Source organism: Mastigoproctus giganteus, chromosome 12 (genome assembly GCF_048544385.1).
Source record: "Mastigoproctus giganteus isolate SK-2022 chromosome 12, ASM4854438v1, whole genome shotgun sequence".
NCBI classification, from domain to species: domain Eukaryota; kingdom Metazoa; phylum Arthropoda; class Arachnida; order Uropygi; family Thelyphonidae; genus Mastigoproctus; species Mastigoproctus giganteus.
In genome coordinates, this window is record NC_143586.1 from 40,767,968 (window position 1) to 40,912,146 (window position 144,179).

At 37.1% G+C, this 144,179-nt stretch overlaps 1 protein-coding gene across 1 annotated transcript; it reads right to left on the minus strand.

Moving 5' to 3' along the window:
* Positions 1 to 5,516: 5,516 nt before the first annotated feature.
* TSG101 (tumor susceptibility gene 101) lies at positions 5,517 to 111,594 on the minus strand. Its single transcript, XM_090386854.1, has 12 exons — positions 111,536 to 111,594; positions 89,093 to 89,163; positions 70,106 to 70,190; positions 64,742 to 64,807; positions 61,925 to 62,088; positions 51,821 to 51,950; positions 42,123 to 42,248; positions 37,877 to 38,130; positions 28,059 to 28,151; positions 21,365 to 21,498; positions 18,135 to 18,237; positions 5,517 to 6,679 (listed from the first exon to the last, which is right to left on the minus strand). The coding sequence occupies exons 2-12, from the start codon at positions 89,138 to 89,140 to the stop codon at positions 6,596 to 6,598; spliced, it is 1,287 nt and encodes a 428-aa protein (XP_090242980.1). The 5' UTR covers positions 89,141 to 89,163; positions 111,536 to 111,594; the 3' UTR covers positions 5,517 to 6,595.
* Between the last annotated feature and the right edge of the window lie 32,585 nt (positions 111,595 to 144,179).

The following is a 144,179-nucleotide window of genomic DNA, read 5'->3' on the forward strand; positions in this document are numbered from 1 at the left end:
CAAACTCAAAAAAAAAAATATCTCTATTTAAGATTCTGGCCCACACATCATTATCTCCATTCCTGCGATAAAGATATATGGTCAAAAAGTCTCCTCAGCTTCAGGAAGGAAAGCCTTTTCAAAACTTACGTTAAGCTTGCTTTAATTTAAAAAAAAATTTTTTTGATTAATTTTATTACTGTAATCATTTTGCATTAATTTTATATTTGTTGTTATTGCTAGAGAGTGAAGCTTGCTTTAATTTTTTAAATTGTTTTAGATTAATTTTATTACTGGAGTGTCATTAGGAACTGTTCTATGTATCATAATTTCTCTTATTCTCCTAAAAATAACAATCGTATAGAAATCAAATCAAATAACCAATTCTGATGCAAAACTGAACCAAATCTTGGGTTAGCAGGGCTCTAAGATTGCAACTGCTGAATGTTATTTAATAAAATTTATTATTGATTATAGATATGAAAATGTAATGCAGGGAGGATATTAAACCTCCCTACACTACATTTTCATATCTACAAAATCAAAAATAAAAACTCCTTAAGCAGATAATAAATATCAGTAATACTTTAATTTCAAATTAATCTACATTTCTGCTTTCCATTTTCATATCTATAAAACATGAAATAAAAACTCCTTAAGCAAATAATAAAACAATGTCGCATAAGACTTTCTAGGACAATGATTTAATTTTTAAATTATACATAAAAATGTGGAATACTGCTTCTCCCTTCAATTTTACACAGAAGCTTTTAAAATGATGCAGTTCCAGATTAAATGAAAATAATATCATACACGTGGATTTTTATGACATTCTACATCTTATGAACAAATGAAAACACATGAAAAAAAAAAAAAAAAATTCTAACAACTTCAATCTTCTTACTACTTTATTCTGCAAAAAATTTACAGAACTAGGCATTCACTACATAGTACGAAAGGTGATTTGATTACTTACTAGGCACGGCACTACATATGGTAACTGATTTGATTACTTTCAATTTGCACTTTAATAACTGCCCCAACCAGATATCAGAATATATTTATTTGTGATATTTGGGTGGAGTAATCAAGGATTATGGCTGCTCCAATCATGCAAAGTATTATTCATGAAATAATTTACATGAATAATCGACTGCTCCAACACAAATATATTTTAGTCACATATAAATATATCAGAATATATTTATGTGTGACTAAAAATATATAAATAAAATCCAAACTTCAAATAAACATACAATATTACTTAAGATGTTTAAAATACACTGAATCAAAAAAATTCTAAAAGCACAGAAGCTTCCGGCATCCGTATGTTGCCTTTATCAACTGAAATGTTTGTAAGGAGGCAGTGAGTCCATGCACACACATACACACAACAGTGAAGAAGAGAGGAAGGAAATGAAAAAAGTAATTCCAGGCTGTCCCAAGGTTAACTAACCCGAAGTCACTCACAATAGGTGAGTACAATGGTCTCAGACAGTTTTTAAATTCTGTACAGTGGGATCAACTGGCAATGTTACCAACAGTAAATTCTAAGTGGGAAGCATTCAAGGAATTAATTGTGGATGATACTAAAAGTTTCATACCTATTAAGAAATATTGTTCAAGGTTTTGGCCTAAATGGTTATCAAATGAACTAATGAGACTCATGACAGAGAAGAAAAATGCATGGGATGCATATAAATTATCAAGCGTCTCAGAAGCCTATGGCAGATATAAGCTAGTCTGTAATCAGGTCACAAAGGAGGTTAGGCAGGCAAAGACAGATTACGAGAAATCTTTGGCAAAAGATGCTAAGAAAAACAGCAAGGATTTCTTTACTTATATAAACTCTAAAAGGAAGGGGATGAATCTGATTGGTCCACTTGATATTGATGGTTTGACTGTTGATGATCCTGCTCAGATAGCAAACAAATTGAATGAGTATTTTGCATCTACATTCACACATGAGGAGTTAAGGTTATCAAATTGTAGCAGGGTGCTTAATGATTTTGTAATAACTGAGAGCAAAGTGGAGGAGAAATTGTTGAAGTTAAACATAAGAAAGGCACCTGTGGTGGATGGGATCTATCCAGTTATATTAAAGGAGGCGGCAAAGCAACTAAGCAAACACTTAGCCATAATTATGACTGTGCATCCTTGGACTCAGGGGAGGTCCCCACGGACTGGAGATGTGCAAATGTATCCCCAACTCACAAAGGGGGAGATCGAAGAGTGACACGAGTAATTACAGACCAGTTAGTTTAACTTCTGTTCCGGGTAAAATAATGGAGTCACTGGTTAAAGATGCATTGCAGGATCATCTAGACAAGACTGCAGCAATAATTCAGACAGCATGGGTTTGTTAAGGGAAAGTCTTGTCTGACAAATTTGATAGGATATTATGATGTGGTTACAAAGGAACTGGATGCATAAAATAATTTTGATATCATATATTTGGATTTCAGGAAAGCTTTTGAGACTAGGCACCTGCGCGGTGATCTGATTGAGGTGTGCAAGGCCTTGAATGGGTTGAGCACGCTGAATTCTGATGGGATCCTTCCACTCGTTCAGATTACGAACCCAAGGGGGCATAAATTTAAATTAAGAAAAGACAGATGTAGAATAGATGTGCGGAAATTTGCCTTTAGCCAGCGGGTGGTTAATTGCTTCAACAAACTTCCATCTGTCATTGTGGAAATTAATAGGTTAAATAAATTTGAGAAGGAACTGGACAAACATTTAGAGGGAATTGTTTTGTAAATTTTTTTTTTTTTTTTTTGGCTAATGCTGCATAAGCTCATACACTTGCTTTCTTGCATCACATGCCACTACTACTACAAACTCAAAGGAAGAATGGGAAAAGGAAGACTGGAGGTGAAGTCGATCCAACTCCCACAGCACTACAAAGACAGGATGCATTTTTGTGATGTCATTTCTGTTAAAAGTTGTCTAGTACTGCATATGTGGGCAGATACTTTACCCAGAAAGCATCAAGAACTCTACTATTCATTGAATCTAATTTTGCAAATTGTTGGCTATATATACCCAGAGGAAACATCACTACTGCTATGCATTCATTAAGCTTAAAACACCTATGAATCAATCACTAAACGTTATCTGTTGCCAGAGTTTTTGGTTTTCAAAATCAAAATTTACAGATGGCCATTTTGATCATTCTCATGAATAGAAAATATAAGTTTACTTATATTTTCTATTCATGAAAAATTATGACAATGGTTCTGGCAAATTATGACAATGGTTCAAGGAGATACAAATGATAAAAAAGCTAGATTTTTTACTATAAAGGCAAGATTTGTTTAAGATTTCTTTACACATTACTTTCAGCTACTTGTCAAAATGTGTGACTTCTTGTTGCCAAGTGTGCTGTGGAAGTAGTATCTATCTTCTGTTACCAACAGATCTTTTTGGGTGCCTTTGTATCACATGTTCTACATCAGATAACCACTATATGCATACTTAATACACAACCAGCAGAATCACTGTTCCAGTCAATATATATATAGAATATATTACAATATTTTATACAAAAACATCTTGCAAACCAAAAACGGACACCCCTAACTTTATCATCTGCAGTTCAGACATCTTCAGGAACATTACCCATGCAAATTGCAAGGTCCTATGGGGGGTTGAAAAGTTTTTAGCCCAATATAGATCACAAAGATTTTCATGAAAGACAATAATGCCAATCTGTGCTATGACTTTTCTTGCAGATCACTCTTCTTACAGAGGGCACTGAAGTGTGGAAAGTGAGTGAAGATGTGACTGTTGAGAGAATCAAGCACCATGTAGTCAGCAAGTACCTTCACATAACACGTTCACTGCCCAAATGCAAAACTTGTGTCCAAACAAACGGCAATTTTTTTACCTCAGTGCAGATATCAGTCCATTCGATTGCAGTAAATAAATGAAAACTGTAAAAGGAAAGGCACATGAAATGAACTGAGTGATATCGGCACACTGATTGAACTATCGGCACACTTATTGCATCACAGCTGGGATTTTTTTTTAGCATAACTTGCACTGTCTAGAGTGCTATAAAAGATATATACTTGATTCACAGTTGCATATTTTCTTTGCTTATGTTGATGATGTTATTTTATCTAGTTTAGTATTTTCCACAAGAAAAGGGAAAATATTTTAAAGATTATGTTTGCTGAATTTTAATTCTTTAGTTTACAAAAAGCAAAAGATCATCCTTAGTGTGCATCTACTGATATGAAATTGGCCAAAGGAGTCATCTTGCAACAAGATAATGCACGGCACACACAACATTCGAGACTTAGGCAACATTATGTAACTGTGGGTTCGAGAAATTACTGCCTCCATCACTCACTGAATTTGGCTCCAATGGACAGTTTTCTCTTTCCAATTTCAAAAAGCTGGAAGATCAGAAATTCGACAGTGACAATGCTGCGAAGGAATGCAGTCAACAACTGGTTTGAGTAAAAATCTTCTGAATTTTACTTGAGTAGATTATGAAAGCTAGTGGATTGTGCCAGAAAGCGTGTTGACTTAAGGGGGGGGAAGGTGTTAATAAATGGGTCTTCACAACTTTCTGGCATTCTTTCTATGAGAGGCTAGAAACTTTTCAACCTCCTCTCATATGTAATAATTCCTTGGATTTCAGTTACACTCATGTTTCATGCAGTTAAAACATTCAAATTAACTACACACAAAACTGGTTAATGAACTAATAGAGCAAAAAGGCATTTAGAAATAGCAAGTTTGTAAAGTCACTTACTTTTCTGCCTAGCCATAAACTACATTTCTTCAGGGTAAGAACAATCTGATAGGAAACTTAAATGATGCATGCATTAATGGGAATGCATATAATTGACGTGTATCTGAATGTAGCAGCACCAGATATGTTTATCTGCTGCTTAACAGAATGATTTTCAATTTAAGCTTGGTGGTTGTTGGTGCAGATTGTTAATTTTTAGTTTCAACTTAAAGATTTTACTGCAGTCTGAAATGTGCAATTTCAGACTGCAGTAAAAATGAATTTTTGTAATTAAAAATATATATAAATAAAAATAAACAAAAACAAAAAATGCTTTTAAAACGATATTCTACAAATATATTTACTTTCATAGTACATATTTTGTTTTATTTATCATTATTTTAAATTTGCTATTTAATTAAAATAAAGTAGGAATTACTACTACTGTGTTAGCGAAGTGAAGCAGAACGTATGATAAATAATGGTTCTGTTAAAATAATTTGGTATGTTTTTGATATTTGTCAAAAATATTTTTCGATTTGACATAATTTCGTCCTTAGCAAACTTTCAAATAAACTTCTTCCAAGTACTGTTCTACTTGCATCCTTAATTTCTTATCCATTTCATTAATATACACATTACAACACTGAACCAGTCATTTGGTAAATGGCTCATTCTCCTCTAACTATTCAGCTTTAAATTTCATTAAATTATTTAATTTTCTTTAATCTTTAATAATTAATCTTTTCACTGAGCACATAAATATTAATATATGATACAGATGTTTGCCACTGAATTTTTAGATTCTTTTCTTTCCAGCTGACTCCACATTGTTTTTAATGCAGTTAGAATAACCATTGTTACATAAGGTGCAACAGTTATCTTTTATTTCTGATTTAACATTACATTGTAAGGCTGCAAGTAAAACTTGAGGCAGTCATCACTTATGGTATGAGCTCCTTTGTGTGTGTTGCATGCAATCATGGGATTAGCAAAGATCCTGAAATGTAAAGCCTAGGTCTGTAACTTTGCAGAATAAGGTGGTGGAATAAAGTTTGCAGAATAAGTTACTTGAATATTCTTAAGATGAACATTATCAAATGTCCAACAATCCTTTGCAATTTAATTTGAGATTTAACACCATCTTATACACAACATAATCCATTAAAGATGAATTTTAAAATTAACACATGTCTCAACAGTTGCAAAACTATAAATTCTGCTTCCCCCTACCATATTGAAAAACAGCCCACAGGCTCTTTAACAACCATACCAAACCAGCCCCTCCAACAATGGCAGTATGATAGTTTGCACTTTCGAAAACCATTAATACTGTCATATTTACCAAATTATTATTTTATTTTTTTGTATTTATTAAATTAGATAATAACCAGACTTTTCACTAAATTCCAACATAGAATATTGATAAAATTTAATGGGAGCTTTAAATTATATAATTTGTTTATTCTGTCTTCCATGCACCCAAAATCTGATCTCTGAAAATTTAATTTTCTATAGTGAAATTTAACTATGTATCTAATTTAAAAATAAAAATTATTTAGAAGCCTGCAACAATCTTGGGAGGCATTGTAGGGAAGGGGATTACAGAATGTAAGGGTTAAAAATGCTTTGCCAAAATTTTGGCAGTAGCATACACAGGAGTCCATGTCATACCTGATCTACTGTGTATTTGGCTTAATTTACAACAAAGGAGGCACCAGTATTTGGTGTCACAAGGTTCAGGAACAGGAAGAAAATACTTTGCTAGTCCATATTATTCATATATACAAAATGACAAACTTTCAGCCTTTTTTTTTGTTTTGTTTGTCATCTGAGGACATTCCCATTCATCACAAAAGAAATTTTTACAAATCAGTAAGAAAGCCCAGCCTTCTGTCTACACTTTTGCATGAGTGCCCTTAATAAGAACTGTTTCCTTGAAAGCTGTCGAACATGCTGAAATAAAGAAATATATAATTTAGTTATCAAATTTATTCAAGCATGCAACCAATAATATCAAAGAAATAACTTAAAAATAACCGATTGCAAAGACCTCTAAAATTTCTTGTACTAGGGTACCATTTGTATTCATAATTATTCATTAATTTTATTCTGTAATAAGGTGAAATTTACATACATACAGAAGTAGTATTGTAGTGGAGGACACACACACACACACACACACACACACACACACACACACACACACACACACACACACACCCCCCCCTCTGGAATTCAATTAATAAGCCCGATATGCACAGTATACTCTTTGCTTTTTGTAACATTCATAGAGTATACTTTCTGCTAATTTTACACCTACAGCACTGTGTCTAATGACTCTGATAAGTACAACGAACAAGTACAGAGTGGGAACAAAAAGAATGATAAGTACAGGGAAATAGAGTGGGCCGGCCAGTTGTTGTTATTTGATTTTTAGGAGCATTAGCAACTAAGGCCATATTGCTCCGGGATACGCGGTAGTCATTCCCTGACCTTTCCGCATCCTCCGTATTTGGTGGTGACGGGCTCGAACCCCGGTCTAATCAAGAAGCGTGTGCTACGCACTGCTGCTCCTTCCCACCTGGCTACGGAGGCGCCGTTAAGGGGCCGGCCAGTAAATCAGATTGTCTTATAATGGGGGGGGGGAAGGGATTTTAACTTCCCAGATACAGACTGGAACTTATGGGGTGGTCACTAACATGCTAGCAACACTTATGGATTTATTGGGTGATTGTTTTCTACAACAGTGATTCTTCATGCATTAAAAATCTGCAGATAAAGGAACCACTAGGTGGCAGTGATCACAATATACTGATGTGGGATTTACTTAAAGATGTAACTACTATCAGGGGTAAAGGGAAAGGTTTTTGCTTTGGTAAAGGTGACTGGAGTGGTCACAGGGATTTTTTAAATTCTATACAGTGGGACAACTGATGATGCTACCAACAGCAAATTTTAAACTGGAATCATTCAAGGAATTAATCTTTGAAGCTACTAAGCTTTTCATACCAATTAAGAAATACTATTCAAGGTTTAGGACTAAATGGATGTCAGATGACCTAATGAGACTATGCAGAGAAGGAAAAACGCACGGGATTCATATAAGTTATCAAGAGACACAGATGCTTATGGTAGATATAAGATAATCTGTAATCAAGTCACAAAGGACGTTAGGCAAGCAAAGGCAGATTATGAGAAATCTTTGGCAAATGATGCAAAGAAAAACAGTAAAGACTTCTTTATTTATGTAAACTCTAGAAGGAAGTGGTTAAATCAGATTGGTCCACTTGACATTGATGGTTCGATTGTTGATGCACCTGCTGAGGTAACTGACAAACTGAATGAGTATTTTGCATCTACATTCACACATGAGGAGTTATTCAGGGAGGTGAGTGCCAGAAGTTTATCAAACTCTACAAAGGAGCTAAATGATTTTGTAATAACTGAGAGCAAAGTGGAGGAGAAATTGAACATAAGAAAGGCTCCTGGGGTGGATGGGATCTATAAATTTATATTAAAGGAAGCAGCAAAGGAAGTCCCCTTGGACTGGAGATGCACATATGTGTCCCCAGTTCACAAAGGGGGATCAAAGGGTGACACGAGTAACTACAGAATCACCTAGACAAGACTGTACAATGAACAACTGCAGTAATAGTTCAGACACAGCATGGGCATGTTAATGGAAGTCTTGTCTCGCCAATTTGATTGGATACTATGATGTGGTTACAGGGGAACTGGATGCAAAAAATAGTTTTGATATCATATACTTGGATTTCAGGAAACCTTTTGTTACTGTGGCACATGGAAGACTACTGTACAAATTGGAGCAGTATGGCATTAAGGGCAAGTTGCTACAATGGATAAAAGGATAGTTTAGTGGAAGATGGAGTGGTAATCAATGGACATTGCTCTTCATAGACTAATGTTATTAGTGGAGTCCCCCAGGTTCGGTGTCGGGCTCGTTGTTTTCTGCACTTATCAATCAATGATACTGATGAAGGTATATCAGGGTATATCTAAGTTTGCAGATGATACAAAGATTGGCAGGGTTGTTAATGATAGTACGCTACTGCAACAGGATCCGGAAAAGTTGAGCAGATGGGCTGAGAGGTGACAACTGAGATTTAACGTTGACAAATATAAAGTACTGCAATTGGATAGCAGTAACCCCAGAGTAACATATCAACTGGGTGGTACTACACTACCACCCAGTTGATATGTGGGTAGTGGAGAATGAAAAGGACCTGGGGGTAACTGTGCAGTCAGATATGAAGTTTTCTGAGCAGTGCAGACTGGCTGGAAGAGTAGCTCATGGTGTCTTGTCAATGATATACAAGAATTTTTCTAGCAGGGATAAGGAGGTGATTGTCCCCTTATATGAGGCAATGGCCAGGCCACACCTTGAGTATTGTATACAGGTCTGGAGGCCTCATTTTAGGAAAGATGTAGAACTGCTGGAACAAATACAGAGGCAACAAGATTGGTGAGGGGAAAGAAGGGTTGCTCTTACCAAGAAAGGCTTAAGCTCTGCAAATTGCAGTTTCTGGAGACTAGGCACCTGCATGGTGATCCAATTTTTAGTTGTACAAGGCCTTGAATGGTTTGAGCAAGCTCAATGCTGATGGGATTCTTCCTCTTGCTCTGATTACTCACCCGAGAGAACATAAATTCAAATTGAGGAAAGATAATTGTAAAATAGATGTGCAGAAATCTGGCCTTAGCCAGCGGGTGGTTGATTGCTGGAACAAACTTCCATCTGCCATTGTAGAAGTTGACAGCTTAATTAAATTCAAGGCAGAACTAGACAAACATTTGGAGTGAATGGATGGGTGAAATGGGAAGTTTTCTCCCTTCTTTGGCTGATGATGTATAAGCTTGCTTTCTTGCATCACATGCCTTTACTAATGCTAATATATATATCAGATATACTTGCATAATAGGACAGCATTACTCATAGATAAGGAAGGATAAAGTTGCTTATATATTCCAGAAGAGTGATTTTCAACTACAGTTAATTCCTGACTTACGTAAGCCTGATTTAGGACTTATGTAGTTTTTTTGGTAAAATCGTAAAGATACTTTCTGTATAATTAAGAGTGAAGTCGAATGAAGGAACAATAAGTTTTTATTTTCGTTCCCATATAAACTATGTTGGATAATAACTTGCGGCATAGCTAGAATATAGGTAAATAACTAGAGTTAACATTTCATTTTCTGCTTTAAAAATTCTTCAGAGAATATTTGACAGGTTTTTGAGACAGGTGAACTACATCATAGCACTTCAGAGAAACCCCCACAACATTTAAGCCACGTAGACTGTGTCCCACCAGTTATTTCTTTGGAGAATTACGCTCTAGCCCTTTGTCTCTACATCTTTTCCTTCCTTCCTTTCTTTCTGGATTGTAGAGTCAGTTAAGTTTTGTTTGAGAGCGAAGTGGAAGCTTTTGTTTGCACTTTGTATATAATATTTGTTACACATCACGTTATTGTGGTGAAGTTGAAATTCACAGTCTTACCATTTTCAACGACTTCAGGTCAAACTATCATTGTGTGGTGCACGCTTCATTCACATAGTGTGTGTCATAAGGTGTAACAGCATCTCTTGTGAAGTTCTTTACAGAAAATTTCATTTTGACCATTATCATGGTGCTGCCTAAGGGAATAAGTGACAGTGGTACTACTTCATCACTGTCTCTAGATAAAGTTTTTAATTGTTATAGTATATAACTATTTTTCTTCATTCTTCTGAGGATGTGGCTTTTAAAATTTTGGCATATCAGGGATATAGTAGCAATATTTTATTAGTCATTTTTGAGTTACGTAAGAAGTCCTGGAATGTATTTCTTATATATGTCGGGGACAGACTGTATTGGTATATCAGTTTATAATGCTGATATATAGATGTAAACAATTTCATTAATAAAATTGTAAGTAATTATTAAACATATCAATAGCTGAACAGTTAAGTTGCAGACAACTACTTGATCTTTGGAAGTGTGCTAAATGCTTACTGAATTAATGGATGACCACACTTCTTACAGACACTTTTTTGACAAGTTAGCATATATGCATAAATGTCCCTACTGTCTTCACCATGCCTGTGTGTCTGTACATCTGTCTGCATGTAATAACTTGACTCCTGGTGGACAAATTTTCATTAAATTATTTGGCTGTTTTAGAACAATTTGTTAAGCCTATCAATATTTCATTCAAATTGGACCGACATAAATCTAGCAAATTTTATTTTATTATTTTTTTTTGTCATACACACAGGCTATCCACACACCATATATTGTAATTGAAGCAGTGGATAACATAAAGTATAGAAAAGAGGTAATTTCAAGCATAACATTGTAGGACAGAAGGAACACATTACTGTGATTAAACCCGAAGTCCAGCTGGAAAGTGTCATCACAGTTACCTTTTTTCTAAATTTCCTATAATTTTATCCTATTGTTTGTTTGTTTGTTATTTGGTTTTTAGGAGCATTAGCAACTATGGCCATATTGCTCCAGGATATGCGGTGGTCATTCCCTGACCTTTCCGCATCCTCCGTATTTGGTGGTGACGGGCTCGAACCCCGGTCTAATCAAGAAGCGTGTGCTAGGCACTGCTGCTCCTTCCCACCTGGCTACGGAGGCGCAATTTTATCCTAACTTTATTCTTTATAGTAATCTAATTCATCTCTGTGTGATTTATGTAATATTTTTGACAAATTACATCAGAAGCTTAGAGACTGGATCTCAATATGACCCTCTAGTCTTATTTCAGTTTTCGATGTAAAATCCCTGGCTATTGGCCATGAAGGGTTGTATTACTGCAATGCAATAAAGATTTTTAATATTATGTTTGTTGCTATGTGCTAAAGTGAAATGTTCTTGGTCTGAACAAAAAGTCACTGCTTTTTGCTTTTTTTTTTTTTTTTTGTTATTATTAGTTTATTAAATACATAAATCACAAATTACTGCTATTTTCTTTTGTATTAACTGCAGCAGAAACATTAAATGTTATAATTCAACGATTATTAAAATCTAGGAAGAAAATAAATGCATTACGGAAGTGTGACAGTACACTATGATTATAAAATTACAGAGCCTGAAATGTTACATTTCATTCTTGCAGCTTAAAGGCAGATGGGTCACTCTGACTGCACAGAAAGAGAAGAGAGAGAGAGAGAGAGAGAGAGAGAGAGAGAGAGAACATTGTCTTGCATGTTGTTCAGGATCATTGTTGACTCTGAGTCAGATGGATGTTATTGCTTATATCACTTCATTTGCGCACTTCTTTATATGTATATATGTGCATAAGTTAACATATTTTATATAATTATGGATTCTAAAGAATTGAAAAGTGGAATAAAAAGAAAGCACAATACTTTTAACTATCATTAATAAGTTCAAAGTGATAGAACCAACTTGAAAATGATGTTCCTGGAAAAAAAAAAAAAAATCTTAAAGGCATTTAAAATTCAAAATTTGACGTGGAGAGTGATAAAAGCAGTGTATCATATAGACAGACATTAAAACCCCAAAACAAGTGTTGCTGGAAGAAGCTGTATTTAAGTGGTATTCACAGTAACAATCAAGTGGCATATATGGTGTTGAGCTAACGGCAGCACAAAAAAAAGTTTGCAAAGCATCTGAAATTACACAATTGTACTTGCAATTCAGGACGGCTGTGGTGATTTAGACAAAGGCACAATATCACTAATAGAAAAATTTGTGGTGAAGCCCTAAGTGGCGATGTTGAAGGTGTTAAGCTATTTAGAAAAAAATTAAATGAAATAATAATAGAATCAAGTCTTTGTTATTCTCAAAGGGTAGATGGTCTACCATGCCAAAACAGTCCCGTTTTCTTTTGAGTGGCCAACACTAGGGCGGTAAAAGAGCAAGGAGAAGTTTTCAGCACTTCATTGTGCCAATGCAGATGGAACTCATCGACTAAAGTCTGTTGTTGTCGGCAATGCTAAGAATCCAAGGGCATTAAAAAACTATGTGCATATTGCCTGTTGGTTACTACAACTTGCAAAATGCTGGGTTCACACAAGAAATTACAAAGAATTTGTTCCATAACCACTTCGTACCTGAAGTCAAGAGGTACCAGAAAGAAGTGTTGAAATTTTCAGATTAAAGCACCTCTAATCCTTGGCAATGCCCCTCCACCCCATACATCCAGATATTGAAAATAGGATGGTAAAATGAAGTGCTTGGCTTTGCTGCCTTAATGCAGCCCATGGACCAATGCATCATTATGGCCTAAAGGCTCTACAACTGCAAGTTCCTTGATGAGGTGAAGGTAGTGCTGGAAGACAGAATGGATGAAGATAACACAAGAGGAAGAAGAATGCTGGAAAATATCAAATCATACAATATCAAGTCTGCTATTAAGTCAAATCTTCAACTGGGCCAGTGCATGGAGGTTGTTTGTTTGTTTGTTTGTTATTTGGTTTTTAGGAGCATTAGCAACTAAGGCCATATTGCTCCGGGATATGCGGTGGTCATTCCCTGACCTTTCCGCATCCTCCGTATTTGGTGGTGACGGGCTCGAACTCCGGTCTAATCAAGAAGCGTGTGCTACGCACTGCTGCTCCTTCCCACCTGACTACGGAGGCGCCAGTGCATGGAGGGACACTAAAAAGGCAATTTTAGAGCCAGAGAACTTTCAGACTGTGTTGAGGGCAGCTGGAGAGACTGAAATAATGCAAGAAAATATCCAAGATTGGTTTGAACTGGAAGGAGATCCTGGATTTCAGCTTCTGACAGAGGAAGAAATTGGTGCAGATATTATTCCAGATTAGCAAGGATTTACTGTATTTAATCATATTAGTTTTTAGTAAACTTTCAAGTTTTTATTAATTTTCATTGCTTTCTAAATTGAGAGAGGAAGCATTCGAGATGTGGGCGTGGAGAAGAGTGGAAAGGGTGAAATAGGTGGAGGGTGAGTAATGCGGAAGTGTTGAGGAAAGTAGGTGAAGAGAATGTTAGTAAAAGAACTAAGAAGACAAAAGAACTTTATAGGATATGTATTGAGAAGACAAAGCATGTTGAGGAAAGTGATTGAGGGAAAGACGTGTGGGAAGCGAGCTGTTGGGAGAAGGAGAATTGGAATGATAGATTGGATGGGAAGAGGAAATTATGCAGGACTTAAAAGCACAAGACAGAGAAGCATGGCATCAGTGGAGCCCTGAACCTGCCTGAGGCAGAAAACTAGAAGATCATCTGTGGGCCTTATGCGCATTGCATTAAAAATGAAAACCTATAGAATAAAGTTTGCTTTCTTAATGCCTAACTAAATTATTATGGCAAACTATTCTGAGGTGTTTATCATCAATGTATTGGTTGTATTCATTAACACAATGGTGGAAAAAATTCAGAAATTTTAACGGTTTTGCTATATTTTCAAGTTAAAAAAAAAAAGGATTAAATTGAGTCAAAAAGATGGATTTTCCATCCTAAATCTGGAGGCTAATCTACATACCAGGAAGTATTTCTCAAACGTCAGCTAGTGACAAGAACCAAACTCATGCAGATACTCTTCCCCCCTAGTGCAAGAGAGAGAGAGAGAGAGAGAGAGAACATTTGGATCACTTTACACATTACCATACTGATACAGTGTACTGTATTGGTGCACCTTCTCTTCGAAACAATTGCATACTTGCAAATTCACTGAAGGACTGTGCCAAACATCATACATATATTCCAACTCTTGAAAGCGATAGCACCCACTGTGAAAAACTTGAAAAATATTGTTGCCAATAATATCTGAAAGTATAGTATGGACACTATCTGTAACCTATGCCATTGTGCCAAGTGTGCGCAAAATGTGTGCACTTAAAATAAGAGAATACCAAAATTATGGTCTTTATCCACACTGGGATAAAGTACATTTGCTGTATAGTAATGTGCAACTCAACCCTTATATGTTGCTTCATCCACAAGAACTTCAACACAGGAATCAGACATTTTGCATGTAATGGTCCATCTAAAAGTAAATACTGGCCTTGAAACCAAGAATACTGAAAGAAACTTCTGCAACTAGATAAAGTATGCATCAAATATTTTCTATGATTTGCCGAGACTCAAGTAAAACTGAATATTACTGTGTTAAAAATGTTTACTACAATAAATAATAAAAATAATGTATATATTAAAAGCTAAATATTATTTACAATAACATATCACAGGTTTATAAGGACAGATGCCATCTTGTCAACTACATTTCTAACTTAGGCAGCCTCTATATAACAGAATACCCAAACCTGGCTAAATGCATGTTACTGTTATTAGTTTTACAGCACATCAGCATCTTAGGACATATTACACTAATGTATTATGTCCATATGGGTATGTGTTTACAGGTCAATTTGCACATTGAACATACTTAAAAAAAACCCAAAATAACTCAAGGGGAGGGGAAGTCCCAGTCCTTCTCCTGAAACTGGCCATGGCATAGTTAGTGTGATTTCACTACAGCGTGAAATCACGCTAACTACAGCTAAAGTGCAATTTTTTATCTAAAAATCAGAAAAATCTCAAATATGACATAGCAAGAAAGTGGAAATAAGGTAGAAAAATGGGTAAATAGTCCAGTGCAGCCAAAGACAGTAAATGCAAAACCTAAGCAGAGCATGGACAATAAAACAATAACAAAAAAGTTGGAGACAGAGAGAGAAGTTAACTAATAAAATGTGCACGATAAGAAATATATAATTACAGTCAGTTCTGCTATAATACGGATTTTTGCAACACAAATTTGCTCTGACACGACTGATATATCAGGGAACAATGCAAGTGAAACATGATTTTTGCGTTGCTCATGTGTGATTTCGTCTGCAAGTAGCACTAGGTAATGCAAAACCAGGTGCCAAGCTGAACGTAGTGACCTGCACAGCAATACATAAAAGTTTATGAAGCTTAAAAAATGTCAGACATGTGAGAGCTATATTTCCCATTTACTGTAGTTGTACTGGTCAGAGACACACTGTTGTCATTCACTGTATTCACAATATATTGTAGGCCGACTCATGTTTTCAGGAGCTCATATTTTTCTGTTTGAACAGAAATTTCATGAGGTGTGACAGCATGAGCAGAGGATCACATTTCTTGAGGTCCCTACCATAAAACAATTTGCAGTTATCAGTTTATTGGGCATTTCAGTTAGTGCAATCTAATTATAAATGGTTAGTAAACTTAATCTTACTGCATTTGCGATAATACCAATAGCTGGAATTATGTGGATTTTTACATTATTATGGTGAAATGTATTTCCCCTTCCATGAAATCTTCAATCATATAAAAAACATAAATAAAATTTAAGAATCTTCTCTTCATTCCTATTTTTTAAGCTTTGTAAACTTCTCACTTGTGCAATTTGTGCGTCCCGTGTTTGTTGTTATTGATTGCGTATCTTTTTTACTGTTTTAAATTTTACAATAAAAAAAAAAAAAGAAAAGAAAATGTCAGTGAACAGAAATATCAATTAAACAATCTTTATATCTTGTCAAGGCAAAATGCTACATTTACTGCAATATTTATTTATTTATTAGAAATTTAAGATATTTAAACCTGATATTTTATTGGGTTTATAACTTTTTTTTAGTGTTTTACTTACCAGACTGAACTTTTTTTTTTGAGTGCTCTGCACCTATCCCTATTTTTCCCATAAGCCCTGTTGTTTTTAGTGCACGAAATACCATAACGCAGAGATTTTTAGGAACACATGTACCACATTATAGCAGAACTGACTGTACAAAATTGATAAAATAAAGATGTTGCTACACAACTTATAAAAAACCAGCCTCTTGTCAAGTCAAGATAAATTGACACGTAGGCCATATTACACTAATGTATCAATGTATTTTGTCATGTATTTTACTTGCAAAATACAAGACATTTTGCTATTTTGTTTGTAATCCTGGCTGTTGGCACCTGACAAGAGGCCAGTTTTGTAAGTTGTGTGGCAACATTATTTTATCAATTTTGTAATTATATATTTCTTATTATGCATATTTTATTAGTTATCTTCTCTCTCTCTCACTTTCTTTAACTTTTTTTTTTTTTTTCTATTATCACTTTATACACAGACACAAAATAATCACAGATAACAGAAGATAATAGAAGGTAACAAATTAATCTAAATGCTCCACAAGGCAAAAAAGGAAAAAAAAAAAATTTCCACATCATGTCCAGGCTATTGAAATTTGCTTTCCATATTATTCAACTAAGTTAATATGGAAGGCAGTATTATTATCTTTATAAATTCTGTTAAGAATAATTATTAAATAACAAATACAACTCTGATAAGATCAATAAATACTCTTAAGATGTGTACGAGGATATAAGGACAAATCAGAAAAATTGAGGGTTATGGGAATCTGGATAAGGATGCCTGCTGCACTGTATGTGTAGATTTGGTGATCAGAAATTTTACTTTTGTGGGAACTTCGCTTACAATAATGCATTTATATCAAAAACAAGGAAAGGATAACATTTATATCCTAATTTGTTCTTTATAAAAGAGTGCTTAAAAATATTTTAAAAGTACAGTCATTTAGTGTTTACTTATTTAACATGTGAAAACCTTGTACTCCAGAGAAACTTTAAATAAGGAGGGAAGGTTCACTGTACTAGAATATATTTGTTAATACTGGAAATCCTAAATGATTTCTCATTTTGGATTTCCAATATTAACAAACTGAATGTGGCAAAGATTAGTGTTAGAAGAAACAACAAACTGAATAGCAGAGAGGTTAAATAAGGTTTAAATGTAATTCTTGAATGGCACACAACTGCAAAGCAAAGTCAAGTAAGGTCTCCTCATATTGCCTAAACATACATTTCATAACAAAATGCTCGTAAGGCATTTGCATCTAATATGTCTCATGGTCTTACATGTGATGAAAGGTCTGCTTGTCTACTCTGATTTATAAAGTTGTATTTCCAGTGGTGGTGGTGAGGGCTTACAAAGGTTCATGGACAATGAAAATTGGATTACTTACTCTTCATTTCTTAATTTTCATGAATGATCTCTCTCTGTCACAATGTCAAGATTTTGAGGCTGCTGCTATTCCATTTTATATTCAGGGACAGTTACAGAACCAAATGGTGTTTTGCAATGTATAATGTTACAATTAATTGCATCTGTGAGGCAAAATATACAAGAAATAATTTTGTTCTAGTAAGATACAGTATATTTGCACAATTAGTTAAGCAGATAGCCATTACTGTAATCCAAGCAACACTGAGAAGTGAAAAGGTAATAATGAAAAAAATAACTTAATAAAATTATTATTCAACAGCAAATCTCACCACTAAAAAAAAAAAATTTTATAAAACGTTATATAAAATTTTATAAAACTTCATATAAAAGTAGGAAAAATAAATAAATAAATAATACTCAGGGGCCTTACTTTAAGAAAGACATCTAAATCTATAATTCCTTTCCTGAGTGCTTCCCCTAAATAATAAATGGCATCTTCAGTGGCATTCTCTTCTGCAAATGCATTGAGTAACCTGAAAGTATGTTTTCATTATTTTCCAGTACTTTATATTGGGGAATATCTAGTCAAAGACATTTTTAAAAGTAATAATATAGTGCAATGTTAAAATAACAAAAGGTCTTGGAGGACAAGAACAACAAAAGTTGTATATGTATTATGCTATAAACAAGTTACGAGTGACCCACTTTATTAGATACACCTACCACTTTCGTGAAATGGAACACTCCTTCAGTAATGGTATCATCCTTCTACCACATGATAGGAAGCAGGTGGGCAATTACACAGAAATGCTGAATGTGCACAATTAAGTGTGAGAATGGGCAAAATGAAGGATTTCAGTGACTCTCAGAAATTGCAACTCTGCTGAGGGTTACATATATGACCATGTTGCAGGCATATCAAGATTGATCCAATAACGAAACATGAGACCAACAGCAGAGGCTGACAAAGTTTGTGAAAGGAGTAACAGAAAGGCAACAATCAGTCAAATAATAACTTAGTGCTACAGTGATAACTAAAGAGGCATTAGAAATGATTCCACTCCTGTCAGATCAGCAAAAAACAACAAGATATAGTTAGAGTGAACTGAGGAACACCAACATTGTAAAATGTTGCCTGAGCTGACAAATCATGGCTCCTGCTGTTTTATGCTGATGGGAGGAAATTCTGGAAATGTTCATGGGCACTTGCCAGAAATGGCAAGTGCCCATGAACCCATCCTGTCAGATGTCAGTGGTGCAGGCTGTTGGTGGCAGTGTAATGATGTGGGGAGTGTTTTCATGGTGCACACTAGGTTTCTTGATACCAGTGGAACAACATTTTGGTTGGCACAGTTTATCTGGAAATTGTTTCCAAACAGGCACATCCTTTCATGGCTGCAGTATATTTGTCTATGAATGGGTTCTTCCCACAGGATAATGCACCATACCACAAGGCCAGAATGGTACAGAACTGGTTCCAGAAACATAAGAGCTAATTAAGCTAATTGTGGTGGCTTCTCCAGTAATCCTCATAATCAAACTGAGCACCTATGGAATGAGGTGGAACAAGCTTTCTGAAGTAGAAATCTGCAACAACTGCGAGATGTAGATGAAGTAAGATGGACCAGTATCCCTGTGATATGTTTGACACCTCACTGAGTACATGCCGTGACAAATCCAGACTGAAAGGTGACCTACTTTCTATTAGGAATGTAATATTTAAAATTTATTTTTAATTATTTAAAATTTTTAAATCTTTATTTAAAATTTATAAAATTAATAAAATGGCCACTCAGTGTATTATGAAAGTAATAACTATTTACAGTCCAAAATTTAGAGCTCGTTTATGTTATTCAAGTGTGTGAGATCTCCTTATTTAATCTCACATACTTGTCTTTGGTGTCTGATTTACCACAAAAGTGCTTGTGGAAAAGCACACACAAAACACAAATTAAACACAATTTACTAAAAATACAAGAGGTTAACTGTGTTTTAATCTGTAGTAAATTGAATTAAAAGAGAAAATTCAGCATAATCATTTAGAGAAAATTGTTGAGAAAGGTAGATAGAAGAATACTCTTCCAAATTCAGAGGAAATACAGAAATGCTGGTATCGGTAGACCAGACACATCCAAGCCTTTTTTGGGCTAAGAACTAAAACAGATAATACAATGAAATTCAGGGGGCCACATGATTTGGTTTTTAAAAAAAAATGTTTAAACCAATTTACACCACACTAAAAAAGGAACTACACATCAAAAATGGCACATGCACAGCACTTTCATTTTCAATAGGGCATTAAAACAAAACATGAAGTTTTTTTCCCACTTTAGTCATCACTAAAGTTATTTTGCTACCAAATATATCATTTTTTGGAAAAATTTCCTGAAATCTCTAAGTTATGGACATTAACTGAGACAAATAAATCTTCACTATAATAGTGATATTTTTAAATAATAAAGCAAAAATAAAATAGAAGTTCTTAATGTAAAAGAACTTTACTTTGCTAGTTTACTGCAGAACAGCAATTAAACTGAAAAGTGTAAATAAACTGAATTATGGTAATATACTGTTCATGCAGGACTGGACTACAGCTTCATAGGATGATTCTAGATGAAAATAACTTGCAAAATTCCTATCACATTAATTAAAAATATTCCTTATTTTTAGTATTTTAATACCATAAATAAACCAATATTTAGGCATCCTTTCATGAATTACATTCTATTCATAGGATCAGGGAAAGCAGGGCTCTGTAAGGTTTGGTGGTGGTGATAACCACAGTTGCCAGGCCAATGTACATATTTTTAAGTAGTACAAATAGTGTTACCATAAATCTTTATGAAGCTCTTTTGAAGATCTATTGCCTCCTCAGCTAAAGATAAAACAGACTTTTTTAATAGCATCCTACTTTTCCTCTACCTCTTGTATTGATGATCTTGGTAAACTACCCCCACCCATTCTCAGTACACTCCACTCAATAGCCCCTGTGGTCATCCATTAAAAGGATGTTAAACGAATTTTGAGCAAATCTTGATGCAAAGAAAGCTCCAGATCCTGATGGTATTTCTCTACTTGTGCTAAAAACCTATGCTCCTGAACTTACTCCTGTTCTGTGTCATCTTTTTTACACTACCTTATTCCAGTGGAATAATGTAGTGTAAAAATCCCTTCTGCTTGGAAATTTGCTTATATCTGGAAAGTTCCTAAAAAAAGGGTGACAAATTCTTCCCACCAATTATCATCCCATTACACGTACCTTTTTTTTCCCCAAACTAATAGAGATATCCATCAACTGCCAACTTAAAAGCTGTCTCAAAACCTTCCATCTGATCAATAACTGCAAATGGATTCATTAACTGTAGATCCATTGGTGATAATACTGGCTTTTGTTACCCATCTATAGACAAATTCAATGGAAAAGTTTGGTGACACTCAACAGTCAGTTGCTCTTAATGATTCTAAGGCTTTTGATCATGTTTGCCATAAAGTTCATCTAAACAAGCTTCCATCTTAATATAATGATTTTCAGCATATCAAGTGTGGATTCACATCCCTACAGTCAGAGCACAATCATAACTTATTTAATAAATGTTTTTTAGAGAACTTATTTAATGGGGTACAGTTTATAGGTAGACTTCATTATGTAGATATACTTACTGTTTATATATAGGTGCTGTTGTAATTACAGCATCATCAATAATTAGGTCTTCCTGGTTTTCCATTTTTGTAAGTAAATTTTTCATTTCTTCATTTTTGTCTTGTAAAATATGAACATTTTTCTCCAGTTCCATCTGCAAAGAATCAAATAAACATGTCATGTAACAGATACATTCATTCTTTGAGAATTTTAACTTTATTTAATAGTTGCATATTTTAAGAAACTTTTGGAACAGCTGTTAAGTTATAATAAAACAAGTTTCATAAAACAAATATTCTTAAACTGCTGGAAAGTTCAATTTAAAATGCTCTGAATTAAGAAGAATTTAACTCTTAAATATAGTAGTTTGAAATATTTAAGTATTTGTTTCTCCAGTAAACTGATTAAATTTAAAATTTAATCATTGTCAGCAAGATATTGCAATTTAGTTTATATGACATTTTTTATTTATCGTGGACTGTGCAGATGAGATGAAGTAAAAATAAATGCATAGTAGATTTTAATTGGATCTAATTTTATTATTAAAAAGTTGCATTCGAAAAATTGTGTGCTATACATTCTATGAAACTGCATTTTGCATATTTAACCCTCAAGTGAGCTCTTAAATCTATCACCAGCTCAGTTGTAGCCTCTTATAAATTGAAACATTATTATTCTTGAATAATGTAAATAATATTTTAAAACTGGAAATGCCATCCTTTCTCTTAATGCTAAAATGCAGTGTTTTCCAAAAGTGGGTGTTGCAGCACACTTGGATATTGTGTTGTATCTCAAAGGGTGTTGCCCCATATCAGCACTGTTTTCACTGATTTCCTTTCACTGCATATAATGGTGTAATTGCTTGATTAAAATACAATTATTAAGTGTAATACATTAAAATTTACATTTATTTCTTTGTGCTACATACCCTGCAGTTGGTCCACTCTGGATACATATTTTATCTTTGAAAGCCATTAAATGATTGCCAGTATGGATTCCGTCAGTGTCGATGCACTGGTGATATTCTGGCTTATGTTACCCATTTATGAACAAATTCAATGGAAAAGTTTGGTGAAACACAAGCAGTTGCTCTTGATATCTCAAAGGCTTTCGATCGTGTTTGGCATAAAGGCCTTCTAAACAAGTTTCCATCTTATGGTTTGCCAATTGTTTTTTGTAATTGGTTATCCAGTTTTCTCTCTGATCGCTCACTGAGGGTGATGGTAGATGGCTCTCTGTCTTCTAACTTCTCCACTAATGCTGGTGTCCCCCAAGATTCAGTTCTTTCCCTCACTCTTTTCCTCTTGTATATTAATGACCTTCTTCCATTGACTGGAAATCCTATCCATAGTTTTGCCGATGATAGCACATTGCATTCCACTTTCCATTTTGAGAAACCTTGCCTTGCTCAATCAGCTTCAACTTCTCAAATATCTGCTACCAATTCCTTAAATGTCGATCTCCAGATAATTCTCCAGTGGGGCAAAGACAACTTAGTTGATTTCAATCCTTCTAAAACTCAGTCTTGTCTTATATCTCGCAAAAAGGATTCTTCTGCTCCTATGCTTATCTTTAGTGACACTCCGATTTCTAGGCAAAATGATATCTCTTTTGGGGATTACCCTGATTTCTAATCTCTCTTGGCACAAGCACATTACAAATATTGTTTTCTCTGCATCTAAAAAAACCTTTTCTCTTTCACTCTCGGCGGCATTACTTTTCTTCCAAACAGTTGTTCACGCTGTACAAATCGCAAATCCGCCCTACCATGGAATACTGTTCCCACATCTGGGGCAGTGCCCCCAAAACCTCTCTCAGGCTTCAAGATTCCATTCAGAAGAGGGAAGTTAGGTTAATTAACGACTCTTCTCTAACAGTCTCTCCACACGCTGTCTCATAGACATAGTTTCTGCTGCATGCCTCTTCTACAGATACTTCCATGGGCACTGTTCTTCTGAATTGGCTTCTATAATTCTCGCTCTCTTCCAAAACAGTCCGAACACATGCTGCCACCAGCCAACATCCATTTACTGTCCAACTTCAAACTCACAGAACCAACTTTTCATCTTCCTCATTTATTCAATCAACTGCCATTTTCTGGAACAACCTTCCTTCATATGTATTTCCTGAAAATTACAGTCTACAGAAGTTCAAGTCTAATGTCAACAATGTTCAAGTCTAATGTACCTCTGTTGTTTGGGGTTTTCATAAAAAAAAAAAAAAAATATGATAGTTGATTTCAGATGGTCTTGGTTAAGTTTGTAGTTAGTACTACACATTGCATTTAGTACTTCCCCCATTGACGGCCTCCGTAGCCGAGTGGGCAGGAGCGGGAGTGCAGTAGCACACGCTCTTTGAGTAGACCAGGGTTCAAGCCCCTGACTTCTGAATACGGTCGATCTGCCAACCCGCACTGGACCAGCGTGGCAGATCATGGTCCATTTCCTTCAGCATGAATTGTTGAGGAGGCTTCCATCCTGCAGTGGGTTGATAATGGCTGCACTTTACTTTTTTTTTTACTTCCCCCATCCTCCACCATCTCATTTACTCATAAGCAAGTGCCTGAATGGGATATGACATGTATAAACACACCGTGCCATTAATGTATTGCATTTATAATTGATGGTATATTTGTTATATATAAAAATTTTAAATAATTTTCTCCTTTAGTGTCTGTAGCTGATTTAACTCGAAGTATATATATCTAGCTGTTCAATTTTTAGTAGTTCTTTTTCTTCCAGTGCCATCTCTGAGTTCAGAGGTTGGCAATCACTTTTTTGAATTCTTTTCTATCTTCAGCCAGCCTGACAAGTTCTTTGAATCCCAGTTCTGCCCATCTCTTGATGTTATCCATCCATGAGGTTTTCCATCGGCCAACTCCCCCTCTTCCCCTCCAGGATCACCCGCAACAACTCTTATTTCCTTCCTCTCATGATGTGTCCCAAGCACCTTCCTTCTTTTCATGATGTTCATTATTTACTGATTATGTCCTATAATTTGTAACACTTGTTCATTAGTCATCCACTTCATCCAAGGGATCCTCAGCATTCTTCTATACATCCACATCTCTAAGGACTCCACTCTCTTCACCACTGAAGCCCTGAGTGTCCAAGTTTCAACTCCATATAGAAGTAGTGGCCACACATAGCACCTTACAAACTTCATGCATATTGCCAGTGCAAAGTTTTTTCTGAAACCAGCGATTTATATTTCATGAATCCGGATCCCGCGATCTGAATTCTGATATTAATCTGATCATCGGGGTCTAAGTTTTCATTCAGCCAGCAGCCGAGGTATTTTCAGTTAATAATTTATTCCTACCTTCCAGCTTAAATAAATAAATGTGTCATTTTTTAAAATTGCAAACCTATCCGAAATAAAATTTAAAAGTTCAATGTTTTATTGAAAACTTATAGCAAAATAAAAAAAATAATAATAAATATATATAACTGTAATATTATGTTACAATAAAAAGAAATGGAAGTATGCCAGTAGCGTGGCAAACCAGTAGAGCGAAGAATTTAACATGCAAAAATAAGGTTAGTGTAATGTTGGGGAAACATTATTTAGAAAATAGAGTCCTAATTAAATAAAAATTTAGCGGGACTCCCCCCCCCTTATTGATAGGCACCAGTTTCCGAAACACGTGAAATATCACATAACTAATTTAGAAAATAGAGTACAAATTAAATGCAAATTTAACGGTGCCTCCTTATGACAGGCACCAGTTTCTGAAACATGTGAAATATCACACGTGTAAATGTAACCTGCCAAAATTTACATATGTGATATTTCACGTGTTTCGGAAACTGGTGCCTATCAACAAGGGGGGGGGGGGGGGCACTAAATTTTCATTTAATTAGGACTATTTTCTAAATAATACTTCCCCAACATTACTCTAACCTTACTTTTGCATGTTAAATTCTTCGCTCTACTGGTTTGCCACGCTACTGGCATACTTCCATTTCTTTTTATTGTAACATAATATTACAGTTATATACAAGCAACATGTTGTGGTTTTTGCATTTTTGCTACCACTGCTGTCTGCTATACTGTCCTTTTTTTATTTTCACTTATTTTTACTCTTATTTCTGCGGCCTAATTTTAGATGCATTTGGATTTAATTAGAATTATATATATATATTATTTTTTTTTGATATTATACTACATGAAATATTAATTTTATCTTTTTTGTAATACTTTTTCTAAGATGGGTAACTAAATATAAAACATTGTAAACTTATGGGAAAAAGTTTACTGTAATTCTTAGGAAAAAAATAATAACTGCAGAAAAAATTATAAAAATTAATCTTTTATAGCCCTGGTATAGTACAGTTTATTAGCTATAGCACTATTTTTTGATACCCTTTGCAATGCCTCAAAAGTTATTTTTCATGCCCATGAGTAATTTACATGTTAATGAGGAGGTTCAAAGAGATTTATATTAATCCAGAAGTAATTGTAATAGAAGGTTGAAACAAACATCACATATTACACCTTTTCAACATCGTCACTAAACAAAATAAAACATTTTTGCCACCTCTCAATACACTGATGTAGGCCAGTTTTGTAGAAGTCCTCTGACTGTCCTTGAAACGACGAATCAGCAGAAATCATCTCATCGTCAGCAGCAAAGTATTTTTCCATGAAGAAAGAACTTCAGGGTAGGAAGGAGGAAGAAATCTGAGGGTGTAAGGTAATGGGAATAAGAAAGATGCAGCAATATTTCAAGCCCACATTTACAGATACAGCTCACTGCAGCATAGGAGGAATGTGCCAGGGCATTATTGTGGTGCAGGCACAAACCTTTTAATAGCTTTCCCCCATCTTTTTTCTTTTATAGCAACACACAGCTTTATGAGGAGGTTGGAATAATACTTTGACAACACAGTACAGCCGTTTTGAAAGTAATCTGTTAGTATCACACCATGCTGATCACAGAAAATTGATAGCATTACCTTGCTAGCATTTGGTTGCATCTTTGCCTTTTTTGGGGAATGGTGATGCATGCTTCCATTTGTTTAGTTGTGGGTTCATAGTGATGGATCGTCCATTGTGACTAGCCATGGAAAAACTCCTCTTGCTTTTCCTGGCACATCAACAGCATTTCATGTGCACACTGTGCCCTTTCTTTCTTCAGGTAAGGGGTCAGAAGTCTGAGAATCCATCTAGGAGACACTTTATTCATTTGCAACTGTTAATGGATGATGTTCTCCACAGATCCTACACTAATTTGGAGCTTTGCAGCTAGTTCTCTGATGCTAATTTGGCAATCTTCCAGGATTAATGTTTCAATTTTTGCAGTACTCTTCTGTTACAGTAGTTGCTGGGCATTCCTGGGATTTCTTCATCACACAGTGAGGTTCTCCTATGTTTGAATTGTTCATACCAATGTACTGTAACCTGGACAGTCTTCTCCATAAACAGCAACCATTTCTTCATGGATTCATGTTTTGGGTGGGTTTCCTTGTAGAAAAGGAACTGAATCACTCATCTGTATTCCACCTTATCCATTGACACATTTACTGATTTATACTTCATTCAGTGCTGCAAAGAAAAAAAAATTAATTTTCAGATCGAAACCAAAATTTGTATGGTGGCTATAGATATTTCAAGGTATCAGGCAAAAAAATTTCGTTCTATCACAATTACTTCTGATTGACATCTGTTGCAGTTTCATTAACTGTCCTTTTTTTTTTAAATCAAAAACTATTTCCACAAAAATGTTGCTGAGTTGTGTAGGGTGATTTTTATTCATCTGAAGAATAAAAAATATTACTTAGAAACAGAAATTAACATTTGAACTATATTTAGCAGTGTTAGGAAATCCATGCCACATATTCAATGTGCCCTCCACGCTTATCAATAATGTGTTACCATCAAGCTTCAAAGAACATGCTCCAACGTTTCCTCCAATATAGAAAAAAAATGTCATCTTCAATCACAGTCTTCAGCCCAGGAATGGCTTGTGGATTCTTCAGAAAGTCTTTATGATAATCCCAGAGATAAAAATCACATGGGTTAAATCAGGTGACACTGGAGGTCATGTCAGTCCTTTATCATACACCTAAGAGTAGCAGTTAGAAACCACCCTGTTGTCAAAAATTTCACCCAGGAACTCCAGGGTCATTCCTGCAGTATTCAATATTGCTAACGAAATCTCCAAACTCTATAGAATGCTTCACCGACAACTGATATGTTATGTTTAAGCTTTTTAATTCTATTAATTGCCATCTTAGTAATTTTGAAATTTAGTTGAATTTCCAGTTATCTAGATACAGGAAAATTCTGAAACAAAGTTTGTAAATATAATTTTCTTGTGCAATAATCATAACAATGAATTGAATATCTTTCTGCAGTCATCTAAACAAATCCCAATTTTTTTTTGCCCCACAGTATGATAATTTCGTATTATATCAAAGAGCATCCAATTTCTCATGGGAAATATGAGATGACTTCACATACAATAACAAAATTTTCACAGAACATAAATCAGTAAAAGGGAAACATGTCCGTAGATATTTTGTATTTCTGCCACCTGCTTATTTGGTAATTATCAGTTTTCAAATTTCTGGTTGTAACTCAGTGGGCAAAATGGTTGAAAGCATGAAAAAGTTATGCCCTGAAATCTATTACACTTCTGCCTACAAATTAATAATGGTGTCATAAGTCAGAATCAAAACCTTTAAAATTTCAAAGAATATTTAAAAATACCTGTTCATTCTGCAGCTTGGCAATTATCTGCTGTAATTTTACTTTTCCTTTGTTTAAATCATCTTGTGTTTTCTTCAGTACATCCATTTCTGCCTAAAATAGTTTTTTCATATAGTTATCAATCAAAAAACAGACAAATTTTAACAAACAATAAATTATCATTAATACTGTCAATTGCTCAGGCTATGCACAAAGGAACAAATTCAAACTGAGGAAAGATGGTTGCAGAATAGATGTTGGCTGAAGGCAAAAACTTCCACATGGGTGGTTGATTCCTCTAACAAGCTTCCATCATTGTTGTGGAAGTGGATAGTTTGTATATTCAAGGAAGAAATTGACAAACTATTGGAGGGGGATGGATAAGTGAAATGGGAAATTTCGTTTTCTTTATTATTTATATACATGTATATATTTTTTGACTGATGCTGATAAGCTTGCTTTCTTGCTATTATTAATACAAATTAATGTTAATTCCTAATATTAATAAGCACTGCTATGACTAATAAAACTTAATTTGCACAAAGCTCTTTAAGAAAAGATTTTCATGGAAGAATTAGTTGAACATACAAACTGAAATTTGGTAAATTATAATTTTTTCATTCTGTGACTATTCATTTTACATAATGACACTAGGAAAGCTAACAAATTTATATATAATTCTTTAATGTCTGTCAATCCATCTATCTCACTTTTATCACCTACTATCATGCACTGTGTAGCATGCACATTGTCTCATTTTCCATTGTTTATGAGATGAGTATTTGAATCCTCTATCTATTGTTTTTTTCTAATTATGGCATGTTTACTTATGCAAAAGATATGACAAAAAGTTTACAGGCTGGATGTAGTAGTAGTGGCATGTGATACAAGAAAGCAAGTGTATGAGCTTATGCAGCATCAGCCAAAAAAAACAAAAAAAAACACACCATTCCCTCCAAATGCCTGTCCAGTTCCTCCTTAAATTTATTCAACCTATCAACTTGCACAACAACAGATGGAAATTTGTTCCAGCCACTGGAACAATTAAACACCCGCTGGCTAAAGGCAAATTTCTGCACATCTATTCTACATGTGTCTTTTCTTAATTTGAATTTATAACCCCCTTAGGTTCGTAATCTGAACAGGGGGAAGGATCTCATCAGAATTCAGCGTGCTCAACCCATTCAAGGCCTTATACACTTCAATCAGATCACCGCGCAGGTGCCTAGTCTGCAGCCACTGCAATTTGCAGAACTTAAGCCTCTCTTGGTAAGAGGATCCCTTCATTCCCCTCACCAATCTTGTTGCCCTTCTCTGTACACGCTCAAGCAAATCTACATCCTTCCTAAAATGAGGCCTCCAGACCTGTACGCAGTACTCTAGGCATGGCCTGACCATTGCCTTGTACAGAGTGACGATCACCTCCTTTTCCCTGCTAGCAAAATTCCTATATATCATTGACAAAACCCCATGACCTGCCCTGGCAGCCTGTCTGTATTGCTCAGAAAACTTTATATCTGACTGCACAATTACTCCCAGGTCTTTTTCATTTTCTATCACCTAAGGTGTAATACCACACAGTTCGTACATTTCTCTGGGGTTACTTCTACCCATATGCAGTACTTTGCATTTTCAAGATTAAACTTTAGTTGCCACTTCTTAGCCCATCTGCCCAAATTATCTAGATCCTGTTGCAGTAGCACACTGCCATTGCTGTCATTAACAACCCTGCCAACCTTTGTATCATCTGCAAACTTCAACATTAATGCTGATATACCTTCATCAATATCATTGATAAATATACAAAACAACAGTGGACCCAACACCGAACCGTGTGGAACTCCACTAATAACATTAGTCCACGAAGAGCAGCACCCATTGATTACCACCCTCTGACTTCTCCCACTTAACCATCCTTTTATCCATTGTAGCAACTTACCCTTAATACCATTCTGCTCCAATTTGTACAATAGTCTTCCATGTACAACAGTGTCAAAAGCTTTCCTGAAATCCAAATATATGATATCAAAATTATTTTTTGCATCCAGTTCCTTTGTAACCACATCATAATATCCTATCAAATTTGCCAGACAAGACTTTCCCTTAACAAACCCATGCTGTGTCTGAATTATTGCTGCAGTCTTGTCTAGATGATCTTGCAATGCATCTTTAACCAGTGACTCCATTATTTTACCCAGAATAGAAGTTAAACTAACTGGTCTGTAATTACTTGTGTCACCCTTCGATCCCTCTTTGTGAATCGGGGATACATTTGCACATCTCCAGTCCATGGGAACCTCCCCTGAGTCCCCAAGGATGCTCTCATAATTATGGCTAAGGGTTTGCTTAGTTGTTTTGCCGCCTCCTTTAATATAACTGGATAGATCCCATCCACCCCAGGTGCTTTTCTTATGTTTAACTTCAACAATTTCTCCTCCACTTTTATCTCAGTTATTACAAAATCATTAAGCACCCTGCTACAATTTGATAACCTTAATAACTCCTCATGTGTGAATGTAGATGCAAAATACTCATTCAGTTTGTTTGCTAGCTGAGCATGATCATCAACAGTTGAACCATCGATGTCAAGTGGACCAATCAGATTCATCCCCTTCCTTTTAGAGTTTATATAAGTAAAGAAATCCTTGCTGTTTTTCTTAGTATCTTTTGCCAAGGATTTCTCGTAATCTGCCTTTGCCTGCCTAACCTCTTTTGTGACCTGATTACAGACTAGCTTATATCTGCCATAGGCTTCTGAGTCGCTTGATAATTTATATGCATCCCATGCATTTTTCTTCTGTGTTATGAGTCTCATTAGTTCATTTGATAACCATTTAGGCCTAAACCTTGAACAATATTTCTTAATAGGTATAAAACTTTTAGTAGCATCCACGATTAATTCCTTGAATGCTTCCCACTTAGAAATTACTGTTGGTAACATTGTCAGTTGATCCCACTGTACAGAATTTAAAAACTTTCTGAGACCACTGTACTCACCTTTACGGAAGCAAAAACCCTTTCCTTTACCCCTGATGGTAATTAAAAAAAAAAAAAAAAGGTAATTAAATCTTTAAGTAAATCTCGCATCAGTACACTGTGATCACTGCCGCCTAGTGGTTCCTTTATCTGCAAATTCTTAATACACGAATGATCACTGCTGATAACCAGATCAAGAGTATTACTTTCTCTGATTGCCTCTCGAACATGCTGCTGCAGAAAACAATCATCCAATAAATCCACAAAAGTCTGACTAGTGTGAGTGACCAACCCACAAGTTCCAGTCAATATCTGGGAAGTTAAAATCCTCCATTATAAGACATTTCGATTTAGTAGCCCACTATTTCTCTGTACAATTGTTCATTGTACTCATTCGAGTCATTAGGCCTATAACACACTCCTACTCTTATTTTTGCTTTCGCAGTGCTTATGTCACACCAAACTGACTCAACAGTACACTGTTCATATATATCAACTGGATGCACTTCTTTTGATTTTATGTTTTTCTTAATGAACAGCATAACACCTCATCCCTTTCTATCCTGTCTATCCTTTCTGTACACATTGTACTCCCCATTCCTTATATCTGTGTGACACCACGTCTCTGCTATCCCAACAATATCCGCCTTTGATGTCTTGACCAACACTTCAAATTCATCAAATTTATTTCTTATACTTCTAGCATTGGTATACATGCAAGCATACATGCTCCTACTCCTATTCTTAGTTACCCTAAGAACTCCCATATACCCACCTATTTCAGGATGACTGCCATCCATCCCTGAAACCCCCAACGCCCCACGCTGCAGGTCGCTACTTATTCTAATAGAAGTTGTGCAAGAATCACCTTCACCTCTGCCTATGGCTACTGTTAAACTATTAGTCTTTGTATCCCCCCAAGCTAGCAGTTTTCCGACCCACCTAACACTGCCTCGATGGCATCAGCAAATATTCTTGCACCCTTTCTATTTAAGTGTATCCCATCCCTTTAGAAGCAGTCTCTCCTGTTAACAAGTAAAATGCAGTCGGAGCAAAATTCATTTAACAGGTGACGAAATGCAATCAATGAATTATTTCAAAATGCTGGATGTATTACTCGAATAACACAATGCTAAATAAAGTTCTAAACAAGATATGAACAACATGTTAAAGTTTGCTTTAGCATAAGAAAAACAATGAGCAGAATTCATATGTTTATAAGTAGTTGATCCCATTCCAAAAGAAAGGTTTTCAAAGTTCAAAAGTTGGGTAACATCTGTTAATGAAGATGAACATTTGGGATGTTCATCCCTCAAGCAAAATGCATGAGAATGTGAAATAATTAAAAAGCTTGTTCAAGAAAACACATCATGCTAGCCATGATTTGGTTAATAAAGTAGGAATATCACTCTGGTTACTGAGGGGTCAGAGGCTATGCAACCAGGAGGAGTTCCCTATGCCTAAGTCAAGCTTGTGAGGATGTTTGTTTGTTATTTCGTTTTTAGGAGCATTAGCAACTAAGACCATATTGCTCCATGAATATGCGGTGTTCATTCCTGACCTTTCCGCATCCTCCGTATTTGGTGGTGATGGGCTGGAACCCCGATCCGATCAAGAAGCGTGTGCTATGCATTGCTGCTCCTTCCCACCTGGCTACGGAGGCGCCATTGTGAGGAATTAACTTAGTTTCAGATCCAAATGTCTACTTACTTTTTGGTAGGAAGTCTACTTGTATTTGGCTACTGAATGAATGAGGGTGGGTTGCCAGTATGGGACTTAGATGACCAAACTGAATAAATTGTGTGCTAAAATCTTATTACTATGGCAGGAAAAGCAACAGATACTCATACAAGATAGACCCCAACAGGGATCAAGAAGGTCCCCTGATGGGGATACATGCTGCTAAATATTATACTGGAACAGCCAACAATGTTAGTAGCTTAAATGACAAAGAAATGGAACTAGCAGAACTAGCCTAATATGACATTAGTACAGTAGGTATCACAGAAGACAAGGAGATGAATACAGGAGCTGCAGCTAAACAGTAGTTATAAATTCGGTCAAATCCGGTTAACCCTTCCCTATCTCTTCCATCATGCAGTATGATTGATGACTTTTGAGGTTATGATGAACGTCGTGGCGAGATCCAATATTCCTTACATTTCAAGGGTACATCTCTAAAACGGTGTTCGCAGGCCGGCCGCTAGTTAGTACACCAGACCGAACCTATTGGTAACTCTTTAGGAGGCTTCCGGATCAGCTAGTGTATAATCTTGCTACCTCTACTCTGCCAAATAGTGACTGGAGGGAGTCCGAGTAGTGTGTATGCGGGGAGCATTGTCGAGGCCACGTTATGTCAAGAATCTGGGTATATTCTTACCATGTGCACGCCATATCCAAAAATTTCATTACTTCATATAGCATTTCCCACCCACTTTTTCTTACTATTGAATACACCATGAATTGTCAAACTAATAGAGCAAGCTTATCTGCAAAGAGATCTAAACCTCCCAAGCACTTCCTCATTCATTTCACAAATATACGTGGTCTCAATTCTAATCTCAACGATGTCCATTTCCACTTGCAGTCTGCCAAACCCCATGTACTTTTTCTGACAGAATCTCAGTTATCGGTTGATTCATCTACTGCTCATCACAGATGCCCAAATTATTCGCTGTATGATTCCTTTCGCCTCAAAGGTGGTACTTGTGCATATGTCCGTTTTGATATTCCCTGTCAGAGACTTGGCAATTTGGAATCTTCTCTTTGATCTTCTCTGGCTTAAAATCTCTCCACCTCATTGTGTCAAATTCATCTGTTGTATCTACCGTTCTCCCAACTCCACTAATCACTTGGAGCTCTTTGACTTCCTCTCTTTGCAACTTGACTTTCTCCAGTCCAAATTTCCTAATAGTGAGGTAATTTTCCTGTGTGATTTTAATGTTCACAACTCCAGCTGGCTTCCGTTTTCTAGTCACACCGACTCAGCTGGTCAAGATGCTGAGGCTTTTGCAATTACTAATGACCTTGCACAGACTGTTCATTTACCTACAAGAATACCAGACAATCCTAATCATACAGCCAACACGCTTGATCTTTTTCTCACAAACAACCCTTCTAAGTACACGGTCAAAGTGTACTTAGAAGGGTTTTAGGCACTTACTTCAGATCACAATTACCAGGTTGTGATCTGAAGTCTTTTAGGCACTTCAGATCACAACCTGGTAATTGTCTTTTCTACAATGGAGCCTTTATCTCATGGCTATTCACAACCTCGTGTTGTTTGGCATTACAAGAATGCAAAATGGGATGACCTGCGAGATTTCTTTTCTTCTTTTTCTTGGTCAGATTACTGTTTCAAAACTTCTGATGTTAACGTTTGCTCAGATGGTGTCAGTGAAATTATTCTTGCAGGAATGGAATCCTTTATCCCAAACTCCACTTTAAAATCTCGTCCTTTATCTAAACCTTGGTTTTCCAATAAATGTGCTAAGGCTGTTCAAGAGAAGAATGTTGCATATTGTAATTGGCTTGTTTCTAATTCTTCAGTTTCATTTTCTGCCTACACCAAAGCTCGCAACAATTGTAAAGGAATTATTAATCAGTCCAAACTAGAGTTTGAACAGGCTAAGAGTAGAAAACTTGCTTCTTGCCTTAATGGTAGCCGAGCATTCTGGTCTCTTGCCAAAGCTATTGGCCGCAACTTTTGCCCATCTCTGCTCCCACCTCTGTCCAAACCAGATGGTTCTGTTTTCACTTCAACCAAAGAAAGCTGACCTGCTAGCATCCCATTTTTTTTCCAACTCATGTATTAATGATCTTGGTAAAACACCTCCCACCATTCCCAACACGCTCCATTCAAAGCCTCCTGTGGTCTTCCGTCAAAAGGATGTCAGAAAGATTTTGAAGAATCTTGATGCTAAGAAAGCTCCAGGTCCCGATGGTATTTCTCCACTTGTTCTCAAAACTTGTGCTCTTGAACTTACTCCTATTCTTTGCCACTTTTTTCACTTTCTTATTCCAAAGGTGTTTTTCCTTCTGCTTGGAAATTTGCTCATATTCAGCAAGTTCCTAAAAAGGGTGACAAATCCCTCCCATCCAATTATCGTCCCATTGCAATTACTTCTACTCTTTCAAAAGTAATAGAGAAATCAATTAACTGGCAACTCTTAAACTACCTAGAAACCTTCCATCTGGTCAACGATTGGCAGTATGGATTCCGTCAGTGTCGATCCACTGGTGATATTCTGGCTTTCGTTAACCATTTATGGACTAATTCAATGGAAAAGTTCGGTGAAACACAAGTAGTTGCTCTTGACATCTCAAAGGCTTTCGATCGTGTTTGGCATAAGTCTTCTAAACAAGCTTCCATCTTATAGTTTGCCGGCTGTTTTTAGTAATTGGTTATCTAGTTTTCTCTCTGATCACTCCTGAGGGTGATGGTAGTAGATGGCTTTCTGTCTTCTAACTTCTCCACTAATGCCAGTGTCTCCCAAGGTTCAGTTTTTCCCCCACTCTTTTCCTCTTGTATATTAATGACCTTCTTCCATTGACTGGAAATCCTATCCATAGTTTTGCCGATGATAGCACATTGAATTCCACGTTCCATTTTGAGAAACCTTGCCCTACTCAATCAGCTTCAACTTCTCGAAAATCTGCTACCAATTCTTTAAATGCCGATCTTAAGGTAATTCTCCAGTGGGGCAAAGACAACTTATTTGATTTCAACCCTTCTAAAACTCAGTCTTGTCTTATATCTCGCAAAAAGGATTCTTCTACTCCTATGCTTATCTTTAGTGAGACTCCGATTTCTAGGCAAAATGATATATCTCTTTTGGGGATTACCCTGACTTCTAATCTCTCTTGGCACAAGCACATTACAAATATTGCTTCCTCTGCATCTAAAAAACTTGGTTTTCTCTTTTGCTCTCGGCATTACTTTTCTTCCAACCAGCTGCTCACTCTGTATAAATCGCAAATCTGCCCTGCCATGGAATATTGTTCCCACATCTGGGGTGGTGCCCCTAAAACCTCTCTCAGGCTTCTTGATTCCATTCAGAAGAGGGCAGTTAGGTTAATTAATGATTCATCTCTAACAGAGTCTCTCCACTCGCTGTCTCATAGACGGTACTGTTTCTGCTGCATGCCTCTTCTACAGATACTTCCATGGGCACTGTTCTTCTGAATTGGCTTCTATAATTTTCGTTCTCTCTTTCAAAACTGTCCGAACACATGCCGCCACCAGCCAACATCCATTTACTGTCCAACTTCAAACCCACAGAACCAACTTTTCATGTTCCTCGTTTATTCATTCAACTGCCGTTTTCTGGAACAACCTTCCTTCATACGTATTTCCTGAAAATTACAGTCTACAGAAGTTCAAGTCCAATGTCAACAAATATCTTCTTTCGTCTTCTCAACTTCCAACCCAAGCATGGTACTAAGTACTATAGGTTCTAATACCTCTTGTGTTTGGGGTTTACATAAAAAAAAAAAAAAAAAAAAAATTTATTTATTCTGGGAGTAACGTAACAGTGCAAGGAAGGGGCAGTAATAGCATTTATAACTGCTTTGGGGGAAAGTTTAATTTGTTAATACTTCAGTAGCCTGACATTTCCAAAATTTAAAATGGAAATTGGGATAATGGAATTTGCCTATGCGTAAGGTCCAGCTGAAACCTAAAAAAAAAATCCCTTAAATTAATATCTTATAAAAAGCAGCAGAAGCTAACGGTCAAGAAAGAATAATACTGGCTGGAGATTTAAGTAGTACAGGAAATCAAAATTGCACAACAGAGATATTTTAGAAAAATTTGGAGAGAAGAGTAAACTTAACAATAATGGTAAAATGTGAATAGAATTTTATGCAAACCATGCCTTCTTAATCAAAAACAGAGTAATTTAGCAAAAAGATAACCAAAAGTTCATGTGAAGGAAGAGAAAAAAGAGAAGCATAACCAACTATACCATTATAGAAAAAGATCCTAAACAATTAGCTGAAGATACAAAGGCACACAGAGGATCTGAGATTGGAAGTGACCATTGTCTTTCATCAAACAAGAATGGTAATCAGCAACAAAAGATGAAAATGTATATATCTTCCAACAATCATTAAAAGTAGAACTCCCTCCTGCTCAACATTTAATGACATTCCTGATAATCATTAAATTTTTAAAGAGAAGGAACAAGGAGACCCATGTTCTTTCTCTTTTCTCATTTTAAAAAGTCCAATTTATTATTTTTTTATTCATAAAACATAGCAGAAAGTAATAGTCTTGCTTTTATAATGTGGAAAGCTGCTGCAAGGGAAGTGTAGTTTCATCTTTAAATATGAAGATACACATTTAAGAAGAAAAATTTTTCATTCAATTCAAAAATAATTGTTAAAATGAAATAATTTACATAAATTCTGCTGTTAATGAACAGTAAACAATGCACCCAGACCCCATGAAAAAAACATGGAATTTGGAAGCACATTCCTCTACAAAAATCTGCACATAGCTCAGTAGTTTAGATTACTGCACATGCTTAAGTTTTTAATCAATCTATTGGGCAATTCATCATGACTGAAGTGGTGCAAATAATTTCTATAGTGGACCAAGAATGTGGAAAGTAATAATATGGAATATTATTTTCAACTTTGTGTTTGTATACAGATTTGGCAGAAACAAAGAAATGATCAAAGTCTGCTTGATGTTAACAGCTAAAAGATCTGGTACACTTGTTAGCCAGGGCTGCTGTTTATAATCAAGAGAACCCTTAAGGTGTGCTAATTTCAAGAATCTTTAAACCCATTGTGCAGAATTGAACTATTCAGTAATTCACATTTTTTCAGACATTTGTTTAATATCAAATGGACAATACCTGAGACTGTGAAACCACTTCACGAAATCTTTTCTTTAATTTGTCTTCTACTGCTGACAGCAGTGAAGCTCGGATATGTTCTTCTGTGATTGTGCCCATATTATTCAATCCACTTGGCTGTGTTACAACACTTGTTGTAGTTGTTGGAGGATTTGGTGGATAGCCAGCACTAGGGGTTGGAGTATAACTACTAGTTGTAGGCGGATAACTAGATGGAAAGCCACTATATGGATAACTACTAGCTGAAGGATAACCTGTAATGAATTATTTTTTTTTTTAAATTAACTTTTATTAAAGCTGAAGAAAAAAAAACAAAAACTTTTTGTATACATTAAAAAAAAATAATGAAGCTCATATCAAAAGATCATTGATTATATATATTTAGTAAGGAAGGGAACCAGCAAAATTGTTTATTCACATAATTGGTCTCTCAGCTGCATGGTCTTTGATAATGATTGTTAAGCTGTCAACCAACAAGAAGAGAGTTCCAGTAAAGTTTTCCACAGCACTGAAGGTAGGCACCATTAGTGAACTTATAAATACATAATACATGATGCATCAAGTGAATTGATACACCAAGACCAAAGTAGTCAGTGCATGTGCACATGCATACACAAAAAGCAACTTGCCTATTATATGGCTGCATAATTGTAACCTGCAGGAAGTAGGAGTCTATATTCACCTTCAGTTTAGTGTTTTAGTTATATACCTTACACAAAAGCTATTGAAGTAAATAAAATGGAGATACAGTAATCAAACGCCGTACAGTCAAAACATTATGTTACCTAATTAATAGTGGGCATATCCTCCTCTTGCTGCCAATACTGCTACCATACAGTGAGACATGGGCTTTATAAGGCCTCTGAACACTGCAGGAGGTGTAGTGTTCAGAGGCCTTACACTACACCTCCTGCAGTGTTCGGAGGCCTTGCACTACGCCAGAGGTTCCCAAACTTTCTCGGTTCACAGCACCCTTAGTGTCCCAGTAATTTTTTACAACACCCCTAGGCCAAAAGAAATACCCAACACAGTGGTTTTCGACCTTTTAATATATACGTATATAATAATAATATTCTTTATATAGAGGTACTAAATAAAGATTAATTATAGATCACCACAAAATAAAAAAGATACAGTACAATGGATACCATACACCTTTTTATAACAAAATAAATGTATAAATTTCAAAAAAAAAAATAAATAAAATAATAACTTTAAGTAACTTAAACCAAAATTACACAGCACCCCAGTTGAAAACCACTGCACTACACACCATACCATACAAATAACTCCACTCAGTGCAGTTATTTGGTATGGTATGGTGTAGCATGACAGAAGAATTCTGAACAATTTTAATACCAAGAAAGCTCCAAGTCCTGATTTGGACATGGAGCTTGGACCAAGTTCCAAGTCTCAAAACCTGTGCTGCTCAGCCTGATCCCATTTTACACTTTTTATTCAACTGGTGTTTTCCCTTCTGAATGGAAATTCTCATATCCAGCCAGTTTCAAAAAGCAGGTGAAAAATCCCTCCCTTTCCAATTATTGTCCCACTGCACTTACCTCAACCCTTTCTAGAATAATGGAGAAATCTATCAATCACAAACTCAAACCATTTTCTGTCAGTGTCAACCACTTGTGATATACTGACTATGTTACTCATCCTTGGACAAATTCAATGTAATCTTCTAAACATACTCCCACTTTATGGACTATGTTTTGCAATCAGGTAGGTAGTTCTCCCTCTCACTCTCAGAGGAAAAAGGTTGTATACTAACAACTCTCTTACTATGATTCTAAATCCTATAATGTTTTGCTAATGATATTCCACATTCCAGTTTGAGAGACCTTCCCCTACACAAACAGCATAAACTTCTTGAATATTCACTACCAATTCCTTAAATGCTGATCTCTAGGTAATTCTCCAATGGGGTGAAGAAAACTCAGTTAATTTCCCTCTTTCTAAAACCCACTCCTGTCTTATTTCTTGCTAAAAAGAGTCTACTACCCCCATTCTCATCTTCAATGACACAATCTCTAGACAAGATCACATATCTACTGGGAGTTACTCTGACTTCTAATTTCTTTTGGCATAAGCACATCACACAAATACTGCTTTCTTTGCATCAAAAACAAAAATTGGGACTTCTTTTTCTCTCTTAGCATTAGTTTTCTTCTAAACAGCTACTGACTCTGTATGCAAATCTCAAATCTAGCCTACCATAGAATACTGTTCCCACATCTGGAGCAGCTTTAAAAATCTTTCTAAACTCCTCAACTCTATTCAAAAAAGGGAAGCCATGTTAATGACCTGTCACTTACAAAATCTCTGCCTCATAGACATTCAGTTTCTGTTACATGCCTTTTCTATATATACTTCTGTGGGCACTATTCTTCTGAATTAGCATCTAATTTCACTATCTTTGGTGTTCTCCCCAGGACCTATCAAATGGGTACTGTTGTTGTTGTTGTTGTTTGGTTTTTAGGAGCATTAGCAACTAAGACCATATTGCTCCGAGGATATGCAGTGGTCATTCCCTGACCTTTCCGCATCCTCCGTATTTGGTGGCTCACGGGCTCGAACCCCGGTCTAATCAAGAAGCATGTGCTACGCACTGCCCACCTGGCTAAGGAGGCGCCATCAAATGGGTGCACCGCCCAGCTAAAATTTAAGTGATTCTCGCGGTACTGTATGGTACTGCTCACTGATCTCAATCAATATTAATTTGAATATCCTATGTGATCGAGGTCAATGCGACAGTAGCACATATTAAATTATGCAATTAATTTTTGCTCTGGATTGCTTAAGTCACATTTATAAATAACAGAAAATTTTATAATATTGCTAAGTAATTACCACCCAGTTGGCAAAATTTTCTGGGGAAAACACTGGTCTTCCAAACACATGCCTGAACTAATCAACATTCCATTCAAAGAAATAACTTTTCCTCTTTCTGATTTATCCTCTCTCTTCTGTTTTTTGGAACAACCTTCCTTCACAGTCTAATATCAACAAGTACATTCTGTATCTTCTGTCTTCTCAATCTTTTTCATAATTCACCACATGTGAACCCATTATGTTTTTCTGCCTTGCATGTTTGGAGATACTTGTCTCCCTCCAGTGTCAGCGATAGAGCTTAGACTTAGGATGTTTAGAAATGACTGCATTTATGGGCCAATGCAGCTCACTAACAAATATTATATTATACATATAATGAAAGTTATGTTTTCAATTGGAAGTTTCCTCTACACGCTAATTGAGGCCACCTGTTGTCTGACAAGCGACCCAAATAGGTCTAAACTTGATCACAATAGTGACCTTAAGTTTTTAATGAATAACAGGTTCACCTACTGTGTGATATTATTCAATTAAAACAATACTAGTTACTTTGGGTCAACTTGTGAATAAACAAGTCATTTGTAAAGAGCCTAAGCCCATGCTCACCACCAGAGGGACAAAAGTGTCCCCAGACAATGACAGAAAAATGTAACGCAGTGTGCAATTTTTTCTCGAACTATTTCAATACCTGTAATGAAACATTACTCCACTTCTTTACTAAACTGTCAAATGGCATATAACTTGTTAAGTTACAGGCAAAACGTAGAGTTAAGTAGGACATATATATAAAAATGATATATGCACATTAAAGATAACCTTTTTTTTTTTTTTTTTTTAAATCTACATGTACTTTTCTCTTTTTGATTAATTTCTAGTCTTTTAAAATACCTGAGAATTTCTGATTGGAATAACATTCAAGATAGAAATATAAAATGATTCCAAAATCAGTATGCACTATATACAAAGTACCTTCTACCCGAGTGTTTCTCATTATATATGCTTGGTGTCCTGAGTGTCTGTCTATTACCTTATTATTAGTGTTTGGTGAAGAACAATTTTAGGTCTCATTTTATCCACTTTTAGAAAAAAAATTAACGTAAATTTTGGATTTTTTTATTTATATGTATATTTCCTCACCCTCCCCAGATAGCTGTGCAACTGTAAAAAATTTCTTTGTATATTTCCAATGAAAGTTGGCTTAGTGCAATTTCATTATCATTAGTTAATAATTTAATTACTATTCTATCAAGTGGAAACAAATACTGTATGCTAAATTTTTTTTACAAAAGTGTTGAGTACATGAAAAAAAAAAAAAAAACCTCATTCAATTTTCATAAACTTCAGTTAAGCCTAATTGAGGAAGCCTCTAAATTTTAAGTCAACATGGCATATATTAATATGTTATTACCTGGATATGCTGGATAAGTTGTGGCTGTTGGAGGATATGGACCAGACCCTGAAGTAGGAGGATATGGAGGATAAGTGGTACCTCCGCCACCACCACCACTACCAACGTGTGGCATTGGCATAAAACCTAAAAAAAATTTTAAATTAATCATAAATATTTAAATTGAATTGTGATGTAAAATATTTCTTAATTTTAAAATTAACTGATTAAAACTAGACTATAACTAGCCTAAAATAAGTTTTGATCAATGCTTTGATATTTGCTTTACATCAATTTATGCAGGTTGAATATCTAATATTTTGCATACTATACAAAGGATTTTGTATAACTTTCTAGTAAGGCAACCTAACTTTCTAGTAAGGCAAAACCATAAAGTCACATAAACAGGAATATTGCTGCATTGCAAAATTCGAAATCAGTGAGAAATAAGACGACAAGAAACTGTTTAAAATGCTGCACTTTATAATGCTATTCTTCATTCTGGCACTATATTGGATAATAACAAATACCTTTAGTAACAGCAGTCTTCCTACCTCAAAAAATTTATTTTCTAACTACTACTCTTCTAATACAGTGATATACAACAGGAGAAATTTTAGTTCATTATTTGCATACCAACATGGAGAGAGATGATTTTTTTCACTTAAAAAATAACCAATAATGCATATGGAAACTGAAGGTCATACTGAAGACATACCAATATTCACAATGACAAAATTCTAATAGATATTTTAATATTTAATTTGCTATGCTTAAATGGGTTCAACACATGTAGGCTATAGATTTGAAGGTAAAAATGAGTTTCAAAGTAATTTAGAGTAATAATATATCAAAACAGGGCTAAAAGTCCAACCAGAGTAAAAATTATGATGCAAATTATAAAGAAATTTTTCAAAGTATATAGTTTAATTAATACAATAATCACAATGCAGTCAAAACTAAACTTTTGCAACATTATGTACAGCTTACTCAAGAATAAGCAGTGCATTATGGTATTATGTCATTAATTACAATCCCTTAATCATGTGCTACTTACAGATGGTGCAAAAGAGGAATCAAGGGGCAACACAGGTCTCATAGCAATGTTTAATCGCATGTTGTAAATTATTCACAGAATACAATTAATTATGGGTACACTGGAATGTTGTATTCTTGACTAGCCTAGCCCATGAAGCATACTATTCATATAAAATCAAGATTAAGGAAATACAAGGTCTTCATCATATAGATGATGAATTATTCAGCCATTTACTTTACCTAACAGCATTAGTTCTGGTGATTAGGCAGTAACAGTACATTATGTTGTCAAAAGTATTGAGATACCAAGAGACATTTGTATAAGTGAAGGAGGGAGGAGTGAAGTGAAGGAGGGGCTGTCTATATAACTGTTCTCACACAACCAGAAGGTACTGATCCAGCTACCCTTTAATTTTCCAGGCTGCCAGCCTTGACCACCCTAGGAGGCAGTTATTCCAGTGATTGATAAAAAATATTATTAAAACAAACTTCAAGTCCAGCAGCGCAAGTTTTTCTTTCCCAGTGTGCCAAAAATAACAATTTTTAAGTGCTACAGAAGGGAGGGGGGGGGTAGGAGCATCGGCAACTAAAGCCATGTGGCTCCATGTAAATTGCGTATGTTCTGAGGTTGTTTTTCTATTCTGCTGGAAAAAAAGTTTCTGGGAGAAAAACCATGCTACCCTCCCCTGAGACTGATTAACTCAGCCATGTTATGAAAAAGACACAAAAATCCTCCCCCTCCCATCATCAACGGGATTGGAACTCAGGTCTTTTCCACCTGGTGTAGGGAGGATACTGATCTTACCAACTGTGCTACCCATGACGGCAAGGGAGGAAGGGAAACAACTAAAATTAGTAAGTTGTCTTCATTGTTTTACAAAAAAATGTAACAATACTTTAGTCCAATGAGAACCATGTTGCTGTATAATCATGCACACAGTTATACATGTTTTCACATAATATATGGCTGACAGATCATAAAACTTCAAATAAAAAAATACTTCTGTAGGTGGTGGCATGCTTGTATATTTTCCTATGCCACCACTCATGCACTGTGTCATTGGTGTTAGCAATCCCTGGTCTAATCTAATAGTTTTTCCTAATTTTTTTTTCATTTACGCCCTCTAGTTTTCATGTTCCATTTCAATGTGACAATTTCACTGTCTGCACCTACAACCTCCTTCCCCACTGGCATAGTGTCTTGTGTTCTACATTCATGAAATAAGAAATACTGTATATCTTGGCAGGTCACTAGATACTGATATGTCTAGTGAGCTGCCAAATGATGTAACAATGATTTGGGGGCCCCAGGATAGAAGAGTCACATGCATACTCCTCTGGTTCGGGAGGATTTAGTTTTATTAGATGATTTCATTATCAGGGAAATGGGTAACATTTCTTGTAATAAATATAGAACTTAATTAATGATGTTACCAATGGAGTGTCAGATATTTTGGTGGTTAAAGAGAACATTATTATTCATATGGGGGGAATAATAATGTTAATTGCATATGAACTGATGATTTGTTGGATAAATACAGGATCTTGCTGAAAGCCTTACAGATCAACTAAAGACTTCAAGTAATCTGAAAGGCTTTTTTTTTGGGGTGGGGGGTGTTATTTGGTTTTTAGGAGCATTAGCAACTAAGACCATATCGCTCTGGGGATATGCGGTGGTCATTCCTTGACCTTTCCGCATCCTCCGTATTTGGTGGATCACGGGCTTGAACCCCGGTCTAACCAAGAAGCGTGTGCTACACACTGCTGCTCCTGACCACCTGGCTATGGAGGCGCCTTGGGGGGGGGGAGAAATTTTTTATCAGCATGGCCTGCCCTGGTAGGTATTTTTTATAGGAATTTTTTCAAGATAGAATACATTTGAACAAAGGTAATATACGAATCTTTGAATATTATTTAGGAGGCCTTAAGGATTCAGGGATAATATAGACACATGTTTATCTCTTGATATGGGTCAAAGTAATTTTTTTTTTTTTTTGGTAGTTGTTGGCGCATCGGCTTCTGTGGCCATAATGCACCTCCCAAAGTTTTTGCAGTACTTTGATCCAAGCCAGAGGCGGGATTCGAACCGCGACCTTTGAGTTGCCAGGCAGGCACTTTACCCACCCAGCTAGCCAGGTCGGCGGCCAAAGTAATGCTTGCACACATCACGAGTTCTTGTTTGTGGTGGTATAAGCCAATACTGGCAAGATGTGCCAAGGATAGTGATACTTCAAAAGAACAGCATGTTAGTGTTGGGAAACAAACTTAAATAACTTCAAGGGGTGTGTCAGGGTAGTAAACTATATAGCACTTAATCTAACTGTGGCTAGAGTAATGTCAGTAGCAAAGTCAATCCAATGAGTGAGTCTGAATTCTTGGATGGGGCAACTAACACTGACAGAAGAAAATTTGGTGTCACCTAGAAATAGGAGATCATGAGATTCACTATGGTATGTATAATGTATTTAAGAAAAGTAGGCAAGAAAAAAAAGGGATGGAGAAGAGGATTTAATGCTTCTTACCAATAGGTTATCTTAGGTGACTGTGTGAAGTAGTTGGATGCAAAGGTAAAATGAGAGCAAGGTATACTACAGATTGGAAGATTGTGAAGAGTATAACGAGAGCCTCTACATGTAGGTGGAATAGGTAAGCAAGGGTGAATGTCTCATTATGGGTGATTTTAATTTGTCCCTTACTAACTGGAGCAACTGGAAGGGAAACTCACCATGGGGGAAAATTTTTAAATAAACTACATGGTGGGGGGATTAAATAAAGTGGGGTATGACAGTTTAAAAAGCTACACAGCCTATATCAACAGGGCAGATAGAAAAGAAAGAGGGTGAATATATTAGAATTGTGGAATATTTTTAAAGCAATAGTGACAGAAGCCATAAATGCACATATACAATTAAGAAAATATAGCATTAAGAGGATGCAAAGATGAACAAATACAGAACTAGCCAGTCCAACAGGGAAGATTTTTTTTTTTTTGTAGTTGTTGGCACATAGGCTTCTGTGGCCAAAATGCACCTCCCAAGGTTTTTGCAGTACTTTGATCCAAGCCTGAGGAAGGAATCGAACCCACGACCTTTGGGTTGCCAGGCAGGCACTTTACCCACCTGGCTAGCCCGGTCGGCTTCCAACAGGGAAGAAAAAGATGGCAAGGAAAAGTTACAGCAATGAAAAGTACTGAAGCCTATAAGTTGATGATCAGTACTACAGAAAAGATCAGGTAGGCAAAGGCTGACTGTAAGAAATCAATAAGAGAGCACAAGAACATGAATAAGGAGTTTGTTCTTCCCCGTGTTTATACACAGGGAAGAAAAAGTATCAGGCAGGACCACTGCATAATGAGCATGGAAAAGTCTTATACAACCTAGCTGGTGAATTTAACAGGTACTTTGCATTGGTCTCTACAGAGGAAAAACTCCATGCACAAGTGGATATCCAAAAGTTTTTCCACTGATCATGTTCTGTAATTCTCTGGAGGCTGAGATTTGGAACATATACAGTGGATTCCGGTTAATCGGGCCACCAGTTAATCAGGGCAGCCGTTTATTTGGGGAAAATCTTAAAAAACAGAACACAATCGAGAAAATAGCCAGGGTTTACTTCGCTTAATTGGAACAAAATGCCGTTTAACCGGGGCAGGAGACCACAGCACTGAAGATTACCCTACGATTGTCTCCGATCGTACCACGTAGTTCGGTCAGATTTCTGGCGGTCACAACCATAAAACAATTAGCAGTCACCTGTTTATTGGGCTTTTGTGTTACTGAAATCTATCATAAACTGATAGTAAACTCAATCTTATTGAATTTGCGATAATACCGACAGCTGGAATTCTGTGGGTTATTATGGTAAAATGTGTTTACACTTCTATGGAATCTTCAATCATATAAAAAAAATAATTTTCAGAATCGTCTCTTCATTCCTATTTTTAAAGCTTCGTAATTTGTTACTCCATTCTCACTTGCGCGTATCGTGTTACTTGCAATTTGTGTGTGCCGTGATCTTTGTTATTGATTGCTTATCTTTTTACTGTTTTAAATTTTAACCCCCACCCACAAATGACACTGAACAGAAATGTCAACTAGTTTAGTTAGCATGTACATATTACAGTACATATTAATTCTTCCGATTATCACGTATATTCTTCCAAATTCCATTATCATTTAATTTTTTAATTGGTAAGGTAATAAAGGGTAAATTTGTACTTAATATACTTTACTTTTATAGCCTGTGGATAATATTCCTCCTATTTTTGCTAATTAGAATCGCTGTTTAATTGAATTAAAATTCAATTCACAAACATGATCACAATGACCACAGCTTATTACACATCGTATAGTGAACGGTACTTTACAATGGTGACTCCACCATAACGTGATTTGATTGTACAGTGAACCAATTGTAAAGGGGGGCATTGTATTTTTACAATGCCCCTCCTTTACAATGTGTCCCAAATAACCGGAATCGACTGTATTACTCCTTCTCTATGTAGTCACCACCCAAAGTGACACATTTCTGCCACATCTTTTGTGGCACTTCCTTATGCCAGTTTTGTAGGCCTCACATTGCTTTTGAAACCATGCTTCTGTTGCAGAAATTACCTCTGCATTGCCAAAAAAAATGCGTTCCATACAAAATTATTTTAACTGCAGAAAGAAGAAGTCAGATGGTGCCAAGATATGACGTCCTAACTTCTGGGCAAGATCAGTGGTTGTGATATCAGTGTGGTGCATTGTCATGAAGTAACAGCACACCTTTGCTGAGCATTCTGCATTGCTTTTCCTTAATTGCTTCAGGTAAGTTGCTATAGTAATGTGCATTTATGGTGGTATATTGGGAGTTGGTGATGGATATTTCCATTGTTTGGAAACCTGTGTTGTTTCTGGGTCAAAGGGTTGTATCCATGACTCATCCATAGTCACCAATTGGGGAAAAAAGACAGGTCAGGATCTCTGTCACACATGAAAATCAATTCAGCAGAGCAGACCTGCTTTTTTCTTTCTGAAGATGTGAGCAAGCAAGGAATCCATCATGCTGAGACCTTATTTATATTCAAATCACTGTAAATTATGTCCTCCGTTGATCCATAACTTTTCCCAGTCTCAGCAACTATCTGTTTAACTGTTATCCAGCAGCCAGCTGTTCAATTTTCTCCACAAATTCAGCAACATGAGATGTGGATGGCCACCCACTTCTTTCCTCATCATGGACAATCTCCCAGCCACATTTGAACAGTCGCTAACAATGTTGTATGTCATATGATAGATAGATGTCCTCATACACTGTAGACATCTCTTCATGGACAGTCCTTGGCTGTTTGCTTTGCAAAAATAGGAATATGATAATAGATCAATAATCATGATCTTCGTGAACTTTATCCATGATAACATTCACATGTTTAGTTCTGTAACAAAAGAAACATAAAAGTTAGAGCAATGAAACTTCTGGCATATATTACTAGATAAACAAGCAATATAATCAATATACATAACATTCATAGAATACACAGGTCAGGGTAAAACTTTCTGATACTCCCCCTCGTATAAGCTGGAACATGTTGGAATCAATGGTAAAATTCTAAGATAGATTATGGGGTGGCTGCAGGGCAGGTGGCAGAGGATTATGATTAATGGTTATCCTTCAGATTGGAGGGCAGGTGGCAGAGGATTATGATTAATGGTTATCCTTCAGATTGGTCTAATGTTAGAAGTATCCCCCCCTCCAGGATCATTTCTGGAACCACTGCTGTTGCTGGTTTTCACAAATGACATCGATAAAGGGATAGAGGATCTGATGTCAGAATTTGCAGATGATCAAAGCCAAGCAGTACTCCTTTGGGATGACTTGAATAGGCTTCAAAGATGGTGCAGCAAAAGCCCATGGCTTCCTTGTACTGTATGGCTAATACTCATACTGACTGCCAAGAATGATGCCAATACATCAGCAAATTTTCACCAAAATAGTCTTCTACTGTCCGACAGAACTAAGGTACATATTATAAATTTTTTTGTCATTTGTTTTATATAATCCAAGTTCTTAAACTGTACCCAACTAATAAATTTAACATCTATGAATCTCTATCTGAACATTTCAATATAGTTATTTCGAATAGTTTAATGCTCACATTTTTCAGCGCTTGGTATCTTGGCAACGTTAAATTCCTCTCTGGAAATTCTAGGAGCATGAGATTAAAAGAAATTAACTCAGTCTTTCATATCATATCACATGACCTTTCCTTTTTCTTTGGTAATGATGAACAATCTAAAACTCACAGCCACAGTTCCTTAATGTCCCCCTGTTTTTATATTTATTTATTTTAGCAAACCAAAGTTACATACATATTTTACACAGATTATTTTTTTATTCATTTCTTTTCTCTTAAAAATATCTAAGTTTTTAATTAACAAATCAACTGAAGATGAACATCATGAACAAAATAGATTCTAATATGTGACTTTTAGAAAATGACAAACAAAAAAACTTTAATAGAGATTTAACTTAACAGAATGCTGCAGAAATGTGTTCTAGCACCACATAATAAGACATTCCTAAAATTTTCTTCCAAATTTAAGATAATTAATGCATGTAGTTTCATGTTATCATTATGAAATGCAATAAACTATATTTTAAAGTACTTTGCTTAGTTTACTTTTTTTTTTTTTTTTGTTCTGTTCAATTATATAGTACTGGCTAATAGAAAATCTTTATGTTCCACGACTGGTTGAAGTTAACTATAGCAAATCACACCAACTTATGCAAATGAACTACAACAGTGCAGTCACATCGCTCGATAAATTCAAAGTAACCTAATCCCTTTCACAATTAAATTCTCTTAAAAACTGAAACACTTCCATATTTAAACTAATCTGACCTCTTTTTAACAATAACCATAACTACAATGCACAGCATAGAAAAGCTACCCAATAACTGGTAATGACAATGGTGCAGTGACTCCTCCTCTTGAATTGATACTACTTATAGCACACAAACAAGCATTGAAATTTAAGTTATCAAGAGTTACACCATTATTAAAAGAATCAAATATGTAAACATACCTGTAAAAAACATATGACATATGAAGTCCAGATATATTTTTTGACCTAATATTGTAAACAAATACTTAAAGAGGTCACTATACAAGGTGCATTCAAAAAGACAGTTCAGAGAATGATTCTGTATCTTCAAATGGTAGCATCATTGCAATATGTTCAGAGATTCATCTAGATATAGTAATGCATGAATCACCTATTTATCTACAGTCAGTTTGAATTAGCATGCAATAACTAGATGTTTTATGGGTTTCATTTACAGAACAGCAAATTTATGACAAATTTTGTTTCAACTTAAGAGTCAATTGCAAAAGAAATCAACAAAATGTTAAAAACAGCTTAAGAAGTGTTCATTTGAATATTTTCCAACAGTTTTCAAAGTTTAAAGGGGGCCATTTGTTTGTTGAAGACGATCCTTGTTCAGGTTGCCATTCAACTTCAAAAACCAACAATTCAATCACTTGCAGTCCTGAAATGATCAGGCATGATTGGCATTTAACTATCCACAAAATTGCTGGTGATATTGGTATTTCTTATGGGACATGTCAATCAATTTTGACAGGATTTGGGGATGTGATATGTTTTAGACAGGTTTGTGCCCTGCACACTCACTGATGATCACAAAGAGCAGCAAGTTCTTGCATGGCAGAATCTTTATCAATGTACTGCTCTTGTTTCTTCCATCATAATGACCTGGAAATGCAGGCCCAGTCCTCTCTCAATGGAAGACTGTCCCCACTAAGGTTCAAAAACAAGACAATCTCAATCAAATGTGAAGATTATGTTTATTGTATTTTTGGACTCACAGGATCCTGTTCATTATGAATTTATCCCACATGGTCAAAAGGTGGACCAGAAATACTATTAACCAGTTCTGTGGTGACTGCACAATGCTGTCTGGAGAAAATGGCCAGAAAAGCGGACTTCAGGGAACTGGTGCTTATACTGTGATAATGCCTCTGCACAGTCAGCACTTTCCACTCAAGAATTTTTTGCAAAGCACTTCGTCACTGTGGTCTACCACAGTGATGAAGGATTTAGCCCCCCCCCACAATGCTTAAAGATCGCAGATTTTTAACAATGAAAGGAATTGTTCAGCTTGTGATAAAAGAACTATTGGCAATTCAAAAAGAAGCATATTGCAAATTGCTTCCAGATATAACCTATGTCTATCACATGCAGAAATAGTGGAATTTGTGTGTGTGTAGTGCCAAGGAGACAACTTTGAAAGATATCCATCTGAAGCTGGTCAACTTCGTTTTCCAAATATTAGTTGTTCTCCAAGCCATTTAGTGTTGGTTTAGAAAGTGTCTATCATTAAATTTAATGTCTCTAATTAAAAAATAACACAAGCTTGACTAAAAACCAGAAGAAAACTAAACTTACTAGAAAACTGTAATATATGCCCAGTTATCAGAAAACTTCCAACTATACTGGAAGAGTTAGCAGGTATGGCTTCTTCAAATGAAATTTTTAGTTGAATTTTTTTACAATAATTAAAGCTTATAACAATCAATCTTTGCCTACATACCTTGGATAAGTGAGCTTACCACAACAGTCACTTCGATCACTCATAAGAGTTATTATCTAAAAATTCTGATCATTTTAAAGCACAATTACCTGACTGGTGAGATGGATAAGGGGTATTTCCATAAGAAGGATCTTGTACTTTGGGTTTGGAATACACAGGAGGCATTTCTCCAAATACAATTATCATAACTTGTATTAATCCAAGTAAGTCTGAGGATGTCTGAAAGATTAAAGAAAAGCTGGTAAGCAAAACTTAAGTCAATGTTTAAACAATCTTGTGATTTCTCAAGCACTGTGAAAGAATCAAGTGCAGGCAGTCCTCTATTTACTTAACAGGTATGCAGTCTCAGAGTATGACCTAAAATGAAATATTTTACCACTGAAATAACTGTTACACATAGAAAATGTGACAAACAGCATCAGTGAGATGCTATTCATCTATAATTTTACATATTTTTAGTTTATTTTCACTAGCTGTGCCCAGTGATATAACAGAAAGGAGCCCAGAATCCTTTGGCTAAAAATCCAAAGGATCCTATGCATCTCTATATTTGTCAGAATTTGGCCAATTGGTGAGATATTACCACAGCCCATTTTACTCATGCTATGCTGCTGCATGTGCACCAGCATTCAGTTCACTTATAATGAAGTGGCAGCAGTAAGCCTTGAATGTGGCACTACACACTGATCCATCAAATGTAAGTGTGAAATTGTTGGTAAGGGAAAAAAAAAAAAAAAAAAAAAAACTTTATCACCCACATTCTCAAAATTAACTGGAGTTTGGATGACCATGGCTCTGTTCAATTTTTCTTTGTCCACTAATCCTTATTTAATGAACATCCATGGGGAATGAAGTCATTATTTCTGCAATTTAGTTATCATTTGTGGTTTCATTCAGTGTAGATTTTTGTTCCACCACCTTATATACATAATGTTTATAACTTGTACAGAAAGTTTATACATAATGTTTAAAACTTGGTCTCATCCTTTCATAATTATGACAGCACCTGTTGGTATAACACCATGGCACATTATATTTTCATCAATTTTTGTGATGAAAATTTTATTGATTTTATTTTTAAGCTGTTTATTAAGAATTTTCATTGTAGTGGATCATGGTTATTTAGGTGATGTATGTCTGTCATGTTTTCCTGCATCCAATTATTTTAACACTTGTAATTCATTATAAAGAAAAAAGTGGTTATATCGCCAAGGCTACAATGGAAAAATAAACATAATTACCAAGAAACAAATGCAGAAAATTAATACAATTAGGGTTATACTTGGCAAGGTGTAATTCAGCTACATGAGTACCCAGATATCCTAGTATTCAAAATAAAATAAAACAAATGAGAAAAAGACAAATAAATGCTCATACACAGAAGTGCAAACATGACCCCCCCCCCTCCCATCCAAGGAGATGTACTCTCACACCCACTGAAGCAAAACTGCCACTTTATTATAAAGAAATAGAATTAAAGACATAAGCTCCACTTCAAGGGGATAATCAGTACTTGTGAAATCCAAAAAGGACTGCATTTCAGTTACTGACACTATACAGCCAAATGTCAATGGATGTCTCTATACAATTGAACACAGATAAAATAATGAATGAACTAAACTCAAACCATAAACTATGCCACACCCACTAACTTCTATAGGTTAAGCAGGGAAACATAACAAGCAACAAGCAAAATGCAAATTTGAACTGGCCTAATCAATTGACAGGTCTAAACAAGACACGAATATGGAAATTAATCATACAAATAAGACAAAGTTCAGGGAAGCTTTGTCTAATTTGTATGATTTTATTTTGAATATTCAGGTACCTTGGCACTCAGGTAGCAAAACTGCACCTTGCCAAATATATTTCTATAACCACAGCATTAATATGCTGCATTTGTTTCTTGGTAATTATAGTGTTTACATTTCTAGTCTTGCTGCCATAATCATATTTTGTCTTTATAGTAAAGTTACTTTTGATACAGATGTAACAGTCCACTGTTTTGTGTATCCTCCTTCTCTGACTGCATGTTTCTTCTGTTCCATGCTTTTCTCTTTAGTTTAAATGCTCATGACCACTCCTGATTCTTCATTGTTGTACCTTAGCCTGTCAACTGGTTTGTGTTAATCATTTTATCTGGTTTTATTTATTCTTAAGCTGTTTATTACGATTTACTTTTTAACATAAATTTTGTTAATTAAGTACTCCACAGAAATTCAATTTCTATATCTGCATTTGGTTTTGACCTGCTGATTGACTAGGTCAACATTCAAATTTGCTACATTTTGCTTATGTTTCCTTATTCAGCCTATAGAGGGTGCTAGCCAGGGCATACTTTTATGATTTGAGTTTAGTTCATTATTTTTTCTTTATGTTCATTTCATATAGGGTCATCCGTTGACAACTGGCTGGATGGCGGTGAAAAACTGAAATAGATGCCTTGAAGACGTGCTTGTGCATTCCCCACTCTTAATTCCGGTTCTATATTTATTATAAAATGAAACTTATGCTTTGGTAGGTAAAAGAGCATCTCCTATGGTGGGGAGTCATACGCTTGCACCACTTGGAGCGAGTGCTGCTTTGTCTTCCTTATTTGTATGATTTTAATTTTATTTTGAATATTAGGACAGTGGGTAGTCAGGCAGCAAAATCATACCTTGCCAAGTATAACCCTAATTGTAGTATTAATTTTGCTGTAATTAGAATTTATTTTTTCATAATACTTCTAATTTTAGTACTAAAGGGCTTTTATTGATTTTTTTTTTTTAAGTATACATATAATCATACTTAATAGCCATTTTCTATATATATTTGTAGGGGTTTGAGTTTGGATAGCAATACTGTCACCATCAGATCTTATACTATTATCATGCAAAAAACTAACAGAGAATCAGTAGCAAATTAGTCTAAATTTGGTGGTACATAGCTGTGCAACAAACTAACATTATGACTTGTTGCACAGATAATGTCTTTATTGTAGAAATCAACAACTCACACACAGAAAACTGTTATAAAATAATGATGTCATTGTAGCAAATCAATGTATATAGGATGTTTCAGTTAAAATGCATCAGGGTCTATCTTGCTTATTTTTAGGTTAGGCTATTTGTTATCAGAACTTTGTCATATTTGGCCTGAAATTTTTGAATTTGATGGTAAAACAATGGTAAGACTAAGTATTACCATTTAGATTTTACAATTTTTAAATTTTTCTTAATCAACAGCTTAATCAATTTTTCCTCAATAGAAATATTGTTCCTCATCCTCAGTTTAGTTGAAAAAAAAGTTGGTGTACTTCTGAAATGAACGTAAGCCAATTTTAATTGAAGAAAAAACATGAACACAACAGTTAGCATTAGTAAAGGCACATGATGCAAGAAAGCAAACTTATATAGCATCAGCCAAAAAAAAAAACAAAAAAACACCCTTCTCATCCACTTGCTCCAAATGTTTGTCTAGTCTGCCTTGAATCTATTTAAGCTATAAACGTCTACAATGACAGATGCAAGTTTGTTCCAGCAATCAACTACCCACTGGCTAAACGCAAACTTCCGCACATCTATCCTACAACTGTCTTTCCTCAATTTGAATTTATGCCCTCAGGGGATTATTCTGAGCAAGAGGAAGAATCCCATCAGCATTGAGCATGCTAAAAACCATTCAAAGCTTTATACATCTCAATCAGATCACCTCGCAGGTGCCTAGTCTCCAGACACTGTAATTTGCAAAACTTAAGCCTTTCTTCGTAAGAGCACCCCTTTGTTCCATTCACTAATCTTGTTGCCTTTCTCTGTACTCATTCTAGCAGTTCTACATTCTAAAAATGAGGCCTCCAGACCTGTATACAGTACTCAAGGTGTGGCCTGACCATTGCCTTATTCAAGAGGATAATCACCTCTATATCCCTGCTAGAAAAATTCCTGTACATTATTGACAAGACAGCATGAGTTATTCTTGAAGACCGTCTGCACTGCTCAGTAAACTTCATATCTTCCTGCACAATTATCCAAAGGTCATTTTCATTCTCTACCACTGTCAGTGTAGTACCACACAGTTGATACGTAACTCTGGGGTTACTGCTTCCTATATGTAATACTTTACATTGTATGTAATGGTTGCTTTTCAACAGGACAAGACAGCATGAGCTATTCTTGAAGCATGGGCTAGTAAATCGGAATGTCTTATAATGGGGGATTTCAACTTCCCAGATATTGACTGGAACTTGTGGGTTGGGCACTCACACACTAGTCAGACTTTTGTGGATTTATTGGATGATTGTTTTCTGCAGCAGCATGTTTGAGAGGCAACCAGAGAAAGTAATACTCTTGATCTGGTTATCAGCAGTGATCATTCGTGTATTAGGAATATGCAGATAAAAGAACCACTAAGTGGCAGTGATCACAGTGTACTGACGTGGGATTTACTTAAAGATTTAATTACCATCAGGGGTAAAGGAAAGGGTTTTTGCTTCTATAAAGGTGAGTACAGTGGTCTCCAACAGTTTTTAAATTCTGTACAGTGGGATCAACTGACGATGTTACCAACAGTAAATTCTAAGTGGGAAGCATTCAAGGAATTAATCGTGGAAGCTACTAAAAGTTTCATACCTATTAAGAAATATTGTTCAAGGTTTAGGCCTAAATGGTTGTCAAATGAACTAATGAGACTCGTAACAGAGAAGAAAAATGCATGGGATGCATATAAATTATCAAGCAACTCAGAAGCCTATGGCAGATATAAGCTAGTCTGTAATCAGGTGACAAAGGAGGTTCGGCAGGCGAAGGCAGATTACGAGAAATCCTTGGCAAAAGATGCTAAGAAAAACAGCAAGGATTTCTTTACTTCTATAAACTCTAAAAGGAAGGGGATGAATCTGATTGGTCCACTTGACATCAATGGTTCGACTGTTGATGATCCTGCTCAGATAGCAAACAAACTGAATGAGTATTTTGCATCTACATTCACACGTGAGGAATTATTAAGGTTTGAAAATGGCAGAAGGTTATCAAATTGTAGCAAGATACTTAATGATTTTGTAATAACTGAGAGCAAAGTGGAAGAGAAATTGTTGAAGTTAAACGTAAGAAAAGCACCTGGGGTGGATGGGATCTATCCAGTTATATTAAAGGAGGCGGCAAAGCAACTAAGCAAACCCTTAGCCATAATTATGAGAGCATCCTTGGACTCAGGGGAGGTTCCCACGGACTGGAGATGTGCAAATGTATTCCCAATTCACAAAGGGGGATCGAAGGGTGACACGAGTAATTACAGACCAGTTAGTTTAACTTCTGTTCCGGGTAAAATAATGGAGTCGCTGGCTAAATATGCATTGCAGGATCATCTAGACAAGACTGCAGCAATAATTCAGACACAGCATGGGTTTGTTAAGGGAAAGTCTTGTCTGACAAATTTGATAGGATATTATGATGTGGTTACAAAGGAACTGGATGCAAAAAATAATTTTGATATCATATATTTGGATTTCAGGAAAGCTTTTGACACTGTTGCGCATGGAAGACTATTGTACAAATTGGAGCAGAATGGTATTAAGGGTAAGTTGCTACAATGGATAAAAGGATGGTTAAGTGGGAGAAGACAGAGGGTGGTAATCAATGGGTGCTGCTCTTCTTGGACTAATGTTATTAGTGGTGTCCCACAGGGTTCGGTGTTAGGTCCACTGTTTTGTATATTTATCAATGATATTGATGAAGGTATATCAGGCGTAATGTTGAAATTTGCAGATGATACAAAGGTTGGCAGGGTTGTTAATGACAGTAATGGCAGTGTGCTACTGCAACAGGATCTAGATAATTTGGGCAGATGGGCTAAGAAGTGGCAACTGAAGTTTAACCTTGACAAATGTAAAGTACTGCATATGGGTAGAAGTAACCCCAGAGAAACGTACCAACTGTGTGGTACTACACTTAAGGTGGTAGAAAATGAAAAAGACCTGGGAGTAATTGTGCAGGCAGATATGAAGTTTTCTGAGCAATGCAGACAGGCTGCCAGGGCAGGTCATGGGGTTTTGTCAATGATATATAGGAATTTTGCTAGCAGGGAAAAGGAGGTGATTATCCCTCTGTATAAGGCAATGGTCAGGTCACGCCTTGAGTACTGCGTACAGGTCTGGAGGCCTCATTTTAGGAAGGATGTAGATTTACTTGAGCGTGTACAGAGAAGGGCAACAAGATTGGTGAGGGGAATGAAGGGATCCTCTTACCAAGAGAGGCTTAAGTTCTGCAAATTGCAGTGGCTGGAGACTAGGCACCTGCGCGGTGATCTGATTGAGGTATATAAGGCCTTGAATGGGTTGAGCACGCTGAATTCTGATGGAATCCTTCCACTTGTTCAGATTACGAACCTAAGGGGGCATAAATTCAAATTAAGAAAAGACAGATGTAGAATAGAGATGCGGAAATTTGCTTTTAGCCAGCGTGTGGTTAATTGCTGGAACAAACTTCCATCTGTCGTTGTGGAAGTTGATAGGTTGAATAAATTTAAGGAGGAACTGACAGGCATTTGGAGAGAATGGTGTGATTTTTTTTTTTTGTTGGCTGATGCTGCATAAGCTCATACATTTGCTTTCTTGCATCACATGCCACTACTACTACTACCGTCTGCACTGCTCAGTAAGCTTCATATCTTCCCGCACAATTATCCCCAGGTCATTTTCATTCTCTACCACTGTTAGTGTAGTACCACACAGTTGATACGTTACTCTGGGGTTACTGTTTCCTATATGTAGTACTTTACATTGTATTTTACAGTTGTACGTAATGGTTGCTTTTCAACAGGTGCATTTACCTATGTTGAACAGCTAGCTATATAAGGACAGTAATGTGTTGCATCTCCTCTTGCAAATAATGACAAAAGAAACAACATTCAAAAGAATTATTTTTAAAAAGAGGATAAATGAAAAGGGGGATATTTCAGTGCTTAACTTTGCAATTTTAACTGTTTATTGTCAGTAATATTCAATAACACTATATGGTTGCTGCTAATATTTCCAGAAATGAAAGGTAACAATGTAACTACTAACAACAGCAGATTAAATTAATTTTAATCATAAAACAAAACTGCAGAAAACAGACAATACAGAATTTTATCAAAAAAAGGACATGAACTAACTCTTCAAATAGCACAGCAATCCAAAATCTTGTGACACCATGGTGGAATTTATCTACAGTAGTGGTGGAGTTTAGAGTACAGTACTCATAATTATGCTGTGTAACAAAAAATGTCACTTAACAAACTATCAAAAAAAAAAAAATCAGAAATGCTCATGCATTTCTTTTTTATTTACCCACTTTTCAGCAACAGCCATGTGCGTAACTTGAAATACTCCGAGCTTTGTAATCCTTGAGAATGGAATATTTATACCGGGTGAATCGCTTAACTGACACATTTTGATATTTCTAAACATAATTATAAATTTAACAAATTTAATTTTTTTTAATCTAACAGTTGAGCTCTTTTAAGAGCTGAATGATGAATTATGAAATCACTAAATGCTAATTTAAATATGGTAATATTCTTGCTAATTAGAGCACTTTCAGAAGTGAATTTAGATGTAGAGATATTCTGTGTTACAGAGACACTATTTCTGTAATTTTTCTGTTGGGGAATTACTGAAAGGTCAGATGTACTAGATGTGTGTTCAAAACTCAGGATTACTGAAGCTAATGCTATCCGAAATGACATGCTACAGGCAGTAAAGAATAATGTTCTATATCTTTGCAGTATACGTATTCATTTTAAGGAATGACATTTATAAGATGCAATTTTTAAGCAGCCCTGTAATAGTGTGTTTATAGTACAATAAAAGTGAACTGCTCTGTACCTTTAATACAATACAATAAATGCATAGTTTTCTTAGCCCACCTTTATTTCATTATAGAAATAAGTGTCTATAAATAGCTAACCATGCACATTTTCAACTCAAATTTAATTAATAATCACTTGACTAATGTTTTGCAGAACATCTGTATAAAGAAGAAAGTCTGCTTGTCTATTCTTTATCTACTCAGACCCCCAAGGAGAGAATGGGAACCATGGCTTCCTTCATCCAAAGGAAGTTTGAGAGCAATATCTGGATCCAAAAATTTTGAAAACCTGAGATATTTCAATCTGTTTTCCCCCCATGTAGGCTACTGGATTGCAGTAGTTAAAGATTTGATAATTTGCATCAAGACCACTTCTATTATCCAAGGGAAGGTCAAAAATACACACAAAAAAAAAAAAAAAAAAAACTCAAGAATATACCAGTGGTTGATCAGGTATCAGAATTATACTAAGTCCACTGCTTCATGGAACTGTTGTCAAAGCAATAGGGCTCAATAAGCTTGAAAGTATATTTATTCATTGGTTTTCCAAAATACAGGATTTGTAACAACCATTCTGGTTTACTGTTAACATGAATGTTTATTTTAATAATAAATTCCTCTATTTTTTCAAGCTACTTCTTGAAAATGAAAACTATATCCCAACTTCCAGAGAAATAGGAATTTGGAGGAAATTTAAGCAAAACTGGAGTCTTTAAAAGAACAAAAACATAATTAGGGGATGTCTAATAAACTTGGGAAAAAAAAAACTTGAACTTTACCATAATGAAATATGGTTAGTATGCAGTAGAACCAAACTGATATATTTGTACTTTACATAAATATAATAAATACATAGTTTTCTTGGCCAACCTTTATTTTATTAAAGAGATGTGTCAAATAAGTGACCAATCCTATAAATTTTCAACTCAGAAATCAAATTAATGGTTGCTATTGTTTGATAAAGTAAATTTTCTTGTTTCTAATGCTAAAATTAAGGATTCATCTTAAAATCCTTAATGTAGCATATAAGCAACTCTGAACATCCAAGTAAAGTTGTTGATGTACAGACTGATAATTTTTAACTTAAAAAAAAAACTGTAATGCTGGTGCAGAAATGGAACACATTCAAATCAGTTAGGCATATGTACTGCATATGAAAGAGTTACAGTTCATCAGTTTTTAAAAATTGGATTTATTTTGAAAAAGTTTACTTATTTAAAAATCTTTTCTACTATTACAAAGGACCAAAGTGACCATATCTGACTTCTCTTCTGTCCCAAAGCTTTTTTAAATATATATTTTTTCTTTTTCTTTTCTTTTCTTTTTTTTTTTATTAATGACCTTTGTCTTGATTTTAATACTTTCACAGGTGGGTTTTCTGAACACATGTTGGACTCTGTAGTTCGTCCTCTAATAATGGTGAGGGTTCTGTGGACTGAGTCTCTTCGTGGAATTTTGAAGTTCTGTAAAAATAGAAACTTCTTATATCAGTATTCAAAATCAGTATGGTATTAATAAGGTGACAAAGGAACTGGATGCAAAAATAATTTTGACATCATATATTTATATTTCAGAAAAGCTTCTGACACTGTTGCACATGAAAGACTGCTATACAAGTTGGAGCAGTGTGGCATTAAAGGCAAGTTACTGCTATGGATAAAGGGATGGCTGAGTGAGAGAACACAGTTGTTTTCAGTGGGCACTGCTCTTCTTAAACTAATGTTTTTAGCAGTCCCCCAGCATTCAATGCTGGGCCCATTGTTGTTTTCAATATTTATTAACCATATTGATGAAGGCATATCAGGCTTAATGTCTAAGTTTGAAGATGATACAATGGTTGGCAGGGCGGTTAAATCACAGTAATCAGGATACAACCTAGACGACACTGCTTCAAGGCCTTAAAACGGTCTGGGTAGTGGTATCCACCGAGAATAAGTAACAATGGCCTTCTCCATAGGTAAAGTGTTACTTATTTGAGGTAGTGCAATACCATGGCAACTCGTTGTGAAGGTATTCACAATATGAGGCATAATTAAAACGATGCATTAAAGCCACCTTGGTAGTAGAAATTATGCACATGCATTACCCATGCATAAACAAACTCCATGTCAGGAGTTGGTCATGGAAGCTTGATATCACTTGTGAAATTAAAATATGTTCAGCTGAAGAAATAAAAAAATATTTCTATCAACTCAAACACTGCACATTCTACAAAGATTATGTAATGTATTACAGACCAAAGGAGACCCTTACACCATATTAAAGTCTGATCTAAAATAATCCATTGTTGTTTCTCTTAACGTCCCAATACTTTTGGCAAAAGTGCATAAACATTTATTTTAAAAATATAACACAGTAATATCTTACAGGATTCCACTCGTGCAAGTATGGAAGATAAATTCTGCCACTGTTATCTACATGTCGAGATGCCTTGATCTGCATATCAGACGTAGGTTTCACATAGCACATTGGAGAGGTATAGGGATGAGTGTCTAGAAGCCATATACATATTGGAATGTTGTATATATTTCCTGAAAACATTAAATTCATCTTATTATTTCAGTTTATACAATAATTAAATGAATAAGATAATTCACTATACTGATAATCAGTTTGTAACAAAACACTCCACTGTAGATCATTCAAAAACTAAGGTGCAAGCATGCACACATGAACACACACAGACAGACAGAGTCGAATGAAAAACTTTGCCTATATAATATTATTACTGAGGGATTAAAACAACAAGCAAAATTACCACCAGTATTAATTACTTCACCATACTCTTCACTGATACAATATAAAATAAAATATAAAGTTGCAGCAGTGAAGTAATTAAGTTAATTAAGTGTGGTTAGGTAGAACAACCATCTAATTCTATCAATAAAATCTATTCATGCTACAAATAGGGGACTCTATTGTTCCCTGACCTGCTTGCTGCAGACGCAATAAGTGGTACATTTAGCAATTCTCCCTACAGAAATTACACGACATCTCATTTTAAATGAACAAAGGGCTACCTTTTGCCAGGAAAGAGTGAACACCTCTGACTGCACTGAACATTGCTACCCTCATTAGGGTAGCAATGTTCAGTGGCAAGCAAACTTGCATTTTAGTCGCAAAAGATACAACAGTAGGAGGCTATATAAAAGAGTCATTTAAATAGTCTCCTATTGTTAGCTCATTTGTTTCAAGTCTTGGCTTTCTACCACTTCATAACCAACAAAAAACACAGGATCAAATTAGATCTATTGGTGGGATGGTAGGCTTATATCCACGTTCTGAAAATGTTAGGAATAATGCTATGGCAAACCAAAAGTGCCAGCAATGATTCCAAACAGATCAGACATGCACACAGTGTAACTCAGATGAAATCCAAGATTCTAGAACATGTTTTATGATTTTTATTTTATTATAATTCTTCCTGGCTTGTATCCATCTTACTATATGCCTCTCAATGCTAGAAAGTGGCATTTCGTTTTAAGCTACACTGATAATATTTACACTAAAGTAATTTAGATATGTAAATATCCTACAATCACATTATGCAGGCTGACCGGGCTAGCTGGGTGGGTAAAGTGCCTGCCTGGCAACCCAAAGGTCGCAGGTTCGAACCCTGCCTCGGGCTTGGATCAAAAAGTACTGCAAAAACCTTGGGAGGTGCATTATGGCCACAGAAGCCGATGCGCCAACAACTACCAAAAAAAAAAAAAAAAAAACATGCAGTGCAATTTTGATATAACATAGGTTTTTTGGGGGGGGGAAGAACTTTGACACCTAGGTTATACATGTTATAAACAAAAATAACCATTGCAAGCAAAAATAAAACTTACCTATTTTTTTCATATAATCGCAAACATTTTCAGTTTCACATGAAAATAAAAGCAGTCTCATGCTGGAAAATGTTCTATTTTCACAAATAAAGAAGAATTAAATTTTATGGGATTCATCCACTATCTTTCCTGGGACAGCAAACCACTTTTGACTGTCCCTATATGACATTGTTCGTACACAGTATGCAAAATTACAATATGGTATGAAATATAAGCATTAAATAACATAACTAGCAAAACATATAAGGCAACCTTCAAAGTTGTGAGAGGAGTTCTATGAGGGAGGGTGCTTTTGGCAAACTGCCTTTGCAGGAGCCATTCTTAACTTCAAGAGAATTTTCTTTCCTGTGCCACTGATCAATGTGATTTCAAAGGAACTTCATAAGACCCATGTTGTAAACCCAAAGACTAGGCATCTGAGAAGAGATCTGATTGAGGTGTTCAGGACTTTGAATGGACTGAGCAAGCTCAATGCTGATGCCATTCTTCCTCTTGTTCAAGCTACACATGTGAGGGGGCATAAAGTTAAATCGAGGAAGGATGGTTGCAGGCTAGATGTATGGAAGTTTGTCTTCAACAGGTGGGTGGTTGATTGTTGGAACAAACTTCCATATATTGTTGTAGAGGTGGGTAAATTGAATATATTCAAAGAAAAACTAGACAAATTATTGGAAGGGATGGACAGGTAACAGGGAAAGTTTTTTTCCCCCATGCTTGCTTCCTTGCATCATTTGCCCCTACTAATACTAAAAATATTAATATTGTTGATTGATTTTTGCATTAGTGATGTGTAAAAATTAATTAAGACAAATTTTCTTAATATGTCGGTTCTTTTTATTTTTATTTTGCACGTTGCATGTCCGGTTCAGGTGCAGTTCCAATTACTGCAGGTGTGGTTCTAATACAATGGACCTTGGATGCACAGGACTCTAATCTAGGTGCTGAATATCCCTTCTTAACCAGACATCATTGGTGTGTAATTGAAATGGGTGGCAGTCTCTTCCAGAGTTATCTTGATTTTTTTATTACATTATTTGTTATACTTTTTTTTTTCATAGCACAACATCACATAACTTTATAAGAGCTATTTATTTGTAAATGATCACAATTAAAAAAAAAAAAAAAAAAAATTTACTAAGCCTTTTTGATTCAGTTTTTCATTACCAGTTCCTGTTTTCTAAAATCCATCAATTTTAGATCACCTTGAACATACGTTCTGCTATTAATACAATACTAATTTATAAAAAAAAAAAAAAAGAAAGAAAAAGAAAAAAAGGGAAAGCAATATCCTATAATTAAATATTTCTCCATTCAGAAAAAGCATCTTACCACAAATTGATTATCAACTTACCTTTATACGGAACTGGTATGGTTCCATCAAGACATACAAGCTCTCTCCGTGTCCCATCATTGAATACTGTTTAACAGAGAAAAATAGTTAATACAAAATATTGATGGGAAGAAAGTTTTTATAAATATAGCCAAATATGTTTTTCATAAAATCATAAATTCCATATACTTTATAATTAAGAAAATATTATAGTGAGGATAGTGGGTAAAAATATTAAAAAGTACCAATCAAGGAAATTAGATTAGATTTATGAATTCTATATCCATATTCCTCTATTCAATATGTAATGATTAACAAATACAATATAAAATAATATTAAGCAACAGTAGGTAATCTGTAAATATTTAAAATACCAGTTCAATATTTTAAACTTAAAGGGAAACAGTGATGTTTACACTGAAAAAAAAAAAAAAAAAAACATTTTTACTAAATATTTGCCAAAAGAGATCTCTGCAAAAAATGGATCATCAACACTAAAGAAAAAAAAAGAGTGTACACAAATAATTAAGATAAGCTTATTAAGAAAAGACAATAGGGAATACAGTCGGTCCTCGTATAACACGTGTTTACATTACACGAATTCGATCATACACGATTTATAAATAGGGGAACATTATCTTATATAACACGAACCGAATTCGCTTATGCACGATTCGCCTTTGTGTTTACAAGAAATGGCAGTCGAACGCGGAATCACCCCACTGAACGCAACACGATGGGAATGAAGAAGATTCTGAAAATGTATTTATGTTTTATATCAGTGAAGGGGAAACACATTTCACCATAATAACGTAAAAACCAACAAATTCCAGCTATCCATATAATCGCAAATGCAATTAGATCGAGTTTACTACCAGTTTATAACAGATTCCACTAGCAGAAACGCAACTGGAAATTGTTTTTATTGTTTTATGGTAGTAACCCCCAGAAATGTGCTTTAGTAAAATGTGGGGTATTAATAGTGTATCTCGGCCTTTACGGTGTTGTTTATTCAGTTGCTACACGTGCGCAGCTTTGTTTATGTATATATTAAGCGTGCCTCCTCGTTTTGTAATTGTGCTTTATTCCCTAAAAATGAGTAAAATACTTAAAAGGTGTGAAAAGGAAGCGTCCTGGCGAAGACACTGCAGATTCAGAGAGAAAAAAAAAAAAAAAGCAATATCGATAAACAGAGGCGGCCTGGATCAAAAATTCTTACCCGGGAAAATTTATAGTGGCCTCATACTACGGTTTATGGCCAAAATCACACCAGCCTCCATAGTCTTCTGGCCTCCGGCCCACCAGGATTTCCCGGATAAGGCTTATGGCCAGTCTGCCTCTGTCGATAGAGAAAAAAATGAAATTGTGAAATGCTTTGAGCGAAATAAAAGACCATGTGATATTGCACGTGCTACAGACCTAAATGAGGCAACGCCGAGAATTACAAAGAATGCGGAGAAAATAAAACAACTTTCATAGCGGGAACAACTCAAAGTGTAATTAAAATCCATTAGATTAAGACACAAGAATTGGAAGAGATGGAACGGCTGTCATCTGTTTGGATAGAAAATCAAACAAAAAACAAGTTTGCTTACGATAGAAGCAAAAGCATTAGCAATATTTTATTACGTAATAGTCGTAATAAAATACGTAAACATTTTATTACGACTTCCGTATTATAATTTATATTTACGTATTATAAAATACGTAAGTATTTTATTACGACTATTTTATTTAATATAATAAATTTTTTACGAATAAAATACGTATTTTATTCGTAAAAAATACTTTTTTAGTTTTAAAAAATACTAAAAATACTTTATAATATAATAAAAATATATTATAATATTATTTTTTATTACGTATTTTAATCGTTATAAAATACATAAGTATTTTATAACGATTAAAATTACCCGATTATTTATTGTGTTTGGTAATGTTTTGGTTCCAAATGTGTGTTCAATCTTGGGTGGTCGGCACATAACACCACTTTTCCCATAGGGCCTGTTGTTTATATTGCACGATTTTGCATTGCACGAGGGTTTCTAGGAACACAACTATCGTGCTATACGAGGACAGACTGTATTTCTAAACTGATAATCGCAATACATAGCATCTTGTAACAGTGATATTTCAATTATATCACTGTTACAAATAGCAACAGCATAAGATATGGATACTTCCCTACCATTTATTCTTCTTGTACTTGGGGGAATTTTTACCACATCAGCTACCTGGTCACAGTGCATCAGTTCCAAAGGAAATGTAATCTAGTTTGTACTGTTTGTTGTGTATTATTATTTATAATTAAACAGGGATTACCTTCATTTCTTGTTATAGGGAACCTTCTATCCAACTCTCCAGGTCCAACACATAAAATGATTAAAAACGATATTAAACTACGTCTTAATGTGTTCCACACGTCCATACTGCTAGAGTGAATGCAAATTAATAGTCCGGGATCAACGCCGAGATTCCAACCCAACCCCAAGACCACCAATCGCGACACAACCATCGGCATCGGAAAACATCATGTCTAATACTAAAATGGTTTAAAAATATTAAAATTATGTGATGACATATTTCTTCCACCTAAAGTTGGACGAAAACTTTTCACTAGTATGTGTTCACAGGAAGGAATGAAACTAATAGACACATGGGTGCGTCTTATTTAAAAGAAAATCTATATGTTATCACGTATGCGTTCATAGGACCAATCATCAGATATTAAGAACAGTCTGCGAATGTTAATGGAATTTTTACATAATTTCATTTCGAGTGTTTCCGCAATGAGTAATTTGCTGTAATTGTGTTGACTATTAATGACTTCTGCCTCATTAAAAAGGAACGAATGAACCTCATTCATGGTGTGAAATGCTAATTCAGAAGCACCAGCTCTCGACCATTGAACTGAAGCTTCATGTTGTTTAACACAGAATTCTAGAACCCCCCTCATGGAACCCACATACGACGAGTCAGCCTTTAGTGGGGTCTTGGCATTGATCCCAGGCTATTAATTTGCATTCACTCTAGCAGCATGGAACACATTAAGACAGTTTAATATCCTTTTTAATCATATTATGGGTTGGACCTGGAGAGTTGGACAGAAGTTGCCCTATAACAAGAAATCAAGGTAATCCCTGTTTAATTATGTAATAACTAATATAATATAGGAGATATTGAGCACTTATTACTCTAAAGTTGTGTATTATGTATGGGGATGATTCATAAGTATATTACTGCTGCTATGGGAAGGTGTTTTTTGTTTCAGAGTTAAAAAAAAAAAAAAAAAAAAAGCAGAGGACATTTGCAGCTCACTTGGAGAAGCCACCCCCCAAAGATAACTTACTATTTGAAGAATCAGGGGAAAGTTTGTGTCCACTGGTGCTGTTGTTGATGCTTTATGCAGTGGTCAAATATAGCTATCACTGATTGAAATATTTACAAAGTCCAATATGCAATGTTAATATAATCTCAAAATTGCTTCTACACCTCAATCTGGAAATAAGTTTGCCTGACCCCAAGGTAGTATTCCGCATGATTTTTTTGTTGTAACATATAGTTGAGGATAAGGTATATGCAACAAAACCTAGTGATATCAATGATTTAAAGGACAGAATTTCCAAAGGATTGTGTGCAGCTGTATAAAATGGCACAGTCCAGAAATTTGAAAAACATATTGATACTAATGGCCCATACAATGTGAGTTGATATTATCTGCTTATTTTCCCTTTTGAAATTTTAAATTTTCTGCCAAACTTTCCAAAAATAAGTATAAATAAAAAAATAATAATTCCAGTTTATAGTGTTTTGTATTTATATTTTTGACCATTATAGTGGCAACATACTTATGAGTCATCCTACATATGAGGGAGTATCAAAAATTTCTTACCCTTACCTAGAAATAATAGCCCTAGAAAGGTGAAACTTCACAGGAACTTTAATCCTTTTCTATGTACTCTCCATGTATAGTAACACATTTCTCCCTCTATGGATCAGTTGTTTAATGCCTTGATCATAGAAGTCCACACTTTTTGCCAGAAACCACAATTCCACTTCATTGATGACTTCCTGAGATGAATCAAAGCACGGTCCACACAATGGTTTCTTCATTTCTCGAAACAAGAAGTCTGACAGTGCTAGGTCAGGAGAATAGGGTGGGTGCTGCAGTAGTTCAAAGCCGCACACAAATCCAACAGTTGGCTAGAACATTGCATTCGACATTGCTTCTGCAAAGGCATCAGAAATTTTGGAACCCATTGTGCAGAGACCTTAGACATGTGCAGATGGTAATGTAAAATGCTGTGGGCAGACCCATAACTAATTCCCACTGCATTTGTGATTAAATGAATTGTCACACATCTGTCACTCAGCACCAGCTGCTCAACCTTTGCAACCCTGTCTGTGGATGTCAATGGTCTTCCTTCTCTTGGCTCATCAAAGACACTTGTATGACTGCACTGGAACTTCCGTTTCCACTTTTTTACAATGTTAGAGGAGAGACAAGTGTGCCCATACACAGCTTTCATTTCTTTGTCAATTCCCTGAGCTTTCTTGCCCTGCAAATGCAGGAACTTGATCACTGCTCAATACTCTACTTTGTCAACCATAGCGTCCTTCCTCAGATTCCAGGCTCCACCTCTGGTGGATGATCACCTACAGCAGTTCCCAAACTGGTGTCCGCGAAACAACCCTCTGGAACCGGTCAAATTATTTGTTCTATGTATAGCAAATTGATTATAAATAGTTATTATTATATATTTATGTAAAAATAAGAATAAAGTTGAGTTGTTTTAAACATGAAACTTTGAATTTTCTTTTCAGAAAACGAGACAGACAGACACACACACACGCATGCATGCACGCACGCACGAACGTATATATAGGAGATCCGCGGAACTTTTTTTTTTAATTTTTGAAGGGGTCCGTAGATCTCAGTTCTTTGGGAACCACTGACCTACAGGAATGAAATTTCACATGTTAGTCATTGAATATGTAGACAACTTATATTAAAAATGGCATCTTCCTACTGAGGTTTTATCTGGGTCAGGGTATGAACTTTTTGATACCCCCCCTCATAAGTATGTGTTCTGAGCTAACTTGCACACTGTGCAGGCTGAAAAACTCAGAATAATTTAGGAGAAACCTTCTCCATCCACTTGAGATAATATACAGCCCCAGGTGAAAGGGCCTTTAAGAATTCCTCCAATTTCAACAATTTTTTCAAAGTAGCACAATTAAAAACAGAAATGACTGTTTTTAATAAGAAACAGAAATGAAAAAAAGAAAAGTCTAATAAAGTAAAGAAAGTAACAAAAACTATCACTTATTACAATTTTAATAAAACTTATTACATGGCTATCAATAATTTCAATTTTTACTTACCAAAATTTTCTAATTTTGCAAAAAGTCCTCTATATTGTTGTAATGCATGACACACATCCCGCTTGGCCCTATCAGGATACTGGTACTAAATAAAATATAATTATAATCATCATTATAACAAAAGAAATTTGTTCAGTTTAATTAATGTAATATCTTTAGCATAAGAAATTACATGAAGACCACAAAAACACAGACACTACTAATTCGAAAAGTTAGCTTAACAACAAACAGGCTAATTATGCACATTTTATAGCAATTACCTAACAGCCCAACCATATCAATTACCTAACAACTTTTACTAACACTGACTTATTCACAAATTTAACAAAACTTCTTAAGATAGTTGAACAGAATGTAACAAAAGTTTTTCCTTGTAGAGAAATAACAAGACAGACTTACATCTGAATATTCTTATTCTTATATTTTCTAATTTTGTACATACTAGGTTTCATTCTTTTGGTTTGGTGCACTGACTAATTTGGTCATAGCGAACCAGTTCAAATGACATAATGATTTATTTTTTTTATTTTTATTTTTTTATTTTTTTTTGTATGTGCAGTGGGCTGAAAAATTGAAAATAATTCGGTGGTGCAGTGGAAGCTTACTTCAGCCGCCTGAACTGGATAACTACAAACTTGACTGAAGAGGCCCTTAAGAATTTCCCAGAGAAGTTCCACATACTAGAGGCCAAAACAGTTAGGCTGCTTGCTATATGGATATACACTGCTGGTTCACCATTACCAAGAATTTTTTTTCTACATTTCACACTGAAAGTTGATAACTTCTAGTGTTGGGGTATTGATGAAAAAAAGGGCAATACTCTACAAAAGAGATGATACAAGTAAGTGATGTTGTTGGTACTGAGTTCAACACAAGGGCTACTAAGGCCAAATTGTGCCTTTTCATTAATTTATTTCCAAGCGACGACAAATAAATGAAATGTAATATGAAATTACATCATGTTATGATGTAATATTACTGTGTGGGTAAATCTTGCCATTTCTGAAATATGCAAACTACTCATGAGGTTATAGACAGGGGTATGATTATCTCTGACAGCTAGACAACACCCATGATCAATGCATGCCATTAATGTTCAAAAGTCCTGTGTTACTGAAGTGTACTCCAGAAAAGAAATTTGTAAGTCATGTTGTAAGGTCCTTGGAAGGGAAGTAGGTGTTCATTGAGGACTCATGATTTTCCACCACATAAACTTACTACACTCAGGAAATATTCTCACTCTAAAAGAAATTTACCATCAGTTGCTCTATTGATTTCTTTTTTTTTTTTGGGGTGGGTTGGTTGGTTGGTTGTTGGGTTTTATTGGCGCATTAGCAACTAAGGCTATAATGTGCCAAAACCACGTGATATATAAAAATTTAAATATCACTGACCTAATTACTTAGGTCACCATGTCAAGATATAAAATAATAACGGTATAAAATGTAGAAAAGATAAATCAATAAAGAATAACAATAACATGTAAATTTTAAATACAAGTAAAAACCTTTATTAATTTAAAATAGCTAAAAACAGCAGACACATTGTCCTTGTTGGATAAAATCTGACTGAGTGTATATGGCTCAGTCAGATGATTAAAAGCGGTAAAACGGATATTGCTAAAATCTGGACAGTCAATTAAAATGTGTCTAATTGATAAAATTGTGCCACAGGACTCACACATAGGAGGATCATCAGCCCTCAGCAAAAACGAATGAGTCGAATGACTATGTCCTATGCGGGTCCGGGCAAGAACAACTTCCTCCTTACGATTCCTGCGCAGACTAGACTGCCACGGTTCAATTACAGGCTTTATACGATATAATTTATTCGTAGTCTGTCTATTCCACGAATCTTGCCATTGGGAGTGTATCTTCTGGTGTATTATTTGCCTGTAGTCTGTATAGGGGACTGACAGGCAGCGATTATTATTGGGAATTGCTGATTTGGCTGCGGTGTCAGCCAAATCATTTCCCCTAATCCCAATGTGGCTGGGAATCCAGCAGAAGTGGATATCATATTCACGTTCATGGAGAAAGTGAATCTTCTGCTGAATGCAAGACAGAAATGGATGAGAATTATATCTCACAATTATTAAAGCCTGTAACACGCTGAGAGAGTCGGAATATAAAATGAACCATTGGTATTGGCATTTACTAATGTGATCCAAGGCTAACTCTATAGCATGCAGCTCTGCAGTAAATATGCTGCATTCAGAGGGAATCTGCTCCGATGTAGTGGTGTCTGTAAAGACAGCAGCAGATCCCACATATGATTCCGACTTCAAACCATCTGTGTAAACTGGCGCGAAGTCAGAATGTCCAGTTCGGTGTGCTGAATAAAGCTGCAGGTAGACAGATGGAGTGTCCGACTTTCCCCAATTTCTAAGGAACAAGTCACATGCTGGAACATGAGCATGCCAGGGTGGAAGGGGTTGCTTTGGTGTTTGGGCAACCTTGTCTACCTTGATATTAAGTTCTTTGAGTAGCTCTTGGAGACGAATACCAAAAGGACGATTGGCAGTCTTACGGGTGTTATACCAATTTCCCCATCGTGGCTCAAAAACGAATGGCCACGTAGGATGGTCTGGCAGGGATTTCAGTTTTAAAGTGTACATTAAAGACAACTGCTTACGTCGAAGCGATAACAGTGGTTTGTTTGCTTTGACATATAAGCTCTGGACAGGAGATGTTCGATATGCTCCAATAGCGATACGGAGAGCCTGATGATGGACAGGATCCAGCCAACGAAGTACATTGTCTCTGGCCGAATTGTATATCAGGGACCCGTAATCTAGTCTGGATCGTACAAGCGCATGGTAAATGCGCATAGTAGGGTGCATCGATCCGCACCCCAAGATGTAGAGGAGAGAGAGCGCAGAATATTCAGGCCTCTTGTGCACTTTGTGCGGAGTCGACGGATGTGATCCAGAAAGGTCAGCTTTTTATCAAATACGAGTCCCAAGAATTTTGTGTCCGTGGCTACTGGAATAGCATTTTGTCTGAGCCTTAATTCAGATTCAGGATGAAGATTACGCTTACGACAGAAGTGTATGCAAACGGTCTTCTCCGGCGAGAACCTGAAGCCATTAGCAAGTGCCCATTAATTAAAGCGATCAATGGCTTTTTGCAGTTGTCTTTCAATAACCCTCACGTTTCATGACTGACAAAATATGCTAAAGTCAACATAGAGGGCACTCTTTACAGTTGGAGGAAGTTGTTTTGTGATGGAATTTACTTTGATGGCGAAAAGCGTGACACTTAATACTGATCCTTGTGGTACTCCCTCCTCTTGGCTGAAGGAACGAGAAGTGAGGACCTCACACAAACTTGGAAAGATCGATTGGCTAAAAAGTTTTTAATAAAAATGGGGAGATGCCCTCTAAGACCAAGGCTATGCAAATCTTTTAAGATGCCAAATCTCCAAGTTGTGTCATACGCTTTCTCCATGTCAAAGAATACAGACACCAAATGTTCATGTTTTAGGAAAGCATCCCGGATGGATGTTTCCAGTCTAATGAGATGGTCCAGAGTGGACCGGTTCCTTTGGAAGCTGCACTGGATGTTGGAGAGGTCATTTGATTCTAAATACCAAATTAAACGAAAATTAGCCATTCTCTCCAGGATTTTGCACAGACAGCTAGTCAGAGCAATAGGATGATAATTGGTAGTGACTTTTGGATCCTTTCCTGGCTTAGCAAAAGGCAAGAACAATTGCCTTGTGCCAGGAATCCAGAAACTGGCCTTCAATAAAGATTCTGTTATATAGAAGGAGCAGATAATCCATAGATTTTGGTGAAAGATGCTTAATCATTTCATAATGGATGCCATCTAGTCCAACAGCACTTGCTTTGGAAAGAATAAGAGCTCTTTTCAGTTCCTGTATAGTGAATGACCTGTTGTAGGGATGGACACGCTTAGACTTAAAATTAAGTGCCTGTTTTTCGATTTTGTTTCAGGACCAGGAACTCTGGGGAATACGAAGATGTTGCAGAGATGTTAGAGAATGTTCCCCCAAGAGAATTGGCTATTGCAGTTGGATCTGCAACAGTGCATCCACTATAATCTAGGATTGAAGAAGGGTGGGATGTATATTTTCCCTTCATTTTCCGGATTTTATCCCAGACCAACTTAGTACTAGTGGACTGAGTAACTGATGAAGTAAAACGGATCCACGATTCCTTTTGACTATGATGGCGGATGTAGCGTGCTTTGGCTTGTGCGCGTTTAAAGGCTATAAGGTTGGTCATGGTAGGATATCGGTGGAATACCCCCCACACTTTGTTTTGAGCCTTTTTTGCTGCTGTGCATTGTGAATTCCACCATGGTTTGGGAAATGGTGGAAACCGGGCAGATGTTTTTGGAACAGCATTCGCAGCTGCTTGGACAATAATTTCTGTGATGTACGTTACTGCATCATTGGTAGGCTCCTGACTGATGGTACTGAGGTCAAAATTTGCCTGACGTTGGAAGGCAGTCCAGTCAGCCCGATCAATCTTCCACCATGGTAACCTGAAAGGAAGACACGGTCTCCCACTGTGTAACGAGGTTATCACAGGGAAGTGATCACTTCCGTATGGGTTCTCCTCCACTTCCCAAGTGAGTGAAGGGAGTAGAGAAGGGGAGCAGATAGAGAGATCAATGGCAGAAAAAGTACGGGTAGGCATGTGGAAGAAGGTGTTTGTTCCAGTATTTAGAAGGGAAAGGTCATTGTCATTTAGCATATGCTCTATGACTCGTCCCCTTCCATTGATGTTAGCACTACCCCACAGGGTGTTATGTCCATTAAAATCCCCGAGAAATAAGAAAGGGTGAGGCAACTGCGTTACAAGATCATCAAGGTCTTCCTGAGAGATGTCAGTCCCAGGTGGCAAATAAATAGAGCACACGATTAATAAAAAGCCCACTGTAAGGTGAATTGCAACAGCCTCTATGCTGGTTGTAACTAGCAAGGGCTGAACTGGGATCTGGTTGCCCACAAGGATAGCCACTCCTCCATGAGCAGGACCATCCACAATTCTATCCTTAAGAAAAATTGTGATGTTATGCATGGTGGGATCATCATTTGCCTTTAGATAAGTCTCCTGCAAGCAAAAGCAAACTGGCTCGTGCTTTTGCAGGAGAGCCTTGATGTCATCAGTATTTCGCCGGAATCCACGACAATTCCATTGTAGGAATTGAGCCATTATTTTGGCTTAGTGGGTCCATCAGGCGGCTTCCGAGGTGCTGAAGGCTTACTTTTGTCAGTCTTGGATTTATCTTTTTTGGGGAAGAATGGACGCTGTCCCGTGTCCATTTCTTCCTCCACAAAGAGTTTCAAGACTGATTCATCCGGTACCTCCTTATTCTCTACATCCATTGTTTCTGGTATCACGGGTGACTCTTCTGAACTTTTTGGCTTTTCTTTACCACTTGGTTTTGGCAGTGGTGGAGCACTAGGAGGTACGGATATAGGAGTGGCAGCTGATTGTGTTTTTTTGGTGGGCTTTTGTGAACTCAATAAATAGCGTGCAATCGGAGTGAATGACTCTCTTGGTGGTAATCTCAGTTTGTGTAACGATAGTGCACTTTGCAGAAATCTTCTGGGCATATGAAGGTTTCCCGCTATTTATTGGTTGGATACGCTTTCTGGCCTCTGGGTAGGAGATATTCAGCTCTGTTTTCAGTTTTTGGATTTATTTTTCATCCTTCCACCGCTGGCATGCTCTAGAATAGGCGGGGTGCTCTCCTTGGCAATTGACACAAATCGGTTTTGGAGCTGAACATTTCTTGCTCTCGTGGTCTATAACACCATATCGAGCACAGGCAGGGTTACCACGACAAGATGTTTGTGAGTGGCCGTATTTTTGGCATCTAAAACACCACAGTGGGTTTGGGATATAAATCCTCACTGGGCAGTTTAGATAGCCTGCCTTGATGAAACTTGGAGGCCATTGGGTGTTAAACATGAGGATAAGAACTCGAGTAGGGACGAGATTCCCATCCTTCCGTATCGATATTCTCTTGACAGCTGTCATTCCTTGGTCTTTTAATTCAGAAGAGATCTCTTCTTCAGAAACATGAAGATTGTTGTTGTTTTTGGTTTTTAGGAGCATTAGCAACTAAGGCCATATTGCTCCGGGATATATGCGGTGGTCATTCCCTGACCTTTCCGCATCCTCCGTATTTGGTGGTGACGGGCTTGAACCCCGGTCTAATCAAGAAGCATGTGATACGCACTACTGCTCCTTCCCACCTGGCTACGGAGGTGCCCAGAAACATGAAGAAGGTCCAACTCTGATATAACACCTCTTGAAGAATTCAGAGTTTTGTGGGGGGGTTACGGTGATAGGTATTCCCCCTATGAATGTAGAGTTCAAGATTTTTACAGCTTGTTTTGTGCTGGAAGCTTCAACCAAAAGGTCGCCAGACTGCAGTCGTTTAACGGATTTTGGTGAACCTGCCAACCCCTCTAATCCTTTCTGGATAAAGAAGGGTGACATCTTTCCAATTGACTGCACTCTGGTGGAATGGAGAATGAGGAAAAGCGGTGTCACTGATGGTGGTGGTGTATCCTCAGCCCTGGCTCTTTTTGCAGAGGTGTTTTCTGTGTCATCGTCTCGATTAGGTAGGGGCCCTGTTGGGGCCCCAGAAGAATTTGAGTTTATTATACTCATAGGAGTAAAATAAAAATTTCCGATGCCCTAAGTACTTCACCCACCACGGATCCCTACGAGGGGACGCCTATTCGTGAACTAGCAGGTACTGCGTACACGAATGGGACGCCAAGTTAGCTTAGGAGCACCATACCCACATTTCCAATAAGCCTCGATCCCATCCCAGGACTAAAGGGAGGGAGACTTATTGGAACGCAGTTAACCCTAGCAGTAAGAATCACCCGCCGATTGATCCCAGTCGGGCCGGTCCGGGACCACCCGTCTTGTTGAAGCAGGAGCCAAAGTGGTGTATTAAGGCTGGGCCCCTCAACCACCAGGATCCCCCTTTCCGAATTCCACGGGTCGCAGCTGCACACGCCGGATTCCAAAGATGTAACCCTGGAACCAAGGTATGGGCTTTAGATCCCAGTGATGCTAATCTGGAAGCCCAGCAGCATCACTGGGAGGTCTCCTCACCACGTACAAATGCCCACGTTGAGGGGTTTTGGATGGGGGATAAACTGTTAAAAGGAAGTGAAAACCTACTGTACTGCTAAAAAGGACTGACAGAAAACTCAAGGATTTCATCCTTACACTATACAGTAGTCATGATTCTTCTTTCAGAGATGTCATGCTCTTTATGTGACTTGTACAAATGTCTAATGAGACCATGAATCCTCTCTTGCTCTCTCTTTCTCTTCCCCCTCCCTCCCAGATGAGGATATGTCTGAAAAAGAGAATTGGGAAATATGACTATTACAGAGGAAGAAGCCTGATGGTCTGGACAGGCATAATGTGTTGAACATATAATGTTCAAAGCATATATATGTTCACTTCCATACAATTTACTATCCCCTTTCAGGGCCTTATAGAATTCAGACTAGTTACCAAGCTCATAGCCCATACACTCAAAGTCTTTTGTCACACGAGTGTCTTCAGCAAGCAAATTACTGCTTTGCACACTTTCAAGAAACTTTTTTTTCTTCTCTCAGATACTAGATATCATATTCTAAGTGTGGTCTTACTACTGTTTCATAGTGGGATTATGAGCTCTATCCCTACAAGCAAACATTCAATAAATCGTCAAGTCATAAGATCACCTTGCAATCTCCTTACAACTTGTCCATGCTGCATGGAGAATGTCACATTCACCTATATTGTAATCCCTATGTTTTGCATTTGGATTCCAATAATGATAGTAATTTCATTGGCAACTTTGTTGCATATTGTTTCTTGACAATGGCAGAAGCAATAAGTCTGAACAAGCAAAGCATTGTGAATTTTTTACAATAGCTAAAGGAGAAGCCCCACAGTTAGGCACAAATATTAAAGGATTTAATTTTTTTTTTTTTTTTTTTTTTATGCAACTGACTCTTTTCCCCTATATACAGGGCCCCTTTGGACCATTCATTAAAATTTGGAAACACAAAAAGTGCACAATCAAGGAACAACAACCAGACAACAATCTAGTGGTAAGCAAAATTTCAATATGATGATATGCAGTAGCAAAAAACAGTAGTTACCTGTCATGATTAAGAGCAATCGATAAGAGACATTCATCATAAAGATGAATCAGAAAAAGGAAAATCCAGCCACCTACAAATTGTAACATGTGGGACCTACTTCAGGGAAAAAAAAAAAAAAAAAAAAAAAATCGTATAAACGTAGGTCTCATTTTGTCTTGTTTCCAAGTCACACCCATCTTTGTGTTCCAGCAATTCTTTCCACAAACTGAGTTAGCTTAGCTGGCTCCATTCAACTGTTTAAAAACAATGCTCAATACCTCATAGAGGGTCTTGTTGTAGTTATGTAAACAAAGTTCTGTAGTGTTCTTTGAGTGATTTCAGTTAGTTCTCCTGGCAAGGGCATTACAGAGCTTGTTATTGACATTTTGATACTGTGCATTTGTTGTGATAATGGAAGCTTATTCAAGTCAAGAGATGACAGGCATCCATCTCATGTACTAGAGGCAATGTAGACAAGGCAAGATATCTGTATGCAGAAAACGTCCCTAATTGCCATGTGCCAAATAAGATCTTTCAGAGAATATATAAATGTCTTGCAGAAACTGGTTCATTTAGAAAATGAATTTCAGATAATGGTAGATACATCAGCAACCAAACTATTGATTTGGAAAAACAGATCCTCAATCAGGTTGAAGAAAATGATGGTGATAGCACCCAAAGGATAGCAACAGCAGAGAACACATGGGACATGTGACTGTGTGTGCAGAATTTTATGGGACCAACAGCTTTATTCATATCATAGAGTACAAGGATTCACTGAAACTGACCTCCTGCCATAGAAGCTTTTTGTACTTGGTTTCTACAGATGTATGCTTGTGATCAGCATTTCCTATCTGCTGTATTGTTTACTGATAGAGTGGGATTTGCTAGGGATCAAGTAGTCAACTTTCACAACACTCACTGATGGACTAAAGAAAATTCCCATGCCACTATTCAATTCAGCACAAATGTATTGGAAGGAATAATTGGCAACAATTTAACTGGTCCCATTGTTTCTGCCTGGGAGATTAGCAGGAACATCCTACTGCAATTTTTTAAGAGGACATGTAAATGAGTTGTTGGAAGAAGTTACACATCACATGTGGTTTATGCATGACGGCACTATGCTTCATTTTAGCCATGTGGCTAGAACTTTTATGATAAGCAATTCCCTAATAAAAGGATAGGTCGTGCAAGCCCCAATGTCTGGCCTGCATACTCCCTGGACCCGAATCCACTTGATTTTTGCTTGTGGAGCCATCTGAAAGCCACTGTTTATTCGATACAAATCGATAACATTGAAATGCTCTGCCAATGTGTGGAATATGGCTGCCACCAAAAAAAACCAGACACGTGGAATTTTTGAGGAGGTTTGTGATGAGGAATTTGTAAGCTTATATTCGGGTTCATAGTGGTCATTTTGACCATTTCCTGTAAATGTAAGCAGATAGTTGCAACACAAAAAGGGTTGTAAACTTGGAAACAAAACCTATGTTTACATGAACTTTTTAACTGTTTTTAGATACTAAATCCATTCCTGAAGTGGGTCCCACATGTTATTACCCTGGACACAGCAAGAGATTAACACTGAGAATACACTGCATTGGGAAGCTATGGCAAAGTTTCCTGTTTGTTGTTTGTTTATTTGGTTTTTAGGAGCATTAGCAACTAAGGCCATATTGCTCCGGGGATATGCGGTGGTCATTCCCTGACCTTTCCGCATCCTCCGTATTTGGTGATCACGGGCTCGAACCCTGGTCTAATCAAGAAGCGTGTGCTACGCACTGCTGCTCCTGCCCACCTGGCTACGGAGGCGCCGCAAAGTTTTCTGTGAGAACATATACAGTAATTAACAATTACCTTTGAAACTTTAGAAAAGTGTTGCAATGGTTACAATAAGTAACAAATTTAAATCAGTATTTTTCATCAATCCCTGGGAGCTGGTTATAACCGAGTTCAACCATATGTAACAAACAAGAGGCTATTTCTTCATATAATTGCCATCAGTTTAATACACTTTGCCAATGCCAATAATACTGTTCATGCCGAATCAGGTACTGTACCAGTGTTGTAAAACTCCTTGTCACAACACTAAAGCTAGTCATAGCCTTCCTTCACCATATCATCCTTAAAATACTGTCAACATAACTCATCTTTTTTTGGCTAACTAAAGGACAGGTTCCATGAGACGTGCAACAATCTGAATTTGCACATTGTGTATGGTCATCTCAGTTTTGTCATTCCTGCCTTATCTGCATGGAAGACCTCAACAAGGTCTTCCATCATCAGCATGACCAGATCACATTTCATGGAATTTTAAAGGCAGTCTCATTACCCAATCATGCAAAGTACCATAAGTAAACTTCAGTACAGCCAAACCACCAAATCAATATCCACATGCAGAGCAATTAGTGCAACATTCACAGCTCTGTACAATCAAAATAGTGACTCAGATTCATAAGATGTGCCCATAATGTTTTCAGTTTAATTTCACTTGTCACTACATGTATTTTATTCTATTTTAATTAAAATACAAACATGATTATCCATGACTTTCCATTTGTATTTCAACTTCATACAAATTCCACCGTGATAAACAATACCTATGTGCTTCAGATTAGTCATAATCTGAATCACACAAGAAAGTGAACAAGAGGTTCCCGAGTTTCTCATAATCCTTTTGTATCTGACCATAAAATGCAAAGCTGCCATAAGATAACATCCACGTGCATGAGGCATGACCATAAAGCAGTGCTTTATGCATGCCAAAAATAACATGCCAACTTTTTTTTTTTTTTTTGTTCTTTATGTGTAAGTTGAAAGTAAATGCAATAGTATGCAACTTTTTTTTTTTTTCAGAACAGAAACATGTAGACAAGAGAAAGAGAGAAGATGTGCACTACTATACACAAACTTAAACAAGGTAAACTGAAATCAACTAAGTCAACTAGTTTTCAAAAAAGAAAGTCCAGAGTTCACTGGTCACATAGCAAGAAAATACATTATTTTCTCAATAACCGAATTTCAATCAACAAACTATATCACTACACGGCGTAAAAGTAAATCAGAGTGAAACAATGCTGATATAATGAAAAATTTGGTGACACCTTTGGGACACAATACCACACAATGGAGTGTCACATAATCCACTCTGGAACATTCTGCCCTTACAAACTGAATTTAATTTTTTTTTTTTTTTTTTAATGAAACCTTCAAGCACGAGAGGTATTAGAACCTATAGTACTTAGTACTATGCATGGGTTGAAGGTTGAGAAGGTGGAAGAAGATATTTGTTGACATTGGACTTGAATTTCTGTTGATTGTAATTTTCCGGAAATTTTTATAAAGGGAGGTTATTCCAGAAAATGGTTATTCCAGAAGCGAAGTGAGAAAAACAGTGCCTATGGAAGTATCTATAGAAAAGGCATCCAGAGAAACAGAAAGTCAGTGAGACAGAGTGACAGACTCTGTTAAACTTATCTCTAGATAAGTCGTTAATTAACCTAACTGCCCGCCTCTGAATGGAATCTAGAAGCCTGAGAGAGGTTTTGGGGCACTGCCCTAGACGTGGGAACAATATTCCATGGTAGGGCAGATTTACAATTTGTATAGATTGAACAGCTATCAGGAAGAAAAGTAATGCAATGAGCAAAGGAGAAATCACAGTTTTTTTTAGATACTGTGGAAACAATGTTTGTGATGTGCTTATGTCAAAAGAGATTAGAAGTACATGTAATCCCTAATAGAGATATGTCATCTTGTCTAGAAATCTGAGAGTCATCAAAGATAAGTGCAGGATCAGAAGAATTCTTTTTATGAGATAAGAAAGGACTGAGTTAGCATTAGTAGAGGTGCATGATGCAAGAAAGCAAGCTTATACAGCATCAGCCAAAAAAAAAAAACTTCCCATTTCACTGATTCATTCATTTCAAATGTTTGTATAGTTCTGCCTTGAATTTATTTCAACTATCAACTTCCACAACAACAGATGGAAGTTTGTTCCAGCAATCAACTACCCGATGGCTAAAGGCAAACTTCCGCACATCTATTCTACAACTGCCTTTCCTCAGTTTGAATCTATGTCCCCTCAGGTTTGTAATCTGAGCAAGAGGAAGAATCCCATCAGCATTGAGCCTGCTCAATCCATTCAAGGCCTTATACACCTCAATCAGATTGCTTCGCAGGTGCCTAGTCTCTAGAAGGCAATTTGCAGAACTTAAAGAATATTTTCATAAGAGCACCCCTTTGTTCCCTTCACTAGTCTTGTTACAATTCTCTGAACTCGTTCTAGCAACTCTACATCCTTCCTACATCCCTGCTCGCAAAATTCCTGTGTATCATTGACAAGATCCCATGACCTACTCTGGCAGCCTGCCTACACTGCTCAGAAAACTTCATATCTGACTGCGCAATTACCCCCAGGTCTCTTTCATTCTCCACTACCCTGAGTGTGTAATACCACATAGTTGGTACATTTCTCTGGGGTTACTGCTACCCATATGCAGTACTTTGCATTTGTCAATGTTAAACTTCAGTTGCCACTTCTTAGCCCATCTGCCCAAATCATCTAGATCCTGTTGCAGCAGCATACTGTCATTACTATTATTAACAACCTTGCCAACCTTTGTACCATCCTCAAACTCTGACATTAAGCTTGATATACCTTCATCAATATCATTGATAAATATACAAAACAATGGGCCCAACATCGAACCCTGAGAGACACCACTAATAACATTAGTCCACGTAGAGCAGTACCTATTGATTACCACTCTGTCTTCTCCCAATCAACCATCTTTTTATCCATTGTAGCAACTTGCCCTTAATGTCATACTACTCCAATTTGTACAGTAGTCTTCCATGTGTATCAGTATCAAAAGATTTCCTGAAATCAAAGTATATGATATCAAAATTATTATTTTTTGCATCCAATTCCTTTGTGACCATATCATAGTATCCAATCAAACTGGTCAAACAAGACTTCCCCTTGACAAACCCATGCTGTGTCTGAATTATTACTGCTGTCTTGTCTAGATGATCTTGCAATGCTTCTTTAACCAGTGACTCCATTATTTTCCCTGGAACAGAAGTCAAACTAACAGGTCTGCAATTACTCGTGTCACCCTTTGATCCCCCTTTGTGAATTGGAGATACATTTGCACATCTCCAGTCCGTGGGGACTTCCCCTGAGTCCAAGGATGCCTCAAAATTATGGCTAAGGGTTTGCTTACTTCCTTTGCCACGTCCTTTAATATAACTAGATAGATTCCATCTACTCCAGGTGCCTTTCTTATGTTTAACTTCAACAATTTCCCCTCCACTTTGCTCTCAGTTTTTACAAAACCATTAACTCTCTGTTAGAGTTTGATAAACATCTGGCCCTCTCCTCCTTGAATAACTCCTTATGTGTGAATGTAGATACAAAATACTCATTTAGTTCGGGAGCTATCTGAGAATGGTCATCTACAGTCAAACCATTGATATCAAGTGGACCAATCTGATTCATCCCCTTCCTTTTAGAGTTTATATAAGTAAAGAAGTCTTTGATGTTTTTCTTTGCATCCTCTGCCAAAGATTTTTCATAATCTGACTTCACTAGCCTAACCTTATTTGTGACTTGATTAGACTACCTTTTATTTACCATAAGCTTCTGTGTCGCCTGACAATTTATGTGCATCCCATGCATTATTCTTCTCTGCCACGAGTCTCATTAGTTCATCTGACATCCATTTGGGCCTAAATCTAAAGCAGTATTTCTTAGTTGGAACAAAAAGCCTAATAGCTTTCAAAATTACTTCCTTGAAGGGTTCCCATTTAGAATTTGCTATTGGTAACATCATCAGTTGGTTCTACTGTACAGAACCTAAAAAATCTCTGAGACCACTGTAGTCACCTTTACGAAAGCAAAAACCCTTCCCTTTACCACTGATGGTAGTTACATCTTTAAGTAAATCCCACATCAGTACATTGTGATCACTGCCACCTAGTGGTTCCTTTATCTGTAAATTCTTAATGCATGAATAATCACTGCTGATAATCAGATAAATAAATAAGATCTTTATTGCAAAGTTCATCGGTACATGCAGGTACCACGACTCTACAATACTCTTCACAGCATCCTGCCAGGGGTTAAGAGTATTACTCCCTCTGGTTGCCTCTCTAACATGCTGCCGTAGAAAACAATCATCCAATAAATCCACAAAAGCCTTGCTAATGTGCGAGTGACCAACCCACAAGTTCCAGTCTATATCTGCGAAGTTAAAATCCCCCATTATAAGACACTGATTTATTGGCCAACTATTTCTCTGTATAATTGTTCATTGTACTCATCAGTCATTAGGCCTATAACAAACTCCTACTCTCATCTTTGCTTTCCCAGTACTTATGTCACACCAAACTGACTCAACATTGCACTGCCCATCTATGTCAATTGGATGCACATCCTAAGATTTTGTGTTTCTTATATAACAGCATAACCCCTCCTCCCTTTCTATCCTTTCTGTACACATTGTACTCCCCAAATTCCAATTCTGCATCCCTTATATCTGAGTGGCACCATGTCTCTGATATCCCAACAATATCCACCTTGGATGTCTTAACCAGCACTTCAAATTCAGTTTTAGAAGGATTGAAATCAACTAAGCTATCTTTGTCCCAATAGAGAATTGCTGAGATCAGCATTTAGGGAATTGCTAGTGAACATTCAAGAAATCAAAGCTGTTTGTAAAGGGCAAGGTTTCCCAAACTGGAAGATGGAATACAATGTGCTATCATCAGCAAAACTATGGATAGGATTTCTGGTTAATGGAAGGTCATTAATATACAAGAGGAAAAGAGTGGGAGAAAGAACTGAACTGTGGGGAACACCTGCATTAGTGAAGAAGTCAGAAGACAGAGTCATCTACCATCATCCACAGTAGTCAGAGAGAAAGCTGGATACTCAATTACAAAAATCAGTTGGCAAACCATAAGATAGCAGCTTATTTACAAGACCTTTATGCCAAACACAATCAAAAGCATTTGAAATGTCAAGAGCAACTGCTTGAGTTTCACCAAACCTTTCCATTGAATTTGTCCAAAGATGGGTAGCCAGTCAATCAACACTGACAGAATCCATACTGGCAATCACTGATCAGATGGAAGGTTTCTAGATAGTTTAGGATTGGCAGTTAACAGATTTCTCCATTACTTCAGAAAGAGTAGAAGTGCAATGAGATGATAATTGGATGGGAGGAATTTTTCCCCCTTTTTAGGAACTTTTTGGATATGAGCAAATTTCCAAGCAGAAGGAAAAGCACCAGTGGAATAAGGTAGCATAAAAAAGATGATACAGATGACACATTTCAGGAACTGGTTAGACATGAGCAAATTTCCAAGCAGAAGGGAAAACACTAGTACTGCTGGTTTTTACAGAGGAAATACAGAGGGGCAAAGGTTGCAGCCAATAGCTTTGGCAAGAGACCAGAATGCTCAACTAGAAGTAAGATTTCAAAAATTAGTTTGGACTGATTAATAATTGCTTTGTTGCAAGCTTTCATGTAGGCTGAAAATGAACCTGGATATTTGGATACAAGCCAATTGTGATATGCAACATTCTTATCTTGAACAGCCTTAGCACATTTATTGGAACACAAAGGTTAGATAAAGTATGAGATTTTAAGGTGGAGTGAGTGATTTAATCCCTACAAGAATAATTTCACTGACACAATTTCAGCAAATGTTAACATAGGATGATTTGAAACAGTAATCTGACCAAGGAAAAGAAATTGTGCAGATCATCCTACTTTGCATTCTTAGAATGACAAGCAACCAGGTTGAGAAAGGCTCCATTGCAGAAGAGACCATCACTAAGTTGTGATCTGAGGTGCCTACAGGACCACTCACCTCGACCATATACTTGGAAGGGTTGTTTGTGAGAAAAAGATCCAAAATGTTGGCTATGTGGTTAGGATTGTCTGGTATTGTGGTAGGTAAACAAACTGTGTGAGGTCATTAGTAATTGCAAAAGCCTCAGCATTTTGACAAGTTGAGATTTTGTTTTGTAATCATGTGATTACAAAACAGAAACCAGCTGGAGTTGTAAACATTAAAATCATGAAGGAAAATTACCTTAGTCAAGTTTCAAAGAAAAGAAGTCAAAAAGTTCCAAGTGATTAGTGGAGTTGGAAGAACAATGGGGACAACAGATGAAGATGACAAAATGTGGTAGAGAGATTTTAAGCCAGAGGAGATTCCAAACTACTAAGTCTCAGACAGGGAATATCATAGCGGACATATGTACAAGTAACACCTTTGAAGTGAAAGGAGTCATATAGCAAATAATTAGGGCAACTGAGATGAGCAGTGGTTGAATCAACCAATAATTTGCATTCTCTCAGAAGAAATATGTGGGGCTTGGCAGGCTGTAAGTGCATATGGACATCACTGAGATTGGAACTGAGACCATATATTTGTGATATAAACAACAAAGTGTTTGGGAGGTTTAGATCTTTTCACAGATAAGTTTGTTCTATTAGTTTAACAATTCATGAAGTATTCAATAGTAAGAAAAGGTGAGGAGGGTATGTTGTGTGAATAGTGAAATTTTTGGATATGTACTCAAGGCAAGAATATACCCAGCTCATTGACAATGTGGCCTCAACAATGCCCCCCCCCCATATACACACTACTCAGACCCCCTCCAGTCACTATCTGGCAGGGTACAGGCAGCGAGATTATACACTAGCTGATCCAGAAGCCACCTAGACAGTTACCAACTGGTTTGGTCCAGTGGATCTAGCAGCCGGCCTACAAACACCATTTTAAAGCTGCACCCTGGAAATGTAAGGAACATTAGATCTTGCCATGAGGTCCATCACAACCTCAAAAGATATCAATCAGACTGTGTGATGGAAGAGATGAGAGGGGGGTTTCTGGAGGCTTTGCTTTAGAGACTAAATATGGATTCCACCACTTCAAGCCTCCAATAAGTCAAGTGGTGGTATTGCACCAGTTGGTGAGAGTTATCTATCACCTAGTATTGCCTGGTAACACATGGGCAGCATTGTGTGCTGCCCCTATGGGCAGCATTGTGTGCTGCCCCTATGTAATGTGGTGAGGATGCCCCCCCAACTTTTACTCCTGCTTACATTGATTCACACTTGGATGGTCACCAGTATATTAGGTGCTGTATTTCAGGACTTGCACATGCAGGGGAGTTATAACCAGATTTACTAATAGTCTCGTCATTGTGAAAGTACAAGCAGAGGATTTGGTTGTAACAGAACAAACTGACTTTGCCAAAATTCATTCCACTTGACTTGCATGTCACCTGAATCAGCATTTTAGACTCCTAGGTAGCAAAGCCCAGCTTGACATACCTGAGAGAATGTTGGTGACAGTCTCAAGGACTCAAGCTTTAGCATGAATATAAAAAGCATTAGTATGCTATGACTGCAAGCTGAGTGCATACCATGGTTAGTTTACCCATTTTACTGGATGAAAACCCAGAAGAATTTCTGGGGGGGGATGACTTATTCCTCACCAAAGACAAACTGAGTTATTCAGCCATTCTGTGAAACAAGCCATTAAAATTGTTTTGTGAAAGCTGAAGAGTGATCACTGCAGAGATATCTTGACATGTGCTTCCACTTATGGAGACATGTCAATACATCAGCATCCCAAAGAACTGACGTAATCATCTTGAGCAAAAGGAATTGGCCTAGCTTTCATTGTAGAGGGAGAAGAACTGAGTTTCCACTGTTCGGACTGCTCCTTTTGTCTCTGGCTGAAAGTGATGGACCACATCTCATCCACAGTCACAAACCTTGCACTGGATCTGTTGAAAATGATGCAAATGTTCACTTCACTTGACTCTTGCTTGTGACCTGCTGTCAACAACTTTGGGACCCGTCATGCTGACACCTTTTTTGCTGCAACAACAACAACAGATGCTGGCAGTGTACCAAACTGTCACTCATCACCAGATCATACACAATGTCAACAACTTCTGGAGCGATGGATGTTGCAGATCTTCCACAGTCATCTTATAGGCTCTACATTCTTTATTTAAATTCTGTTACCCACTTCTTAACCATGGAATAGGAAGGGGAAATCCTCTCCAAATGTTATAACCATATCCTTGTGAACTGTCTTTGATGTTAGTCCCCTTTTTCACAAATATTGGGTGACTGCATGGGGACTGATTTTGTCCATTTTTCCTCATTCACACAACTGTGTTAAACTTCAGGAACTGTAATTTAAAAAAGTACGTTACTGAAACTTGGTGGGTTACTATTTGAAGTGTTATACATTAAGTACAGAAATTTTTAATGCTGTACCACTACCCTTTCGTACTCAAGCCATGAACTTTTCAAATGCCCCTCATAATATTTGGTAAATGATGAAGCTTACTGACTATTCAGATGGACCACGCTGAAGTAGTCTCCTCATCATTGATTACAGAGGTTCCAAATGCTTCTGCAGCATCTGAAAGAATTTCTAATAGGCTTCTTTTACAAATTCTAACAGTTTCTGCACTAATTTCTTCAGTCATTGCAAATCACAAGTGATGATAATATTCATTTTTTAATTTGATATCAGTGGCATTACTGATAACACAGAATTAATCTCAAGATTGAAGTCAATCAGGCTTATTATGTAGAAATTTTTAAGTGTTTGAGAAATTCTGTATGATGCAAAAGGAGTGAATGTGATCGATGGGATATCGTATATCCACTTCTGGTGACAATGAAGGATTACTTATCAGAGACAGAAAAACAGTTCAGCAGGCTATTCAATTCACAAATAAATTTACAAGCAAAAAGTAATTTATTCATTAGAAGGGCTACAAACAGGCTGCCTACTTACTTTTGAAAGCAACTGTCCAACATATGCATCAAATGATTCTTGTGGCATATTCTATACCTTGATACCTATTTCTGTAAAGAAAAATGCAAAATTTATAGTTTGCTAACAGGACATGCATTAATAAATGAAATATGAAAAATTTCTATGATTTAAGATATCTAATATGCTCCAAAACAGATGCAAATCAACATTACTTTTAATCATGTCAAAAGCATCATAAACCCAAGAAATTAGTTCATTTAATATGTTTATTAGTCTTACAACTGACCTTTTGGTTATGCAACAATGCTTCATATTTCTGATAATACAATACAACACAACACAATGATATATCATTAAAAATTACACCTGCAAAAACCCTGTTAAAGAACCTTAGTTTCTTGTCAACGAGTTTGTCATTAGCCATACAACAAAACAATTGAAATAAGACAGACCACTCCTCAAAAGAAAGGGAGAGGGGAGGAGAGAAGGTGTAAACATTAACCACAACCAGTGGTGTATCATCTTATGGTGCACAATAAAACTACAACAGGACCATGAGCCAATGGGGAAATGCAAATGGAAAAAGTGAAAAATTCAGGATCAATAAAGGTCTAATATCTGTAGTCTTGAGTTTTGCTGACTATACAGATTCCAGATGAATTAACATGCAAAATTATTTTAGATATATTTATAAAAAATAAAATCTATTTGAATTTCAGATCAGGTAACAACCTAATATTTAAAATACAACAGAACTCCTAAATGCATTGCTAGATCTTGGACTTCTCTGAATTTCAGGTGGTCATATCATAATCATGAAAAAAAAAAATAATAAAAAAATTGAGATAATATACTGAAATTACTGTATACAGTACTATACAAGTGTATCTTTCATAAAGATAACAGTAACTTACAGTGTATGAAGGCATATACTATGTTGTACAGTAAAATAATCATTTTTCCTTCTAAAATATACTATACAGTTGATGAACCAACAGCAAAAACATCAGTCATTTCACTGAAGTTACACTGTAGTAAAATTCTTTTATAATATAATAACAACCTATTATGACCTGCTTGAATTCTGAACCATCCCAATCCTAAATGGTTATCAAATGAACTAATGAGACTCGTGACAGAGAAGAAAAATGTATGGGATACATATAAATTATCAAGCAACTCAGAAGCCTATGGCAGATATAAGCTAGTCTGTAATCAGATCACAAAGAAGGTTAGGCAGGCGAAGGCAGATTACAAGAAATCTTTGGCAAAAGATGCTAAGAAAAACAGCAAGGATTTCTTTACTTATATAAACTCTAAAAGGAAGGGGATGAATCTGATTGGTCCACTTGATATCGATGGTTCAACTGTTGATGATCCTGCTCAGATAGCAAACAAACTGAATCAGTATTTTGCATCTACATTCACACATGAGGAGTTATTAAGGTTTGAAAATGGCAGAAGGTTATCAAATTGCACTTGGTCATCACGCAACACAGCGGCAACCCCCAAGGCAGAATGTGCTGGACCCACAGGTGCTGGTGACTCTATTGTCAGGGAAACGGGGAACATACTTTGTAAAAAGTTAGGTGAAACAGGACCAGGGTATGTCTCCCAGGGGCAAAGGTTGATGACAGAGCGAAAAGATTCCATTCCTGCAAGAATAATTTCACTGACACGATCTGAGCAAACGTTGACATCAGAAGTTTTGAAACAGTAATCCAACCAAGGAAAGGAAGAAAAGTCTCACAAGTCATCCCATTTTGCATTCTTGTAATGCCAAACAACACGAGGTTGTGAATAGCCATGAGATAAAGGTTCCATTGGAGAAGCGACAATCACCAAATTGTTATCAGAAGTGCCTAAAGGACCTCTCACTTCGACCGTGTACTTAGAAGGGTTGTTTGTGAGAAAAAGATCAAGTGTATTGGCTGTATGATTAGGATTGTCCGGTATTTTTGTAGGTAAATGAACAATCTGTGCATGGTCATTAGTAATTGCAAAAGCCTCAGCATCTTGACCAGCTGGGTCGGTGTGACTAGAAAACGGAAGCCAGCTGGAGTTGTGAACATTAAAATCACACAGGAAAATTACCTCACTGTTAGGAAAGTTGGACTGGAGAAAGTCAAGTTGCAAAGAGAGGAAGTCAATGAGCTCCAAGTGATTAGTGGAGTTGGGAGAACGGTAGAGACAACAGATGAATTTAAGACAATGAGGTAGAGAGATTTTAAGCCAGAGAAGATCAAAGAGAGAAGATTCCAAATTGCCAAGTCTCTGACAGGGAATATCAGAACGGACATATGCACAAGTACCACCTTTGAGGCGAAAGGAATCATACAGAGAATAATCTGGACATCTGAGATGAGCAGTAGTTGAATTAGCCAATAACTGAGATTCTGCCAGAAAAAGTACATGGGGTTTGGCAAACTGCAAGTGGACATCGTTGATATTAGAATTGAGACCACGTATATTTGTGAAATGAATTAGGAAGTGCTTGGGAGGTTTAGATCTTTTCGCAGATAAGCTTGTTCTATTAGTTTGACAATTCATGGTGTATTCAATAGTAAGAAAAAGTGGGTGGGACATGCTGTATGAAGTAATGAAATTTTTGGATATGGCGTACACATGGTAAAAATATACCCAGATCCTTGACATAACATGGCCTCGACAATGCTCCCAACATACACACTAATCAGACTCCCTCCAGTCACTATCTGGCGGAGTAGAGGTAGCAAGATTATACACAAGCTGATCAGGAATCCTCCTCGAGAATTACCAATAGGTTCGGTCCGGTGTACTAACTAGCGGCCGGCCTGCGAACACCGTTTTAGAGCTGTACCCTCGAAATGTAAGGAATATTGAATCTCGCCACAATGTTCATCATAACCTCAAAAGTCATCAATTATACTGCATGATGGAAGAGATAGGGAAGGGTTGACCAGAACTTAGCTCTAGAGACTAAACATGGGTTCCACCACTTCAAGCCTCCAATAAGCAAAGTGGTGGTATTGCACCGGTTGATGAGAGTCATCTACCACCTAGTACTGACTGGTAACATAGAGGGGAGGCATTCCTCCATGTGGTGTGGACGCCACACCTTGACCCTTGCTTACGTTGGTTCACACCTGGGTGGTCACCCACCATGTGCTTGTGCATGGAGGTTATGCTATTAGTTAAGAAACATAAAATCCAAGAAAGTGAAACTAGTCGACATCGCTGGACAGTGCAGTGTCGAGTCAGTTTGGTGTGACATAAGCATTGGGAGATCAAAATTGAGAGTAGGAGTGTGCTATAGGCCTAATGACTCTGATGAGTATAATAAACTGTACAGGGTAATAGAGTGGGCCAGTAAATCAGTCTTATAATGGGGGATTTTAATTTCCCAGATATTGACTGGAATTTGTGGGTTGGTCACTCACACACTAGCAAGGCTTTTGTGTATTTATTGGATGATTGTTTTCTACATCAGCATGTTCGAGAGGCAACTAGAGGGAGTAATACTCTTGATTTGATTATCAGTAGTGATTCTTCATGCATTAAGAATCTGCAGATAAAGGAACCACTAGGTGGCAGTGATCACAGTGTGCTGAAGTGGGATTTACTCAAAGAGATAACTACCATCAGGGGTAAAGGGAAGGGTTATTGCTTTCGTAAAGGCGACTACGATGGTCTGAGTCAGTATTTAAATTCTATACAGTGGGACCAACTGATGATGCTACCAACAGCAAATTCAAAATGGGAAGCATTCAAAGAACTTATCTTGGAAGCTACTAGGCTTTACATACCAACTAAGAAATATTGTTCAAAGTTTAGGCCTAAATGAATATCAGATGAACTAACGAGACATATGGCAGAGAAGAAAAATGCATGGGATACATATAAATTAACACGTGACACAGAAGCCTATGATAGATATAAGTTGATCTGTAACCAAGTTACAAAGGAGGTTAGGCAAGCGAAGGCAGATTACGAGAAATCTTTGGCAAGGGATGCAAAGAAAAACAGCAAAGAGTTCTTTACTTATGTAAACTCTAGAAGGAAGGGGATGAATCAGATTGGTCCACTTGATATCAATGGTTCTACTGTTGATGATCCTGCTCAGGTAACTAACAAACTAAATGAATATTTTGCATCGACATTCACACATAAGGAGTTATTCAGCGAGGGGAATGCCAGAAGTGTATTCAATTCTGGCAGTAAGCTAGATAATCTTGTAATAACTGAGAGTAAAGTGGAGCAGAAATTGTTGAAGATAAACACAAGAAAGGCACCTGGGGTGGATGGGATCTATCCAGTTATATTAAAGGAGTCAGCAAAGGAAGTAAGCAAACTATTAGCCATAATTATGAGAGCTTCCTTGGACTCAGGGGAGGCACCCATAGACTGGAGATGTGCAAATGTGACCCCAATTCACAAAGGAGGATCAAAGGCTGACACAAGTAATTATAAACCTGTGAGTTTAACTTCTGTTCCAGGAAAATTAATGGATGCACTGGTTAAAGAAGCACTGCAGGATAATCTAGACAAGACTTCAGTTATAGTTCGGACAAAGCATAGTTTTGTTAAGGGGAAGTCTTGCCTGACCAATTTGATTGGATACAATGATGCAGTAACAAAAGAACTGGATGCAGGGAATAACTTTGATATTACATACTTGGATCTTAGAAAAGCTTTTGATACTGTTGCACATGGAAGACTGCTGCACAAATTTGAGCAGTATGGCATTGGAGGCAAATTGCTGCTATGAATAAAGGGGTAGTTGAGGGGGAGAAGACAGAGTGGTAATCAATGGACACTGCTCATCGTGAACTAATGTTATTAGTGGAGTCCTTCAGGGTTCAGTGTTGGGTCCATTATTGTTTTCTGTATTTATAAATAATATTGATGATGGTATATCAAGCTGAATGTCCAAGTTTGCATATGATACAAAGGTTGGCAGGGTTGTTAAGGACACTACTGACGCTATGCTGCTGCAACAGGATCTGGAAAGGTTGAGCAGATGGGCTGAGAGGTGGCAAATGAAGTTTAATATTGACACAGCAACCCCAGAGCAAAGTTATCAACTCTGTGGTACTACACTGACAGTGGAAGAGAGTGAAAAGGACCTGGGGGTAATTGTGCAGGCAGATATGAAGTTCTCTGAGCAGTGCAGACAGGCTGCAAGAGTAGCTAATGCTGTCTTGTCAATAACGTACAGGAATTTTTCTAGCAGGGATATAGAGGTGATTATCTCTTGATTATCCTCTTGAATAAGGCAATGGTCAGGCCACACCTTGAGTACTGTATACAGGTCTGGAGGCCTCATTTTAAGAATGTAGAGCTGCTAGAATGAGTACAGAGAAGGGCAACAAGATTAGTGAATGGAACAAAGGGTTGCTCTTACAAAGAAAGGTTTGCAAATTACAGTGTCTGGAGACTAGGCACCAGCGAGGTGATCTGATAGAGGTGTATAAAGCCTTGAATGGTTTGAGCATGCTCAATGCTGATGGGATTTTTCCTCTTGCTCAGAATAATCACCTGAAAGGGCATAAATTCAAATTGAGGAAAGACAGATGTAGGATGGATGTTCAGAAATTTGCCTTTAGCCAGCGGGTAGTTGATTAGTGGAACAGACTTCCATCCCTTGTTGTGGAAGTTGATAGCCTAAATAAATTTAAGGCTCAGCTGGATAGGTATTTCTAATGAACGGAGGAGTGAAGTGGAAATTTTTTTTTTTTTTTTTTTTTTGGCTGATGCTGCATAAGCTTGCTTTCTTGCATCATATGCCTCTACTAATGCTAATTGTAGCAGGGTGCTCAATGATTTTGTAATAACTGAGAGCAAAGTGGAAGAGAAATTGTTGAAGTTAAACGTAAGAAAAGCACCTGGGGTCGATGGGATCTATCCAGTTATATTAAAGGAGGCGGCAAAGCAACTAAGCAAACCCTTTGCCATAATTATGAGAGCATCCTTGGACACAGGGGAGGTTCCCACGGACTGGAGATGTGCAAATGTATCCCCAATTCACAAAGGGGGATCGAAGGGTGACACGAATAATTACAGACCAGTTAGTTTAACTTCTGTTCCGGGTAAAATAATGGAGTCGCTGGTTAAAGATGCATTGCAGGATCATCTAGACAAGACTGCAGCAATAATTCAGACACAGCATGGGTTTGTTAAGGGAAAGTCTTGTCTGACAAATTTGATAGGATATTATGATGTGATTACAAAGGAACTGAATGCAAAAAATAATTTTGATATCATATATTTGGATTTCAGGAAAGCTATTGACACTGTTGTGCATTGAAAACTATTGTACAAATTGGAGCAGAATGGTATTAAGGGTAAGTTGCTACAATGGATAAAAGTATGGTTGAGTGGGAGAAGACAGAGGGTGGTAATCAATGGGTGCTGCTCTTCGTGGACTAATGTTATTAGTGGAGTCCCACAGGGTTCGGTGTTGGGTCCTCTGTTGTTTTGTATATTTATCAATGATATTGATGCAGGTATATCAGGCGTAATGTTGAAGTTTGCAGATGATACAAAGGTTGGCAGGGTTGTTAATGACAGTAATGGCAGTGTGCTACTGCAACAGGATCTAGATAATTTGGGCAGATGGGCTAAGAAGTGGCAACCGAAGTTTAACCTTGACAAATGCAAAGTACTGCATATGGGTAGAAGTAACCCCAGAGAAACGTACCAACTGTGTGGTACTACACTTAAGGTGGTAGAAAATGGAAAAGACCTGGGAGTAATTGTGCAGTCAGATATGAAGTTTTCTGAGCAATGCAGACAGGGTGCCAGGGCAGGTCATGGGGTTTTGTCAATGTTATATAGGAATTTTGCTAGCAGGGAAAAGGAGGTGATTGTCCCTCTGTATAAGGCAATGGTCAGGCCACGCCTTGAGTACTGCATACAGGTGTGGAGGCCTCATTTTAGGAAGGATGTAGATTTGCTTGAGCGTGTACGGACAACAAGATTGGTGAGGGGAATGAAGGGATTCTCTTACCAAGAGAGCCTTAAGTTCTGCAAATTGCAGTGGCTGGAGACTAGGCACCTGCGCAGTGGTCTGATTGAGGTGTACAAGGCCTTGAATGGGTTGAGCACGCTGAATTCTGACGGGATTCTTCCACTTGTTCAGATTACGAACCTAAGGGGGCATAAATTCAAATTAAGAAAGGACAGATGTAGAATAGATGTGCGGAAATTTGCCTTTAGCCAGCGGGTGGTTAATTGCTGGAACAAACTTCCATCTGTCGTTGTGGAAGTTGATAGGTTAAATAAATTTAAGGAAGAACTGGATAGCCATTTGGAGGGAATGGTGTGATTTTTTTTTTTTTGACTGATGCTGCATAAGCTCCTACCCTTGCTTTCTTTGATACCCTTGCTGCTCCTGCCCACCTGGCTACGGAGGCGCCCATAAGAGTACTGCTGACAATCAATTGGCACTGTAATGGTTAGAAGGTTAGCAGTTGTCAGACAAGGAGCAAATTTCAAAATGCTAAAATATTTTAAACACCACAGCAACCTCATCTCTGGGATATGTTGTGTCCTGAGCATCTGCATTTACTATACCTATCACAAAATAAAATAACTACACATTCTTGCTGAAAATGCATCCGTCTATCCGCTGTATTAATGTAGTGTATCATTTACACTATACATTAACTGCTGCGCAATAATTACCTTAATGAAGAGCATCATGTTCTAGAACCTATAATGGTCCCATGCACAATTCCTCTCAGTGGTCGGAATGTCCAAGCAAGTAAAGGAAGGGAGATGACATCATAAGAGGGTGCTGACCCCTCTGCTTATAGTCAAACAGAGAGAGAGAGAGAGAGAGAAACAAGTAATCTATCTTACCCTCTAAAGGTCAGTTGTTTCTGTTTATATACATGGATTTTAAATTCTGAGTAAAAAAATAATAATAAAATAAAAGCAGATCTACAAAACAAAAAATTAATTTTTCATTATAAATTATATTCTGTTGCTAAAAAGGTGTATCCATAACGCATTTACATCCCTTCCCATATTTCGGTTTGTCTTATCTTTAAAGATTGTTCTATTTATTGTCATATCTGTACATTTTTTCTATTTATTATTATTATCTTGTCTTATCTTTGCCACCTGATATACTGTACAACAAAATAGCCAAGGCAATAAAAATTTGGTTAACCTAAGAAAAACAACTATTCATATAACTTTTTAATTGCCTTCAATCCCATGATACTCAATAACTTCTGACACATTATCCATTTCTCGAAACTTGGTTATCAAAGATAAAGTTGCAGAATGATGGCACTATATTTTTTAATAATTACTGTAATTGGAAATAATCCTTATTTTCAAAAGAAAACGACGTTCTATAATAATAATCAAAGGCAAAGGGATGATTAAGACGACCTACAGAACTTGATGGTTATTTGAAACAATTTTGAAAGGAATTTTAGATCCTTTTTTCATGTGGAATTAATTTAAGATATTTATCTATAGCTAGCATAAAACAAATTGTGCAAAATTTTCCAATACAAATTTAATTTGTATTGGAAAATCTTAAAGTACAAAAAAATGTAGGATAAAATTAGAATGCATCTGTGACATCAGTGAAATTATGTTTTGCATAATACAACATCATGAAAAGAAACTATTTATCATTACTTTAGTAATTCATATACTAATTTTAAAAATTTTGTTAGGAAACATTTTATTTTTTGTTGATTACTTTAATTCAGTTATAATACAATATATACAGGAGTTGCACCTGAAATCAGTTAAAATGTGGCCAGTTAACTTATTCTAGATAACTCAAGCCATGAATGTATTAGTGCATAATGCAGAAAGATAAAAACTGATAACAGAAAGTGATGACTTAGGTTATTAGTTAATAATTTCAACATTTTTTTAAAATCAGAATTAAATTGGCCAAACTTAATATGAAAGTTAATAATTCTGATAAACACATGCAGAAAAGTATTTTAGTAATTATTTTTTTTAAAGCAGGTCCAAAATCCTATCATAAAACTTAGTAGCAGGGCTTCTGAAATTTAGTGCTCTATATAATTTTTATCTAGATAAGAATAAAGTAGCAAATAATGATTCAGAGGTACTGTACTGATAGATAGCCTTGTGATTTGGTAATTTTAAATCTAGTATTAGAGCATAAAATTCAAATACAGTAGTAAGCAATGCTTGAAGTGCAGTGGGGGTTGGAAATGGAACAATTTGTGAATTACCAAATTATAACAAAATTAAGGTGATGTTCATAAATTTCATGACCATTGAAAAGTAAGAAAGAGAAAAAAGTACCCTCCCACAAAAAAAAAAAAAAAAAAAAAAAAGAGGAAAAAGATGGCAAGTTACTTAATCTTGGAAGCTACTAGGCTTTTCATATTAACTAAGAAATACTGTTCAAGGTTTAGGCCCAAATGGGCACTAACGAGACTCGAGGAAGAGAAGAAAAATGCATGGAATGCATATAAATTATCAGACGACACAGAAGTCTATGGTATATAAGCTAGTCCATAATCAAGTCACAAAGGAAGTTAGGCAAGCAAAGACAGAATACAAAAAATCCTTGGCAAAGGAAGCAAAGAAAAACAGCAACGACTTCTTTACTTATATAAACTTTAAAGAAAGGGGATGAATCAGATTAGTCCACTTGATATCGATGGTTTGACTGTTGATAATCCTGCTCAGATAGCTGACAGACTGAAGGAGTATTTTGCATCTATATTCACCCACGAGGAATTCTGTAGGGAAGTGAAGAACAAAAGCTTATTAAACTTTAAGAGGGAGCTAAATGATTCTGTAATAACTGAAAGCAAAGTGGAGGAGAAATTTAAGTTAAACATAAGAAAAGCACCTGGGGTGGATGGGATCTATCCAGTTATATTAAAGGAAGTGGCAAAGGAAGTAAGCAAACCCTTAATCATAATTATGAGAGCATCCTTGGATTCAGGGGAGGTCCCCACAGACTGGAGATGTGCAAATGTATCTACAATTCATAAATGGGATCAAAGGGTGACACGAGTAATTACAATTTATGTTCCGGGGAAAATAATGAAGTCATCGGTTAAAGATGCCTTGCAGGATCATCTAGAAAAGACTGCAGTAATAATTTAGACACAGCATGGGTTTTTGGATGCAAAAAATAATTTTGATATCATATACTTGGATTTCAGGAAAGCTTTTGATACTGTTGCACATGGAAGACTATTATACAAATTGGCGCAGTATAGCATTAAGGGCAAGTTGCTACAATGGATAAAAGGATGGTTGAGTGGAAAAAGACAGAGTGGTAATCAATGAGCAATGCTCTTTGTGGACTAATGTTATTAGTGGAGTCCCCAAGCATTTGGTGTTGGGCCCATTGTTGTTTTGTATATTTATGAATAATATTGATGAAGGTAATCAGACTTAATATCCAAGTTTGCAGATGATACAAAGGTTGTTATCAGGGTTGTTAATGACAGTATGCTACTGCAACAGGATCTAGAAAAGTTGGGCAGATGAACTCAGAAGTGGCAACTCAAGTTTAACATTAACAAATGCAAAGTACTGCATGTCGGTAGCAGTAACCTCAGAGAAATGTACCAACTGTATGGTACTACACTAAGGGTAGTGGAGAATTAAAAAGACCTGGGGTTAATTGTGAAATATCTGCGCAGTGACAAGACCCCATGATCTGCCATAGCAGATCATGGGGTCCTGTCAATGATATACAGGAATTTTGCCAGGAGGGATAAGGAGGTGTTATCCCCTTGTATAAGGCAATGGTCAAGCTACACCTTGAGTACTGCATACAGGTTTGACAGTCTTGTTTTAGGAAGGATGTAGAGTTGCTAGAACAAGTATGGAGAAGGGCAACAAGACTGGTGAGGGGAACAAAGGGGATGCTCTTACCAAGAAAGGCTTAAGTTCTGCAAATTGCAGCATCTGGAGATTATGCACCTGCAAGGTGATCTGATTGAGGTGTACAAGGCCTTGAATGGTTTGAGCAGGCTCAATGCTGATGGGATTCTTCCTCTTGCTCAGATTACAAACCTGAAGGGGCATAAACTCAAATTAAGATAGGGCAGTTGTAGAATATATGTGAGGAAATTTTCCTTTAGCCAGAGGGTAGTTGATTGCTAGAACAGACTTCACTGTGGAAGCTGATAGCTTAAATAAATTCAAGGCAGAAGTAGACAAACTTTTGGAGAGAATGGACGAGTGAAATGGTTTTTTTTTTTTTTTTTTTTTTGTTTTTTTGGCTGCTGCTGTATAAGCTTGCTTTCTTGCATCATATGCCTCTGCTAATGCTAAAAAGTTAAGATGTCACATATGTTTTGCATTACCTTAAGATAATACTTTAGGGAAAACCAGTTTCCCTCACCTGTGCATTATGTTGGTATAAATAAATATTGCATTTAGTATGGCAGTGATTTATTAATATTGCATTTAGTATGGCAGTGATTTATTAATAAATCGACATAAAAAAAAAATTGTGAACTGCAATTGCACTGGCAATAAAGGAAGAAAGGGAAAGATATTCGACATAATCTTTGGTAACTGTAAAAGCTCCACAGTAGTTTCAAGCATGTTAAATGGTAGTAAAATAGTTCTGATGCTGGATGGAAAGAAGCAAGATGACATTCCACTTCTTTATAATTTTCAATCAGAATTAATGGTAGGGGTTTGAATCCCAGAATATACAATGCAAAACACGGATGCATATTTGAAATTTACTGTTCAAAGTGAACAGTAAAATTCACACATTAGAACCTGAGTCAGTACACTCTGACTCAGGTTCTAATGTGTGAAATATACCTACTGAAGAAAATCTTGTCATCAAATGCAACCCCAAATATTTGTGCTCTACTATGTTGATTGATTTATTAGATATCAAGAGTGCAAGTTTCAGTTTTTAATTTGTAGCACTACTTTTAGGAGATGTTTGTGCATTTCATCCCTTAATTACTGAGTTGCTATTGTCCCATTGCCATCAGTTCAGTATTTTGTGCTGGCTGCTTAGAATCTGTGCCAATAGACATATTTTAAACACCAGTGAAGCCTAGAGTCCTTAGTTTGACTGGAGCAGTTTGATCCAGGTACTATTTACCTCCAGATGCTGGAGGTGAAATGCAATGCTTTGTTAGTACTGATGCTTTGGCCAAATCCCAATAGTCAAGCACTCACAATTATTCCATATATTATTTTGGAAGAATCAAGGACCAAGTGAATGCCTTGTTCATTGAGTATGACAAATCCTTGTCTGATTTTTGGAGATAATATGGCCTGAAGCATTTAGTGGATCATGAGGTTTAAGCTTACTTAAAAGCAGTCACCTATTACATTTAATTAGAAGAAAGGGCCAAAGGCATCTTGTCCTATTTGTGTCTGCTTCTAAAAACATCAGCACAGTTTAATGAAGAGTTTGGAGAATGTCTGCAGTTTATAGAAAATCTCACTAAGGCACTGTTACTTGGGCAGACACTAGAGACTGGGAGTTGCACTTGTCTGATGATACATACCTATATATTACATTGGGAAATATGACCTGTTGCTTTCACTGGCTCATCTGGCCTGCACTCATAAAAGGTTCACCATTCACACTATTTGTATATTTAATCTGCTTTTCATGGAAGGTGTTGAAGGTACATGTTGTTCCCTCTTTTTGGTATGCCAAAAAAAAAAATTCTCCCTCTGATCTGAACAAGGTGACTGGTATCTATATGCTGTATATACAGTAAGTGCCAGGTATAGTGAACACTGGTTATTAGAATCAGCCGCTTTATAGAATCAAATTTCGAAGAACCAATTCAATTCAATAAAATGCACTATACTTGCATTGTTTATTAGAATTGCATCTTCGGTTATAAGAATCAATTGTGAATGCCTCTGTGATATTTTTCTAAAGCACATTTCTGGAGGTCACAACCATAAAACAATAAAAACAATTTGCAGTTTCCAATTTATTGGGCTTTTCTGTCAGTGCAATAAACAGATAGTAAACTTGATCTTCTCACCGACAGAAGCTTGAACATCATGCTCAAATTACGCACATTGAAATGCTACATCTGGCCAATACTGCTCTACGGTGTAGAAACCTGGACTCTAACATCAGCCACTACAAAAAAGCTCCAGGCCTTCGAAATGTGGCTCTACCGAAGAATGCTGAAAATCCCGTGGACAGCCAAGATAACCAACGTACAGGTCCTGCAGGACATGCACACAGAACGGGACCTGCTCAAAACCATCATCAGCAGGAAATGCAAATACCTAGGTCACATCGCTAGGAACCAACAAAAATATCACCTACTACCACTCATCCTGGAGGGAAAGATCGAAGGCAAGAAACGCCCAGGCAAACCGAAAATGGCATGGCTAGATAATATCAACACCTGGCTTCACATGACAACAGCACAAATTCTACACGCAGCGCTAGACAGAAAACAATATCAAATTGAAGTCGCAAACGCCATCCGGCAGCATTAAAGAAGAAGAAACTTGATCTTATTGCATTTGCGATAATACCAATAGCTGGAATTCTGTGTTTTCACATTATTATAGTAAAATGTGTTTCCCCTTCACTGAAACCGGCTCTTCATTTCTATATCTAAACTTCATCTCACTTGCATGTCTTATTAGTTCCAATTTCTGTGTGTGTGCTTTGTTATTGATTGATGCTTATCTTTTTTTACTGTGTTTTAAATTTTACTATCCAAAAAAATTTCAGTGAACAGAAAGAGTGAATTTGAGGGTAAAAGATAAGTTATGAATTATAGAAACGTACAATAAATTAAGAACTTATGCAATATGTCTCAAAGGAAAGCAGCAGTAAAATTAGGAGTGCCTCGGTCATCTTTATCAAAATTATTAAAATCATGTCCCACATTAAGCACTAGTGTGATTAGTGAAACCAGAAAAAGGAAGCGTGAAGGAAATGCCAAACAGTAGATGAAGCTCTGTTCGTTTGGTTCAACGGGCCAGCTCATTTAATGCACCAATCAATAGTAGCATTCTTCATCAAAAAGCTAATGATTTTGTTGAAAAACTACAGAGTTTTAGGCAACAGATGGATGGCTGATGAGATGGAAGGAGAGGCACGATATTGTTTACCAAAAACTTAACGAAGAAAAACAGGATTCCAATGGTTCTGCAGCTGACACCTGGTTGAAAATCTCTTGGCAAACTGTGTTAAGCACTTATAATCCTGAAGACATTTTTAATACAGATGAAACCTGGTTGTACTACAGGGCTGCCACAGACCATTGCATGATTTTTAAAAATTCCTCTGAGTCTGCAGGAAAGGATTACAGTTCTTTTAACATGCAATGTGATGGGAACAATCAAGATGAAGCTGTTAGTTATGAGCAGGAGTAAATCACCTAGATGTTTTAAAGGAGTAAAATAGCTGCCTGTTGAATATGCCAATAATGGCAATGCTTGGATGACAGTTTCTTTATTTGAAGATTATCTTCATAAATGGGATTTGCAATTGGATAAAAAAAACAAAAAAATTGCATTTGTTTTGAACTCATCCAAAGTTGACTTTCAAAAACATTGAATTAGTTTTTCTACCTTTGAATATCACATCGCTGATTCAACTTCTCGACCGGCGAATAATAAAAAACCTTTAAAACCTTTTATAGATTGGGTGAGAGGCAAAGAATTATCCAGTCTATAGATGAAGGTTTGGGAACATCATCCAATATTGCAAAGCAGATAACTGTTCTAGATGCCCTTCATATGACAATGAGTGCCTGGAATGAAGATTCCAAAACCTGCATTACCAATGCAGGTTTTGCATTGGTAATGCAGGTAACTGTTTCAAAAATTGTGGATTAATTATTCGTGATGGTCAACTAAGTCACGATTGAGGTGTATAAGGCCTTGAATGGGTTGAGCAAGCTCAATGCTGATGGGATTCTGCCTCTTGGTCAGATTACGAACCTGAGAGGGTGCATAAATTAATTGAGGAAAGACAGTTATAGAATAGATGTGCAGAAATTTGTCTTTAGCCAGCGGGTGGTTGATTGCTGGAATAAACTTCCATCTGTCTGTTTGTTATTTTGGTTTTTAGGAGCATTAGCAACCAAGGCCATATTGCTCCGGGGATATGCGGTGGTCATTCCCTGACCTTTCCGCATCCTCCGTATTTGGTGGTCATGGGCTCGAACCCCGGTCTAATCAAGAAGCGTGTGCTACGCACTGCTGCTCCTGCTCACCTGGCTATGGAGGCGCCCTTCCATCTGTCATTGTGGAAGTTGATAGCTGAAATAAATTCAAGGAGGAACTGGACAATTTAGAGGGAATGGATGTGTGAAAATTTTTTTTTGGCTGATGCTACATAAGCTTGCTTTCTTGCATAACATGCCTCTACTACTACTAATATGATACTGATCATGTTGAAAAGCCTGAAGACATGGGTGAACAGGTATTTAATGATTGGGTGGACATAGATGGTGATCTACAAGTTACTACAGCTTTAACAGATGAAGAAATTGTCCAGCCTGTTACTGATAATTTCACCAAGGAGGTGGAAGAAAATGAAGATGAGCCCAAACAAATTCCAGTAACAAAACTGGAAAAACTCGTGAAACTAGAGCCGTCTTGAGGAGACTCGTGAAGCTACAGCCTTCCAGATGTTGGAAGAAACTGGTGCAAGTGATCATGAATACAGACTGTTATACAATATTGAAAAATTTATAAATAGACTTTGTTTGTTTGTTTGGTTTTTAGGAGCATTAGCAACTAAGGCCATATTGCTCCGGGAATATGCGGTGGTCATTCCCTTGACCTTTCCGCATCCTCCGTATTTGGTGGTGACGGGCTCGAACCCCGGTCTAATCAAGAAGCGTGTGCTACGCACTGCTGCTCCTTCCCACCTGGCTACGGAGACGCCAATAGACTTTGTAATAATAATTTAAAGCAAAAAGGTGACTATTTTAAATTATAATCATATTACAAAGTGTTATGTTTAATATGTCACTTTGCTATGAACACAAGTATAAATTTATTTTTATTTTGCTAACCTGTGGAAAATATTCTTCCGATTTTCACAAATCATTTAATTGGTAATAAACCTTTGGTAATAAAGTGAATAATAAAATGGTCTATTTTTACAGCCTCTGAATAATATTTGTCGATTTTTGTTTATTATAATTAAAATTCAATTTGCAAATGTGATCACTATAACCAGCACTTACTGAATATAGAAATTGCTATATATATATAGGGTGTCTCATATATATATATATATATATATATATATATATATATATATATATATATATATATATATATATAGTGAAACTTCTCCTAATGGTGGCACCTCCATAGCCAGGTGGGAAGAAGCAGCAGTGCATAGCACACGATTCTTGATTAGACCGGGGTTCGAGCCCGTCACCAGCAAATACGGAGGATGCGGAAAGGTCAGGGAATGACCACCGCATATCCCAGAGCAATATGGTCTTAGATGCTTCTAAAAAAAAAAAAAAAACCCAAAAAAAAAAAAAAAAAAAATCTCCTAACGGACACCTCTCTTTAATGGACATCTCTACAATGGACATTTTCAAATTCACCAACTCACCTCTATTGGTTTTAACGTGTTTGCAGCTTCTGTCTAGTGGACATTCTCTGTAACGGACGCGGACAGGCAATCTGCACTGTTTCATTTAGATTAGCACTTAATTTGATCTCCCCATAACAGACTGCGGGAGAGCTCACGGCCCTTTTTCTAGGAACTGGAACTTTTCTTCCACGTATTGCCTCAATCGTGTGTTTATTTTCTATTTCCGATTCTCTGAATTTTATCAAGGTTTACGTCGCGGTTCTAAACCTTTTTTCAAGAATTTTAAAGCACGTGTAAAACTTCTGATGAATTCGGTGTGTGCAGGGGGGGGAATTTGGTCGGCCTTTCGTCTTTTGAGTTTCAGTTTTCAGTTTTGTTCAGTGTCGTGTGAAGTGCACAATGTCTTCTCGTAAACATTTAACTTTAAAAGATAAAGTCGAACTCATTAATGCGTATGATCGTCAAAAAAATAGTGTTCGCAATCTCGCTGCAAAATTCAAAATCGGGAAGACGCTGGTAAGCGACATCCTAAAGAAAAAAAATGAACTGCTCAAACAATTTTGGCAACACGGAAATGATCAGGTTCAAAAATCATTCCCGAAAACTGTTGGACTTCAAATTGACAATGTTACGTATGAGTGGTTTTGTCGCGCACGTACTAAAAAAATTCCCATTAATGGGCCTATTATTAGGGAAAAGGCTTTGGAGGTTGTGAAATCTATGGGAGTAAATGAGTTCAAAGCTTCTGTGGGATGGCTAGACAAGTTCAAAACTTGGCATAAAATATCTTGGAAAACCATAAGTGGTGAAGGTTGATCTGTTGATACTGGGGTTGTAACAGAGTGGACCGTTAAATTGGAAGATTTATGTCATGATTTTGAAACTAAGGATATTTACAACTGTGACGAAACAGGGTTGTTTTTTAAAGCTCTTCCTGAAAAAACAATGAGTCTAAAAAACGAAAAGTGCCAGGGCGGAAAAATTTCTAAGGAATGCTTGACTGTACTATTGTGTACAAATATGCTGGGAGACTTTGAACAACCTCTTGTTATAGGAAAACCACAAAATCCTCGTTGTTTCAAGAACATAAAGTTGAATCTTTTGAATGTTGACTGGAAGTCTAATAAAAAAGCATGGATGACACGAAATATCATGAGCAAATGGATAAGTCACATTAACAAAAACATGATTTGTCAAAACAGAAAAATTATTCTTTTCATGGATAATGCTGCATCTCACCCGCACATTGAATTGTCCAACATTCAAATTGTTTGTCTGCCACCAAACACATCTGCAGAGTGTCAGCCCTTGGATCAAGGGATAATAAAAAATTTTAAACTTCACTACAGAAAACGTGTTTTAAGACATCTCATTGCAAACATGAACGATGTAACATGTGCGAGTGACCTTGCAAAGAAAATCAGCATCCTAGATGCGATTCAATGGATTTCCTCTTCAATAAACGCAATTAGAAAACAAACTGTCGTGAACTGTTTTGTTAAGTCTGGCTTCTCAAATGCAAAAATTGAAGTTGTGAACAGCAATGTGGAGCACCAAGAAGAACAAGAACTTCAACGTCTATTGATAATGTACGATACTTCAGCTACAAGTAACCCTGGCTACAAAGATATAGATGCGAACCTCACTACAGAAGATGGTGCTCTAGATATCAACAACATTATCATTGATATTGTTCAAGAAGTTCCTCATGAGGATGAAGAAATGGAAGGAGGTTATTCTGTCGAAGAACATATTAACGACGAACCACCGATGAAAATAGAAGCGCTCATACAAATCAATCATTTAAAAATGTTTTTCACCGCTGAAGAAGATACTGAAGGACTTTTGATGGTTTCTTCACTCCAAACAAATGTTGAAAACAAAATTATCAGACGGAAGAAGGTGCAGAAGAAAATAAGTGATTACTGTATGTATTTTTCTTAAGATAAAGATAATAATAATATGCATAGCACAATTGTATGTATATTATTTACAAAAATATTGTGCAAAATCTGTATATATTTTAATTTAATTTTACATTAAACGTTTAACGATTTTTCTTTCTTTCTTCTTTTTTTTCTCCCTCAGACTTCTTGTTAGCGGACACTTCTCTCTAACGGACAAATTTTCGTTCCCCATGGCTGTCCGTTAAACAGAAGTTTCACTGTATATATATATACAGGGTGTCTCAAAAATACATGGCATAACTTCAGGAATGAGTTCCTCATATGTAGACAAAAATATTTTATATCAACATAGTTCCGGAAATGCTTGGTTCCTGAGTTATTAATCGGAATGTCTTATCTCCCGCAGTTGATTTCCTTCATCACAAGGTACTGACAGAATCTGGTGGTTTTCCATTCCGACCATGTACTCAAATCAGGAGCAAGCGGATATGCACTTTATGTACAGTTTGGCGGACGGCAATGCTCTGGAGGCTTGTCGTTTGTATCACGAAAAGTTCCCAGAACGAAGATGTCCAGACAGGAAAACGTTTGAAAGTATCCGTTGCCACCTTATGAACATGGATCCTTTACACCTCATGCTGCCAACAGAGGACGACCAAGATCTACGACTCCTGAAGTAGAGGAGGAGATTTTGGATGTTGTGCATGCCACTCCTGGAATCAGCATACGCAGAATAGCAATGCAACTGGCTATTCAATGTTCAACTATTTGGAGAGTGTTGCGAGAACACCAACTATATCCTTATCATCTGCAACGGGTAAAGGCCTTGTCACCAGCAGATTACCCTGCACGAGTAATGTTCTGCCAGTGGTTCTTGCAGCAGTGTGGTACAACTTCTCACTTTCTTCTCTTAGTGATATTCACAGATGAAGCACAGTTCACACGAGACGAAATCTAAAACTTTCACAATCAGCATGTATGGGCTCAGGAAAACCCACATGCAATTCTTCCATCACATCACCAACAGCGGTTCAGCCTCAACATCTGGGCGGGTGTTTTTGGTGATAAGTTATTTGGGCCCCATGTACTTCCAAACAAACTCACAGGGCAAGCATACAGAAACTTTCTGGAAAACAACATGCCTGATTTCTTGGACGACACACCACTGATCATTTGCCAACAAGTACACTTCATGCACGATGGCACTCCCGCACATTTCAGCCACCTAGCCCGCAATTACCTGAATCGAAGGTTTCCTGGTTGGTGGATAAGTAGAGGTGGAACTGCCTGGCCTTCATGCTCACTGATTTAAACCCACTAGATTTCCTCTTGTGGGACCATTTAAAGTCATTGGTGTATTCCGGTAGCTGACGTGGAAACCCTCTGCAATCGAACTGTGGCAGGTTGTGAGACAATACGAAACATGCCAGAAATTCGGCATCGTCTCCGCGAGTCCATGAGACGTTAATGTGAGGCCTATATCCCCCTTGCCCCATACTTCTCCTTCAACCCATGCACGGTACTAAGTACTATATGTTTTGATACCTTTGTGTTTGGGGTTTTCATAAAAAAAAAAAAAAAAAAAAAAAAGGCAGAAGGTGGACATTTTGAACAATTACTATAAGGTGGCGTGGACAGTTAAGTATCACAGACAGACCTTCAAAACTCAGAAACCCAGAACTATGTTGATATAAAATATTTTTATTGTCTACATATGAGGAACTCATTCCTGAAGTTATGCTGTGTATTTTTGAGACACCCTGTATAAAATGATAAAGATGCGATGAAATTACTGAAAGTCTTAGTAAGCAGGAATGAGAAATTAAAATTTATACCTGGCTTACTGCAGTGGCCCCTAAGATTTTTGCTGCCGACCCCCCCCCCTAACGTAGTAGTTAAAGTCCTAGGACCCACAGCTTTAGGTACTTACAACAATTATGATTATATTAACTGCATTTTATTTCAGGTAATTTGTTTTTTGGCATACAGGTTCTCTCAATTCTTCCATGGTTATTACACCTGATAGCTCAACTCCCCTACCAAATACACCAATAATTACCTTTTAGTCTATATATATATGTGTGTGGAACCTTATAATGCACAGTGTTGTATAGACACTTTGACTGCATCACATTAAATTCAAAAAACTGCCTTTGTCACTTGCATATATGTTTGTATTCTTGCTGATATGTATTAAGCAAAAATTTATTTTCCTTGTCCATCTAAAGGGGGAAAAGCAGGTTTCAATTTTTGCCAATTCCTGTGGAGGTATATATAATGAAATAGTTATTTACACAATCTTTCTACACAAACTTTAACTTGCTTATTATTAGTATTGAAACACATTATATAATTTAGCCAATGTAACATAAGATACCAAAATTATAACAAATCCCAACTGAATCCGCCAGATAAAAGGCACAAACTAAATAAATTAGTAGATAATTATTTAAATATGAAAGATTTCTGTATGATGATAATAAATAATTAAGTTATTTATTTACTATATCTATTATATCATAGCTAAGCTATGATATTAAGGATAATAATAGAATGACAATCACAATCCTCTATAAGAACCAAATAAGACCTTAGACTCATGATTATGTATTGGTATTAATAATGGCAAAGAAGCAAGCTTATACAGCATAAGCAAAATAAAAAAATCTACCTCGTCTGTCCATCCCCTTTAATAATGTCTAATTCTTCCTCAAATTTATTCAAACTATCTACTTCCAAAACACCAAATGATAGCTTGCTCTCACTCAAAGCAAATTTCCATACATCTATCCAGCAATGATCCTTTTTCGATTTATGCCCCTGACATCTAGAATTAGTTTACTCAATCCATTTAAAGCCTTACACACTTCAACCAGATCTCCTTGCAGGTGCCTTGTTTCCAAATGCTGAAATTTTCAGAACTAAAGTATTTTATGGTAGGAATGTCCTTGAATAATTTTGTTACTCTTCTGTGTACCCATTCCAACAATCTCACATCTTTTTTAAAATGAGGTTTCCAGACCTGTTATTGTTATTGTTATTTTTGGTTTTTAGGAGCATTAGCAACTAAGGCCATATTGCTCCGGTGCAGTGGTCATTCCCTGACCTTTCCGCATCCTCCGTATTTGGTGGTGACGGGCTCGAACCCCGGTCTAATCAAGAAGCATGTGCTACGCACTGCTGCTCCTTCCCACCTGGCTACGGAGGCGCCTCCAGACCTGTATGCACCACTCAAGGGGTGGTGTAACCTTTGCTTTATACAATGGCCTAAATAATGAAATCAGAAGTCCACTGAATGAGGAGGATCCTACCATCTAGAAGGCATCCCCAGATTGCAACTTTTAGGCAAATTTTGCATTACTTGTGCAAAATAATTAGTATCAGTCATCAACAGCAGTCTTATACTACTAAATACCAAACTGTACTTCACTAACAATTTCATCTTTGCAGTTCTTCCTCGTTATTAACTAAAATGGTCAAGCAAAAAACTGTTTAATTAATTTGTTGAAACAAAATTCTGAATTTTTTTTTTTTTTTTACTTCACGGCCGATATTTATAAGTGACAGAAAAACATAATGCAAAGGAGAATACAGCACAAATTCAGACCAAAAATTTCAAGTATTAAAGTATAATAGGAGTAGCAAAAGTGTCACCTATTTGAAAGTTGAAGTTGTTTCTTCGGTGGTAATTTGTTTACATCTTGTGGTAAAAGTTAAAACACACCAATACCTATGTTCTTATGGAAGGCATATAATCGAAGGTTAAATTTTGTTAAATTTCTTTCAACTGCCAGTACTAAATATTACATTCGTTTTACAGTAATATAATAAAGAAAAAATAAGGTACTGTACTGCATTGAATATTTTAAATTAAATTTCGCAATTAACTGACTGCTTATATACCTAAGCAACAGCATTGTAATTACAATTAATTCCTAATCACACGAAAATAATCAGAGAGATAAAAAAATATATATAATAAATAAATAAAAAAAACTGAAAACCAAAACTTCAACGTACCAAAACCATATAGTATATCTCTCTTCCTGTACAATGAGTCAGATGAGAGTATTTAATATTACATACAACACGCCACTAGATGGCGAACATTCTCCAAAGAATTACAACAGAAAAATATATTTCGAAATAAATAGATATACAGTACCGCAGTAGAGGGATTGATGGAATGCAGGGGAAAAGAAACAGCCCAACTCCAATCTAAGTTCAAGCCAGGCGTGAATACACAACTCGTCCAAATATCACAGTTCCATGTTTGCCAAAACTGATTCAAGAAAGCCAATAAAAACAAAACAAAAAAACTTCCTCTTTTCGAGGAATAAACATAATTAAACTTGCAAAGAAAACTGCGATATGAAAAAAGTCTATAAAAACTTCGAAATTGAACCTAATTCAACACGAAAATACCACTTGATCAAAGAAAGTGTTCTATGTTACAAATACGAGCTCAGGAGGTAACAGAGACCTTACTAATAAGTTATGTTGATTCCGTGTTATAATAATAACAGAGAACACGATCCCGCAGAACAGGTAAGACTTAACTCTCATCGACAAGAAAGAAAGGGATACCTACTTGATCGACATAACGGTGCCCAACAACAGCAACCTCCAGAAAACCTACGAGGAAAGGATCAGGAAGTACGCAGACCTAAGAAAGGAAGTCAAAGAAATGTGGCATGTGAAACAAGTAATTACTATCTCGATCACTGTGTCATCAACCACTGGTATGGCGCTAAAGGGCGTGTGGTGCCTCCATAAGAACCTATCAGCAATAAGCCTCCCAGAGATCTCTTATATGGAACTCTAGAAAGCTGAGACTCTGAACATCTAAAGGAAAGTAAGAGGGTTCCTCGACCAACCGTAATAACCATAATAGTAGTAACTGGACATAATCAACAACCCCATGCACTTTCCCTCGTGGGTAGCACGATTAGTAGAATCGCGGTCCTCTCCACACAGGGTCGAAAAGACCTGAGTTCAAGTCCCGTCGATGACGTGAGGAATTTTGACGGGCCCTTTTCACAACATGGCGTTAGTTGCTGGTGCTCCTAAAACCCTCCTACAACAACCAATGCACCTGGTACCAGTACCCGTCACGGGGCGCAATAAATACCATAAAAGGAGAATTTTATATACAGGGTTATTCAGGAGGAACAGTAAATATTTTGAGACGTTATAGTCTCGATTATTCTTAGTAAAAAAAGTACGTAGAAACATGTTTCCAATTCTCAATGGATAAGGCGATACAGTTCTTTGAAACTGACGCGTACAAAACCATTATGAGAGATATTAAAGAACGATAAATGACTTATTGTTTGAATTTATTGACTTTTTGAGTGATACAAAACACAAATAATTGACAAATTTTTTACAGTTGACAATAAATGTTCGAAAATCCCACCGGCAACCTCAATGCACTTTGCAGCTCTTGTGGTAATATGACGTGTTGTTCTTTTGAGGTCGCCTTGGTATTCCTTCATGAGTGCAGCAGTATCCAAAATGCTAGCAATTCGTCTCTTGTATTCACCTTTTCTTTGTATACTGTGTTTTTCATCCGACCTCACAAATAAAAATCTAGTGGAGTGGAGTCTGGAAACCTTGGTGGCCAATGAACGGGACCACCATAGCCGATCCATCGTTCATGGAAAGTTCAATTTAAATATTGTATCAATAGATGGGTATAACGTGCAGGAGCTCCATCATGCTGAAAGTACATGCAAATCCTTGTAGCCAAGGGAACATCCTCCAATAGTAGTGGAAGTTCGTTTTGCACAAATTCTAGGTAAATGGGCCCTGTAAGATGATTTTGTAACACAACAGGCCCAATCAACTGATTGTCGATGAAACCGCACCACACGTTTACAGAGAAGCGATGTTGAAAATTTGTTTCTGCAGTTGAATGGGGAGTTTACCTATGAGAGTTACGTGTTTTGCTGATATCATCACGGGTGAAAGTAGCTTCATCGTTGAACAGTATTTTTTTTTTTTATCATATTAGGCCACCAGTATATTATATTCTCTGCCGTCCATTGTGTATTATGTCCATAAATTTCCAGTGTTCTATGGTCGATTTTCTTGTTTTGCTAGACGAAAAACCCCAGTTGCCGGGATTCCAACCCGGGCCATTTCCACCCAATGTGGGGAGGGCGGTGACGATCCACTGTGCTACCGCGCAGACGCTGAGCAGTATTATTATTATTTATTATTATTTTAGGGTTGCCCGTAATTAAATACATTAACCCGTGTTTGTGTCTGTAAATTGCGTACGTTCTATGGTTGATTTGCCTGTTTTGCTGGACGAAAAAACCCCAGTTACTGGGGAGAAAAACCTTGCTATCTACGCCTGAGACCAACTAACTCAGCCACGGAGTGAAAAAAGCCCATTAAAGTTCCTCGCGTCATCGACGGGATTCGAACCCAGGTCTTTTCCACCCGGTGTGGGGAGGACGGTGACGATACCACTGTGCTACCGCGCAGACGCTGAGCAGTATTAATGGAATTAATCGGCGATTAGCATTTATCCATCGACAAAATTCCAATCGCTGGGCGTCGTCTCCTGGTTGAAGGTGTTGCAACCGCTGCATGTGAAACAGATACAAGCTGTGCTCACTTAATGCTCGCTATAACCTTGTCTGTGAAACGCCGATACGCTTAAAATGTGTTCTATTTCATTCATATTTTGTTCATTTGCACGTTCAGAAAAAATTTCAGGGCTGAGAACTGTACGAATCTCACGCAGTTCGATGTAGACACTAGTAAATGCTCTTGAATCCCGTATTCTGCGGTTAGGAAACCGTCGACGGTATTCTCTACAAGCAGCAGTAGCACTTCCACCACAAAAACTGTAGACAAACACCAACTCGGCATATTCAACATGTATGAAGATATTATTAACAACACTACTAACACCAAACAACGTCAGTCATAACTGCTCCTTGGTCACATCTGATTCAAGGAGCTGTGCGCGCTAGTTTCAAACAAATATATCTCCGTATTCATTGAGAATTGGCCCATGTTTATATGAACTGATTTACTCAGAATTATCGATTCGATAACCTCCCAAACTATTTACTGTTCCTCCTCAATCACACTGTATATATTCTAGTGTGCAAAACTTAAGGACCAACGCTGTTTCTAAAGGTTAAAACGACAAAATCTTTATTTAAGGTACTCTTTACTGATGAGCATAGATTCAGTCTCAGCAGCAATTCTGGATGTCAACTAATCTGGCGAGAGGTTGGTGCAAGGCATCGCCTGGCAAACATCACTGAAAGGGATCGATATGGCGGTCGAGGTGTTCTCGTCTGGGAAGGCGTTATCTTGAATGGACGTACACAACTCTAGCTTTTGGAAGGCGGTATTGTAACCGGTGCACACTACTGTACTGAGGTGATCCTTCCCCATATGCGTCTGCTCCGAGGTGCCGGCCCTGAGTTCGTGTTTATGGATAATACCACCACACCCCATCGCACTGCAGCTGTTGATATGCTTTTGGAAAATGTGGACATTGTTCGTGTGGATTGGCCTGCCCGTTCCTGCCAATCTAAAACTCCTCCAACACATATGGGACGCTCTGGGGAGACGCCTAGCGGCACGTCTACACCCATCAGAAAATGTTCACCAGCTGAAGATGGCGCTGACAGAGGATTGGACGATGTTACCTCAAGAACTTATCAACAACATTGTTCTAAGTATGGACAGGTAGTGCAAAGCCTGCATCGGTATTAGGGGTAGCCATATCTCCTACTGAGGACCACCTGTTCCCTTTTTTCTATCTTTGGCAGTGATGCATCTGTATCATGGCAGCCAGTGCTATGTTGCCATTTTTGAATAAAGTCCCTCTGTACCGTTTTGGTTCCGTTGTTGTGTCGGTGTTATTTCCTTCATCATTTCCATACCTCACGTGGTTCAATTGGTATGCTTTTCCCATATCCAGGTCACTCCTATGAAAAGTTACAGGTGGAAACTGACCGGTCCTTAAATTTTGCACACCCGTGTATAATACGAGGGTTTTCCGAAAAGTAAGGTAACACAATTTTTCTCTCGATGATGATTAATAATACAAAGTTGAAATTATGCACCAAGAAATATGTAAACATGCAATCCTTCTCCACAAAGTCTCCAGTTTTATTGATTCACTTGTCCCAACGATGGATCAGTTTATCAATACCAGTACTGAAGAAGCCTGTGCCCACACGCAGTCAACAACATCGCACCGACTAATGAACTTTCTCATCCGTGGCTTTCCCGAAAGGTGTTTTTTCAGAGAGCCAAACAAATGGAAGTCTGAAGCCCTAATTCTGACCGGTAGGGGGGATGTGACAGAGTTTTCGAACGATTACGGCGTAATCATTCACGAGTGTGTGTGGAGATGCGTTGTCGTGCAACAAAATCACGCCGCTTGTCAGGAGTCTTGGTCAATTCGACCCAGTCTGGATCGGAAAACTGCTAGCTTGGGAGGATACAAGGACTAATATATTAACAGTAGCCACTGGCAGAGGTAAAAGTGATTCTTGCACCACTTCTATTGGAATAAGTAGCAGCCTGGAAAACAAGATGTAGGGTATTTCGGAGACTTCTGGGAGTCATTGCGGTACAATTAAACACATGGGTTGTGTTAGGGTAGCTAAGAATAGGAACAGGTCCATGTATACTTGCGTGTACACCAATGCTAGCAGTTTGTTAAATAAATTTGGTGAATTTGAGATATTGCTCAGAACATCAAAGGCAGATATTGTTGGGACATCAGAGACATGGTGTCACACAGATATAAGGAAAGCAGAACTGGAATTTGGGGGGTACAATGTGTACAGGAAGGATAGACAAGATAGTAAGGGAGGAAGGGTTATACTATTAGTTAAGAAACACATAAAATCCAACGAAGTGAAGCCAGTCGTCATCGTTGAACAGTGCAGTGTCGAGTCAGTTTGGTGTGACATAAGCATTGGGAGATCAAAATTGAGAGTAGGAGATTGTTATAGGCCTAATGAATCTGATGAGTATAATAAGAAACTGATCAGGGAAATAGAGTGGGCCAATAAATCAGAGAGTCTTATAATGGGGGATTTTAAATTCCCAGATATTAAGTGGAATTTCTGGGTTGGTCACTCACACACACTAGCAAGGCTTTTGTGGATATACAGTATTGGATGATTGTTTTCTACATCAGCATATTCGGGAGGCAACCAGAGGGAGTAATACTCTTTATCAGATTATCAGAAGTGATTCCTCATGCATTAAGAATCTGCAGATAAAAGAACCACTAGGTGGCAGTGATCACAGTGTGCTGAAGTGGGATTTACTCAAAGAGGTAACTACCATCAGGGGTAAAGGGAAGGGTTTTTGGTTTCGTAAAGGTGACTAGTGTGGAATGAGACAGTATTTAAATTCTATACGGTGCGACCAACTGATGATGTTTCCAACAGCAAATTTAAAATGGAAAGCATTCAAAGAAATTATCTTGGAAGCTACTAGGCTTTACATGCCAACTAAGAAATATTGTTCAAGGTTTAGGCCTAAATGGATGTCAGATGAACTAATGAGACATGTGGCAGAGAAGAAAAGTGCTCGGGATACATATAAATTAATTGGTGACATGGAAGCCTATGATAGTTATAAGCTGGTCTGTAACCACGTCACAAAGGAGATTAGGCAGGTTAAGCCACATTATGAGAAACCCTTGGCAAAGGATGCAAAGAAAAACAACAAAGAGTTCTTTAACTGTGTAAACTCTACGAGGAAAGGGATGATCAGATTGGTCCACTGGATACTGATGTTTCAACTGTTGATGATCCTACTCAGGCGGCTAACAAACTAAATGAGTATTTTGCATCTACATTCACTCATGAGGAATTATTCAGGAAGGGGAACGCCAGAGGTTTTTCTATCAGTTATCACAAAATCACCCAACTCCGGCAGGGAGCTGGATGATTTTGTAATAACTGATAGCAAAGTGAAGGAGAAATTGTTAAAGATAAACACAAGAAAGGCACCCGGAGTGGATGGGATCTATCCAGTTATATTAAAGGAGGCAGCAGAGGAGGTAAGCAAACCCTTAGCCATAATTATGAGAGCTTCCTTGAACTCAGGGGAGGTACCCACAGACTGGAGATGTGCAAATGTGACCCCAATTCACAAAGGAGGATCAAAGGCTGACACAAGCAATTATAGACCTGTGAGTTTAACTTCTGTTCCAGGAAAATTAATGGAGGCACTGCTTTAAGAAGCACTGCAGGATCATTTAGACAAGACTTCAGTTATAGCTCGGACACAGCATGGTTTTGTTAAGGGGAAGTCTTGCCTGACCAATTTGATTGGATACTATGATGCAGTCACAAAGGAACTGGATGCAGGGAATAACTTTGATATTATATACTTGGATCTTAGAAAGGCTTTTGATACTGTTGCACATGGAAGACTGCGGCACAAATTGGAGCAGTGTGACATTGGAGGCAAATTGCTGCTGTGGATAAAGGGGTGGCTGAGGGGGAGAAGACAGAGAGTGGTAATCAATGGACACTGCTCGTCGTGGACTAATGTTATTAGTGGAGTCCCTCAGGGCTCAGTGTTGGGTCCATTATTGTATTCTGTATTCATAAATGATATTGATGATGGTATATCAAGCTTAATGTCCACGTTTGCAGACAATACGAAAGTTGGCAGGGTTGTTAAGGACACTAATGACAGTACGTTGCTGCTACAGGATCGAGAAAAGTTGAGCAGATGGGCTGAGAGTTGTCAAATGAAGTTCAACCTTGACAAATGTAAAGTACTACATATGGGAAGCAGCAACCCCAGAGTGACGTATCAACTCTGTGGTACTACACTGGCAGGGGTAGCGAACGAAAAGGATCTGGGGTAATTGTGCAGGCAGATATGAAGTTTTCAGCGCAGTGCAGACGATCTGCAAGAGTAGCTCATAGTGTCTTGTCAATGATATACAGGAATTTTTTTTGCAGGGATAAGGAGGTGATTATCCCCTTATATAAGCCAATGGTCAGGCCACACCTTGGGTACTGTATACAGGTCTGGAGGCCTCATTTTAAGAAAGATGTAGAGCTGTTTGAACTAGTACAGAGAAGGGCAACAAGATTAGTGAATGGAACAAATGGTTGCTCTTAAGAAGAAAGGCTTAAGTTTTGCAAATTACAGTGTCTGGAGACTAGGCACCTGCGAGGTGATCGGATTGAGGTGTATAAAGCCTTGAATGGTTTGAGCATGCCTAATGCTGATGGAATTCTTCCTCTTGCTGAGAATAATCATTTGAGTGGGTATGAATTCAAATTGAGGAAAGACAGATGTGGATAGATGTGCGGAAGTTTGCCTTTAAGCTAGCGGGTAGTTGGTTGTTGGAACAGACTTCCATCCTTTGTTGTAGAAGTTGATAGCATAAATAAATTTAAGGCTGAGCTGGACAGGTATTTGGAACGAACGGAGGGGTGAAACGGGAGCGTGTTTTTTTTTTTTTTTTTTTTTTTTAAATTTTTTTGACTGATGCTGCATAATCTTGGTTTCTTGCATCATATGCCTCTACTAATGCTAATGCTCATTTGCGGCGAATATTGGCTTTCACTTTTTACAACGTTGACAATCAATGCACAGCTTTACTGTGCATTGATTGTTCCTCCCTCCGGCAAGAAGTCCACAAACAGAACGCCTTGGCGATCCCAATACCCTGTAGACATAACTTTTCGAACATTGGGAACAGTTTTCAATTTTTTGTGCACAGGAGATTGTGGATATTTGGAGATCATGGAGTCTTGTTTGCTCTCCGGGGAAAGTGATGAACGCACCTTTAATCTGCTGTGATTATGCGAGCGAGATAATTCTCTCCTTCGTCGCTGTATCGCAACAGGTTCTTCATACACATCCCGATGAGTTTTCTTTTTCCGCCTCTGACAATTGTCGGGGCACCCAGCGGCAGCACACCTTTCGAAAGACATGGACATCGTGAACAATTTCGTGAACTGTTAACTTGTGAGAAGTGGGAAGCATTCAAGGAATTAATCGTGGAAGCTGCTAAAAGTTTCATACCTATTAAGAAATATTGTTCAAGGTTTAGATCTAAATGGTTATCAAATGAACTAATGAGAGTCGTGACAGAGAAGAAAAATGCATGGGATGCATATAAATTATCAGGTGACACAGAAGCCTATGACAGATATAAGCTAGTCTGTAATCAAGTCACAAAGGAGGTTAGGCAGACGAAGGCAGATGACGAGAAATCTTTGGCAAAGGATGCTAAATATATTAGCAAGAATTTCTTTACTTATATAAACTTGTTTGCTTGATGTTTGCAGAGCAATCGGGTACGGGACATGATACTGCCAAGGGGGATGTCTTTGTGTGTGAGCGATGCAAGGAGTGTATCGATATCAGGCAACAACTCGGCGTTCTTGTGGGCCTATATGAGAGCTTGAAGGACAGGGTGGATGCCCTCGAAGAAACTAAATTGAGGAGCCCATCAAGCTCTCAGCTGCCCACATCAACGCCAGAGCTTGCACTTGGGCATCGCGTGACACAGAGACAACCCCCAAGGCAGAATGCTTAATGTCAAGCTTAATGTCCAAGTTTGCAGACGATACAAAGTTGGCAGGGTTGTCAAGGACACTACTGACACTATGCTACTGCAACAGGATCTGGAAAGGTTGAGCAGATGGGCTGAGAGGTGGCAAATGAAGTTTAACATTGACAAATGTAAAGTACTACACATGGGAAACAGCAACCCCAGAGCAACGTATCAACTCTGCGGTACTACACTGACAGTGGTAGAGAATGAAAGGGACTTGGGGGTGGTTGTGCAGGCAGACATGAAGTTCTGTGAGCAGTGCAGACGGGCTGCAAGAGAAGCTCATGGAGTATTGTCAATGATATACAGGAATTTTTCCAGCAGGGATAAGGAGGTGATTATTCCATTGTATAAGGCAATGGTCAGGCCACACCTAGAATACTGTATACAGGTCTGGAGGCCTCATTTCAAGAGGGATGTGGAGCTGCTGGAGCGAGTACAGAGAAGGGCAACAAGATTAGTGAATGGAACAAAGGGGTGCTCTTACGAAGAAAGGCTTAAGTTTTGCAAATTACAGTGTCTGGAGACTAGGTACCAGCGAGGTGATCTGATAGAGGTGTATAAAGCCTTGAATGGTTTAAGCATGCTCAATGCTGATGGGATTCTTCCTCTAGCTCAGAAAAATCACCTGAGAGGTGATAAATTCAAATTGAGGAAAGACAGATGTAGGATAGACGTGCGGAAATTTGCCTTTAGCCAGCGGATGGTTGGTTGGTGGAACAGACTTCCATTCCTTGTGGTGGAGGTTGATAGCCTAAATAAGTTTAAGGCTCAGCTGGACAGGTATTTTGAACGAACAGAGGGGTGAAGTGGAAGTGGTTTTTTTTTTTTTTTTGGCTGATGCTGCATAAGCTTGCTTTCTTGCATCAAATGCCTCTACTAATGCTAATGCTAATGCTAATAAACTCTAAAAGGAAGGGGATCAATCTGATTGTTCACTTGACATCGATGGCTCGACTGTTGATGATCCTGCTCAGAGAGCAAACAAACTGAATGAGTATTTTGCATCTACATTCACACGTGAGGAGTTATTAAGGTTATCAAATTGCAGCAGGGTGCTTAATGATTTTGCAATAACTGCGAGCAAAGTGGAGGAGAAATTGTTGAAGTTAAACGTAAGAAAGGCACCTGGAGTAAATGGGATCTATGTAGTTATATTAAAGGAGGTGGCAAAAGGAAGTAAGGAAACCCCATAATTTTGAGGCATCCTTGGACTCAGGGGAAGTCCCCTCGGACTGGAGATGTGCAAATGTATCTCCAATTCACAAAGGGGGATCGAAAGGTGACAAGAGTAATTACAGACCAGTTAGTTTTACTTCTGTTCCAGGTAAAATAATGGAGTCACTGGTTAAAGATGCATTGTAGGATCATCTAGACAAGACTGCAGCAATAATTCTGACACCGCATGGGTTTGTTAAGGGAAAGTCTTCTCTGACAAATTTGATTGGTTATTATGATGTGGTTACAAAGGAACTGGATGCAAAAAATAATTTTGATATCATATACTTGGAGTTCAGGAAAGCTTTTGACACTGTTGCGCATGGAAGACTACTGTACAAATTGCTACAATGAATAAAAGGATGGCTGAATGGGAGAAGACAGAAGGTGGTAATGAATGGGCGCTGATCTTCGTGGACTAATGTCATTAGTGGTGTCCCACAAGGTTCAGTGTTGGGTTCACTGTTGTTTTGTATATTTATCAATGATATTGATGCAGGTATATCAGGCTTAGGGTTGAAGTTTGCAGATTATACAAAGGTGGCAGTGTTGTTAATGACAGTAATGGCAGTGTGCTACTGCAACGGGATCTAGAAAATTTGGGCTGATGGGCTGAAAAGTGGCAACTGAAGTTTAACATTGACAAATGCAAAGTACTGCATATCGGTAAAAGTAACCCCAGAGAAACGTACCAACTGTGTGGTACTACACTTTAGGTGGCAGAAAATGAAAAAGACCTTGGAGTAATTGTGCAGTCAGATATGAAGTTTTCTGAGCAATGCAGACAGGCTGCCAGGGCAGGTCATGGGGTTTCGTCAGTGATATATAGGAATTTTTCTAGAAGGGAAAAGGAGGTGATTGTCCCTCTGATAAGGGAATGGTCCGGGCACGCCTTGAGTACTGCATACAGGTCTGGAGGCCTCATTTTAGGAAAGAAAGAGATTTGCTTGAGCGTGTAGAGAGAAGCGCAACATGATTGGTGAGCGGAATGAAGAGATCCCCTTTCCAAGTGAGGCTTAAGTTCTGCAAATTGCAGTGGCTGGAGACTATGCACCTGCGAGGTTATCTGATTGAAGTGTATAAGGCCTTGAATAGGTTGAACACTCTGAATTCTGATGGGATTCCTCCACTTGTTGAGATTACTGACCTAAGAGGGCAAAATTCAAATTGAGGAAAGACAGATGTAGAATAGCTGTGCGGAAATTTGCCTTTAGCCAGCGGGTGGTTAATTGCTAGTACAAACTTACATCTGTCGTTTTGGAAGTTGATAGGTTAATAAATTTATGGAGGAACTGGACAAACATTTAGAGGAAATGGTTGTGTAAAAATGTTTTTTGGGTGATGCTGCACTTGCTTTCTTGCACTCACTGATGCTGCACTTGCTTTCTTGCACTCACTGATGCTGCACTTGCTTTCTTGCATCACATGCCACTACTACTACTACTACTACTACCACTTACGTTCACTTTTTGTGCAATTTCACTCGCCTGTTTTCAAGAACGATGCTCTTAATGGGCGAAATGTTCTCTTTTGTCTTGCTCGATGAAGGCCTGCCGGCCCGATGGTGATCGTCAATGTCAACACCGTCCGCTTTAAATTCATTGCACCAAAAACACACCTGCTTCCTTGTCATCACCTTTTCGCCATACACAGCAACCATTCACGGTGAATGTCACTTGGTGAAGACCCTTTTGCTTGCCAAAAGCGAAAACTTCACGAACACCTGTTTTGCACCTCACTCGCACGATATCCGCCATTTTCCAAGTGGAATCTGCTGTGAGGCGACAGTACCGCAACACTGCACTGGCGGTCTTTTTGAACGTTATTAACGGGTATATCTGTCCACCGTGTTTCATCTCACTCCCTTTCACCATTATAAAAAAATATGTGTTAGCTATGCTTACCCTGCGTGTGTAGCACAGTGGTATCGTCACCGTCCTCCCCACACCGGTTGGAAAAGTCCCGGGTTCGAATCCCGGGTTCACATAATGGCTAGAAGCCAAAATGTGCATAACACCAAAGATGACCTACCGAGCACCATGCAAATAGACAAAAAAGCTGAATGAAGGATGACGAGCAGCAGTTCTGATGGCCTAAGCCAAGCACTAGCCTGGCTCTCCTTTAACATCCCTTCCTGGCAGGGGGATGAGCCAACCAATGGCCTCCCGCCCCCCTGCTACCCCACCTTTCCTTCTGGTGAAGCATGGGCATGCCTCACTAACCACCTGGAGGAATCTGCTCTTTCGGCCCCGTACTTCTGCCTTTACCCTCCAACCTTCTGCCTCCCCTCCCCCACTCTACCTATACACGACGCAAACGTCCTACTCTAAATTTAATCTAGCCCAAAAATAATCTTCGCCCATTCTAGGCCTAATTATCCCATGCACTGCCCTGCTCCTGCCATATGACTGCATGCACACGTGCTGTATGCAAACATCCAAAGAATTACGGCTGCATGGATGCGTATATATTTATATATATTATGTATCACTGTTGTGTATATGTGTATATATATGTACGTTCTTATATGTGTATGTGTACATAAGTTTTTTTTTTTTTTTTTTTTTTAGGTCCTAACCGCCAGAATCTCAGGAAATTACGCACTAGGACCTGACAGAGTAACTTAAGTCTACTGTGTTCCTGATCTGCCTCCACGGGGCGAAGGTGGGGCAACGCTGGGCTCCGGCAGGGGTCCAGCGGCTAAATGACCAGATGAACAACGGTACACGACATTACGCAGGTACAATACCCACACACTTCTAAACCTCTAGTATTCTAGAGGGCGCTGACTCTCTTTAGAAAATACAGCTGCGAGTTACAGGCTCCGAAAAAAAACGATAAGTGTTTGCTTTTTATTTACATAATTGTTATTTTATATTGTACTTAATACGTAGTCTTATAGTTCTAATTACGCTGGTTATTTTTATTTTAATTTATATAAACAATTTTTGTAGATATACGTAATACTTTATAAAACCGTTAGTTTGTTCGAATATTGCAGGCATTGTTTTTGTATATAGTGACAGGGAATTCAAATTTTTAATTGAGATAGCTAGGTAGCTCTAGCGTATAATTATAGAAACAGTAATACGCTTCACTGTTTCTATTAGATAGCGTAGTATTGACATTTAATTTAATTTAATTTATCGATCTTATTAATTTAAAATATCATGGCCCAAACTAGAGCAGCAAAGCAACGGGCACAAGGTGGCAGGAGTGCTGTGACTCGGGGGAGAACTGAGAGGGGGCGATTCTCCAACGCGTCACAGCCTAAAAAAATGTGCGACTTGTGAAATGTTTGCCGACTATCTGGAACGGAACATGATATTGCCATGGGGGATGTCTTTGTGTGTGCGCGATGTAAGGAGTGTAAGGAAATCAAGCGACAACTCAGCGTTGTTATGGGCCTATATGAGAGTTTGAAGGACAGGGTGGATGCCCTCGAAAGATCTAAATTGAGGGGCCCATCAGGCTCTCAGCTGCCCACATCAACGCCAGAGCTTGCACTTGGTCATCACGCAGCACAGCTGCAACCCCCAAGGCAGATTGCGCTGGTCCCAAAGGAACTAGTAGTTGTTGGTGACTCTATTGTCAGGGAAACGGGAAACATCCTTTGTAGAAAGGATAGATGGAAGACGACCAGGGTATGTCTGCCAGGGGCAAAGGTTGATCACGTTGTAGAGCAGATATCATCTTTTAAGGGCACAAAAGGTGATATAGTTGTACACGTTGGCACTAATGATATTAAGAGTAGGAGACCGGCAGAATTACTTAACAAGTACAGGTCACTGTTGAAAAAAAGCCGTGAATTAGGGTTAAATTTGAAAGTGTCTGCAATTCTGCCCAGACACGATAGGAGGGAGTATATGATGAGAGACTTGTCGATCAATTCGGCCCTGGAAAGATTGTGCAAGACTCAAGGGGTAGAATTTTTTTCAGCCTGGACTGTACTTGTTAACAGGACAGACTGCTTCTACAGGGATGGGATACACTTAAATAGAAAGGGTGCAAAAATATTTGCTGATGCTATCGAGGCAGTGTTAGGTGGGTCGGAAAACTGATAGCTTTGGGGGGATACAAGGACTAATAGTTTCACAGTAGCCGTAGGCAGAGGTGAAGGTGATTCTTGCACAACTTCTATTAGAATAAGTAGCGACCTGGAGCGAGGGGTGTTGGGGGTTTCAGGGACGGATGTCAGTCATCGTGAAACAGGTGGGTATATGGGATGTGTTAGAGTGGCTGGGAATAGGAACAGGTGCATGTATACTTGCATGTATACCAATGCTAGAAGTATAGTAAATAAATTTGATGAATTTGAACTGTTGGTCAAGACATCAAAGGTGGATATTGTTGGGATATCAGAGACGTGGTCTCACAGATATAAGGAATGCCGAACTGGAATTTGGGGAGTACAATGTGTACAGAAAGGATATACAGGATAGGAAGGGAGGAGGTGTTATGCTGTTAATAAAGAAAAACATAAAATCAAAAGAAGTGCATCCAGTTGATATAGATGAACAGTGCACTGTTGAGTCAGTTTGGTGTGACATAAGCACTGCGAAAGCAAAAATAAGAGTAGGAGTGTGTTATAGGCCTAATGACTCGAATGAGTACAATGAACAATTGTACAGAGAAATAGAGTGGGCTAGTAAATCTGAATGTCTTATAATGGGGGATTTTAATTTCCCAGATATTGACTGGAACTTGTGGGTTGGGCACTCACACACTAGTCAGACTTTTGTGGATTTATTGGATGATTGTTTTCTGCAGCAGCATGTTCGAGAGGCAACCAGAGAAAGTAATACTCTTGATCTGGTTATCAGCAGTGATCATTCATGTATTAGGAATTTGCAGATAAAAGAACCACTAGGTGGCAGTGATCACAGTGTACTGACGTGGGATTTACTTAAAGATTTAATTACCATCAGGGGTAAAGGAAAGGGTTTTTGCTTCCGTAAAGGCGAGTACAGTGGTCTCCGACAGTTTTTAAATTCTGTACAGTGGGATCAACTGACGACGTTACCAACAGTAAATTCTAAGTGGGAAGCATTCAAGGAATTAATCATGGAAGCTACTAAAAGTTTCATACCTATTAAGAAATATTGTTCAAGGTTTAGGCCTAAATGGTTGTCAAATGAACTAATGAGACTCGTGACAGAGAAGAAAAATGCATGGGATGCATATAAATTATCAAGCGACTCAGAAGCCTATGGCAGATATAAGCTAGTCTGTAATCAGGTCACCAAGGGGGTTCGGCAGGCGAAGGCAGATTACGAGAAATCCTTGGCAAAAGATGCTAAGAAAAACAGCAAGGATTTCTTTACTTATATAAACTCAAAAAGGAAGGGGATGAATCTGATTGGTCCACTTGACTTCGATGGTTCGACTGTTAATGATCCTGCTCAGATAGCAAACAAATTGAATGAGTATTTTGCATCTACATTCACACGTGAGGAATTATTAAGGTTTGAAAATGGAAGAAGGTTATCAAACTGTAGCAGGGTGCTTAATGATCTTGTAATAACTGAGAGCAAAGTGGAAGAGAAATTGTTGAAGTTAAACGTAAGAAAAGCACCTGGGGTCGATGGGATCTATCCAGTTGTATTAAAGGAGGCGGCAAAGCAACTAAGCAAACCCTTTGCCATAATTATGAGAGCATCCTTGGACACAGGGGAGGTTCCCACGGACTGGAGATGTGCAAATGTATCCCCAATTCACAAAGGGGGATCGAAGGGTGACACGAATAATTACAGACCAGTTAGTTTAACTTCTGTTCCGGGTAAAATAATGGAGTCGCTGGTTAAAGATGCATTGCAGGATCATCTAGACAAGACTGCAGCAATAATTCAGACACAGCATGGGTTTGTTAAGGGAAAGTCTTGTCTGACAAATTTGATAGGATATTATGATGTGATTACAAAGGAACTGAATGCAAAAAATAATTTTGATATCATATATTTGGATTTCAGGAAAGCTTTTGACACTGTTGCGCATGGAAGACTATTGTACAAATTGGAGCAGAATGGTATTAAGGGTAAGTTGCTACAATGGATAAAAGGATGGTTAAGTGCGAGAAGACAGAGGGTGGTAATCAATGGGTGCTGCTCTTCTTGGACTAATGTTATTAGTGGAATCCCACAGGGTTCGGTGTTAGGTCCACTGTTGTTTTATATATTTATCAATGATATTGATGAAGGCATATCAGGCTTAATGTCGAAGTTTGCAGATGATACAAATGTTGGCAGGGTTGTTAATGACAGTAATGGCAGTGTGCTACTGCAACAGGATCTAGATAATTTGGGCAGATGGGCTAAGAAGTGGCAACTGAAGTTTAACCTTGACAAATGCAAAGTACTGCATATGGGTAGAAGTAACCCCAGAGAAACGTACCAACTGTGTGTGGTACTACACTTAAGGTGGTAGAAAATGAAAAAGACCTGGGAGTAATTGTGCAGTCAGATATGAAGTTCTCTGAGCAATGCAGACAGGCTGCCAGGGCAGGTCATGGGGTTTTGTCAATGATATATAGGAGTTTTGCTAGCAGGGAAAAGGAGGTGATTATCCCTCTGGATAAGGCAATGGTCAGGCCATGCCTTGAGTACTGCGTACAGGTCTGGAGGCCTCATTTCAGGAAGGATGTAGATTTATTTGAGCGTGTACAGAGAAGGGCAACAAGATTGGTGAGGGGAATGAAGGGATCCTCTTACCAAGAGAGGCTTAAGTTCTGCAAATTGCAGGGGCTGGAGACTAGGCATCTGCGCGGTGATCTGATTGAGGTATATAAGGCCTTGAATGGATTGAGCATGCTGAATTCTGATGGGATCCTTCCACTTGTTCAGATTACGAACCTAAGGGGACATAAATTCAAATTAAGAAAAGACAGATGTAGAACAGATGTGCGGAAATTTGCCTTTAGCCAGCGGGTGGTTAATTTCTAGAACAAACTTCCATCTGTCATTGTGGAAGTTGATAGGTTGAATAAATTTAAGGAGGAACTGGACAGGCATTTGGAGGGAATGGTGTGATTTTTTTTTTTTTTTTTTTTTGGCTGATGCTGCATAAGCTCATACATTTGCTTTCTTGCATCACATGCCACTACTACTACTAGTACTATTCCCAGCAAACTGTACACCCACAAAGAAAGCAATGCGGAGATGGGGGAAACCCCTGGTGCCGCATGACAACAATATACCTTACACCTTACCTTACTATGCCAGAATAAATCTTAATCTACTGGTGTTACCTGGTCTGCCTCCACAGGGTCAAAGTGGGGCAACGTTGGGCCTCAGCAGGGGTCCAGCGGCTAAACGACCAGAATAACAACGGTGCATGACACTACACAAATACAATATCGGCAAATATTTAAATCTCTGGCATTTCCAGTGAACTGGTACACCCACAATAAAAACAACGCGGAGATGGAGGAAACCCCTGGTGCCGTTTGACCCTAAACATACTTTACACTTTACACTTTTTTTACCTTACTTTTCGGAAACTCCTCGTAATAAGCCAGACTGCTCTTTGTGGACTAATATTATTAGTGCAGTCCCCATGGTTCAGTGTTGGGATCCATTGTTGTTTTCTATATTAGTTTTTTTTTTTTTTTTTTTTTTGTTGTTTACTATACTTTTCGGAAACCCCTCGTAATAAGCCAGACTGCTCTTTGTGGACTAATGTTATTAGTGGAGTTCCCATGGTTCAGTGTTCGATCCATTGTTGTTTTCTGTATTTATTAATGATATTGATAATGGTATATCCGGCTATGTATATATTAAGTGCAATAGCATCATTAATACACAGCCATTTCTGAATAAACAGAATATTTATAAGGCGGCATCGTTTTAAGTTATATCTCATATTGTGAATGCCTTCACAACGAGTTATTATTATTATTATTATTATTAGCCATATGGTGCAAGGAAGCCTGAGGCTTATACTGCACCAGGCAAAAAAAAAAAAAAAAAAATTCTGAATTACCCTGCGAGAGAGAGAGAGAGAGAGAGAGAGAGAGAGAGAGAGAGAGAGAGAGAGAGAGAGAGAGAGAGAGAGAGAAGTAGAAGGGAATCACCAAGAAAGAGAAGAATGATGATATCCAGCTCAGGACCCTGGGTGTACCAAGCCCATACTCACCAGATGTGAGCCCCCGGGGGATACGATATTGCACTACTTCGAATAAGTAACGCTTCACTTAAGGAGAAGACTAATGTTACTTATTTTCAGATAGGTACCACTACCCCGACGGCACTGTTTCAGGGCTATTTGGCCCTTCTTCGGTGGGTGGGTAGGTACCTAAGTGATGCAATGATGGCAAAACAGTTATGAAGTATAACTCCACAATATGAGAGATGCCTGATGGTGTATGATGTATTTAGACTAAGATGCATTTAGGACTTAGCCCTAAATGCATCTTTTGTATATCAGGCTAAGTTTGCAAAAGATACAAAGGGTGGCGAGGTTGTTAATGACACTAATGACAGTACGCTACTGCAACAGGAGCTAGAAAAATGAGCAGATAGGCTGAGATGTGTCATGTCAATGATATACAGGAATTTTTCTAGCAGGGATATGGAGGTGATTATCCCCTTGTATAAGGCAATGGTCAGGCCACACCTTGAGTACTGTATACAGGTCTGGAGGCCTCATTTTAAGAAGGATGTAGAACTGTTAGAATGAGTACAGAGAAGGGCAACAATATTAGTGAATGGAACAAAGGGTTGCTCTTACGAAGAAAGGCTTAAGTTTTGCAAATTAGTGTCTAGAGACTAGGCACCTGCGAGGTGATCTGATCGAAGTCTATAAGGCCTTGAATAGTTTGAGCATGCTCAATGCTGATGGGATTCTTCCTCTTACCCAGATTAATATCCTGATGGGACATAAATTTAAATTGAGGAAAGACAGTTGTAGAATAGATGCGCGGAAATTTGCCTTTAGCCAGCGGGTGGTTGATTGCTGGAACAAACTTCCATCTGTCGTTGTTGAAATTGACAGCTTAAATGAATTCAATGCAGAACTAGACAAACATTTTGAGCGAATGGATAGGTGAAATGGGAGGATTTTTTTTTTTTTTTTGTTTGATGCTGTATAAGCTTGCTTTCTTGCATCATATGCCGCTACTATCTATTTATTTTTTCAGTTGATTGCAAGTTACAATCGCCCCTTGTACGGCATACAAGCCAGAGGGGTATAATTACAATGAAGAGGATAAATTTATAGAAATATTTACAGTTTAGCAATAAAGGAAATATGTATATTAATATAAAAATTTTGTTCTTCATGTCTTCGTAGAGGAGCATTCGCAACACTAAAATTTATTAATTTCGTACCTGAATGTGGTGATGACAGCATAACAGAGTAACTGAAAGACGATGGGTCCAGCTAGTATTGGTGCGACTGTTGTTTGTTGGTAGATAGTCTTTTTATGTAGTCCTTATTGGAGCATAATTTTTCGCAGTTAACCTGAATTACTAAAGCTAATTACAACTACCTGGTACCAACTCCCACGGGATGGAAAAAAAAAATCCATAAGGAGAAGAAAGAAGTATCATCATTCTTCTCTTTCTTGGTGATTCCTTCCTACTTCTGACTCTGGGTAACTCGGATTTTTTTTTTTTTTTTTGGCTGGTGCAGCATAAGCCTCAGGCTTCCCTGCACCATGTAGCTAATAATAATAATAATAATAATAATATGCGTTGTAATAAAAATAGAAATGGTGTGTGACCGATATAAATTGCAGTTGTATTAGTTAGGCGAGTGTCAATTATCGCTATAAATAAACATCTTTATTTGTATAATATGTTCGTACTGTCTACATAAATGTACACTAAGGATACAAAATATCACGGCAACAATTTACACGGGTTTGACAGATATTAGAATAGAGATTATTTTTATTGTTGTATGTAATATCATTATGTATTACTGTGTCTTCTGTAATCTCATAAACCTAATCATTAATTAAACTTAATTAATTGCCTTATTATTATTATCCTGGTGCAAGGAAGCCTGAGGCTTATGCTGCACCAGCCAAAAAAAATCTGTGAGAGAGAGAGAGAGAGAGAGAGAGAAAAAAAGGAAGAAAGAAGTAACTAAGAAAGAGAAGAATGATGATATCCAGCTCTGGACCCTGGGTGTGCCAAGCCCATACTCACCAGATGTGAACCCCTGGGGTTATAGTGTTAGTTATAGTATTATAGTTACTGAGGCAGGGCCTCAGTCTTGGTAGTTGGGTTCTACATTATTGGTTGATTACTGGGGGTAGGGCTGAGTGGTAGATGTAGTTTCAGAGTGGCTAACCTGTGGCATGTGCAGCTGATGTTTGTGGCTCACCCTTTTTTGAATAAAATTGGTATAAAGTTTGAAAAATGAGGAATGAAGATAAACAGTGTAATTTAAAATCCACTTTTATTACCTTATGTGAAATTTATTTTATAAATAAAATTCTGTTTTTTTATTAATTTAAACACTTAGCATAAAACTTATGTATGTAAATAAACCTAAGCATGTACTATATAAACTTTTAAGTAAGCTAGAAAAAAATATTATGCAGCACCATTCACTGATTAAAAAGTTTTTGTATGTTCCCCCCTTCTCTCTTTTATAGGGTGATGACTGATGATAACCATTTAGCCTCTGAAGTACAGGTTGAAACATTTCAGCAAGAACCATACTGAGTACAGACCTTTTAAAATAGTATATAAAGGAATTCATCAATGGACAAAATTATATTAACTATACACATAAAGAACAGACACAAGTACATGTAGAGTACATATTACCAAAAATAACTAGTACTGTAGGTAGAGTTTATGTATTTTTGTGTGTTATGCCAGGGAGTAATTCATTCAGCAAGTGATCAACAGCAGCTGGCCTCTATGCACAGGCTAGCTCTTAGTAAAGTCAGAATCCAGGCATTGGGGGGAATTAAACACTGGGAAGTGCCTTTGCTGCAAGAAATCAATCATGTAACTTATACAATTGTTGAATATTGGTATGCCAATGGTACATTTCTAAAAGACAAGTATACATCTTGGAACTAGTTGCAGGCATCTCTGACTTATAGGCTTAGTTAATCTCAGGGTTTTCAGTTGGTTAGCCAGCCAATTTGTGTAGGGAGATTCAGCAGAGGCCTGGATTTCTGCCATATAAAACTGTGGGTTAGATAACCATTTGTAGATATCTAGTGGTGGGCTTAAGTTCTTTTACATACAAGAAGTTTTGATTTTCTTTCCACTGCAAATTGCTAGATATTGAGTTATTGAGTGGCATCTCGAGCCAAGATGTTACTTAATCTTGGTTTTTGCATCTAAAGTGACACCTAAATCTTTGTACGTTTACCATTGGAACCAACTTGCTCTAACAACAGTTGGACAGCTCTAGGAGAGACTTACCTAGATGCTGACTGGGCTAGCTGTATGGATAAAGTGCCTGTCTGGCAATCCAAAGGTCGTGGGTTCGAATCCCACCTCAGGCTTAGATCACAGTAAAATGCAAAAACTTTGGGAGGTGCATTATGGCCACAGAAGCCGATGCGCCAACAACTAACAAAAAAAAAAAAAAAAACCTTACCTAGATTTTAGTAGTGGCAAAATGATGTAAGGAAACAAGCTTATGCACACCAGCCATTAAAAAAGAAATGTAATTCTTTTTTGATGGAAATGTAAATGTTTATACAAAATATATCCATTCAGTTATTATTTTAATATTATTGTTGTATTAATGTTGTTTCCAGCTGTGTGGAAAGAATGTATATGTAATGTTTTAGCCACTATGTTTGTAGTTTCCTCTTACTTATATAAAAATATACATTTGAAAAAAAAAAAACAAAACTACATTATGTTGTGAGCTATAGTGTGCTAATATTAAATAAATAAATTTTCTGCTTATGCTCCTGGAAGACTACATAAGGTCAGAGAAGATCACAAGATAAAGAGAATAAAAGAACATTACCATATTTAGTCATTTGGACTTGAACTATGGTCATACAAAGCACACGTACTTCTATACTCTGGCATTTGACCACTTGTTAGGTTAGGAAGCTGCCAACGAAACTGGTTGATATAAATTTACAACTATTTTCAGATTATTTTTAAGAATTTGTTTATAAATCATAAATAATTTAGACTTCAAAGGCTCCAGTTACAAAATGATTTAGTACATATAAAGTTTTACATAACTCAAGGCTTCACTTCCAGTCCTAAATTATCTAGGACTTATCTAGCACACCTCTTTGTAAGGATAAAGATGTGTATCGTTATACTTTGGGTGTATGCTCACCAAAGGTGTAATGATAGACATTAATAGATAGCACAATTGCCACTAATGAGAAGACACCTATCTGAAAAGTAGTACTGTCTGGATGGTGGCACTCAATGGAAAATAAGCAACAGTATACGAGGTGTGATCAAAAAAAGTTCAGGGACTGAACTAATTTGGGAAATATTGAAACTTACTGGCTATTCAGACTAATCATCTTCTAAGTAGTCTTCTTGACACTCTATATATTGATTTCTATGTTTTTACAACTTATGGGGGCATTTTTGAAGTTTTAGAAATGTTGCTATGTCACATTCTGAATAATTTGCTCAGTTGTGGAAAATCTATGATCTCTCAAGGTGGCTTTAAGCTTTGGGAGGAAACAGGGTGCTAATTTTGGTGATTATGGCAGATGTGGTGGAGTACTACATAAGAAATTCTTAAATGGAAAGTGCTGAGCGTGTATGGTTGTTGTCATAGTGCAAGTGCCAATTCCTTGAAGCTCACTTTTCTGGCCATTTTCTCTGAACAGTACTGAACAATTGCCTTATAACTATTTTGTAGTATTTCTGGTTCACTGACCATGTAGGAAAAATTCATAATGAACAATTCCCTGTGGATCAGAAAATATGATGAGCATGATCTTTACATTTACAAAATTGTCTTTCTTGTTTTGGGCCTTAAGAAGACAGCATCTTACATTTGAGAGCATAGCACCTTTTTTCCAGTTCATTAATCATGATTCATCACCAGTAATGATAGAAGAAACAAAGTGTGAGTCAGCAGCAACACATTGACAATGATCCTGACATGTGAGAACTTGTCACCATTGCTGGACTGGCAGGTTTTGGCCCCTGTAGCTCCCAACAGTGGTGGCCCCATCTGTTTTACTTATGTCAGAATTGTTAGTTGATGACTTAGGTTTTCTGTTGGTTGGCCCAAGTGGTTAAGAACAATGTTATTGTCCCTGATCAGATCATGAATATGAGTGATTGAATGTTGTTGGCTTTGGAAGTTGAAGGAAACAGCCAGATTGGGAGTTTCTTTTGCATTTTCCCTAATTTGAAACAAAAGTTGATGCAGATTCATTTCTTGGTAAAATCACCCATTTTAAAATGTATAAAATACCTATTTAAGTCTTGTTAATTCAAGATTGTGAGCAGATGAATGAGTGATTCATGTGTTAGTATGTTTGGATAAGTTACTGAACATTGTTGGAATAAGTTGCAGCTCATTATGAAGCATAATTTTCAAGGTACAAAGTCAGGCCCCAAACGTTTTGGTCATGCCTTGTACTTTTCTAATGGGGGAACATTGCTTATTCAAAGTGTAAGAATAAGCAATTCATTGTGATGGATTTTATGAGATGAGATATTGTAAAAATGCCTTTCTTCAGTTAACTTTTTTTTTTTAGTTATACTGTATATGGAAATGATATGCTAACTTATGTACTGATGGTAGTAGTTTATTGAATGTCTTTTCTTACTTAGATTGCCTGTGGACAAAAGAGAGACTGCTTGGATTAGAGCAGTTAGTTGTGAAAATTAGATACCACATCCCTTTAGTGTGGTATGCTCTGAACATTTTTTAGAGAGTGATTTCTATAAAACATCTGGTGATATCTAAGAAAAAAGACAGCAGTTCCAAGTGTGCTTAAAGCATTTATCTTATCTGCGAAAGGTTAGTAGATAAAGTTGATATTGTATTCTTTTTAATGTAATATATCGTTAGTTGATTTGAGCATGGGACAAAAATCACTTGTGCCTCCGTGCAAAAATCTCAGTGCAGTTCATTAAAAAAATTAATAAATATAATGAAAAATCAATTACGTGTTAATTGTTATGACCAATTTTCCAGAGTTGTTTTGTTACTTTAGAATATGTCAGTTATGTTTTTTGATAAGTGAGAATTAAGTATTAATATCGAACATAATTTTCTGATAAATTCTGGTAATTTCTCTTTTCTTAGCTTGCCTGGAACTTTCTTTTTTTTTTTTTTTTTTTAACACATATTACAAGTATAAACACCACTTATAGATATCAAGAACTAATGTACAAGTTAGCGCAATTGCATCATTTCAGTACATAGCCAACTACTTAAATAGTTATAAATTGGCATCACTTAAGTATATCTCACAGGTATCAAGAACTTAACATGTTGTCAACAAAATATTTCTGTATATGTATAGTGTCTGTGTTTTCTCACAGCATCATTGTACAATCAGTCCTCGTATAACACGTGTTTACATTACACGAATTTGATCATACACAATTTATAAATAGGGGAACGATATCTTATATAACACGAACCGAATTCGCTTATGCACGATTCGCCTTTGTGTTTACAAGAAATGGCAGTCGAACGCGGAATCACCCCAACTGAACGCGACACGATAGGAATGAAGAGAAGATTCTGAAAATGTATTTACGTTTTTTCTATCAGTGAAGGGGAAACAGATTTCACCATAATAACGTAAAAACCAACACAATTCCAGATATTGGTATAATCGCAAATGCAATTAGATCGAATTTTTTTTTTTTTTTATGAAAACCCCAAACACGAAAGGTATCAAAACCTATAGTACTTAGTACCGTGCATGGGTTGAAGGAGAAGTATGGGGGGGGGATGCCGGAAACTTTGCTCTAGAGACTAAACATGGGTTTCACCACTTCAAGCCTCCAATAAGCAAAGTGGTGGTATTTCACCGGTTGATGAAAGTCATCTACCACCCAGTTTATAACAGATTCCACTGGCAGAAACGCAACTGGAAATTGTTTTTATTGTTTTATGGTAGTAACCCCTAGAAATGTGCTTTAGTAAAATATGAGGTGTTAATAGTGTATCTCTGCCTTTACGGTGTTGTTTATTCAGTTGCTACACATGCGGCACCTCTGTAGCCAGGTGGGAAGGAGCAGCAGTGTGTAGCACACGCTTCTTGATTAGACCAGGGTTCGAACCCGTCACCACCAAATACGGAGGATGTGGAAAGGTCAGGGAATGACCATCGCATATCCCAGAGCAATATGGCCTTAGTTGCTAATGCTCCTAAAAACCAAATAACAAACAAACAAGCAGCTACACACGCGCAGCTTTGTTTATGCATATCAAACGTGCCTCCTCATTTTTTAATTGTGCTTTATTTCCTAAAAATTAATAAAATACTTAAAAGGTGTGAAAAGGAAGCGTCCTGGTGAAGACACTGCAGATTCAGAGAGAAAAACAAAAGCAATATCGATAAACAGAGGCGGACTGGGTCAAAAATTCTTACCCGGGAAAATTTATAGTGGCCTCATACTGTGGTTTATAGCCAAAATCACACCGGCCTCTGGTCCACCGGGGTTTCCCCGATAAGCCGATAAGGCTTATGGCCAGTCCGCCTCTGTTGATAGAGAAAAAATGTGAAATTGAAAATATGAAACGCTTTGAGCGAAATGAAAGACCATGTGATATTGCACGTGCTACAGACCTAAATGAGGCAACGCCGAGAATTACAAGGAATGCAGAGAAAAAAAAAACTTTTATAGCAGGAAAAACTCAAAGTGTAATTAAAATCCATTAGATTAAGACACAAAGAATTGGAAGAGATGGAACGGCTGTCATCTGTTTGGATAGAAAATCAAACAAAAAACAAGTTTGCTTACGATAGAAGCAAAAGCATCAGCAATATTTTATTATGTAATAGTCGTAATAAAATACGTAAGTATTTTATTACGATTATTTATTGTGTTTGGTAATGTTTTGGTTACAAATGTGTGTTCAATCTTGGGTGGTCGGCACCTAACCCTATTTTTCCCATAGGACCTGTTGTTTATATTGCATGATTTTGCATTGCACGAGGGTTTCTAGGAACACAACTATCATGCTATACGAGGACTGACTGTATTCTGCTACTGAAAGTGTCTCTGTGAATTGAGAATTTTTTGAGGTTTGTTTCAGTGCATCTGCTGCATTTTTCAGAAGGCCAGCTCAGTTATTGCTGTTAATTTTGATATTCAACAACAAAAATATACATGTGCATGAAATGGCAAAAATACTATAGATGCAAATGATGGGGCATCCCAAGGCTACATCACAAGGCTACAATGCTTCTTGTAGTGTATGTGTTTTAATTGATTTTTGAAGACTTTATACAGTATTAAGATATTTTGAAGACTTTATACAGTATTAAGATATTTTGAAGACTTTATACAGTATTAAGATATACCTTCTCAAAATATGTTTTTGTGTTTTATGCTCTACTATTAATTAATAAACAAAGAAAAGTAAAAAAAAAAAAATCTCCAAATAGTAGTATATAGACAAACTAAACAGTTTAAATTGTAAATGAAACATTTGATCTCAGATTTGTAATATATAAGTAGCAGAGTATTAAAATTTTTAAAATGTTTTAAAAGTTGTTAACCCTCTTCAGGAGTAAGTTTATAAGCATTCTGTGGGCTCAGAGGAGACAGTTTATTCATGAAATTTTAAAAATTCCTAAAAAGCCATTTTGTAAGCCAAAATTGTGTCTACAATTACTTTATGCATTTAATGTTTTTAAATATTAAATTGATCTTATTTTGACTTGATTGCCCAGTGTTAGAGTGAAATTATTTCAAAAATCAAATCAGAAATTTGAAATAGAGTTCAAAAAAATAATTGTAAAAAATTCATAAGAACCCATCTTTACTTCACTTTTTAATCTACCGCTACTTTCTACATTTATTTATATATCACATTTATCAATTTCATCAACTTCTGGATCTGAATTCTAGAGAATTTCCAGTTTTGTAAGCCAAAATTGTGTCTAAAACTTATAAACACAGATAAGATATGGCAGCACTTACTGGACAAGTTTAATATTCTTTGAATTGTTATTTGAAATGACTTCTCAGGACCAACATATGAAAAATGTATATACATACTCAGGAAATGGTTGTGTACAAATAATGTAATACTGGCCATCTATAATTTTGCTTCTTAAATAAAAACTATGACATTGACTGGGCTAAATACAAAAATGGGAAAAGAAAGTGCACTGCAGTGGTAACACATAGAACGCATTGCTTCTTAGTACTGCTTACTCAGTGATGTTTGCTTGTCAGTTCTATTGTATCAGGTGACTTTCTTTCACACGACCAACCCACAAATTCCAGTCAACATCTGGAAAATTAAAATCCTCCATTATGAGACATTCTGATTTGCTGGCCCACTCTATTTACCTGTGTATTGCTGTTTGGTATATTTATCACAGCCATTAGGCCTATAACACACTCCTACTCTCAATTTGGTTTTTCCAGTGCTTATATCACACCAAACTGACTCAACATTGCATTCATCACCTGTGTCAACTGGATGCACTTCTGTAGATTTAATGTTCTTCTTAACTAAGAGTGTAAACCCTCCACCTCTCCTGTCCTGTCTGTCCTTCCTGTATACATTGTACTCCCCATATTCAAATTCAGCATCACTTATGTCTGAGTGACACCACATCTACTACAGTGTCTGCATTCGACAATTTAATCAGTATTTCAAATTCATCAAATTTATTTACAATGCTCCTAGCATTAGTGTACATGCAAGTATACATGCATATGTTCTTACTCTCAGTTACCCTGACACAGCCCATGTAGTAATCCACAGAGTTTCATGCAATTTCAATAATGCCTTTTTTTTAATTACAGGTCCTGAAGTCAGCAAAACTGTGTAAATGAGGAAAGTTGGACAAAATCAGTCACCATGCAGTCATCTAATATTTGGGAGAAAAGGGACTAATACCAAAGGCAATTCATGAGGATATGGTTACAAAATTGGGGAAGAATGTCCCTTCCTATTCCACGGTCAAGAAGTAGGCAGCAGAATTGCCTGCATCTTGGGTATCTCATCTGAACGTGTATAGTACATAATAACATAGATTTGGCACAGTGGGTCCCAAAGTTGTTGACAGCAGATCGGAAGCACACAACTCAAGTCAAGTGAACAGCTGCATCATTTTCAAATAGATCCAGCAAATTTCCTTTTAAGATTTGTGACCATGGGTCTATCACTTTCAGCTAGAGAAAAAGGAGCAGTCCAAAGAGTTGGAAACACAGCTCTCTAAAGAAAGCAAAGTTGATTCCTTCTGCTAGTAAGGTAATAACATAGGTTTTTTGGATGTGATGGAGTGTTGCTAGTGGATTGCCTTCAGAAAGGTCAGACTGTCACAGGGGCATATTAAGCAGATGTTTGCATGAAACCGTCAAAAGACAAATGCTGAGGAAAACTTAGCAGAGGAGTCTTGTTCCACCAGGACAGTGTGCCGCTCACAAGCATATAATGTTAAATTATGCAATTAATTTTTGTTCTGGATCGCTTAAGTCACATTTATAAATAACATAAAATTTTATAATATTGTGAAGTATTACACTTACCCACCTGGCTACTTCATATTGCCACCCTGCTGGCACAATTTTCTGGGGAGAACACTGTGCAGCTTTGAAATCTTGGGCTATCTTCAATTTTCACCAGATCTAGCACCATCACACTGTCACCTATTTTCTGATATGAAAAAACATATTCATTTTTCCACCAACAGTGATGTCATTGCATTCTTGGAGGCCCAAGAGAAGACTTTCTTCGTAGCTGGATTCTATGCATTGCTGCATCATTGGCAGAAGTGTACTGACTCCAAAGGGGACTGTGTTGAAAAGTAACATGTTACCAGACTTATCAAGTAAACCCTTCATACTCAGGACATGAACTTTTCAGACACCCCTCATATTTGAGCACAATTAATATGACTTCAGACATCTTTGTGCATATTAATGAGACATTAATTCTCTATAATTCTTGTAACTTTTGGTGGGTGAGAATACTAATGCATAGTGAAGACTTGCTTATCTCATCATGAACACTCTTCAACTGTCTGTTCATTGACAGATATTTTAGCAAAAAATTTTACGTGGAATGAAAATACTTTAAAATTATTTCTAGATATGAAAGCAAAGAATAATTAGAAGATGATATAAATATTTCTCAGTGCTTTTGGTAGTTTATGAAACTTGCTTTGATTGACATGGTCATAATCAGAATGAAAATGGTTTCATTAAGAAACACTGGTTGATGGAGAATTCAGAAATCTTCTGATTAACTTTATTGATAAGGTCGGAGTATATCATGTACTGTATAATCTTTATACACTATATCGATATACAGCACATTTTGTACATTTTAAATGTTGGTATTGATTTGAGGTGTTTAATACTTTTAAAGAAGTCTTTATGGCTCGCAGAAGTCTAAGTCAAAGTTGGATAATAGAGAGAGAGATGTCGAATCTGTTGGGTGTTTTTTTTTTTAATTTTTGTTATACACACGACCCTTGACCCTTTAATTTCTCAGAAACCTCGTCCCCATCTTTGCTTTCTGTTGACTAGCCTAATTCATAGCTTAATCTATTAATATTTCAGTAATCCATCAGTTTTATGCTGACCGGGCTAGCCGGGTGGGTAAAGTGCCTGCCTGGCAACCCAAAGGTCGCGAGTTTGAATCCCGCCTCGGGCTTGGATCAGAGTACTGCAAAAACCTTGGGAGGTGCATTATGGCCACAGAAGCCGATGCACCAACAACTAACTAAAACAAAACAAAAAAAAAAAAAAAAATCAGTTTTATAACTGCAGTTAATCCAACAGTTGATTTTAACATTCTTTTCTGATTTTTTTTTGATACTTTTGAAAAAGGTGCTAAAGTGCCAACTTCAGTGAATTTCTACTTGACTACGTGGAAGAAGGATATGCCATTCATCATTGACAAGATGATGCCTTGAAATTTACATTGTACCATACACTGCACAAACCAAAGCGAAAAAAGAAAACCATTGTTTTTCTTGTTCAAAAATAATATGAATACAGTATGTGTATGAATAAATTTACACTTTTGTCTCGTGTATAAGTGTTTCCTTCATTTTGAGAATTATACGACGGGGAGCTGATTGTCTAGGAAAATTTATTTCCTGACAATCAGGATTCTATTGTAATTGTAGGTCAGCTGTATGAAAATTTGCCTCTAGCCATAAAGTTTAACTATTAGAACATATTACTGGTTAGCTGTGTAGAGTCAAAGAGCTTATTTAGATTTAAGGAGGAATTAGATAAATATATGGAAGTAGATAAAATATAAAAGTAGGAAAATGTTATTTAATTTTTCTATATTTATCATTATTATCACTGTTATTTAAAAACAATACTTCCCATTTCACCTATTCATTTCCTCCATTAGTTTGTCTAGTTCTCCCTTGAATTTATTTAAGCCATCAGCTTCCACAACAGATGGAAGTTTGTTCCAACAACCACCTGCTGGCTAAAGACAAACTTTCTCACATCTATTCTTCAATTATCCTTCCTCAATTTGAATTTGTGCCCTCCTCATGTGTGTAGTCTGAGCAAGGGGAAGAATCCGATCAGCTTTAGCTTGCTCAATCCATTCAAAGCCTTAAACAGCTCAGTCAGATCCCCTCATAGGTGCCTAGTTGCCAGATGCTGCAATTTCCAGAACTGAAGCCTTTCTTGATAAGTGCACACGTTTGTTCCCCTCACCAATCTTGTTGCCCTTCTCTGTACTCATTCCAGCAGTCTACATCCTATCTAAAATGAGGCCTAATTGAAAGAGACAGTTGGATTGCCATCCTGCTGTAAGTGAGATGTTTTTTTCATTCTGCTACTACTCTTCTGAATTTTTGTTTTAGTGTGAAGCCAGCTGAAAGTTGGAGAATATCTGGTGCGTTTGTATTTATTTTGCTTTTTATTGCTCCTCACAATAACTTTTATTGCAAGCTAGTTGAGAACAACTATTCCCAAATAAAAGGCTGCTCTCTCTTTTTAAATTCTGCATTGCACATTTTATGATAGAAGAGATTAGTAAACTAAATGCTAATAGCATCTGAGATAAAACATGAGGGGACATGTATGGCTACAGAATAGATATGCAGAAATTTGCATTCAGCCAAAGAGTAATCTTCCACCTAATGTTGTTGAAGTGCCTAGTTTGAATAAGTTTAAGGAAGGTTTGGACAAATTATTGGAAGAAATGGGGTAATTATTTTATTTATTTATTTATTTTTGGCATAAGTATAATTGTGTAGAAACTAGTATGTAATTTTGTGTGTAATTTTGATATACTAGCGTGTAATTTTAATATACTGTGTTTCACTAGAATAGTAAACTTTTTTTTTTATACTTCCCCATCTTAGTAGCATACCAGTGAACATGTACTGTATTGGAGTGGAAGAGAAAGTGATCCATAGGCCCAATGACTTGTTAACTGGCATTCCACTATACACATGGAACATTAGTGGTTCCCCTTGGGAATTTAAAGAGTAAGTATAAATTAAAATCTTATCATTTCATTAATAATTTCTCGAATCTTTAAAAAGAATAATAATAATAAATAAAAGTTTATATGTAGAACTTTTTAAATTACATTCTTGGAACGCCAAGAATTATTCCCTACGTAAGCTAAACTGAATTTAGCTTATGTATGAGAATAATTCTCTGCAGTTAGGCATTTCTAATGGCTTTTTAATTGTGTTTGGCATAAAGGTCTTCTGAACAAGCTCACATTTTATGGATTGCCATCTGTTTTTAGCAGTTGGGTAGTGAGTTTTCTCAATGAACACTTGCTGCCGGTGATGATAGATTTCTTGGTGCTCCCCCCAAGGTCCAGTTCTTTCTCCCATTCTTTTCCTCTTGTTTATTAATATCCTTCTTCCACTGACTGTTAATCCTATTCATAGTATTGCTGATAGTAGCACACTACTTTACACCTTCCAGTTTTACAAAATTGTTGCTCATCAAAGTAGGCTCTTTTTGCAAAAGAATACTACTCCTATTCTCATTTTTGATGACATTCAGATTTCTAGACAAAATCACATATCTGTATTGGAGATCACTCTGAACTGCTAATATCTCTTGGCATAAGCAAATCACAAATATTTCTTCCTCTAGAATCCCAAATCTGCCCTATCATGGAATATTGTTCTCACATCTGGGTGTGATGCCCCCAAAATTTCTCTCTCTGGCTCTAGAAGATTTTATTCAGGAGGGGGACAGTCAGGTTAATTAATGATCCATCTCATCAAGTATCATCACTTTCTGTGTCAATAAACATTCAGTTTCTGCTTCATCCCTTTTCTGTAGTACCTCCATGGACACTATTCTTCTGAATGGACACTATTCATCTGTAAATCCACTGCTCTATGCAAAACCAGTTCAAACATATGCCCCAAACATACAACATTCTTTCATTGTTCAACCCCGAATTCACAAAACTAACTTTCATCTTCCTCATTTATTCCTTCTGCTACTGTTGTCTGGAACAACCTTCCTTCATATATGTTTCCTGAAAATTACAACCTACAGAATTGAAGTATAATGCCAACAAATATCTAATGAATCTTAAATTCACTTACAGCATTAAGTACTGTAGATTCTAATACCTTTTATGTTTGGGATTTTCATTTAAAAAAAAAAAAAAAACTATGCTACAAGATTTGTCACCAAACCATAAGTTCCAGTGACTCGCTGACTCACTCTGTCTATTTGCCTGTAAAGCTATTCTTTATACTTGCTAAAAAGCAAGTATAAAGAGTAGCAGACT

Bases quoted from the DNA above. Each gene is read 5' to 3' on its own strand.
- TSG101 (XM_090386854.1), bottom strand. From the start codon at position 89,140: ATGCCACAAGAATCATTTGATGCATATGTTGGACAGTTGCTTTCAAAA. The intron at 64,808-70,105 runs GTAAGTAAAAAT...TCTGTTAAACAG, and splicing joins TGCAAAATTAGAAAATTTTG to TATTCAATGATGGGACACGG. The intron at 51,951-61,924 runs GTAAGATATTAC...TTAATCTTTCAG, and splicing joins ACTTGCACGAGTGGAATCCT to ACATCCTCAGACTTACTTGG.